We start from the raw sequence: 140,822 nt of genomic DNA, 5'->3' as shown, positions 1-140,822 counted from the left end.
TACTCAGGCTCACCTATCCAGAGGGGCGGAGGGGAGAGAGACAGAGACTGGTTTATGTATATGGAGTCTTTCATTTTGGAAATGAATTAACTTTGTGCTTCTCTGAAATCAATCCCTGCACAGACAACTGGCTTTAATGGGACCAATAAAAGACTGTACAGGCTGCTGTGGTGAAACAGTGGGAGAGAATGGGGACTCCCAGGAAGATCAGCTCATCCTTCAGACTGTTATTCCTGATTCTGCACTTCTCACCATTTAACCCTGTGCACAGCACTGGGGCACGACATCCCTCCCCTGCGTGATCCAAACACACTAATCCCTCATACACATTCACACCAAATGCCCAACATATTCCCAAATTAATGACTCGTAGCGTTATTTCTCACCTTGTAAGGTCTCTCCAGGCATCTACACGCATGCATACACACAAGCACCCCATACACTTGATTATTTTTATCTTTACACCACAGAATTCACTTTCCTTTTAACACGTCTGCCTGCGCAAAGCCCAGCCTCCCCCGCTCAGCTCCTCCCAGCACAGGGAAATCAAAGCACACAACTCCACGCGCCTTTCGCTGGCGGAGCTCTAACTCCTTTTTTCCTCATGCACAAAACCCAAATGCCCCATCACACACAGCTGTGTGGAGATGAAGGTCTACAATATGCAGCAGCAACACCCCCCAAAGGTCATCTTAATGTATAGATGTCTGAATGCAGCCCCATACACAGCTTGCTGCGGCTACTTGCACACTGTGCTATCTCATCCGTTCTCCTCTTGCCCTGTCCTTCAAACTGGACAGCTAAATTGGTGGGGGGGAGAAGTTTTCCTTCCACGACCCCCTTCTTACTCTCTTGGGGAAGAAATGTTTCTCTGGCTGTACTGCAACATCCTCATGAAAGACAGGAAATCCTTGTATGAAGATATGTCCTGAAATCCTGGCCCAGGGATAAAATTCCCACAGACTTCCGAGGGATGGGGAAATTTTGATGCACAACAGTGACCCTCTGTTCATCTCCTGGTTGTGTCTAGTGCAAACCCAGTGACACTCCCCTGGCAAAGGACGTACTCCTGTTGATCCTGGGAGCAGAAGGCGACCCTCTGCTGTGAAGACAGAGTGGGGTAGCACCAGGAGAGGACCGGTTCGGCACCCGCTGCCCTTGGCCAGGTCTAAGTTCCCACAAAGAGCAGTGCATCAAATCTGGGTCAAGCAAACTGAGCTGAACCCATTGTTATTCCTCATTTTCTGTTGTGGTGTCAAAGCTGAATGAAGAGGAACATGAAGAAAGTGTGCTGTCTTCAGAAACCGGATATAATTGAAGAGCATCGACCTTTCCTCACCTGCAGAGAGAAGACGTACCATGAAAGCGTAGTACAAGGCAGCGTTGGCTCAGTTGCTGTGCTTTGTCCCTGTTCAGTCCTCATCGAGGGCAGCCTTCGCTTTAAGGGTCCAGCTGCTTGCTTTGCAGATGGGAACACACGTTTCTGCCGTTCCTGCCCTGAGCCACAGCCCCAGAGAATGGGACAGACCTCCCAGACCTCTCCCACAATTTGTTACCACGTAGGAGACACCGCTGTCTTTACAAAAACAACACACGGCACTCCCCTGTTCTCTGAATTAATGATGGGTGCGATTGTGTTTCTCTTTACTTACTTGGCAGGAGGAATCCCAGCACCGGAGCCACCTCTGCTCTTCATGCAGGGAAGCATCTCCTCCGCAGCCTGGGCTGGAGAAAAAAAAAATGCAAAGCAGCGTAAAAACATTGTCAGAGTCATTTCTTGGTCCTGTCCCTCTGCAGTCATTCAATTTTCCTCTATACGGGCTGTGTGAGGCAGGAGCAACATCTCACTTCATGTTCGTATAGATACCAGCCCTGAGAAGATCTTAAGAAAGGTGTGAGGGTACAGATAAATGCAGGTGATAGATGATGATCTGCTTTTGTTGAGTGTTTTTTTTTTTCTAGTCTCATTTTTTAGTCTAAAATGTGTGTCTGTCTTTAGTGAAAACTCAGCTTAGCATTATAAGCTTAGCTTCTTAAGAAATTGGCTCAATTTTAGCACTCTTATTTTATGAAAATGAGAGTAAAATCTTGTCTCTTCCAGTAAATTATACCACTTTCTAGTTGAGGTTTCAAACCAATTCAGTGAATACCCTGAAAGTCCTTCTGTAGACATTTCTTACTATGGTAACTTAAATGGGGTATTAAATAGCATCTTTACCTAATCATTGCAGGTTTAAATAGTAGCGAAGAAAAGACAAACACCATCCTCCTGACCATTAATCCACTCCCTAGATGACTTTCCCTGCCCCAGTTTGGGAGCAAAGTGCTCCAGGCTCTCCGTTCGCCCATCTCCAAGCAAGGTCAGACGCATGGAGTGAACTGCAATGCTGATGCACGTCAGGGTTGGTGCTGCCCTTTCCCCTTCTCAAAGAGACCAGTCCATAGGCTCAACTCATCTCTGCCCAGCCTCTGATTAAGGTTTCCTATTTGAGCATGCACACCATAAAGACAGCGGCCGAGAACAACCCTTCGTCCTTTGCCGTCCCACCCTCCTTCACCTTCCATCTTCCGCGACAGCGTACTTCTACCTCCCTCCATCAACCCCTTTTCAATGGCATTTCACTTCCTGCTGCCAAATGGATGCTTAGGAGCATGGGGACAGTAAAACATTGCTCTAATGTCCCTTGCTGATGCAGAGTCTCCTCCCATTATTGGTATAGCAGCATCAGGTTATATGCTGTTAATAGCCTTTCCACTTGTTTATAGCTCCTCTGGCATTGTTCCTGGATTTAGCACTGCTGTTTTACTTCCCCTCACTGCTTCGGAGACGACCTCCCCTCAAGAAGCGGGACTCGCGTGTCGTGTGCGATGTGTAATTCAACACGTGGGAGCTGGTGGGGGGCATTACCGGCAACCGGCACACCGAAAACACATTACAACAAAGCCAGCGAAGCTCATCTTGGATGGGCTTGGGGTTTTGGGGGAAGGGATTTTTTTTTTTTTTTTTTTTTAAGTGAGTGAATAATTCATAGGCAAACCATTGACATGATAAATTCCTCCATTTCTCCTCTTTTGTGAATTGGCAGCAAACAACTTTCCAATTCCTCCCCTCTGCATTTTCATTATCCAGAATTATTCACTAAACAATTGCTTGGAATAATTCTGGGGAGCAAATTCTCTGCTGGGGACGTTGGCGCTGACGTCAGTGGCATTAACGCCAGCAGGAGCTTTGGTTCAGAGGCGACGGGCCGTCCACAAGCCTTTCATCATGAGGATTTGGTCTCTAGATTTTGAGCCATGCTGATTAGCTGTGGCAGAGCACAGAGGCTGGACCGTCCTGTTTTCTCTTCCATTAGACGAGCAGAGTTCTGCAAATCAGGTTTTCCACCGTGAATACTTATGTTTACAAATTAACAGGGGTTGAAATTGCCGAGATGCAATGATATATCGCGTTGGCGCTTCCAGCAGCACTTCTGCCAGCACGTCTCATCTCCAGCCCTGCAGGACCAAAGGGAACAAAGTGGGATTTCTACATTTCCATTTCAACTGCTGCAAATGAGCCCTGCCCTTTCCAGGAACAAACTGCACAGTGCCATACGGGCTCTCTGAACCCACCGCCAAGGCTCACCAGTACAGCTCACTGCCTTTGATATTCGTGGGAAGTGAAGGAAAACAACTGAAGGTTTGCTTTTTAATTTCATGGGAAATTTTGAAAGTGGCTTTTGCTCAGTTCTGCACTTCATTTATTCATTTACAGACTGACCCAAACCCCATATGAACAACTGAATGTCTTCAGTATACCGCAGCTCTGACTCAGAAAGTCCTTGATATTTATCTGCCTGCAGTTTCCAATAAGTTAAAGCCAGCTGACCTAAAATACCAAATTCCGAGGGAGCTCTCTAGCTGATGACTCCTGGTATCTGACAGCAATTGTCTGGGGTGTATTTTCTGTATTTATTTATTGTAAATGAGACACCTGACACCATGAGATCATAAGCAATTTCCAGCTCTCTCCAAATCACCGGTAGGGTTCCAGTTCCAAGCCTCACAACATCATCAATTCTGCTGCTAAACTTTCTGTGCTGATTGTCAGTAATTTGCAACACATAACTTGGAGGGAGAGAATTGCTTGCAGTTCTCCCTTTCATCTTCTCAGGAAAATCAGCCCATCTTGGGCAGGCCAACCAGCCTGTCATGACCGTAAAAAAACCTACAAATCTGGGGATCTGACTCTGAAACGGTTTAGGTCAGTGGCAAAATTTAAATGTCATATCCATATTTCCAGTTCCACCTCAGGGAGGATATTAACTTCCTTGGTCATTTCTCTGATTCGGCGTCTGCTTTCCCCACATCACGTCCTTGCATTTAGGTTAAGCTAAACTCCTGTCACCATCCTAGACCTGTCTGTTTACAGAGTTGATAAAATCATTTCCCAACAAGTGACAACATTTCATAAACTGAAACCTGGTTTCTGCAAAAATCGGGATCTTTCCTTGCTGCTAAAACTCTCTAGTTAAAAGTTCCCCCACTGCAGAGAGGAGAATTTCACACCGAGGAAACACAATTGCAGACCAGCAAGCTTTACTTCTGCGGTGCCTCAGATAATTGCCCAAGCGAGCTGGAAAGAGCTTCCTGTACAGCTGAAATCTTCAGACACTTTCCTCTTTAAATCCCTCTTTTGGTGCATCGCTTCCACCCACTCCACCGCCTTGCAGCACGGCTGCATGAACATTTCTAGCAATTTGTAACCTGTTCCCCTCAGATGCAAAAGTTCCTCGTATGCTTCCGTACCAGGAGGAAGCATCCCACAAGGGATGCTGTGCCTTCAGCTCCAGCTCTGCAGCTCCAGCAGCGGTGCTGCGGAGGGAGGCAGACCCCACAGCCGACACGGAAACCTGCTCATCCCATATTTTAACAAAGGATCAGGACACATCCATGGATTTATAGTTTCAATCTCATTCTAAAAGATGCATCCCTGTGCCTCAGAATGACTCATTTCTGGTACAGGGCAGCTTTTCCTGCCCACTGCCTGGTGTTGTGGAAAATCCCAACTCAAGTTCAAGTCCCCAGCCATATCATTGACCATCAAACACTATCTACTCCTTTATGCTCAAGCCAAAAAAAATGCGAACCTCAAAGACAGAAAGAAAGAAACCCAAACTACCGTGTTCAGTCCCAGACAGTACAGTTGTGCGCTTCTCTCATTAACACAGGCTGCCTCCAAATGCCAGAAGTGCAGCAGAGTTGGGGCATCACCTGGGATCAAACTGCTGCCTGGAAAAACGCAGTTGGCTGAAGCAAAGGTGATTATCCCTTGGCTGGGTTTTTTGTTTGTTTTTGTGGGGTGTTGGGGTATCTTTTTCAGTAAAAATAATGGATTGGAACTGATGGCTCAGTTTTCTCATTTGGGGCAGGTGACATGATGGCTGAGGTGAGGGTGAGAAGCGGAGAGGAAAGCTTAGGGACAAAAAGAAAAAGCCCAGATGTTTGGGGGTTTTTTTACTTATAAACACCGCTGTCATTGAGGATGGGTAAAGCCCTTCCAAACCATCAGGACCCACATTGTGTGGCTCTGTGTGGTCACCAGGGCTAGAGCCAGAAAGAGAAGCCACCACCATCACTGGCAGGTGCTGTGGGCTTGTTAGAGACACAGGGCTCCTTAAGCCGGCTGCCGAAAGCCGGTGCCTCAGCACAGGGTTGCAGCGCACGGTGCAGACAGACCCTAAATTGAAGCTGATGGCGACACCGGGAGCTGAACCCGCAGCAGCCCCCAGGCACGTAGCTCCCCACACATTCCCTGAGCTCTGCACAACCAGCATGGTACTGTCTGCAGGCAACGTCCCCGCCAGAGCCGTGCGTCTGACATGCGTATGATACAGCCCTTCTGCTATGGGAAAGCAGGACAAAAAACCCATCTCTCACCCTCTCTGCCAGGCCCCAGAGGACAAATCTTCCTGGCTTGGGGCGGGAGATACTCGTGTGCCTCTTGGCCTCGCTCGATGTGTTTGCAAATCCTGCCAGTGTCAGCTGGCTTAAGGCATCCCGCAGCATGGAGAGATGGTCTCCATCGATATTCAGGGCACACAGACGCAGGGAGGGAGGAGACAGGTAGGGAGAGCCTCTCTGCCACGGCCAGACGCATGAATCCTGCTCAGAAGGCAGAGCAGGAGGGCAGTTGTTTGCAGGGTCTGTGTTGTGCTGCAGGCACCAGCCAAGCTCTGCTCTCACAGAGTCCTTTCGTCCCTGTCCACAGCTACCCCGCACCGGCACTGTGCTCCAGCCCAGGCCCACGGATCGTGACCGGGGCCCCGGAGCTGTTCCAGGGCTTTACACACTACAAAGAAGTAGTGCCCCACCCCCCCCGGCCCCCAACTCTTAATTAGCCAGAGAATGTAAATGAGCATGGCGTGTGCCCAGGCCCCTCCTGCAGAGCCCAGGAGAAAGTGCCACATGCTCCTGGGATCGCTGTCAGTAGATGAAGGAGCCGTTTGGCACCCAGGCTGCCGGCAGCGGGCTTGCAGCAGGCTCTGTGGGGCAACACGAGCAGCAAGCACCCACCACCAAGCGAGACCAGCCAGCTCCCGCACCATCTCCCGAGCATTAAAATCCTGGGCCCTACATGCATCCAGGTCAGGGACCACAGAGGACTCATTGCCCAGGACCAAGACCAGTGTCCTGGTATGACCGTTCTCTCCTCCCCATCCATCCATCCATCCATCCATCCATCCATCCATCTCACTGACCATTGCTCCCACCACCAAACCCCAACCACCCGTCCATCCTTCCCCCTACATGCTCCTCTCTCCATTTCTTTAACCCTTTTTCAGTCTGTCTCCACCTGTTTAAGATCAGAAAGTCAGCGTTGGTCTTCTCATCCACTCTGCAGGAGTCTCTCTAGCTGTGAGGGGATAGAGGAGGATGCAGACAAGCATCCTGTGAGAGCAGGACCAAACTCACCCACCCACCCCGTGCCTGGAAAGCACCCACCACCTCCCACTGTGTGGCAGAGATTGGTGGGGGCAGAAAGGGTTGCATTAGGAGGGACCCAGGGCAGCCACATGCGGCTAAGGACCCTTTCAGAGACATCAAAGGGTTCTCCCGTTGCTCGAGGAAACTGTAGGTTTATGTGTTGCTGGGTTTCAGCTTTGGTTTAATCCTCTCTTTTTGTTGGTGTTAAATAATTAAAAGTGACTGGTGCTGCAGAAGAGCAGAGAGCTCACAAGAGCAGAGCCAGTGACCCATCGAGCACCTGAGACTAATAAATACAGATTCTAATTATTACTGACCTAAGACAAAGTCTCTATCGTCCTTTTACTGGGTGCGGTTCATACTACTCCAAAAGGCCAGGCTGAGCCATAATTTACATTTTATTTACCCAGCACATACCAGCCAGGCACCAGTGCTCAGCACCCCTGGGCACAGGGCAGAATAGCTCCGTCTGGGCATTTCCCCCAGCCCTGGGCTGGGGTAGTGATGCTGGCACAGGCAGCACCCAGGTAACACCATCAGCCATCATAGCATCTTTTAATTCAAGCTCTACAGGATAGAGTAATTCAAAGAGGCTAAAACAGCAGGGAGATCAGACAGGACCTGGACTATAACCTTCCCAGCCCTGATTCCCCCCCACCGTCCTCTGAAACAGAGGCCATGAGTCAAACTCTGCCTCTTCCCCCCCTCCACCTGACACCCTCGCTCCTCTCAGCTTTAATTAAAAAGAAAAAAAACATGTGCTCAAGCAGGGAGATGCATCCTGTGGTGCAACGGGGATGAGACACCTTGTCCCTCAAAGACATGGTCCTCCTGGGACCACGGGGGTCCTTCTGGCAGGGCGAGAAGGGCCTGGCAGCGAGGTGAAGCCACAGCACTCTCCGTCTGCAGCAGCTCCTGGGTCTCCAGCCCTCGTTACCCTGTCCTGTGCCAGTTGGCACCGCTAATGCTGTGGTGCTCTGGAGCACCCTTATCTCTCCAGGAGAGGCTTTCATTGCAGCCCTCGAGCACTAGGAAATGGAGATACTCAACTCGCTGATACTGATCTGCAAATCAATCAGAGGGGGAGGATGGGAAGGGGAACAGCTTGTCCCTGCCTGTCACTCCACGGAGGCTTTGCCCTTCACTGGTGACAGCTGATTAATTCCCAACCGAGCTGGGGTAAAAGTAGTGCCCCTGTCTGATGAACAACAAGAAAACTGCCAAGAAGTTTAGTCCCTGCCTACAAATGACTCACCATGGAGGCAACAGCCACCAGGCAGCTAGGGGGTCCCCAGGACACAGAGAGCTTTGACCATACTGTCCATGGGTGCCTGAGGTATGATCCGTGCCATAAGGGTTGTAAATCTGCAAACTTTCCTTGCCAGGAAGCTCTCTCCAGGCTGGGCTGACCATTTCCCTTGGCTACGAGAAGGAGCCATTGCTAATGCCCAGAGCTGGCAGTGCTATCCCTGCTGTGCTCAGGAGGAGGGACAGCAGCAGTTCTGGGAAGTTTTGGCACCTGGAGATGGGCCCAAGCTTGCTGTGGTCACCGTGCAATGAAAACATCGTGGCAAGATGGGCTCCCAGCCCCGTGGTGGGAGGATCCAGGTGGGCCCCCACCAGCTCCTGCACCTACAGCAGAGCTCTTCCCCAGGCTGCTGGGGTGGGAGCAGGACACCAAGGAGGAGGGGATAGCTGTCTGCACGCCTGGCACAGCCCCTGCCTCCGGACACCCACGCAGGGCTGCGGGGTGCCCCCTCCCTCCTCTCCCCTCCCGGCAGCGCAAAGCACCAACCTGCCCTCCTAGATGCTGCTTTTCTGCTGGTGTTTTGTGAGTCACATCACTGATGTCACCTCTCTGCGTCACCGGAGCTCAGAGACAGATTTAATGAGCCTTTGTTTTCTTCAGCTAAGAAAAACCTCAAAGAAGCTTAGTCTGAAGCATCCTGAGGAGCCAGCAGGTCTCTCTGCTACTGCCACTGTCCCCACAGGAGGACAGACATAACTGCAAAGGGTCCAGCAGGCTGGCTGGCAGCAACAGCAGAGCATCAGAGATCTGGGACACAACATGCCAAAGTCACACAAGAGTGCTTTTGTCCTCACTAGAGCCTGCCACATGCCACCCTTCTCACAGGACATGGCAGGTGACGTTCTGCTATGCCTTGCGCTTCCCCAGGTGAAGCCACATTCTGGAACGAGGGAGAGGTGGCAAAGCGGCAGTGGCACCATGCCTGCAGTCAGGGGACCCTCCAGCATCTCTGAAGGCTTCTACACCAGAAGCCCAGATGTTGGCCATTGCTCCTGGTTGGCATTCACACCCGTGTGCTGGCACTTACCCATCGACACCGTGCTCTTGTCCTGCAGTCTGGGGCCACCAAACCCAAGAGACAGGGCCACGCTAGCATCCTCCTTGGGCTGCCCAGCAGCTTTTGTAACACAAGTCACACCTGAGGAGTGAATCCTGATTTACACCAGTATAGAGGGAAATTTAAGCCTGTGGTGTTTAAAATCCAGAGGAACAAATCCTTGCAAAGCAGAAGGGAACAAAATTCATTATAAAAATCAGGGGAAATGAGGAGCATTTTTCTCTCTTTTATGAAGGTCACTAAAAAGGGAAGCATCACGTGGGGTCCCTGGGAAACCAGTAATGTAAATAGTCAGCGGACAGAGGGCATCTTCTATTAATGAAGGTGTCTTGCCAAAATACATAGGCATCATATAAATTATTAGATAATGAAATTCCAGTTAATTTGCTGCCTGGTCAGCCACAGCCCTCCTGCCATGCTCCTGAGCCCAGCCAATAACATTAAGAAAGAATTACATTGGTACTAGGGCAGCTGGTCGACTCGATTCAGAAACCAGCACCTTCTCCAGCACGAGGTGGGGTGAATGCTGCAGCCCCACAGCCCTCTCTGCTGGGTCACACACCGCAGCTCTCCCACACACGATGGGTGTCCGTGGCTGTAACGCAGGTCCTCGAGAGCCAAAAGAGAGGAGTCTGCACCAGTTTGAGGGCAAGGAGCCAAATATTTATTTCAGAGGTTTGCTTGGTAAGTCTCACTTTCCCAGGGGCTCTAGAGAGCTGCTGATGTGCAAAGTCTCCAGCCAGTGGGAGTCTGTCACCTCTCAGCATGTTTTAGGGCTGCAACAGGCTGGGCTCTTAGCACTGCAGACCAGAAAAAGGCCAGAAAAATCCAAGGCAACTCAATTTTCCTCTGTGTCGCTACCATAACCTCCAGCTCCAGGCTCAAGTGCACCCATTTCATCTCAGCCAGCGTCCTGCCCTCAGGAGCGGCCAACAGCAAATGCCTTGGGAAGGACACAAGAAGGGGATGACCACATAGGAGCTCTTCCCAAAAAGTCTCTTCCAGCCCTTAGCCATTTGCAGTGAACAGCCCCTGCACGGATCCTTCTGCCCGGTTACTCTCAGACTCCTCACCTTGCCCGCAGCCCCCCCCCTCTCCTTCTGGGACTGCAGACGAGGACAGGGGTTGTCTCTGTGCATTGGGACCCGGAGGGGTTCCCAGAGGGCACAGAGGTGACAACTGCCCCCTTTGCTCTAGTGATGCCTTGATCCCATGGGTAGAAAAACACCTAAGAGGGAGAAGGCTGGGGGCATTTTTCACTTCAAAAAAGGCTGCAATGATTGAAAGCAAATACAAGGTGCAGGATCAGGTCTTGCACCTACAACCTGGAGTGGGTTTCAAGTATAAATCCCGTTACAACTCCTTCCCATTACCCTTCTCCCTCTGCTGCTCCGAACTATTGGTGCTCCATAGCACCAAATATTCAGCATGCTCCATGTAATTTTAAAACCATTATGTAAGCTGCTCTCTCCCCCCGTCTCTCGATGTCTCCAATTGGTATGTCAGAATGTAATTAGCTTTTGATGGGATGTTAAGATTTCTTGAGCTCCTGTGGAGAGGCAGCATGGGGAGAGGCAAGGCAGTGGATTGTGATTGTCACTCCCCATGGTAAGTGCTCAAAGACCCTGGAAGACTCATTTACAAAAATCTAAAATAAAATAAATAAAAAAAAATCCAAAAGCAACAGACCCAGTAGGCTTTAGTTTAATTGAATGAAATCACTGAGATTTTTTTTTACCTCTGCTTTCTCCCACTTGGAGAGAAATGGAAATTAACTGTCTCGTGACCAAGAGTGCCATGCTGTGGCAATGGTCAGGGCTCTATTGCAAATCCAGCTCGAGAGGCTGAGAAAGTCTGAGCTGTTCATCCCTGCATGTCCAACCAAAAGCCATGCTGTAAGCTTTGCTGCTGCAACCAATCTTATGAGTACTCCTTCATCCGCACCAGGACTAAGTCCCCCAGCACTCCATCACAAACCCCCCGACCCCCAGCCGTGCCAGGGCAGGACACTCCACCCAAGCAGCAGAAAGGGCAGGTGGTAGTTTCCTGCAACCATATTCGCAACAGCACATCTGATCATGGCAAAGTGCGATCCACAGCCCAGCTTCAAACAAGATGGCACTTGAAATCCAGATCTGCAATTTAGGGGAAGTTTGGTGCCTCTAAACAGAGTGGCAATCTCAGCTGCCGTTGCCACTGGTGCTGAGCTCCTTCAGTGCTTAGCAAGTTACAGCTCTCCACCACGGTCTGGCAGGACAGCAGCATTACTGCATCCCACAGATGGGAGATGTGCACCAAGACATGGGGTGCTTTCACCAGGGAGCAGCATTTACCAGCAAGGCCAGATGTTTCAGCATCTAGTTTGTCATCCCTGAGTCCTTCTGCAGCTCTGGCTGTGGGATCCCACTGGAAGAGGAGGACACGGGGGTTCTGCAAAAGGATGCAAGTCCTTATTCAGGTAAACCACGTGGGAGATGGGTGCTTCAGGGCTCACGGCCCCAGCCTTAGATGCTGCAACAGAAATCTGTCATGAAGCTTTTACAAGAACAAATTCACGTTGGTGTCACTTTTTCAGCCTCACAGATACAGTATGATGGGGAGCTGCAGGACCTGTGCCTTAACGATCCATGCAGGAGACACCACATTTTCAGAGACTTCTCCACACTCTTCCACACTAGCTGAACCCCGTGGCAGTGTAAAACAAGGCTGGAAATTCCCCCAGAACAAGTTTTCTGCAATCTGGCCAGGCCTGAACTTTCACAAGAGCATCTGCCCCAGCCAGCAACAGCACATCAAGCATTTACATACCTACAGATGGTGCTTATATCACCGAGCAGTATGTTTGTCTACACATCAGCCCTGGCCCAAAGCCCATTAGAGTCATCGGATGCTTTTCATTAACTTCAACAGGCTCTGGATGAGGTTGGTTTGGTCAGAGTCTCCACCGGCGCAGAGAGAGGCATTCGAATGAATCGTACAGGATGCTCAAGCACACGTGCGTTCAGATCAGCCCCATAAACACAGAACTGCCACAAATGCACGTGGCCTGTTATTAATACACCTCTGGCTCTGAATTAGTTGATGATGTGAAACACAGACACATCCAATACAATAACGAGCCGTTCCCATCAAATGCCAATTCAACTGGATAATGGGCCATATTGATTGCTTGAAGGGCCAGACCAATTTCACTTGTCCTTTTAATGATTATTATGACATTATCTATATTATTTCTGCTCAGCAAAATTAATTCCTTTCTCCCCACCCCTGTTCCTCTGGATGTGAGTCCATTCAAGTCTCCATTCTTGCTAAGACAGAAGCTAAGGAGACCTCTGCAAGGACTGGACTTAATTCATTTCTAAAGTGTTGTCAGGCAATTGGATATTTTTTTTTTCTCTAATACTGCCACTGGCATTAATGGAAAGAAAACAATAAATGTATCTGGTCACCTAAGTAGTCAGCCTCCCCTTTCATGGCTCTGCTGACATTTCTGTCTCCAGCCTGGACAGTAATGCATTCCATTTTAATTTTAGCAAATGCTTTCTTTATGATCAGAGACATTTTTCATTTGTACTTGTTTGCATCTCCCTTAAAATTCAATATTTCATTGGGGGATGCAGAGTTATTGCCTGCTCCTCAAAATAAAGCATGTGTGGCACAAGGATATTTCAAATTATTTTCTCCGGTTTCCTCCACTCAAGAGCAGCAATTGCCTTTCCAGCCACTCCTGGGAGCAGGAGCCAGATCCCAGTCCCTGTACACAGCCACAGTGCATCCAGCCAGCAGGACCATGGAGGAGAGAGGGGGCTTCTTGGGGCTGCCCTATACAGGATCACCCAAAAAAAAAAGCAAAGAGAAGGATTTGAACAAGCTTTTGTTATCCTGGACCAAACACACCTGTGGCTGCATTTACTCCTGTGAGCAGAAGCCATATGTCCCTGCAGTTTCATCTGGACAAAACTTCTACAGAAGTCACACATGCAGGTGAAGGCAGTTGCTGTTTCAGGGATGGCTCTGTCCTGACACGCTGACCTCCCCCATCTGCCAAACTGCCAGAAAACCATGGACATCAGAGACTGGGAGAGCTCAGGATCCCTGTTGGCTTTAGGCATTTGTAATTCTCGGGTGCTCTGAATATAAAATAATAATGAGATCCCTTTGCAGCAACCTGTTCCTCCCTTCTCAGCTGGGTTACCCCCAAGAAGTTTGGGCAGGAGCAGGTGGAGCTCCCATGGCATCTACATGAAGAGGGAGACTTCAGTCCCCAGTTTTGGGGTCCAGGTCTGTGGGAGACCCCAAAAAAAGTATTGGACAACATCTAAGCATTTTGCCCCAGAGCAATTGACTATCAGAAGTGGTTGTCTCAGAAATATATGGTACCTTGACACTCACACACTCTGAAAATAAGCACCCACCAGTTTTACAGCCTTCCTGGAAAAACAGGCAGGTGGCTTGCAAGGTGCAGCATCTCCTCTGGCTTGGGCAGCTTACACCAAAGTGGCACTGGCCCCTCTCTCTCTGCTTTGCCTTTCCCAAGTGTCCGCTCTGACACCCGTGCAACAGCATTTGCTGCCGACCCACCTTCCCCACGGCAAAAAGCAGCTCCTTTAAAGGTTGTCTTTGGGACCCATATGTCTCGGAGGATAATTACCAGATTCTCTTACCTGAATACCCCTCTGATCTCTGGCACTAAATAAGAATTGACAAGACAGGTGGGTTAGATATATACATAGCAATTTTCTAATTTTCTGAGTAAATTTGGTTAAAGCTGCTGAACAAGAAAGCCTGAAACCTCAATAACAGAGCAACCAGACAGGGAGAGGAATGACAAGAGCTCTGAACTCAAACATGGTTCTGCCCTGACCTAGAGGGACCATTTGAAAGGCTGAAGGAGATGTTTGTCCTCCCTTGGCCATTACACCAAGGCTGCTGAGAAAGGCTTCCCAGCAAACAGTTCTTGACAATATATTTATACCTCCACTGGAGCCCAGCACAAGATTCCTCGAGAAGTCTGAATCCATCCTTTGACTACCTCGAGTCAACAAAACAGAGGGAAAGGTTTTGCATACAGGCTGCTAAAGGTTTTGTATGCTGGAGACTGTGCATATACACTTTGAATAATTATAAAAAAATTGTGGGTAGGAGGAGCCCCTTTGGCAACCTACGTGCTTGCACAGGAGGATGGGAAGACAATTTAGCTGGATGTATTTCTGCAAGATGAAAGCGGCCAGCACTGGAGTTATTCTGAGAGCAGGAATCAGCACAAGAGCTTGTCTCCCAGCTTCTCTGATCTCCCGTAACAACGGCGCAGAACAAAAGGTTTTGTCTCTGTTCAAGAAAGGGAGGGGTGTCCTGGTTCCTTGGCAGCTGCGGCACTGGGACACGGCACCTCTGCCTCATCTCTGTCGATTGCCATTGCCTGCAAGAGGTCTTTGGGAGCAGTAAGTGGATCGGCTTGAGGGAAGGTACCAGGAAGGACCTGGGCAGGGGGATCAGAGTCCCTCGGTGCAGGAAGTAAAGCAGCCCATGGAGCTGCTGGAGGAGTAAGGCACTGCTCAACGTCAGAGCAGCAGAACCTGCCCAGAAGCAGTTTTGCCCTTATTACCCACATCACGGATTTCTGATTACATGCAATACAGCAGCTTGGCTTTTTCCCAGTGAGACTGACTGTTGCTCAAGCAGCCACTGGAGCCACCAGCCTGTGCAGCAGATGTCAGCGGGCCAGATCCACCCACGCCCCGCGTAAATGGCTGTAGTGCTGGTGGCTCCGCTGGATCCCACTCTCAGCTAAGGAAAGATCTGGCAAGTGTCCCTTGAAGCCATGTCTTCTCTGCTGTTCTTTTGCTTAACTCATTTCTGGTAGCTTTCCAGGACATCTTATCACCTTAGTCATGGGTTTAGAGTTCATCTAATACACTAGGATGTTACCTCCTCTCTTCTGCTGTCTTGCTTTCTCCCAAGCCTGATCCTTTCACACCCACAAATATCTGTATTTTGGTTTCCAATACCAGGAATTTCATTTTAATCACTCACCATCTTCAGACACAACAGAAGATGTAATGCAATTGTTTAACATTCAGAGATCCACTAGCTCTGCTCTTTCATGTGTTTATTAGGCAGTGCCAGAAAACACCACCCAGTGAGCATCCCGGTTTCAGAGCAATGCAGTGCCCGGTGTGTCGGTCCCTCTGGAGCACACATTGAAGGACATCTCTTCTGGTCAATGAGAAGAGCCCAGCAATAACAATCCATAAAACTAAACTGCATTAAGAAACCCCCTAGACTCATCTTCCCATATCTAATTAATTTAATGCTACTAACTAACCCCATCATCCATCCTTTTCAGGTTTTATTACAACATTTTTAATAGAGTTGGAAGGAAAATTGACTCTCTCTTGGTGGGGGTAAGTAAGTGACACGTTAAATATCAGTCCCAGGAAAAAGTTAGACACTCGATATTTAGAAAGGAAAAGGAATTGGAAAAAAGAAGAGGAAGGGCTAAAAGACCAAATGAAGCCTCGGATGATGGAGAACACTTTCAGTGCCCGCACTGCCAGATAATCCTGATTGAGCTCCTGATTTGTTCAGAGCCTGCCAAGAGGAGGCTAAGAGATGAGCTGCCTCTTAATCAAATCAGCTCCGTCTCTCCTACAAGCCTGATGACACCAACACATGAAAACCATGGAGATAACAGAGGGTTCCCAAGGGCACGGAGCTGACAGCAGAATTTCCTTGCTGTCTTGAAACCGCACCAATCAACAACCATTTCTTCAGAGAGGTTTGTGCCTCCTGGCTTTTATCTCCATGTTTTTTCTTTCATCTGCATCAGCTCCTATACACTGAGGTCCTTCAGTCTGAGGAGCAGGAGTCTGGTTACAATGACGTGCCTCCAGAACATCCTAAAATCTAGGGACGAGGCTGCCTGCCTTGGGGACACTGACATGTATCAGAACTGAGAGGTTCTTGCTGGACAGGCTTCAGCAAACATCACAGCATCCACCAGCTCCATGCCTTGCTCAAGCTGGACAAAGCCATATTACTCACCCCTGGTATAAGACATCACCTTTAATTTGCTAAAAATTTTAGCTGCTCCTCATAGCTCAAGTGCTCACAAGCTTTCCACTAAGAATATTGATAGGGTTCTTCCAATCTTAAGCCTAGGGATCTCTGGAAAGTTTCCTGACCTCCTTTTTTCAACTAGTAAGCTCTCTCCCCTGCCCAAATTGGCCTTACACCGGCTCTTTTGTTAATGCAACTTCCACTGTCACCTCTCTGAAGAGCACACTTACCTGCTTTATTCATCTCTGGATGTTGCATTCACCTTCTCTGGGCAGCTTGTTAAAAATGGATCTGTTGGTGCTTCTATTGATTTCAGGTGCTAGTAACGCTAATCGCCCTTCCTGTAAGTGGATTTCACACTGCTTTTGCTGAATACTTGTTCCCCTCCCTCCATGCTGGCTTGGTGCGGGCTGGCAGGGGGTCTCTCCCATCGACGTGTAAGTCGAAGCAGGTTTGTGTTCAGGATCAATGCTGGAGGTGCAGTAGGACTGAGCACGGGCTCAGCACTGGTGTGAACTGGGAGTAACGCCACACATCTGTGCAGAAGGAGATGGAGGTGCAGGAGAGGAGAGTGAGACCAGCACCCCTGATAAACACCCGGCATTTGCTTTGCTCTGAACTTTCTTGGATCAGGAAATAGAGCAATCTTGCAAGGAGGGATTTCTTCCTGCTTTCTCATCTTGAAGCATCCCAGCTCAACAGGCACTGAAGCCTGAAATCCTTTGCCCCGCAGTCCTGCTACAGCAACAGCAGCACCAAGGAGATGTGTCTGGAGGAGAGAGCAGTAGAGATCAAAGGGAAGATTCTTCCAAGTGTCATGGCCTGGGCTGAGGGCAGTCCAAGGACAGCTGTGGAAGTGCTCAGAGGGGCAGAATGAGCCTGGAGACCCCCATATCCATCCCTAGCCTGGGGATCGGAGCCAGGATTAAACCCAGCAGCTCTGCACAGATCCCTGTGTCTGGCTGCTTGGATGTCTTGGGAACCACCTTGGTATTTTAAGGTCCTGGAGTCAAAATAACAGCAAGTCCCAGGTCACCTCCACTCTGGAGAGCAAACTGCTGAAATGGCAACATGTGCTGATGTTTAAATATTAACGAGTCAATAGCCATTAAATCCTGATAAACACCCAGATGCAAAACACTAAATCTGGGAAACTAATAGGATTATTAGTGCAATAGGGGGCTTAACTGCAGCAAAATTTGCTGGCCAGTTCTGCAGCTGTGTTTGGTTGGGTCTGAACCATTCCCAGCCTGGATATAAAGAGGAGTTGCAACCAGGGAGCTTGCCTGTGCCACAAGCCCTTTTCTGCTTTGTGTGTGCACGTGAGCATCCTCTTCCCAATCTTTACTGTGCATCTGTAGCCCACAGGAGTGGACTTTACATTTCTAAAACAGCCACAAATGCGTCTGTCCCTTGGAGGATCCCTCCTGACTCAACGGTCTCAGTGAGGAAGAGACCCTTTCCCTGCACAGCACCCACATTCTGGCTAGTGGCCGTCTCACAGCAGAGACAAGCAAGACACTCCTTTATATACAAAATGGTCCTCCAGGAAAATAGATGAGCCTGCAGCTGGCCTGCTTCTGGCCCTTTTCACATGAAAATCCTTAACTACAAGGTGTTGCACCAGATGTGAACCTCCACCTTCAGCTCACAGGCACAGTCCATCCAGCCCAGAAATGGCTCGTCCAAAGCACTGTCTGCCTGGGGGAAGCCATTTCTCTCTCTGAGAGAGACTCAGAGCCACCAAACTTTCATGAAGAGGAGAAAAAAATATAGTAGAGGAGTAGCACCTGGTGTAAGAGTAGCGCATTGTGTTCACAAACACATATGAGTCTAGCTCTTTCTGACTATATCTACATGGTGGAGAGCAGCATCCTGAGGAGATGTAGCTACCTAGACTCTGCAGAACATCCCACTAGCCTGGTTGCAATGCTCCTGACACCTCCTGCAGACCCAGCTCCAAGATTCCTGCCATGAGGCATCAGGAGATGGGAGCATGCCAGCATTCTACAGAGGAATACTCCAAGGAGATACAAAGAACCAGCAGCGTGAGCTGGGCAGGAGACATTCATCCGCATACCACCATGCACCTTCAAAGAGAAGGCGACCTGCTGAGAAAGGAGAGCAAAGGCAGAGATGTTCAGCTCGCTGGAGCAGCTCCATCGCAGTTCCTGGGGGGTCAGACCATGGACCCCAGGCTGACACACAACACTCAGCCTTCCCCCCACAGAGGGACTGTGTCCTCGGGTCAGTCTCACATCATGGGCAGGGCATCCAGGGAAAATGCAGGAGGGGGTGGGATGCACCCTGAACCAGGATAACGCTCCTCCAGTCTCTGCTAAATCCCCCTCTGCCATCCAAAGGACGGGCTCCGTAGGGAGCAATGCAAAAGCAGTGTTTGCATGGCTCAAAGAGAAGAGAGAGACTATACTTTATATCAGCAATAAATGTCAGCAACTTAAAACAGGTTTCAATTTCTAACTGTTGATATTCAATAAAAATAAAGGCTGAATCCTACCAAGCCTAGTTAACTTGCAGGCAAGCTGACAGACCCAATCAGCTTGGTTTTCTTTAAACACAGTGGTACATGAGTATCTAAGAACTCTTACCTCCTCGTTACAGAATAGATCCTCGTTAGAAGTCGATTTTCTACTTGTAAGTGTGCCCTTACACCTCAGCGTATACAAGAAGTCAAGGTCAGACATCTTCCAGTGCAAGAGCCCTCTTATCCCCCAGGTGCTCTCATATTTACAGCATTTCTCTCAGTATTTCTTTTTCCTATTATTTATGTCCAGCCCACATGTAAATGGCTGAAGTAATAAAGCTCCCACCATTTCCCCTGGAAGATTATTCCATGGTCTAACAGACTTTGCCAATTTTTTTTTTAATTTTTTTTTTTCCCTTCCTGACAGCTGAAACTTGATGCAGTTTAATTTCATCCCGTTACGTCAAGGTATGGAATGAAATGAGAAAAATCACAACTGTAGAGAAGAGTGCCTGGGAGGGCAGAAGGACCTAGACCAAGGACCCAGAAGGGTCTGGGCAGCATGAGGCTACAGAGTGACAGATCCAGTTATAGTCCCAGTGCCATCCCCAGCCTGGTGTAGCATGTCAGAGAGTCCATCTCTATCTTCTCCCCAGTTTCTGTTTTGCCCATAAACTGGAATAACAACCACCAACCCGCTGAGGCTGTGACTGCACTGAAGAGATGCTCCCAGCAACCACTGGCTGGGTAGGATAGACAGAAACCCACAGAATTTTGCATGAAAAAAATAATCTCTTCTGAACTCGGGGGAGAAAAGTTCAGGGTGTTGCAGCTGTAATAGAATACACTCCTCCTTCCCTAATCAGGATGTGTTATTGGGGAACAATTAAAAAGAAGTCAGGGGTAATTAAAGGTAATTAAATGCTCTCAGTGGGGAGCGAGATGCCTGCGGGATGCTGCGTAGCTGACAGGCAGAGAGCTCTCTGCCTGCGTCTGCCCTCCAGGAAGGTTATGAGAGAACCCAGGACGGGGTACGGGAAAGGCACCCCCAGCTCTGCACCAGGGATGGGGGCTCCCGCAAAACACAGGAGCCAACCCTTGAGGCCAGACAGGCTCAGGCTTTTGGCTTTTCCCGTGTGGGACAGCTTTCCCACTGTAAAAGGCAGGGAGAGGTTTCTGAAGGAGCTTGGCAAGAACTGGGCTGGGGGAGAGCTACTTTCCAGGGAGGAGCTCGTAGCGTGACTGAGAACACCATCCCCAAAACGCGACGGGATGAGACCGTGCCACCTGCAATGGCTCGGCACATGCAAACAGGATCCAGGAGGGGAATAAAGTGACTGGTGGGACTGGAAAACAACCGGCTGCAAATCACACTTCAGCCTGAAGAGCTAAATCTTTCCCAAAAACTCAGCAGTCACTCTCCAGCAGCGTTCATCCTCCCTGAGTTATCAGGAAAGGCTAATAACTACGGATTTATGCAGCATTCCTAGTTAGACACGCGAGAAGTTTCATAAATATCCGCTTACGGTTTTATATGAATTTCAACAGCATCCGACTGTGTAACAATAGGTGGAGCTAGAACTACTGTCAGCTCACGAGAACGAGAGCGAAGCGATGTGCTAAAGCCAGCTCTGGAGTTACGCCTGCATGGGACATGCCCCATACGGGCTGTCTTCGAGACCAGCCTGAGCACAGCTCGTGGTGCACAGAGCCTGACTGCCAAAATACCTGGCATGGGAATGACTTTTGCTTTGGGAAGGACAATATATCATGGCTTTTACCACAGGTTTTGTGCCTGGATGTGTCCACACAGCCAGCACTGCTGAGCCATGACTCCAGAATTGCACATTGTTCAGTTGACCCAGAAAGGCCAGACCTCCAGCTCTGTAATTCCAGTTTAAATCAAACTAAAGGCACACAACCTGCACCAAGGCACTTTGGGGTGGATTATGCTGCCTGTACAGATGTTACCAGGGGATGCTTTGTTCAGCCAGACCATCACAACACTGTCAGAACTAGATCAAGTAAATTGCCAAGGAGTGAAGACAACCCTGGACAGTGCTCAGGAGGGAGAGCTGAGAACAGTATTTCCAGCAGCACAAAAATCCCCACAGCTTTGGCTGCAGGACAGAAAGGACCCGCCATACCTAATCTAATCCCTGCCCCAACACGTTTTCCCCCTCTCCCATCGAGCAAGAGCTGGCTGAAGGGATACTGAGTGTGCGCAACGTAACGTTGCGGCATTGGTGCAGCAGGAAGGCGCTGGCCAAGCCACTTCAGACGGCAATAGGAGCCAGGCTAGCCTTTCCAAGGCACATTGGTACCCCTCCTCACCCACCCAAATCGTCTTTGGAGCCTCACCCAGGCAGGCATGCTGCGCTATCTTTACTCAAACCTGGGTGACAGCTAATTGGCTGTTTAGCATAAATCCAAACTGTCTCTTCTGCCTTCCCTTGGGACGGAGAGAGAAGGATTTAGCTTCTCTGAAGTGAAGAAGAACAATCCTGTATTGGAAGGGGGAGCGAGGGTGGTGGGTTAGGCTCGCAGCAGCCCCAGGGTAAGGGATGTTCGGGATGCTCTCCCCCACTTCAGGTCAGAGCAAAGTCCGGGAGCAGCCAGGGCTGAGAGCTTTCCCTGGGACATCTCCTGCTGTAAGGAACTGCAAAGCACAAACCCTGCAGCTGAAAGCAGGAGGGAATTACCACCCGCTCCTGCCCCTTCAGTAACTGAAGGAAGCAATGCCCGAGGGGGTGGGAGGGGGACGCAGCCCCACTCTCCAAGGGGCACAGCAGCAGCCCCATTGCTCCTACAGCAACCTGACCGTGCTCAGGAGGGCAGGTGCTCTTTGCCACTGGGTTTCCCACACTGTCCAGACAGCTCGTCCGCTCCACCTTAAGGGCAGAAAGAGGGCGAGGTGGACAGAGTCATCTGCAAAAGGCTGCCAGTGCACAAAGCACTTCTCCCGGCCGCAAAATGCAACCACCTCTGGGCTGGCTCACAGCAACAGCAGTGGAAACGTTTAGCGCAGGTTAAAGAGGACATCTCAGTCATACTGGACAAAGAGCCAGAAATACAGATAAGGAAACAAACCCTGAAGAACTAAACGGCATGGAGTAGCCCAAGAAGTGGCAAGGGCAGTAGCGTACCTTTCTCCTCTCCTCCTTGGTGCTGCTGCTCCTCTGTGGGGGGCAGGAGAACCAGCTGCTCCCCTGATACCGCAGGACCCCAAAAATCACCATGGAGCCTCTCATGGGGCTGGGGGAAGAGCAGAGGAGGGTTTGCTTTCCCTGGGTGATTGGCATTGGTTTAACTGCAAACCAGAAGCACCGAAAGGCACAGCCAAGCTGACGACTCTGCCTCCCGCACTCCTGTGGGCAATGGTGAGATCAAACACTAACCTGCCATTAAAATACATCTTTCTACTTCATGGATTCAAAGGAGAACTAGAAATCCTTGGAGGAAGCCTGAAACAACATAAGAGCTGTGGATCACCCCACACGTTTAACTCTGAAACCTAAAGGCATCCTGTGCAGGGGTGGCTCGGAGCAAGGTAAGGGGAGAGTGTCTCTCCAACATTTCATTATAAAGTGGTCAAAATTACAGCCAAAACTGGATCCTGCAGCTTGATGACTGGACTTAGGGCAGAGTCTCAAATATCCCAGCTTGCACTCAGACAGCCCTGAGCTGTTGCCATGAAGATGGTTCTTAATTGCATTGGGCCATGCAGAAAAAGAAAAAAGAAAAAAAAAAAAGTTGCAAACCAACTGATTTGATTAAAATGACTTATATTGGAGCTGTTTTGTTAAGACACAAAACAACCCACTTTATAGCAAGAGCTCTTTGCAGGAGCTGGTGTTTGTAAAATTGGTTTCTCATCTGCTCTGAAAGCAGAGCAGGAAGGTGGTAACTCGAGAGGGACAAGAGTTTCCCTCAGCCAGAACAAGTCTGCCTGGAGCCCTCCGTTCCAGTCCCCCATCTCCATCTGGAGACATTTGCCAAGGCCCCAGCTGGGACCAGGAGTTCAAGCTTTCTCTGCTCACACCAGGCTCCTCCAAGGTGCCCAGCAAGCCCAAAGGCACAAACAGGATGGAGGCACCTGCACCCACTATTGAGGATTTGGGTCCAGGGGCCAAATTTTTCCTCTGAGTACATTTTCCCATGGGAAGATTCTTCAAGGAAATTTATGAAATTTGAAATTACACAAAGGTTTAAGCTCCTCACCAGGGCTGTGGCATCAACAAGACGCTTCCTCTATAAGCAAGGTGACCTTTCTGGTCCTCCACATGTCTGGGACACCAGGACCTTCAAGCATCTCCTCTCATACCAGGGGTTTTAAGGCAGCATTTTAAATGAGACCCTCTTCCCTCCTACCTTAACAAAGGGCAAAAAACCTCATTGACAAGGCACATTAAAACTCATTTAAAAGCATCAGAGGCAGAAGCCTTGTCCAGGCTGCAGAGCCGCTATTGATGCTGGGCACCAATTGCCTTGGTTGGCCGGGCTGCTCCCCAAGACAGCCGCGGGCAGCTGGGGTCGTGCTGGTTTTAATGGAAACCCGTTCACCTCGGCCGTATTCAGCACACGGTGTGAAGTGCTTCTCTTTGTGAGACGCACTAAGTAATCCCGGCTTCCCGGTAAGATAATTAAGTTCCACGCAACAGCACGACTGCTACAATTTAAAGCACACACGCAGAATGAATAAGGGGTTGGGGGGGGGTTCCCCTAATAAAAATAATTGTCTTTTACCAGTTGAGGGTGGTTTTTCTCCCCTTTTCAGCAGAATTGGCGAAGCATTAAGCTGAGCCCGCTCGACGCTGAAGGTCATCCTGTCTACAGCAGGACCCCATGGATGGGGTGCTCCCTTTGCAGCACCAGCTGGATGCACACAGAGGAATTCTGCAGAGTTCATAGTCTAAATAGACAAGAAAACAACCACAGCAGAGCAATCTGCCTTTAGGAGCATTAGTTGATGCAAAAATAGAGAATTACTGGGATGACATCCTTATGTTGCCTCTGTTTCTGGAGTATGTTTGACATACCCAAAGGAATAAACACCCCCGTGAGCTGGCCCTGCTGTTGCCCACACTGTACCGTGGTGACAAACGGAGACACAACGGCAATGACGACAGTGCCCCGGGGATCCCTGGGCTGGGTAAGACTGATGCATCCTCAGGCCTGTCTCCATGCATCCGTGTAGCTCTGGGAGGCCCCATATGGCAGGGGCTGCTGGCACTCGCGAGGTAGAAAGGCCGCTTGGGTGGAGGCTGTCTCCAAATCCCATCTGCTGAGCCCCTCCATGTAGGACTGGCACAAGGAGGGGCTAATTCCATCCTGGATGAAGCCTGGAAAGCCTGAGCATCTCAAAGGGAGTGGGATCCAAATTCAGGAACCCATGAAATACCTAGGCTTTGGACAAGATGATTGTTGTCTTAAATAGCAACATTTTCACCTGCAGATCCCAAAGCATCTTGTAAAACACTCACCTGCTCCATCACAGCAGCAGCACATTCCTGAGAGTCAGAGAGACATCAGAGGACCTACTCAGCAGCCAAATTTGGGCTGTTCCTACACAGTGTCTGAATCAGACCCATCTTCATAGATCTGCTGCCACTTTAGTGGAAACCAGTCTGTGCATGTTAGCATCAAGAAAGGGTTAAATTCCTAAGTAAGCCGGTAATTACATTTTTACTGTAGTTTAAAAAGGCCGTTTGAGGCCCTACGGAGCAAACATTTTCCCTTTTAATGACACTGTAATAGATTAAGAAGGACCTGTCTCCCAGCAAACATTAAACAAAGGAGATGGATTACCCTGGCGACCGGAGCGAGCTGATCTCCTGTGCACAGCTTGTGCACTGAGACACCAGGAAAACAGCTGCAACAGCTTCAGCACAGATGTGGCACAGGCAGGTCAGGATGGGTTTCCTTCGCTGCCCCTTCTTGTCTCCAAACAGCCACCGCGGAAGTGAAGCTGTGCCAGAAATAAAGAAAACAGAAAGTGCTTTTGGGATGGGAGGAGGTGTTATTGCAGATGTTTTAGTTATTGCAAGATATTGCCTGGGAGGAGGAGTGAAAGGGAGAGACAGTGGGGGAAAGGAAATATTTATCAAGCTTCAAAAGAAGCAGATGGTTGCAATGGAAGGGAAAGTGCACGCAGGACGGCTCCAGCAGGAGCAGGATTAGCCCCAATCTTGTAATGGTTTTAAGTGCTCCCTGCTCTGAGGCCACCATGTCACTGCAAAACCCCAGGGTGCTCCGTACCAACCTGGGTGCTCCCTGCAAAGCCAGGTACTGGTGTTCGCCCGGTCCCAGGGCTTTGGGAGTATCCCCCATCAGCACCACCAGTGCTTTGCTCTGAGATCAGCATCCAGCCAGGACACAGCTCCCTCAGCTGGCCCTGGGCCATGTCCCATCCCAGGAGGCTCAGCCGACACCTGGGTACCCTCAGGACATGAGCCATCTCCAGCCAGGACTGGCGGGGACACACACTGACCCCTTCCACCACTCGCAGCGGGATGCCAGCCCAGCCGGGGCTTGCCGGTGCAGCCACATCCAGGAGAAATGCCTGCGACTGGCAGGATGGAAATCTGCCTAATTAGCGCCAGTAAAAGCAGCAGCAGCAGCAGGGGCCCAGGCAGCCCCTGCCAAGCAAACATGTTCAAATCAAACTGCAGCTTCTTTGCTCCAAAGTTTACAAGATGTTTCTTTCAAACCCTCATTAAGCCCTTCTGTCGTCCCCCCCTGCACCGCCTGGCCCCCGTGCCGAGGCCGAGACGCCATCGCACGCAGCCGCCGCTCCAGCCCCGTTCCTGCTCTGCTCCTGCTGCCGGGGGGGAATGCGAATGTCGGCACATTTGGCACGGGTGGCGATGAAGGGGCCAGGAAACCTGAGGGATTGGACTTTTCCTCTTTCTGGGTCATCCTCCAGACACAGCTGCCTCTGTCAAAGGACACGGGATAGCGTTTTCGAAGTGCTTTGGGAGTCTCGGGCAGCAGGGCAGCTTCCCCTGAAGCTGTAGATGTGTGAACCCATGTTTAAACCCAAGCTGGCCAGCCAAGACCCCAAAAGGCATGCGAAGAAACAGGTATCTCCAAGGTGCAACGCATCTCAGACTGGGACAGGCACGGCAGGAGACACGTCTGCGTGAGAGTCTGATGAAGGACCCAGCTTGCAGCAAAAGGCTGGGAAACTCATTGACCTTAAATAGGGGCTGGCAGGGAGATCAATGGGGAAAGAAATTAAGACAAGTGATGGACGCGTCAGATGCGTCACCGCGACACGTTAGAGACAGGCGATGGAAAGGAAGGGTCTCCACAGGGAGAAGGCCAGACCCTGAGGAGGGATGCAGCTGGGTCCGCAGGGATGGGATGGGCAGACAGCTAACTGGGACACCGTGGGGTCAGCAAGTCCCTCGACATGGAGGACATTTCGTGTTTACCTTGCCTTTATTCTCTCCTCTTGACTTGCTTTTCTGCTGTTGTTGGAGACCCGGGATGATGGACTCAAAGCTCCCACACGCCGCAGGGATTTCCTGGTCAGTACGGCATTGAGTGGCGGCAGGACGGTCTGAACCAGAGCTGAGCTCCCCTGGGCACACGTCCCCGGGCAAAGCAGGCAGGGATGCAGGCAGGGTGTGCAAATACATCCCTACCGAGCTGTTCCTTGGCATCAGCAGAGGACTCTCAAATGGGAACAGCCCATGCCTTGAACACAATTTTGGAAAATAAGTTAATTTCCTTGGACTCTTATTAAACGCTCGGCAACAAGTCCTAGCTCTGGGTGAGTGCCCAGGCACCTTCCGGCATTGCAGCAGCCTGGCCTGCTGCTTCACCGCTAATTGCACAGCCCCAAACTGTCCGTGCACCGAGCGGTGCCTCAGGTGTTGGGACACAGCATTGAGGAAAGCGCCAAACTGCAAAGCCCCACACTCTGCAAACAGCTTTTCCTCCCAAGTTGCATACCCACCCTTCGGCACAAGGACCTGGGTGCACCTGAACAGGGGCAGAGGACCCCAAATTTTGTGCCAGGGAACAACATCCCCTTGGCACGTCCACCCTGAGAGCAGTGAGCTAGGTCATGCCACGAGGCTCTTTCGGCGCAGAGGAGCCCAGCCAGCACCGCACTGGGAAGTGGGATAGCGGGAGCAGTCTGTGTCAATATTTATTCAGCATTTCAAACAATTAGTCCCTTTCTTTTCCTTTTGCTGTGCTCATGAATGCATTAAGTGCAGTTTAGAGGCAGCAGAGAGCCTGGGAGGCAAGGAGGCAAACATCAAGAGGGGAAACGGGACGGAGCGACTCACCCCAAGTCCCCAGCCACAAAGAAAAGCAGCCCTCCTGCTGCCCTACGCACAAGCACTCAAGTCCTCCTCCGCTTGGAGCACTGCCTGATTTTCACTTCGTTGGCTGGATCAGACGAGCGCTTTCCTGCCCAGTGGGACACCCCTGCAAATATCGCCTCATGCCTGGACTTTGTAGAGGCTCTGTAGCTGGCCACCTCCATCACTTGCAATTAGCAGATAATAACACTAGCAGAGAAAGAGCTACAGTTCAGTTCTGGCCTATTCCTGATCTCCCACCGCTGCTCATTACTCACACATGGTCAGGGTCCCTGCGCAGCGTACCCACACCCTCCTCCTTCAGAGCAGGTATAGCAAAATTCATTGCAGGAGAGCACGGACGGTGAGTTTGGCTGAAACTAAGCAGCTGAGGGACAAGCAGGTGCTGAAGTGGAGCCACGTGCGATCAGCACAGCTTGCAAAACCTGCTGGGCGAATCCCCAAGGCAGTTCCTTGTAGCTGAGGTTTGCTCCTGCCCATCCCAAGCCAACGCGTTTGGCCAGCCCTGCCATACGCTGCTGGGTGAGCGCGGGAGCCCCGGCGCCTGCTAGGAAAGCGCCGGTCATGGTGACAAGTCGTGGAGCAGGAGGTGCAGCTTGAGGTACAGCCTCGGTCAGTCTGGGAGGTTCGTGCCCTCATGTTGGGTGTGAGCTCACAGCCCGGCTGCGCACCGTGTCACGCAGCATCTGCACAAAGAGATGCACGCTGATAAAACACTACCGAGTAACGAGCATGGCTGTAACGGGTATAGCTGGTAGTGCTGGCTCCAGATCAGAATAAACATCAACAAAGGATATGATAAAGGCAACTGGCAGGCTCTCGGTGCTGCAGAGCAAAGGGTTTCCTCCCCGTCGCTGCTCCCTTCCTCGCAATGGCACGGCCCGTGCTGGGTCACCATGCTTGCACCGGCAATACTGCTCGCAGCACGACAGCACCCTGCAGCCAGGATGGGGCTCGTGCTCAGCCCAGCCCGGCCAAAAGACAGGAGAGAAGGGACTTAGTAAGGAGACGTGCACAGTGGGGTTGGTATGGGGCAACGCAGACCCCAGCCCCACTGACATCTGCCTTCGCTGCTCCGCTGGAAAGGCACTCCGAGCTTCACAAAAATCCGTTCAGGTTTTTGAGGGGGTTTTTGGGCTGGGGGAAGGCCAGGGGAAAAGCACAAGAAAATATCTGGTTTCAACACCAACATAGTGGTGCGTTATTCCCCTTTTGATGCTACTTTTTATTTTGATTGAAAAATATTTTGTGGTCTGACACAAACCTCACTCTTGCCTGAAGAGCCAATGTCAACATGAAGTTCTGTGAGCTCCTCACAGGGAACTGTTTAAAATCACAGAATAAAAAAAAAAAAAAAATAGAAAGAAGCAGCCTTCTCTTTTCCTAGCTTTGCCGCTTCCTTCCCAGGGATTTTCAGCATTTTTTTCCTTTTTCCCTGTAAAACCAAGTCACCTTTTGGGGTCTCAGGCTTCCTGTCACACCACTCACAGCTGAAGCAGAGCCCAGCTCCCCCGTGGCAGGGCAGCACCCAAACCTGCTTCGCTCCTGTTCCAGGGAGAACACCCTGGCAGGCTTTTCCATGCGAAATCGTTCCTCCTGGAGCCAAGCCAAACACCTTCCCCTCTTGGCACGGCGTGCAGAGGCCAGCCAGGCTGCTGATAGTTATTTAGTTAATGCTGGAAAAACCTTGGATCAGGAGAAAAAACCCCAACATTTTCCCACAGAAAAATGCAGCCCCCAGCCCCTTCCTCTGCTCAATTAAGGCAACGCTGCTAATTAGGCTTCCATCTACCCATCTCACACCCTTTCCTTGGCCAGCAGTTTTCTGCCCACCCTTGTGCAGTCATTAGCCAGCCTTTCACTAAATGAAAGAGCCCATGAAAGCCATGAAATTGGGCAAGGGCAGGCTTGCAAACAACTTCAGCTTCTGGATCTTGGCAATATATTTGATTTCAGCCAGAGAGAGACACTCAAACCAAGAGGTCTTTGCCAAACGGGCAGCATGTCCATGGGTGTTTAAGGCATTTGCGCCCCACCTTTGCGTTTGCTCTTGCTACAGCAGCATGGAAGGGGAAAAACCTATACGTGCATGTACATTTTTGTGTAACTGTCTCCATATAGGCTTCCTCAAGCATCTGCCCATGTGGATGTGTTTCAGGCTTACTGGAGGGTGTGAGCCTGTTTGTTTGTGTCTGTTTATGTATCTGCATTCTGGCTGTTTGTTGGTATGGGCTGCATTTCCCTCCGCATATGTTTCTGTGGCTACATGCCTGATTGCGTAGGAGCATTTCCCGTGGCTTTTTTGGTGCCATTCCCAGGCAGCTCCAACAGCAAAAGGCACACTCTGCAATGGGAAATTATTAGACAACAAGGGAAGACGAGGGGAAGCACTGAGAAATGGTTAATTTACAGAGAAAAGCAAGTGGGGAAATGAGTACCCTGGTGGGGCTCTTTGATGGCCCCTCCCAGACACACAGAGCAGAGATGATGTTTGGGAGGGGATGCTGGGGTTGTGCAAGAGGCACCCATGGCCAAGCAGGGTGAAAGAGAAAACCATGGGGAGGGAAACCTGTTGCAGGTGCCCTGCTTTCAACCTACGTCTCATTCCTTCAGGGTTTTAAAGGGATGCATCCCACTCACCCTTTCCTGGCATCTAAACCAAGAAGCATCTGGAGCAGGAAACCTGTCTGCCAGCATCTGCACGGCTCACAGGAACACCATGCCCACGACACTGGTGTCCCACACCACTGCACAGGGCTTTTCCTGATGGAAGGGTCTTCCAATTCCTCCCACAGTGACTCCCAAACACAGCAGCCTTCAAGATAACCAACCTGAATAGCCAGCTCTGCAGCTCAGACACTGAAACAGGACAAGGACACATCAAACACTGAGCTGTGATGGCCCCAGGAGGTAAGTCCTTCATGCACCTGCACTTCAGGAGCCACTTTCACCTGGTCCAACAACAGACAGAGCACCACCATCCTGCAAGCATCTCACACCATCTGACCAGACCATTGCCCAAGCTCCAGCAACCCAGGGGTACGTGCTCAAGCTCCTTCCCAGGGGTCTGTACATGAACCCTCCCCGGCCCTGAGGTCCTCCCCTCCTTCATTGCTTTCACCTGTGAAACACCTGAGATGTGCCTGCCCTTGCTAAGGAAGGTTAATGACTTAATGATTCATCCATCCTTCATCCTACAAGCTTCCCTCTCCCTGCACCAAGCGGTTGGGTGGCTTTTCCCTCCTCTGAAGGACTTACAAGAGGATTTCTGGTTGCATTGGGCCCCTAAAGCTGGTTTCATATGGTCCCTCCACCCTGTATTCTGGGTTTGTCCACTACTCGTGACCAAATTTCCCTTTTCTGGGTGCCTCTTTGCACGCGAGTGTGCAAAGCATGCCCTCCTACCTGCCTGCTCGCCCCCAACAAAGGTAGTAGGAGCCACCGACACCCTCTGTGTGGGGGCTCAGCCCCATAGCAGGGAACAGATTCCCCTTTCACGAAGGGATTTGGTCCTTCTGATCCCAGAAGGTCCTCAGTGGCCAGACTTTTACTTTCCAAATTCCTTATAACGTCAGTGGGGTAACAGAGAGCAACGTATGATGAAGCTACCCATGGAGGACCGTGGGGCACAGGTGGAAATAAGCCCCCACAGCAGCCTGCAGGCACTGAGTGATGTCGGCTCCCGGTGTCTTCCCCCATCTAGACCTGTGTTGTCAGCCCCATGGTAGACTGCCCCAGCTCTGCCCCATCGATCTGCACCCCTTGCATGGAGACCAGCCCCTGGCGCAGCCGTGGCACCATGGGGGTGCTGGGCAGGGGCTGCTCCATCTGCACAGACCCACCTGCCCACCAGCTCTTCATCCTCTCTATTTCCAAGCAGACATGTAGGTTCAAGCTTTCCTCTTACCCCACGAGGTTTCCCTCCCATCCACAGCACAGAGCAACACACACAGGCCGCTGCGTAGAGGCATCTCTCAGGTTATCTCCATGCCAAAGGTCTCTGGGGGTCCCAGTTATTACACTCCTATCAGCACCCCTCTTTGGTTCATCTCTTTAACAAATCTTCCCTCTGCATCTCGGTGGAAACAGCCCAGAGATAACAACAGCAGATATGCGTTGACCTATGGGATTCCTGGAGCGATCAAACTGTCAGATAATGGAATAAATCTTTCTCGTGGGCTGGGGATTAAATCAGAGAGTGTTAGCTGCTGCGGCTTCTTATTTATTTCTGTTCTCTTAAATTGCATTTCCCTTCCCCCCATGAAGAGCGCTTGCTGCCTACAGCTGTAAATTACTGCAAAAACCTTTATGGTAAGTTTAGACACTGAGTCTCTTAACCTTGCAAACACCTCTTGTTTCTCTTAATGGTCTCCAAAAGCTCTTGGGAAAGAGAAAACAAAAAGGGGAATATGATTTGATAGTAAGTGCCTACCTTGGCATTGCACAACAGCGTGACCCAGTCTGAAGATCACCTGAAACACAGGGGCTCAGTGTGTAACTCTTGGCTGTGTCATTGACTGCCTTCATGACCTTGGATGCAGCATTTCATCTCTGCTTCGCCCAACCCTTCATCTGTCTCTGCTCTCTGCAGCCTCTCGGGGCTGAGGACGGTCTGCACCCTGCAAACAGGGCTGCAAGGAGCTGAGGGCACTGCACTCATACATAAACACACGTCCTGCCCCCAAAACTGAGCGTTTCCAAATTTCCTTTGGCGGGGGCTGCACCTGGATATCTGGGAATCGAGCAGCATCTCTGGGGTTTGAGTAGAAGATGACTATGACAGCTATAGAGCACAGGACTCCTGGGTTAGCTCCAAAAGAATGGATGGAGAAATACCCAGAGGGGCTTCGGTCTTTAGTGTCTATTCAGCAGAAATTTTTTGATGTGGTGAAATATGCTGTCCTTCCAAAAAAAAGAAGAAAAAAGGAAAAAAAAAAGAAAAGGAAAAAGGAAAAAGGAAAAAGGAAAAAGGAAAAAAAAAAAAGAAAAAAAAAAAAAGAAGAAAAAACCCAAAGCCATAAGTGTGAAAATTGCTGTGAAATGATTACTCTCCTGGAAAAGTTTCTACACTTCGGTGCATAAGTCTCAGTTTCAGAGGAGGGTCCTGCCTCACCCCCTGATGTTCCACCACCAGCTCCCCAGGGTGAGCTGCCCCGGGTCCCTGTGAATTAGCAAAGCAGCTGCCTCCAGCACAGTGTATCCGGATGCCGCTGAAGACACCCGATGGGAAGTATGGTTGTAAGACCCTGCTCTCCCTCCGGCAGGATCCGTCCTCTCCTGCCCACCTCCCCGCAGCCCATCACCCCGTTCCCGGCGGTACCCACCCCGCTGCAGGCAGCCAGTCCTGCCCAGAGGATGGGGCTGGGAGCCAGGATCCCGGGAGCGCTGTTTGAGTCACACCAGACACCACAAATTCAACAAAATGAGTTTGATAGCTGGTGCTATTCAGGTGCAAAAACATCTGCAATAGCATATGTCCTATAAGGAAAAAAAAACAAAAACCTCATCGGAGCTGACATTGCCCAGGCTTCACACCGCCATACCATGCTGCAGCCGTACGCCTGGCCTGTGGTGGGGGGACTGACACCAGAACCAGGCTCCGCAGGCCAAATTAGGCTGGCGGCCGGTATATCAGCGTTGAGATTGGCAGACTGATATCAAGTCCAAATGTGGCACATTAGCTTGAACACACCTTTTTCTCTAGGCTGGGGGAAAGCAATCAGAAAGGAGAGCAGCTTGCTGCGCGCTGCTGCCTGCTCCTGCAACGCCAGCTCTCCTCTCCCTCCCCTCAGCAATTTTCACTGGAGGAAACTTTGTTTGCATATAAAGTGACATTTCTCGAGTCACCTCCAATCCTATTTGCACCGGCCGGCAGTGTTGGGGGCCAGGTCTCCTTCCTGCCTTTGCCAGACGAGCTCACAGCCGGATGCGATTGCAAGAGAAAGAAGCAGGAAGGGAGACGGGGGGAGGCAGGGACTGATGCACAGATAGATGACGGTACAGGTTTACATAGACAAAAATCTCCTGTGACTTTCTCACCCTTCCTTGGAGTAACAGCTTTCTGAATCCCATCCCAACAGTCCTCCATCCATGCCCTCACCAGGACTTTGGTGGATTCCTGGGGTCCTTGGGGCCGAGCTCGGGGACAGCCATCGCCTTCCCACTCCCTTCCTCATCCTTCCCACAGCCACTCCAGCCTCCCTGCCACGATCTAGACATTTCTCGCTGTAAAGCTAGTCCTGGCAAAAAAAAAAACAAAACAAAACAAAAAAAAGCAGGCTATGAGACCTAGTTCCCAGCCAGACATTTCTAATGAATTTTGATTTTATAAAAACAAAAATCCCGGAGATGCCAAGTCAGCCGATGCCTCTTCAAACCGCATTAAGTGTCCCACAGAGCAGGGAGAGACGAGCTGCTCCGTATTCCCTGGGGTTTTTTTAAACGCCATCCATTTAAGAATGGTGAATGCTTGATCAATAGGCAGCACCAGCGTGGGCTGCCCGAGGTGCTCGTGTGCTGTTTCATTCGAGGGCGATTGCTCTGCCGACAGCCTGCCGCCCCAAGCCCACGCCGCGACCGGCGGGGGACGAGCAGCCAAGTTCAAAGCCGTCCCTCCGAACCCACCCGCTGCTGCGTCAGCAGGGCTCGGGCCATGGGGGGAGGCTGCTTCAAGGTCTACGGAGCAAAGTACACGGCCCATCGTGTGCCGGGGAGATGGCGCTTCTTTTCATGTCCCAAATTAGAAAACAAAACAGCGCAGGCACCCCGGGGGAGCTGCGGGAAGCTTCCACTCCAACAGCAGCGAAGAAGTTTCAGGGCTCAGCGAGAGGAAGAGAAAGATCAGCACGAACAGCAGCTGAGCAGCGGGGGGACGGCAGCGGGGGGCCAGTGGGAAGGTGGGGACGTGGGCTCGGCTGGCCGAGGGTGTTTTTCTGCACCTCCAGTGCCAGAAACGTGCCTGAGCCACCCCGACACTCAGCTGAAATCCCACTGCTGCCAGCAAAACCCCTGGAAAGTCACCTACGTGTGCGATTGCCGTGGGCACCGCTCCTTTGGGCTGCACCGGTTTTGCAGCGGCAGCCCCTAGGCTCCCAGCAGACCACTTCCCTGAGTCCCAGGGATGGTTTCATCCTGCTGCTGACCTGGCTACAGCCCCCGTGCATCCCTGCAGGGATGCTTCAGGCCCTCATTTTCCAAAGTCCTCGGTAATTTCGGGTGCATTCATCTCTGACTGCCCCCAAGAGAGGCCCAAAGTTCAGACACGGCTGAGTGCCTCCTCTTTAGAAATCTGGCAGCTTTACCAACCAGCTGAGCCCTTTTTAATGGGCAGCCACAGCATCCCAAGCGCCCTGAGCAAGTCCTGCTTTGCTAAGCACTGGGCTGTCCTTGGCCAAGAGCTCTGTCAGAGCAGTGGAGGGCAGGAGGACAGCAGGATCATTGTCCCCAGGGTGACAGTGAGCGATGGGAGATGTTCTCCCCGGTACAGGGGACTGCCCTGAGCCTTCCCCAGCGATGCCGCACACAGGGGAGCAGCCCACCAACTCCAGCTCAGACAACATCATCCCAGTTTTAGGAAGGGAGAGGTGAAGTGCTTGGAGATCTTGTCCTGAAAATCCCCAAAGAGCCACCGACAAAATCAAGCAGCCAACCCAGATCCCCTCCGCTCTTGCCTTACCCGAGGGGACACCCTCCAGCCCACCAGCAAACGGGCAATTTTTCAATCTATTGGCACCACCAACGCAGTCTCTTTGGGACTGAAAGTCCTTCCATGAACTTCTTCACCTGTTGGGAGTGGATAGAAATATGTCACTTGGCCATTGACCCCAAAGTGCAGAGGGTCTGGCACACGGAGACATGGATCCATGGATCCAACACATGGAGACACGGGTCCAGCCATCATTAATCTGGAAGGGCAGATTGAGCACCCATCGTTGGCCATCGGAGATTTCCTATTGACTCAAAGTGCTTCAAGCTGCTCAGGGAGGAGAGGATCAATTATCTGCTGCCATTAATCTACAGGGACATCCAAGACCACAGATAAATCACAGATAAAAGCTGTTCTGCCTCTTCCAGTGGGAACACCTTCCCTGTCCTGTAAACCTCAAACACACAACGCTAAAAGGAAAGTTAAATGATTAATTTGTTTTTCAAAACCACGTCCTGAGAAAAATAACAAATTTTCTAGCCAGAGGAAAATTCTTTTGGCAGACCGAGCCCCCGTAAGCTGTTTGGGAGTTCATATTAGTTGACTGACTGTGCTTACACATCTGTGATTAGACACTTACTGTACAGATTTTTTTTGTTAGCCTCCCTATTTGAAATTCTCCCCAAACTTCCCGAGCAGGATTTTCTTGTCCAACCATTGGTATTTTATATCCACGCTGAAATACTGCTTTATAAATAGCAAGAGCTTTATCTTGACTCTAACCAGCAACCTCAACTTAAAGCTAAATGCATAATTTACTGCAAATTAAACTTAATGGGACTGGAATAATTATGTTGACTTTTGGAAGTACTTAAGGATAAATACATGATTAGATATTTTGCACACCGTGAGGAAATATTTATTTCGAAATACAAATTCTTCCCATTGAGCCTTTTGATGGAACATTTAGAGGTGACACTATCAGCATATAGATTACAGTACCATTAAGGCTACTTAAATAAATTACCCTGCTGCATTCGCAGCACTGGAGAGATGGGAAGTCTCCAGCAAAGCGCAGTGTCTGTGCCACAGGTTCGCTGCACGGACATGGGGAGCTTGGCACTGCCCTGGAGCAGGCTCTTCAGCCTCCGCTCCCCGTGCCCATCGTGGAAGAAGTGCCATGGGCATCCCTGCAGAGCCAGGCTGTCCACAGGAACAAGGTCGTCCTGCAAGGTAAGCCCAAATAGAGACCCTCCAAGCACTTCTTTTCAAAATATGAACCAAGCAACATTGTACTAACTCATATTTTCTCCCGAAGGGATTTGTTTTATATAGAATTGCTCAATTTTAGAGCTGGTTTTCTTTCTTTTCTCCTGCAAGTCAAAAATTTAGGGAAACTTCAGCAGGAGGAGAATTTGCAGAATCCTTATCAGCAGTTCATTCTATAAAACCAATCGTGACCACAACTCCTGCTTTTTACTTGTGTTTTAAGCTCTGGCTGCTCTTAGCCGCCCAAGAGGTGATCGAAGCATTTCTAGCAAAGCACTTTTCCAACGGGAAATCCCCGCTCGCAGCTCTGCGGGTTAAGGCAGCCCCGTGTTAACAGCCAGAACATCAGGTGGGGGGAAACACGGAGGCAAAGTGTCTCACCCTCCTCTTCCTCCTCAAGCTCCCACAGCCGCTGCTTGGCAAAGACAGAAATCCCCAGCCGGGACCAGGCTGCTGCCAGCGTCGCTCCCTGCTCCCACGGGACATCAGGCACCACCCTGGGCTTAAAACAGAAATGATGGGGTGTGGGGGCTCTTTTTTCTTTTAATAACGCTAGCAGGAGGAACCTTTCCTTTTCCTTCTCCTGGGCGGCTCCCCATTGCAGCAAGAGAGCGATAGTACCCCAAACTGGCCTGTCTGGGGCTTTCCTGGGTCTCCGGATCATGCTCCGGATGGACCCGGGAGCTCCCCATCTCCCCACGCACCCACAGGGCCAAGGGCTGAGAATAGCCAGGCTGTAACGCTAGTGAAACCTGGTGGTACCTGCACAGGACGGGCTGAGTTACGGAGCTGAAACATGGTACGTGTTGGATTGGGGGGGGTGCAGCACCCTGGCTCGCCCGTCTGGACCGCTCCAGCTCCCAGTTTTGGAGTTGAGCTCTGCTGGTGGGAGCACAGAAGTAAGAAGTAAACTGGGGTTAAAACTTTTTACACATGGGCCCTATGTCAGCACGAGCCAATGTGTATCCCGAGGAGCACCCCAAAACTCCGCATGCAGAGGGCATCTCCCATCGCTCATCCCAAGGGCCACATTTTGGTGCCATTGAGACCAACCACTCATGACCAGTCCAGGCTGTTGGGCTCATTTGCAAAGCAAGGATGGACAGCCGGGACAGGAGCGTGATAGGCTTGTCCCCATTCTGGTCCCATTGGATGAGCTTGGGAAGTGTTGATGCTCGGCAGGGTCTCTGGGCGCTGGGGATCAGAGAGGGGATGGAGATGATCTGCCCAACCTGAGCCACAGACAGCACTTAGCCTTGCAGATACATCACAGGTGATAAATGGGCCACTGTAACTAATTGAATTTGGGTTTTGCTTTAATGAATTAATTTGCCAAGGTTAATCTGGAAGGTTTTAACACACGCCTTCCCCAGCCCTGCTTTTGCCCTCACCCTTGACTCAAGACAACTTTTAAATTGCCACATAAAAAGGAACAAGCCAAAACCTGAGAGGGTGAACTGCCACGAGCTGCTGAGAGGGGCAGAAGTGGGGAGCCCCAGGTAGGACCCCCACACCAGGAAAGGACCCTCTTTGCCTGAAGCACTGGAGGAGAAGAGCGAAAAGGAAACCCTTGCTGTGCCCATGATTCCTTTGGCTACCTCGGTCATGTCCCTCGATAACCGGGTGGCTCCACCCACTGAGATGGGTGGATGAGATCTGGGCACCCTCCTGACAACACTCCCCATGTCCTAAAAATGTGCCTGGGTTGAAGGCTCTCCAGGGGCTCCACCTGCAGACCCTCACGAGCCAAAGACTCTCAAGTTCATTTTTCCTGCAACCCCCACCACCAGTGGCTGAGCAGCCCCGAGGACAGGAGTGCTGGTGCAAGGAACAACCTCCCTGCACACCCCGTTACTTGCTGACCCAGAGAGGAGGAAGGAGGGGAATGTGGATTGCTCCTGCCCCAGAAAGATCAGCACCTTTCTCCATCCCACGGCTTCATCGGGCATCATGTGCTCCAGATGGGTCTTTGCACAGCAGTAGCTGCTGTGGGAAACGGCCATATCCAGTGACATGGCATGGGGACCACCAGCGGGCATTTGTACAGGACAGGATGGCCATGACGGGGTTGCCGAGGACAGAGTGGAGCATCCCCTGGGAACACCAACCCCTCCAGGCAGGAGGACGCGGGTCAATGGGGACAGAGGTCCCACCTCTGCAGCTACTGCTGGACACCAGCCAGGGGCCAGAGCCGGGCTCCCCCAGCACATCCAGCACTCTCTGTCAGCCTGGATTAGGGAACAAGCCCGTGAACGGAACAAGAATATCAAGGTCACCTCCAACAATACCATGACACTGGCTTGGGGAAATTATTACCACCTCTACCAGGGCACGTGTGCTGCAGATAACAGCACAAAGGAGGCATTGAGTTGGGGAATGATTCCCAAGGGCCAAAAGTTGGGCATTGGACAGCACGTTTGGATTAGTCACTGAAATGTGAGGCGCTCCTTTTAAACGCCTCTCATCTGTCCATGCCTGGCAGAGAGCGGCAGCGAGACCCTGGTGCCTGCGGCCATGCCAAGGCACTCCGGGCTCTGCAGAGCGGGGAAGGAGGAGTTTCGCCCCGTCTCGTCTCCATCCCTGGGCTACCCCCCAACACATCACTCACCGGGACACGCTGATGAACCAGAGGTGCGACAGGAGGGACATCTCCAAGGGACATCTCCATGGGATGGGGACCCAGACTCCTGGTCCTGCCCCGTCTCCGCAGGACGATGCCGTTACCTGTTGGTGCTCCTGGGCTCTCCATGCCTCTTTGAGATGTTGCAGGGATGAAGCAAGGAATGAAAGTGATGCCACCCACTTCACCGAGCTCCTGGAATCTGAGAGAGCCACCAAACCCGGCCACCATCACCCTTGTCCCCGCAGAAATAGCTCCTCCTTTTACCTTAATGGGGCATAGCAGAGAAGGGGTAATTCATCGTTCTTGGTGGGAGCGGGGTCCCAGGGAGCAGCTGCTCTTTCTCTCTTCATTACGGACCAGCTGATGGAATGATGGCCTTCATAAAACCCCGAGGAAAGGTTTTTTCATCATTAGCAGCCGGTGACAGCAAGTGCCCAACGAGCTGTGGCTGAAATACAGCTTGGGAAGAGCGAGGCTCCAGCTCTGGCAAGGAGGGGACTACAGGGAAGAGGGTGACCAGGCACTGAAGTAATCAAAAGCAGCTCTGGATGGACGAGCCACCAAGCTGGTGGCCAGCCCAGCGGTGCCTTGGGACCGGGCTGTTGGCTGCAGGGGAGCCAGGGAAGCCAGACGCCCGGAGTCGCACAGCAATAACCTTGCAGGTTATCTTTTGCTTTAGTTTTTAGAGATGCAAATTTATCTGATGCTTTCCAGTTTGGTTTGGTGTCAGGGTTGGTTTTGTTGCAGTCACTGCCACGGATAGCGAGTGGGAAGGGAAAGGAGCAGGCAGCAGTGGGACGCTGCCGATGGCCAGGGGGGTACAGCTCCCCCAGCAGCCCCAACCCCCCCACACCAGGGAGCAGAGCGCTGGAGGCTGCAGGGGCCAGCCCAGCTCGTACCCCCCATCACCCAGGGCACTGCCGCTGCTCGGGGCCACCCTGTCCCTCCTTGGGGACAACGAGCTCACCCCCAGGGACACCCCTTCCAAGGGCTGACCCCACAGCCCAGAGCTGACGTGCACACCCAGAGCCCTTCCCAAGTGCCATTCTTGATGTTAATTTGCATTATCCCCCCCTTTTTATTATTTATTGGTAAAATGTAATTACCGCATCCTTCACGAACCTTAATTAAAGATGAAAAACAGTCCTGACAAGTCAATTAGATTTTTTTTTTCCTTGGTCTCCATTAAATTAAGACTCAAGTGTTACTGGAAGTGTTTAATATCACAACACATTTAACTGAAGGCTGCTTTGTAATAAATAAATCACTGAAGACAAAGCAGGAGCTTTCTTTTCCTGAAGGCTTTTCTTACAATAGGATTTCATTTTCCAGCTGGGAAATGCACTGAAAGAGTTTCTTCTTCCTCCATGACGCCTTTTCCAGCAATGGAAAACTTCTTTTCAGAAGCATCGCGGGAAGCTGTGGACACCCAACAGGTTGGCTGGCAGGTCTCGCCCGGTCCGAGATCTCGCTGCGCTGTTATTAGGAGGAATCCCACAGCAAAGCTCTGCAACCCCATCTCCTCTGCATGGCAACGGGCAAACACGGCTCCTCTGTGCCACGAAGGTTTTGCAGTCCTGGAATTTGGCCCTGGAAATGTACTCCCCCCAAAATACCCTTGAAAAGCAAGATATGGCCCACACAGAGGTCTTTTCTACAAGCTGCCTGGTTGGTACGTGCATGTGGGCTCCCTACATCACAGCGAAAGAAATCCAGAGGCCATCGCAAATTTGGAACATTTATTTATGCAACTGATTTTCTTAAAAGGAAAGAAAGCCAAAAATAATAATAATAATAATAATAAAAAAACAGTTAACAACAGCTGGATGTGCGTGGTACAATCCACATCAGACACGGCCCTCCTTCGCCATCCCTCCCTCGGTCCCCCCTCTGCGGTGGAACGGCCTCGTGGTACCAGTCCCTTCGGCAGCAGCTCTCGGATGCTGCCAGCTTTCGGGGTCACTTTTTCTGCATATAGACCAATCGTTCCAATTTGGTGTTTTTCTCAGGTTTTAATTTTTTTTTTGTTTTGTTTTGTTTTTATTAAAAAGAAAAAAAGCACCACTCCAATCTGTAATACCAATAAACATTATCCATCTTAAGAACAGTATTTATATTTTTATATATATATTTCTATATATATATTTCTATGTACAGGATGTCCTTGCCTCATGTCATATGGGCATCTCAGTAGGAGTTGGAGATCAGTTGGTTTTTATAGCACTTTGATTTCAAAGTCTGCCCTTCACAAGGGATGCCCTAAAAACCCAGAGACAACCAGCAAGGAGATATCAAAAAAAAAAAAAAAAAAATCTTGCTTTTAAATCATATGTACAACTCCTCCAGTCTCTGTTGTCTCATTAGGACTAAGTAGGGTTTCAATTTTCCTTTTTTTTTTCTTTTCTTTCTGGCAACGCTTTACCTGCGATTCACTGCGGGATGCTCCCTCCCTCTGGACCGGAGGGAGACGCAGATGGTCCAGGCTCCCGGCGTGGGATGAAGGAGCAGCAGCATCCCTCCAGCCCCCGGGGCTGAACGGTGCCACCAACATCCCAGTCCTGGGAATTTCAAAGGTTCAGCTCAGCTGTTTTCATACAAACCCAAAAAATTTCTGCACCCTGGGACCTCTCTGCACCCACCACCCTGCGGGTACCCCGGGACAGTGTGGACGCATCTACAAAGAGATGGGGATTGGGAAAAGGACACTAATTTATTCCAAGGCAAGCCTTGCGATGCGAGCGCTGGCGTAACCAGACCGTTCTGCAGGCTCTGGTGGGGTCAACAGACTGTTTGGGGATGAGACAGCGTGGGCACATGGCAGGGTTAGACAGCAGGGGCAGAAACAGAGGGGAATAACGTTCTGTAGCCCTTGGAATAAGTTATTGTCAGGCCATGTGAATTATTTGGCAAGCACATGGGAAAGCCGAGTGTCTGGGCAAAACCCGCCGATGCTGCTGAAATGCCCATCACCACCTCCAGGAGTCTGCAAGGCTGCAGGTGGGACATCCTCCAAGGTGCAGAAAGGACACTCTTGGTGCTCTCCTCCAACCTTGGAAGGTGGATGGAACTACCTCCTGGGTTTGCTCACCCTGGGGTGCAGCTGGTTTGGCTCTGCAGCCTTTGTGCTGCAGATCTGTCCAACCAAACCGCATCTTCCAAAGCTTTGAGCCATGGTGTGGATCTGAATGCAAGTCCCGGGGAGATGGGTCCCCAGCCTCCGGGCAGGGAAGCTTCCCCTGCCCTGGAGAGATGGGGCTGAAGATGGGGGGGGATGAAGGATGGGGGGAGCATGAAGGACGGGGTTGCCCACATGCATCCTCCAGTGTATGGAGGACAGTTTCTCATCTGTTCTGCTTCATCCCCCCCAAACAATGACTGTGAAGGGTTCTGCCTGGCCGTCAAGACAGAAGCAACCTCCCCTCAGTTCCTCAAGTCTCTAAGGCAGATCCCAGACCTGCGTCCCTCTGGTTGCACCTTCTTGAGGTCATTTGCGAGGGAGAGAAAACCCTGACCACAGCTTGATCACAACAGCTCTCCCCTGTAAGCAGACACCTCTGTAATTATTATAATATCAGACAGAAAAAGTGCCATCTCACACCCGACCAGAGCAGACGAAGCCAATAAAGTACCAGGTACCTTCAATCACCGTCCCCATACGCTCGTTCCCGGGTGGCACTGGGGGTGCAGGGACCTCCCCGTGCCCAGCCCCAAAGCACTGCCACGGCCCAGGGCTTCAGCATGGCTCACCCCACGCCGACGCCATCACCAAAACTGACCATCCCGCTTCGCCACCCCCAGCAAAAGCCAAGCGATTCGCAAGGGAAGGGTTAAAAATGGACCCGTGGGCTGGTGCCTTCGGGTCAGCCCAGGAGGAATTAATTGCTACGGATGGAGAAATGGTGCAGAGACGCAGGGGAACCGTCACTTGAAAAGCTTTGCAAATGCGCCAGGAGGGGTCTGGGTCGGTCCCTGCAGAGGGACATCATGTGCCCAGCGCTGTCCACGTCCCGCCACCGTCCCACCTCCCCGCTCTGACCAGGGCTGGATACACCAAGGGTCGCAACTCACAGAACTGAAAAAAGCGAAGATCAAACTCATGGTGCGAACGGGCAGAAACTCCAGAGCTCCTCTCAGGGTCTTCGCTCGGGCTCAGAGCACATCCCCACCAAGGGCGAAAGCCGCCGGCAGCCGTCTGGGCTCCTCGGAAGAGCAGCTTCGACTCCACGCACAATTAAAAAGCAACATCTCTTCTCCAAATATCCATCCTTCCCTGCTAGGAAACGGCCTCAGCTCCTTCCATCCTCCTCCCCTCCCCGGCCTCCACTCCAGCTGCTTTAGAGATGCCTGGGCAGCACCGCGGGGCCACATCCTGCGCACACCAACCCCACGACCGTGACTCAGAGTGATGCAGGGACGGGACGAGTGGTGGCATGCGACCCACGGCCGCTCAGATGTGCTCAGGGCGGGAAGAAAAGATGGAGAGCGGAGGATGAAGATGGGGAGCAGCCAACACGTCCTCACATCCTTTCGTTTTTCTTGATCTGATGGGTTTTCTCCTTGGGTCCTTTGCCGTTTCCCTCCTCACCTTCAGCACTAACACAACGTCCAAGCGCGACACGCGCGGTTGGCACGACCCCTGCGCAAGCCCTTGCCGCCGCTCTCCTGGCGAGGTGCTATCTGGTCTCCAGGGACTCCAGATATTCCAGTGCTATGTCGTAGCAGAAATGATACTGCTCCTGTTCGGAGACAGAAAAGAGAGTGTTACGATCCCGAGCAAACGATTTCCCAAAGCTCTCTATTCTCAAGGCAAAATAAGTTTCCCTAAGGAAAAGGCTGTGAGGGGCTCTACGGGACAAACACGTCACCCCTGGCAGGGGCTGTGTCCCTCTCCTGTCCCCTGTGACAGCCCCGCTGAAGCGACAGCCAGGAAAAACTCCGCTGTCAGCAAACAACACCCATCGCTGGGGAAGGGGATGAGCCACCCCTCGGATCCAAACGCACCGCACACACCGAATTTCCTGCGTTGTGGGGACACGCGGCACCTTTGCCTGCCCCAAAGGATGGACAAGGACTGTGACGTCCCCTTACTGTGAAAATACAGTTTATTCACTACACCAGGGTACAAACCAGGCAGCACCAGTGCGGGGCTCCACGGATCAGTCTCACCCATGTCCGACCCCCCCCAGCACTGCAGTGATTGACATGTGTCAATCAGATGGTGGCGGAGCCATGGGAACAATAGGGACTGGGGTCAGAGGTGTCTGAAATAAAATCCCAGGCATGAAATCAAAGAGAGTTTGTATTTTTGAGTTCAGCAGAGGCTGCAAATGGGGAGTGTGCCCAGGCAAGCATCCACAGTCTGGCTGCGGGATTACCAGAGACACCCTGCTCCAGCTGCCAGGACCGTTCCTCGTCACAAATTCTCCTGCTGCGGATAAAACATAAGCCATTTTCCATCCCTGGCAGGGATTTGGTCTGGGCGTTTGCTTTGTGTGGGGGGCGAGGTGCAAAGGGACATCCCAGGAGCTTTCCCTTCCAAAAATCCAAATTTTCCAAGGGAAATGCCAAACAAATGAGCATTTTGGTGCTCGAGTCAAAGTCTGATCCGCCTGCGACGGCAGACCAGAGCCAAGGGGTGCGGGTGGGAAAGGTCCTCTCCGGCCTCGCTCTCCCATCCTTTCCCTTTCCCAAGACAACTACAGATGCCGTCGGCATCCTCCCACCCTTGGCTCCCCCCTAGCTGGCTCCCCAGATGCAAAACGGAAAGCCCAGCATGGCTGGCTCCTGGTTTTATAGCAAAAACCACTGAAATTGGGCTTGCGAAGGCAGTCTCGTCCATCCTCGTTCTCCTTTACGTGACCTGTTCTTGCACTCTCCTGTCCTCATACAACTCGCGCAGATAACTACGGGCAGCTCAGACCTCGGAAGCGCCCGTCTCCGTGAGATGTTGCTCCTTCAAGCATCCAACAAGCAAAACCAGCCAAAGCGGGGGGGGGGGGAAACAACCAAAAATCAGTTTTCCGATGGTGCCGTGAGCACTGGGACATCGTGGGAGCATCCTGGGTGTGACAGCAGGGAGGGAAAGTGGAGAGCTCATCTCCTGAAATCCTCATCGGCAGCTCGAGCACCGGCATGAAAATCCCGTTATCCCCACGTGGGTGGGCGGCTGCTCGGGGACCCCAGGTGGGAGCGGGCAGCAGGGGAGAAGGGCTTCAAAGCGAGGAGGCTGCGACAGCTTAGATTAAAAGCACATAATGCTTTTTGGATTAAGAAAAGGGATTGTTTCCATTTATCATCATAAAAATAAACCCCACAGGCAAACAGAGGGGGAAGATGCACAAGCAGTGGGAAACTGCTACGCGCTGGCTGCTCTCCACCGGGCTGCGGCTCTTTACACCAGGCGAGGATCTGGCCTCCCAGTGACTCCAGTAGATTGGGATTCCCAGAATAGACGGTTCAGGTTCATTTGAGGCTGGAGGATGCTCGTGTCCTGATGCGAAATGTTGCCTTTTTTTAATACCTTTGCAATTTAGCCCAATGGGTCTGGTGGCTTCATGCTTGTCGCATCATCTTTCCATTATCTGCATCCCTCCCTCTGCTCCCCGTCCCCTCCCTCACCTCCTCCTCCACTTTAATTCCTAATGCAAATCACATCCCCTCCTCAAAACCATTTCATTTTCCAACTTGGGGATTTTATAATCCGAACAGGGTAAACATTTCCAGCTGACTTGCTTTTAAAACATTACTAGACACCTGGACTCCTCCACCACGGGGATGGACACACGCCTCCTCCCTCCCCTGTCCCGTTATCCACGGGCTGAAATCGGGCACGGGCTTTTCACCCTGACCCACTGCCACCTCCAGCCTCCCCATCATGAACCGTGGCTCCATCGCTGCCCCCCAACAGCTCGTCCACCAATTAATTCTTTGACATTTCCAACAGGAATTTTTTGACTCCACCTGGGAGTTGCTCCCGGCACCGCGAACCCTCCGAAGAGCTGCAATTACACCCTGTGAGTTAATGCGAACCTGCCTTATTACTCCTGGGAAGGATTTCCAACAAGTCCAACGCCGACGCCAAGGACACGTCAGCACGGCAAGATGAAGGCAAGCCCGAGGCTCCTTTCAAGAGCTGCCTCGCCTCCCTGTCCGCCCCAGCCCACAGCACGGTGCTGGCACGCTCACCAAGACATGCTCTGCATGAGGATGCCCATAACGCTCATCAGGATTTGGGATGGGAAAGGAGGATTTTTGGGAGGTGAACATCCCCCGGCACCTCTCCTCCCTGCCGGAGGGATGAGTGGGAACCAGCAGCCGCGGTGGATGCCGGCGGTGTCTGCTGCTTACCAAGGTCTCCACCATATTTGGTTTATAGTTGCGGAGGGTCTTTGCAGCATAGAAAACATCTGCCATGTTGTGACACTTGATCATCTCCAGGATCATGGTGGAGGCACAGAAGGTGCCGCTCCGGCCACCTCCATTCCTGGTGGGAGAAACACACGTGTCGGAGGTGAGAAGATGGCATCAGAGCATCTTCCTGCATCTTTTAATTCCCCCCTTTCTCTATCCATCCCTGCAGCCCAGGAGATGTCCCAGAGCAGGGGCTCATACCACAGAGTTCCCCCCAAACTGGGGGACCTGAACCACATCCATGTGGTGGCAGGAGCTGTGAACCTGCCCTCCAGTCCTCACAAAAACCGTAACACAGCATGAAAACACCGTTTTGGACCATCAAGGCAGGATCTTGGACATCTGGGCTGTTTCCAGCCCTACCATGGACAGATTCCTCACATGACCTTGGGGAAGCCACTGTGTTCCCCAGTGTGACCCTGGGCTGATGAACTTTTGGGCAGTGCTGGCTAGAGGAACCGTCCCACGTTTCACCTTGCACACAGCTCCCTCCATCCTGGGCCAAAACCATCCCACTCCACCGTGTCCGATCCCTGGCAGCAAAGGGGACCGGGGAGAGGAAGAGAGAACATGATGTCAGTGTTTCATAAAGCATGTTCTCAAATTATCCTTCGGCTAATGAAGACAGACAAGGCTGTAATTAATTTTTGATTAAAGGCTCGCCTGCTGTCTCTACCAATCTATGAACGTGCTAGGTCCCATCCAAGGAGACGTGCACGGGTGTTTGTGTGAGCTGGGAGAAGGGGGATGGAGAGCACGTCCACCTCGATGAGAAGCAGGCAGTGGGAGATGCACAGCTCCTGTTGCATCCCTTTGGAACCCGTTACATGCACGGCACATGGCAACAGGGCTGGGACCTCTGCCGAGCCCCGCTGCAAGGCAGGAGACCGGCGTGAAGGGCAGGGTTGCTGCTAGCGGGTGTCACTCCCACTGAGCATCCATCTCATGGAGGAGATTTGACATGGTGACCACAAAGTGCTCACCCAAAACTCATGTTGTGGGAGAGAGAGCACTATCTAGGGACAAAGGGCTTTTTAGAGGATTTCCAGGCAGAACCACGGACATGTGAGCTGGTGGCATCTCCCCCCACGCCAGAGCCCGCTCCTCTCCAGCTGACACTCACAGGCAGTGCACCACGGTCCTGCCATCGCCGCTCTCCTTCTGCCACCTCTCCACTTGGGCCAGGAGGTGCAGGAAGGACTTCTTGGAGTCCGGGGTGTCTCGGTATGCCGACCACCGCAGGTACTGAAAATGCCGGACCATCAGGTGTCCCTCCTGCAACTAGAAAAGCAAAACCTCATCAGCTTGAACCCACGCGTTGCCCTCATTTGCCTCCGCTGGAGGTTGGATGGAGAGCAAGAGGGGTTTGTCACACATTAATAGTAGCGGAAGAGAGGAAAACCCTTTCCTGGTGCTTTAAGATGGATAGTTCAGCCCTCTCCTCTGCAGCTCACACTGGTTCCACCACCTCATCCCACCCAGGAGAAGATCCGCTGACATGGTTTATCCTAACTCACAGCGTCTCAGGCTGTGTACCTCACAAATCCTGTTACCAGACCCCTGAGCCTCCCCAAGGCTTCTCCATCGCGTCTCTGTCTTGCACACAGAAGATCCCAGGGCACGTGTTTTGTTGTGTTCACCTTAAACCGGGAGGCTGATGAGAAGCTGCCGCCCATGGAGGCAGGGAGCGGTGGAAGAGCCTGAAGACCCCGGTAATCTGGTTAGTTTTACATCCACAAAGCCAAAGGAGGCCAGGCTTTAGCCAGGCGGCGTGGGGCTCTTGCTCAGAAGTACTCGGGGTATCAGGAGTACCCGATGGGATGAAACCATGGGTCAACGCACTCCAGCCACATCTCGGGGTTCGGCAGCACACATGTGGGGAGCGCATGTCGGAGGAGAAAGTGGAATCAGATGCAGATGGGGGATCCCCAGCTCTGGAGGGCTCCGTCCACCCAGTTTCAGATGCCTGGTGTGTGGACGAGCACCAGACCTCTCCCAACCAGCGGGACCCCATTCCTGTGGCTCTGCAGGGACCCCCAGCCTGTGGGGTGGGTGCTGGGAGCATCTGGTGCCCACTCCAACCAGCACGCTCCAAACACGCTGGGGCTTTCCTGAACCTTTTCGGGAGCTCCGATGCAGGTCAGCGATGTGGCTGGGGTGGGCTGACCTTCCTGGGCTGGAGCTTCTGCTTCCAGCTGGAAGCCAGGAAGGCAGATGGGGAAGACGAAACAAATGAGTGGAGTTAAAAACAGGAGAAAACTCCTCTGACAGCCTGGGAAGAAAAGCTCTGGGATCTGTTTTGAAGCTCAGGTGAAAGCTCTGGCTGGCTCTGCAGGACTTGTGACACCCCCCAACGCCCGGCTCCCCTCCGGCCAGCAAGGCTTGGCAAGAAGCTCCTTGCATTTGCCAGCTCCTCCGGCGACCTGCTCCCTGGGGAAATCTCTTCTTCGATCCAAAGATTTCAATCACGCTGCATTTTGATTTAGCAGGGGGTATACTGTACTGCCCGAGAGCGAAGCGCGTTGGGTGAAGGATTTCGTGCTGACACCCAGGAAATGCCAGATGCTCCCACGGGGAGCATGAACCAAAACCCTCTTTGTGTTAAGAGTCCAGATAATCAGGATTTATCTCCTCCAACCCCAGCTCCACGCTGAAGCACCCCTCCCAGCCAGGCTGTCAGCCAAGCCGCACGCTCCCTTCCAAGCTCCCCAATTCCCATCTGCCGATGACTTCCACTGGGGCATTGGCCTCAGCCTCTTGGCCACCCTCAGGAGATGCCACCTCTTCACGACCAGCTTTTGTAGTTAAATCGTACAGTTCTGCACCCACACGGGCTGCTCATCGCAGTCCCTGTCCCTTCCCAATTTCACTGCGTTTCTCTTCATTTAAAGGCAAGGTGAACCAGCCAAGTGTCAATGCAACAAGAACTACAGGTGAAATCTTGGGTGGATCTTCTCACCCTGCAGGCAAAAAGGGCTCTGCTGGTGCCAGGGGAGCCGCTGTGCCCATGCGGGGAGTTTCCATCCTGTGATACATGCGTGGCAGAGCAGAGATGGACCTCCAGGCAGGATGAGAAAGGTCTTCCTACAGAGTTATCTAAAGTCTTGCAAGGAGCTATGAACTCCAGAAAGGTTGGATGGAGCCAACGGCAATTTTACAGGCTCCTCTCTGCCAGGAGGAGAGCTGGGGCTGCATCCTCTGGAGGAGCTGGATTAGGCTGAAGAAGACACCAGCACTAGAGCACCATTCAGTTAATTTATATGGAGAATTACCTGGCCGGGCAATGCCAAGCTCTAGGACTAAATGGCCTCACTAGATACATCATCCTTCTGCTCTTCAAAGGAAGTCCTCACTCATATAAAGAAGCTCTTGGTGATACCCCAGTCCTTCCCCAAAGCAGCGGCTAACAAAATCAATCCTCCCCTGAGCTCACCCAACCCAGACCTCTGACTGGGAGATGCCTGGGGTGCATGCAGGCACACACACGTGTGAACGCCCCCCCGCCAACCACCCTTCACTGGCATGGAACTAGAGGAGAAACCCTCACCCGTGTGATGTTCTGGACTCGGAAAAGACGGGACACAACGTCCTCATCCGCCGCTCTGGAAACATATTCCACCTCCATCGGACCGTACTGCTGGAGCCCCGGCTCAGGCCAGTACTGCAAACAGGGCTGTGAAGAGAAGAAGTACAGCTCACCACGACTGAGGACGTGCACTGGGGCACAGGGAACGGCATTATGCATCACAGGCAGCGTCAAGTGGCATGGAGAGGGGCTGCTGGCACAGGGGGTGGCCCCAAGATGGGATGCTGGACCCATGATGTCGCTACTCTCACAGGACCCATGGTGCATTGCTGGATGGAGGATCCCTCAGCTTGTTGAGGGACCAAAGCTGAAAGGTCAGGTCCGCCCCCCCCCCCGGCATCCATATAGCCCACTCCCCACTACAGAAACACAACAGTTGATGCTCCTGGCGATGGACTTCGCTGGTCCAGGAGGATGCAGGATGGTCCCAGCCTTGGCAAGCACGGGCCCGATCCTGCACAGTGATGGAGCAGGGTTTGGTTGCTCCAGGTCTGCTGTCAAACCCCACTGGCTTCAGAAGCAGCTCTGCCATCAGTAGCAACAGCAACGTGGGACAACAGTCCCTCTGTCCCCATGGCCAGGACATCCCTCCACGCCAAAGCAGCCAGGAAAGGGCTGGGGAGCAACCCCTGCTCCCCACCACGTGTCCAGCACGGCACTGATGGGCAGCTCGGCCCAAGGGTCACGGATGTGAATGTTTTCACACCGCGACAGCTGGGAAACCAGCATCGACACAAAACATAGGGTGTTTGTCACCGCGCTTTAACAGGGCATTTAGCATTTCAGGCCATCTAACGGCTTGGGCCTAACTGCATGGCAAATGTGTTTGAGAAATAATTGGTTATTAATAGGGGCTATAAATCTCCAAGATCTCTACGCCTTCTAGACTCAGAGCTATAATTTGGATATTAAAACTTCCTTCAGCAAGACGTAGTTCAAGTGAGGGATATACCCTCTAAGTCACCTTTCAGAGCTGCCTGCTGTAAAGGGTGATTTATTACCTGTTGGTCCTAAACTGGTAAACATTTAAGATCCAGCTAAATATTGTAACACAGACATCCCCGAAGAATAGACGTCCAGAGAGAGAGGCAGGGCTGAATAATGAAGAAAAATTGCAGAGCGCCCATCGGACGGTGCCAGGGGACAACGGCTGCTGCAGGGGACGGAGACCTGGGGGAGGACGGCACGGGAGCGGGCAGCTCCTGCGAGGCTGAAGGGCAGTTCTGGACCACGGAATGAAAGAACAGGTTGAGAGAGAGAAATATAATCGGTTTCGCTGCCTCCTTCCCTGCCGTGGTCCACTGCGGCTGGGTTCAGCTGACGTTTGTGCTGCAGACAGACCTGGTCACAGCGAAGGGACAGTAATACGGTGGCACCGCTGCAGGAATGGGTTTTCGAAGGGGCACTTGGTCCCCGATCGGTATTTCCCCTGGCTGGACCTGCCCGCTGCTCAGGCAGCATAGCCGCTCTCCTCCCCAGCCCCGCTTGTGGGCAAAGCCCTTCCAGGCTCCAGGCTCCACCACCTCTCTGCACACAGAGGGAAGCCAGCCAGGTCCATCCCACCAGGAGGAAAGCCTGCTGCCAGCCCAGGGCTCGATGCAGCAATGTGCCGCGCCCCATCCTCGTGCCAGGACCAGAGAGCCTGCTCGCCCATGCCAGGGCCACCCTTGGGTGCTGGCTCTGCACCGACAGCCTCTGCTCTGGACTCGTAGAAAGGCAACAGCCACCATGAGAACTGACTTCTCACATTTCAGTTGAAAACACCCTTCATGGCTCTGCTCAGAGCGTCTGGTTCACAGTCTCATGAGCCACAGACCACAGCTAAAGCCTTTGTCATCATTCCTGTGGTTTTGCACGGTCACATTTGCACGACGGACTTCAGTAAAGCCAACGCACTTGGTGTGGTACTTGTATGAGCTACTGGGAAGAGAAGCGCCGATTCCTACAGGAGCCAAATCAAACCTTGACTGAACCCCCCCCCAGTGCTACAGAGAGGGTGCAGTTTAACAGATCAATAGAACATCACTGAGTTTCCAGCTTTTGGTTCACTATTAAAGGAAATTAAGTGTTCTCCAGCCACTCCTCTCCCAATTTATCCTTGTGCCCAGTCTTCAACCTGCTCCTTCCTCAAGAAGCTCCGGAAGATTGTCAGCAGCCATCACTTCCAGTCAATCTGGTGGGACAACGATGGAAACTGCGTCATGATCGCAGAAAAACCCTTCAGGAAGGAAGTGCTGGGGAGGAGGGGACTCCTGGAGATCTTTGAAACCGAGTCCATGAGAGGCTTTGTTCTCCAGCTTAACCTCCATGGATTCTGGAAGGGGATTCCCTCAGATCTGCCTCCATCGAGGAGCTGCGAGCTGCAGCAGCAGCAGGGTCTGACCTGGGCAAGGTACGTCGGTTCCTCTGCAAATGAGAGAACCCTTGGGACATTTGGTGGGGAGAGGTTCACGTTCAGATAAAATAAGCCTTTACAAGGCAGGAGATGGGGATGGGAGCAAATGGCCGGATTTTGTCTCATGGAACATTATCAGGAATTCTCGACGCAGGATTTCAGAGGAGCAGAAATGCTGATAAAATAGATTTTGGTCCTTTCTGCTTACTTTGAATCTCTGAAAGAGAAAGATAGTCCCATCGTATCGTGCCTTTTTGTGCTTGCTCTGTATCTGGCTGCACCAAAACTTTAAATCTTCTTGTGGCATCTGCTTCATGCTGACAAGATACATGTCAGCATCAGCATTATTCCCAACGTGTCCATTCCATGCTGAGGTGGCTGAAAATTAGCAGTACTTGGGTTTCTCCATCAGCTTTTAGGCTTTTGAAAACCATACACTTCTCTGCTCCCAAATACCGAAAACACAAGGGTGGGAAGTACTTAAGAAAACCCTATCTTAACATTTTATTCAGCCTAAACTTGAGGCTTAAAATGCCCCAGAGAGTCCTTTTTAATGCCCAGGTTTGTCTCTGCTGAAGCAAATGCTCTGTTATCAGATTTCTGTCTTTCTCCTTCTTGCACGGATGGCAACTAACTCCTCTGCTTTGCATTTTGGAGCTGCTCTTCTACTACAACCCCTTTTTCAAGAGAGATTACCCCAACCTCCGCAGGATGCACACGCAAAGTGCTGGTGAAAGAAAGAGAGCCCCAGCTGCATCCCCACCGGGCCCCCACATTGAAGGAAGACCCCCCTGAGAAGACGACGAGCTGACGCTCAGCCAGCGGTAGGAGCTGCGGAGGAGCAGAACGACACCCAGACACCTGGAACCCCCAGCTCTGCACCGACCGAGTCTTGAGGTGACACAACGGCCCAGACGGGCAGTGCTGGTCCGTCCCCACCAACATGGCACCGGGAGGGGACCAGGAGGCCGCTCCCGCTCCGACCACAGCTTCACTGCACTGTATCACACCTCCTGCCCCAAACAGGCCCTTCGTGTGGGACTCCCCACGCTGCCATCTGCGCAGACCGATGTAGCTGCGGTGCAGCCCCCCCGGGGCCGGCCTGCCTCCCCCCCGCCATGCCCCAGCGCTGGCCGTGGCCATACCGGCACCAGCTGCTGCCGGTCCCATGCCAGGGCCACCGCACGGCCAAGCTCAACCCACCGCCAGTGCCCAACCTGCACCTGCCGAACAAACGCCACACGGCGACGGGGCTGGGCTAGACACAGCAGAGACCTTGGGCAGCAAGTAAACGCCATCGAGGTAGAAATACATCAGTATAGACATACGTAGTGATACTTTGCCTGATGCCCCCAGTAATAAATCTTTTCACGTTCTTCTGTCCTGTCCCTACAGTCTCACGGTCACTGTCTTGACATGTGGGCCGGGGGGTTGCCGTCAGGGACGTGAAGGGTTTGGCTCCCAAAGGCCCCCGGCACTAGCGCTGCACCCACCAAACCCAGCAAAAGGCCAACCTGGGCTAATCCAGGGGCCACGCCAGCACTCAGGGCCACCCAACCCAACCCCTCGCAGCTCCTGGACACTCCATGCCCCTTCCTCCCCCAGCTCAGATTGGAGCGAGGGGCAGCAGGGCTGCAGGGAGCACGCTTGGGCTTCTCCTGCCCATCTGGCGCCATGTCTGGGGACAACCGCAGCGTTGGGCCAGCAAAGCCATAAATTGCTGGGGGATGACCCATCCCTGGAAGTCTCCAAGGCCAGGTTGGATGGGGCTTTGGGAAACCCGGGCTAGTGGAGGGTGTCTCCGCCCATGGGAGGGGGTTGGAAGTAGATGGGCTTTGAGGTCCCTTCCCACCCAAACCCTTCTGGGATTCCATAAATCTGTCCTACAGGAGTCACACATGGGACTTACCGGAGGAAGAACCTCTCCCATCAGCATTTCCTAAGGCTTCCTTTAGAGAAGAGGCTTTCACCAGAGCATTTAAACGAGATGCTACTTCATGATCCCTTTTCCTTGCCACCGAACAGGGAATTTCATGGTTTGGTGAGAGCAGACCTCTAACACCTGCTGTAGAGGATGCTCCACACTTCACAGCCGTTTATGCAAACAAAAAACCAAACCACCGTGCTCGTGAGAAATTCGATCACGAGTTCATGGGTTCACAGTAAACACGCAGCACTACACAGCACAGTCCGGTCACGGAAACTCCCCCTAAATTCGGTCCCGAGGTAGGATTGCCGAGTAGGTGATTCCACCTCCCAAGTCAAGCATCCGTACTCCAGACGAAGAGGACAGCAGCCAATTCAACCGGCACCGGGAAGCAGCAGACAAACGTATTTCATCTCATGCCTCGTCCCGATGACTTTAAAATGGGCATTGCTGAATCGGTGCCTTGGGTTATGGAAATCGGAGATCTTCAATAGCATCCGAGAGCTCTCCAGGTCTGCACGAAGGCATCGAAAAGCAGATCAAAGTAGGAACACGAGGTCGAGCAAGGTTCACGGACGGAAACATACCCCATGAAGTCACGAAGGATAAAAACGCTAATCCAGAGAGGGGGGTGTCACTTGTACCGAACCGCGTGTTGAAGGCTTCTGGGCTTGTAACACCGTCTCCAGCAGAAGACACCCAGATCGTTCCTCACTTGAGCCAGTGGTCTCCAAAGTGGGCTGTGCAAGACAATCCGTCGGGGTGCGGAAGGAAATACTGGAACTTCTATTTATTTTCATTTTATTTCTATATTCTCACACAGAGATGGTATATTCTCAACGGTAAATGACTTCTTCACAACACGTCGGAAGGAGACGGGGAGCAACCACGAAAACCTCTCGTACCCCACGGGGATTTGCTGCTTATCTCGCGGTGAAGGGCTGAAAAGAGCCGTCGACCTTAAAGGAGTTTTATTTCACAAAAAGACAAGCGTTGCAAACTTGCCGATGACCAGCTGCTGTCACAGGATGCTACCTAGCAGATACTGCCCAAAAAATAAACATGCTGAAGGTGCCCCTTCGAGGTGAAGGTGCCATTTGAACGACGAGTGAGAAAGGAACTGCTTTTTGAAAGGACCTCGTGCCGTGGAGAGAGCATTTGCTAAAAACCCCCAAACCCAGCACCTTCCAGTTGGTTTGCAAGCACAACCGGCTGACACCGGGGAAGATGGACATTTACCGGCCAAGAAAACCCTTCGTCTAAGCAGCGGGGGGATTGAAAAACGAGTATCAGGGCTTAATAAGCGCCTCCGACGATGCGCTTCTTCCAATCGCATCTACACATCTGCGTGAGGAAATTTTTTCAGCAGGGACAGTCGTTAAAACCAAGTATCAAAATAAACTGGACTTCCAACCAGCCCTTCGGACGGCTGTATCACAAAGCGCTAAACCAAGGATTTCAAAACTAATGAAGCGTAGGCAATCACAGAGTCCTCAGAGAAGAGACCGATCCCACCTGGCTCCAACCTCCTCTCAGGTAGTTGTAGAGTGGTGGCACACTCCTATCAGTAAAAAGTAAGGTCTCCCCTCAGCCGCCTCCTCTCCAGACTAAACCACCCCGGTTCCCTCAGCCGCTCCTCATCACACTTGTGCTCCAGACCCTCCACCACTGGATTGCTCTTCTTTGGACACACTCCAGCTCCGTAGAGCCTTTCTGCCCTTCCTCAGATCAACGCTCCCGCACAACTTGGTGTCCTCTGCAAACTTACCGAGGGTGCACCTGATCCCCTCATCCAGACCATTGATAAAGAGATTAAAGAGAACTGGCCCCAGTCCTGAGCCCTGGGGAACACCACTTGTGACTGGCCACCAACTGGGTGTAACTCCATTCACCACAACTCTTTGGGCCCAGACATCCAGCCAGTTTTTTACTCAGCAAAGAGTACGCCCATCCAAGCTATGAGCAGCCAGTTTCTCCAGGAGAATGCTGTGGGAAACGGTGTCAAAGGCTCTACTAAAGTCCAGGCAGACAACATCCACAGCCTTTCCCTCATCCACTAAGCAGGTCACCTTGTCATAGAGAGAGATCAGGTTAGTCAAGCAGGACCTGCCTGTCATAAACCCATGCTAACTGGGCCCGATCACCTGGTTGTCCTGTACATGCCATGTGATAGCACTGAAGATGATCTGCTCCGCAACCTTCCCCAGCACCCAGGTCAGACTGACAGACCTGTAGTTCCCCGGATCCTCCTTCCGGCCCTTCTTGTGGATGGGCATCACATTGGGTAACCTCCAGTCAACTGGGACCTCCCCGGTTAGCCAGGACTGCTGATAAATGATGGAAGTGTCTTGGTGAGCACTTCCACCAGCTCCCTCAGCACCCTTGGGTGGATCCCATCCGGCCCCATAGACTTGTGTGTCTCTAAGTGGTGTAGCAGGTCATTAACCATTTCCCCTTGAATTACGGGGGCTTCATTCTGCTCCCCGTCCCTGTCTTCCAGCTCAGGGGGTTGGGTACCTGGAGAACAACTGGTCTTACTGCTAAAGACTGAGGCTAAGGAGGCATTAAGTACCTCAGCCTTTTCCTCAGCCTTTGTCTCCATGTTTCCCCCCACGTCCAGTAAAGGATGGAGATTCTCCTTAGTCCTCCTTTTGTTGTTTATGTATTTATAGAAACACTCTTTATTGTCTTTTACGGCAGTACCCAGATTAAGTTCTAGGTGGGTTTTAGCCGTTCTAGTTTTCTCCTTCCACAACTTCACAACATCCTTGTAGTGCCCCTGAGTTGTCCGCCCCTTCTTCCAAAGGCCATAAACTCTCCTTTTTTCCCTGAGTTCCAGCCAAAGCTCTCTGTTCAGCCAGGCGATCATCTTCCCTGCCAGCTCGTCTTTTGGCACATGGGGACAGCCTGTTCCTGCACATTGAAGATTTCCTTCTTGAAGAGTGTCCAGCCTTCCTGGACTCCTTGGCCCTTCAGGACTGCCTCCAAGGGACTCTGCCAACCAGGCTCCTAAACAGGCCAAAGTCTGCCCTTGGGAAGTCCGAGACAGCGGTTCTGCTGACCCCCCTCCTTACTTGTCCAAGAATTGAAAATTCTATCATTGCATGATCACTATGACCAAGATGGTCTCCAACCATCACATCACCCACAGTCCTTCTCTGTTCACAAACAAGAGGTTCAGCGGGTGCCTTCCTGAGTTGGCTCACTCACCAGCTGTGTTCGGAAGTTATCTATCTTCCACACGCTGCCTCTCATTTCAGCACGTCCATGAGCAGATTGCTTCGTTAAACATGAACCTGATCTAAGAGCGACTCCTCTGAGCCAGCACACGAGCTGGGAAGCAATTTGGGGCCAGCTCCGCCTCCCATCCTGGCAAACCTCCGCAAGGCAAGAGACCCCCCCCCAGGACACCCCTTGATGCTCAGGGTCTGTTTAATGTCACCCCATGCAAAGGTCCTTTGGAGCACGTTGCATTAGCTCAGCACGGAGGGATGCATAGGTGTGCTCCATAGCTCTGTGCACGTCCAGCGTATTTTTATATATACATATAAAAATATATAAATAAACAGCAGCATATTTACACACCACTCGGTAGCAGTGCCGCATCCATCTGCATCCTTGCGACAAACAGTACAACTGCCGTTTTGGGTCATTTACATTAAGTATCTGATCTCGACTCGTAAAATAAGCCAGCTAATGAAGTCTTCTCCAGACATCCATTAAGAGCCTATAATGCTAATTTTATGTAAAAATCCAGTAAGTTTCCTCATTGAATTAACATTACAGACCTGTAGCGGACTTTTACATCCGCTCCGGTGGTGGCAGGAGCGCTCCAGGCATTCCCCTGGGGAGCGGTGCGCTGGGAAAGCAAAGCGAGGTGAGACTGAGCATGGCCCCCAGGTGACAGGGGACACCTCCCCTCCAGTTTGGCAGATCTGCACATCCCATCACACCGCAAAATCCACGGGACAGCCGCTTTGCAGCAGGCATTCACAAGCCACCAGTGCCCTTGGAAGATGAACGCGGGAAATCCCCCGTGCCTCAGTTTCCCCTTTGTAAAAGGAGGAGAAAAATCAGTTCTTTGTAACGTAACGACAAGGTTATACTTGTCGATAACCTTGTATCTCCTTGGAGTATCCACAAAGATGATGGTACAGTAATGCAACGCCAACACGACGCCAACGCAACGCAACCAGGCTGGTTTGCTGTTGCCACGTATCTTTAGCTCCAGCTGTCTCTCCAGCCAGTCCTGTCTCCCCTTGCAGAGGAGAGGGAGCAAGGCAGCAGCTGCAGCACTGCCAAGGAGGTGGGGACGGAGCAGGACAAGGCCACCTGCGGGGCTGTCCCCAGGGCAGCAGCACTCACCCAGGCGGAGTTGGACTGGTTGAGCTGGTTGAGCATGACGATGGAGGTGCAGCCGTAGTCGTACACCAACCGCCAGAAGTCGGTGGTGGTGTTCTGCAGCGGGTGCAGGGTGACGATGAAGGCAGCGCTCTTGGTGTAGCTCTGTGGAGAGGGAAGATGAGCACTGTTAAGGACACGGCGGTGGCACCGAAGCCACTGCTGTCACACCCCAAAAAAAACACCCAGTGCCAACCAGAAGATGAGTGCCACCAAAGCCATCTTCTCCATGCTTGAGTGGAGCTGGCGTCCCTGGCACAGCCTCGGTCCCCGCCATGCCCTGGTGCTGAGGAGATGCTATAAAAACAGATCTAAGTGATCCCTGCCCGTGGTGGGGATGAAAGCACCCACTTTCTGCTCTCGGTTCCTGCAAGGAAGGGTCTTTCGCACAAATAACCAGGGGGAAGATGTCACCTTCGAGCCAAGAACAAGCAGAAGCCATGGCTGACAGATGGCCCCAGCCCTTAGCTCTGAGTGAAAGCATCACCCATGCCATCGCCCCCACCCCAAGTCCGGGCACCGAGAGCAGCAAAGAGACAACGGGGTCAATGGTCTTCGGGGGGAGGAAAGGAAACCAGAATGAAAGACCCTTAGAGACTGCAAGAAGGAAGGGGGGAAAAAAATGACTGTACTTCTTGTTCATGCTTCGAAGGAGATTTGACCCCTCGATCATCCCAACACCAGCTTGGCAAGGGATGGGGGGCTCGCAGCCGGGCTCAGCACTGCATCAATCGGACTTTTAAATTAACACACTTTAGCTAAAGCCTCTTCAGACAGAGGAACAGAGCAGAAAATGCGCTGTGCCCGCAAATTAGCACAGCTCTCCGCTAAGGGAGTCCTCTGCTCAGCACCGGCGATGGGCAGCACAGACCAGTCTCATCCAACAGACGGATGGACCGACTGAGCAAACCGCTTTGCACTTAAAGAAAATGAGACTTTTCTTTCCCCCCACCCCCCAAAGAGGGAAATGGGTTTTATCCCTTCAGCAAGAATTTCATCGAAAGGGCTTTTTCTGTCTCTAAAGGAATTTCTATTCTCTGACCCTGCGGCAGAGATTAAAGGAGGCTCAGTGGTGTATAAAAATAAAATAGATATACGAACACCAAGCAAGCTGAAAACAAAGCTCCCATCCCACCGTAGCCAAAGCCAGCAGCCGCCTCTGCTTTACAAACTGCTTTTTGCTGTGAGAGCAGGTAACAGGGAGACAAGATCTGCACAAAGATAAATCACCAGTGGGGTAAGAAAACGCAGGGCTCAGCCCGATGCCAGTGCTGAACCGGGGTGGGGGGGACGGTTCGGGGAAGGTGCCCAGGGTGCAGCAGGGCTCAGCGCCGCCCGTGCAAAGCACCCCGGCTTGTTTCAAGAGGAAACTGGTTTCGGTGATAAGTGACCCGTTGCTCCGTGCGGGCTCGGAGCCTGCAGCATCCTCTCTGCTCTGCTTTGTGGTCGTCAGCAGGTAGGAAATAGCTTTGCCATCACGGGTGTCATTTCTGACTGCACCGGGGGGGGTGCACGGTGGCTTTGGGAGCAGTTCAGAGTCCCCTGCATTGCGTCAGGAGGATGGGCAGGAGGATGCACGGCAGGGTGCTGGCAACACACGGGGGTCTCGGTGCTACCAACCCCTCCCAGAGCTTCCTCTCCCTCCTGCGCTCCATTTTGCTACAAAATACATGGAAGACCCTTTGTGCACAGCTTGTGAGAGCCACCAAAAAGCTCTTTCAAGACAAGCAAGATGTTGCTCCACGAAAGAAGTGCTGAAGGACCCCGGCCCCAGCCCTTCCGCCCCCCGCACGCAGCTGGGGGCTGCCACGTGCCTTCGTGCCCTCGCGCAAAACGAGGACGTAAATTCAAACCAAGCGAGGTTTTACCATGAAAAGCTGCCCGAGACAACCCGAAGCGGCCCCTTCCCTCCCCGCAGCACGCTCACATCAGTTAAGGCCGCGTTGATGTAGTTGTTGCTGTCTCCATCCACGGAGATGAGGAAGGGAAGGCATCGGTCGGGCGGCAGGACGTCCATGCTGCGGTTCCTCTCCCGGTTGCGGGGCAGGAGAGCGATGCTGCACTCCTCCACGTCCAGGTGGGGAGTCACTGAGTTCAGGGTCTGCGGGTACACGTGCTCCCCCTCAGCTCCCTTCCTGCCTGCGCCGGGGCCAAAACCCCTGCCTGCTGCTCGACAGAGCCTGCCGCTGGTCCCAGCGGCGGTGGGCAAGGGGGTGTCGCAGGGGGGACGCAGGGGTTTTGCGTCTGCTCACCTGAAACTCTTCCCGCAGCTGCGAGGAGTTGCTCTGCGGCTCTATCCTCACCATCTCCTTGTAGGTGGGCTTGAACTCGCTGGCGGGGATGCTGGTCTCCCCGCACAGGCAGGCTTCCAGGATGGCGTCGTGAATGAAGATGTACTGCTCCTTTCGGGGGGAGGGAAGGGGAGAGGGCTGAGCCTCCGCAACCAGCCCGTGACAGCAGCCCCACGCGTCCCCGGCTGTTCCTGACACCCGCTCACCTCCGTCTGTATCATGTTGATCCTCCGCGAGCACAGGGTCTTCACGCAGTTGTAGATGTCCACGACACCCTCGCACTCGGCCATGTCCAACATAACGTCCAGGACGATGTAGCAGCCAGTCCTCCCCGTGCCGGCGCTGCGGGTGGCGGGGGGAAAAACACAGCAAACGCGTTCTCAGCCTGCACCGAGCCCACACGCAGCCCGAGATGTCGGGGAGGACTCAACAGACGGCCCCTGCCCATGGATGTGGGGGCAGCCGGGGTCCAGGCAGGGCTGCCAGGACCTCGCACGCCTCCGGAACCACAGCCCGGTTTTGCCTTAAAGCACCGTCCCCACCACCCACCCAAAGACATCCTGGGGGCTGCGGGACGGTCAGGCAGCGGGTGGGAGGGTGGGCACCCACGCCTCGGTTCATTTTTTGCTTTAAGGTAGCAAAACACATGCTCTACACAACGAAACCAGCAGCTAAACCATCTGCGTGCCGACAGTCCTCCGGGATCCCATCCCAGAAGGGCTGAGGAGGATGCTCAGCACCGAGCCCCAAGAGCAGAGGGAGGTACCCTGGCACAAAATGGGTCCCGAATTCCCTCAGGTGAGGGAACTGGGTCAAGGCTGAGCCCAGCAGGATTCTCCGGGAGCCAGATGACCCAGCAGCAGAGAAATCCCAAATCCTGGCATGGTTGGACTCACAGCCGAAGACCTACTGATGCTGCGACCCCCCCACCGCCGCGACACGTCGGGAACAGAACCGCTCCCCACCCTGCTCCTTTCCTGCAAAGTCTTTTCCAGTGAAATACTAATTTCTGGGGCTGATGAATCACTCATCGTGATTATCAGTGATTACAGGCTATGGGCACTAATCACACTCGCTGTTGCCGGTGAATGAATACTGATGAGGCAATTGACAGGGAGAAATCAAATAAAAAAAAAAAATTCCCTCCCGCTCATCAGCTCCTCCTTGTTTGCCCAGCAGAGGAAGAGCCATTAACCCCTTGCACGGGGACGCCTGCTCAGGGGACAGAAAGCCACCACTCCCGCTCAGACGTGCCACCGGTGTTCTCCCAGCTCTGGTGTCGGGCTGTCCTGCTGTCCCCTCCCTGCCTCTCTCTTCGGCCAGACCCAACGTTCTGACCATCAGCAGCGGTCGAGCTGCCTGTTCCCCCCATATCCCTGCTGCCACCAGCCCACTGGTGACATTTCACAGCTGGATGCCGTCGTAGAGGGACATCCAACCCCACGCTGCCAGCCCCGGTGCCTTCCCTGCCCCAGCCTTTCCCTGCTATGAACCCAGTTTATACATTTTATATCTCCCTGCTGAATATTTTAGCATCATTCGGAGCTTTTAGCATCATTCCGAGCCAGAGCACCCACCTAAGACACAGCGTGCTCCCCCCGGGGCCACCCAGACCCCCCAAACTCCAGCCCAGAGGGGGATGCTCCCCCCGCAGCTGGCTCTGCCCCACGGTTGTGCACGTACCTGCAGTGGATGACGATGGGGCCAGCGTCGGGCGGCGTGGATGCTTTCACCCTGCGGATGAAGGCCAGCAGCCCCGTGGCGTGGTAGGGGACGCCATGCTCGGGCCACGACGTGAAGTGGAACTGTTTCACCTCGTGCCGGGCCGAGTAGCCCCGCTGCAAGGGAAGGACGAGACGGAGTGAGAGTACGCGGCGGGCAAAATCCTGCCCAAGCCACCCAAATGCCAGATTTTCTTGGGAATCCGTGATTTTGCCAGCTCAGCATCCAGCCAGCCAGACCACACAGCGGTCGGCTGCTTCGACAGCCCCGCAGCTCCCTCCTCCTCCTCGCTGCAAGAGGGTTAAAAACCAGCCGAGGAGGAAAAGGAGGTGACGGTAGCAGCCACGGGTCTCATTCCACGAGCATCTTTGCTACCTGCCCTGTAACTAGACAGTAATTTCACATTCCTGTAAATTAAGGGGTAAATCGCACCGGCTCCATGCCCAGGTACCACGCTGGAGACTAATGGCCACATAACCTGCGCTCCATTCCGGAGGAGAAAAAGCATCCTTCACCCCGGTCGCAATTACATGGCGCTCACACGGAAATTAAACACTCACTCGCTGCCCAAACCAAAGCCGCTTGCCCCGGTGGAGGGCACGGAGTCAGGGAAAAGGCAAAGGAAGAAGCTACCAGCATCCCCGGGGTTCAGAAGCTGCACCTCAGCCAGGGGGTGAAAGCCCCAAGTTGGGGTAAATAAACAGAGTATTGGTAAACGCCAATCTAGCAATGGTTAGAGATGGCCAACACGGTCGGTTCTCTGCGGGAGAGGGCAGGGTCGGGCAGGTCGCGGCCGGCAGGAGCGGGACCGTACCCTCTCGAGAGCGAAGGTGCGGACGGCGTACTCGGCCAACGTCTCCGACTTCACCAGGGTGATCTTGATGTCCCCATACATCTCGGAGTCATCCGGCCAGTACTTAGAGCATTTCACCTGCAAGGAGAGGACGGGATGGGGTTTTGGCTCTGCGGAGAAAGCTCCTGGTCAAGCTGGAGCCCGGAGGGAGAGGGATGGGACGGGGTCCTTACCCGGCCCACCTCCACCAGCTTGGTTATCATCACGATGCTGGAACAGTGCTCCTGCCACACCATGCGCCAGAAGTCATACACCATCTCCTGCTTGGGCCCTGCGGGACGGAGGAAAGGCCATGGGGGATGAACGGGCACCGCGACGATCCCCTCCTCCCTCTGCGGCACTAACACCCCCGCAGCATTTTAAGAAAAAAAAAAAAAAAAAAATCCCCAATAGCCTCCGTGTTGGCTGAAACCACCCCTTCCCCCCGGGGACACATGGTGTCGTGGAGTGGCAGGAGGGGTAGGAGCTGCTCCACGTTGCTACCGCCCCGTTTGTCCCCGAAATGACCCACTCCCTCCCTTTTCTTGCCCACATGAGGTTAAATCCCAGCTGGTGAACCCGGGGGGGGCACTCACCTTGCGTGGCTATGAAGTGGTTGGACCTGTGGTAGCCCTGCAAGGGAAGCAGAGACGTCAGTCCCAAGCTAGGGGCAGGGGGGGAACACGGGGACACTCGAGAGCTGGGGTACAGCCCCATAAAACATTTCCCGGTCACCCAAGTGGCAGCAACTCCCCGCATCTGCCGGGCCAGGTCCTGGGCACTGGTGCGGTGCTGCCCACCACTGCAGGACGAGGAGGAGGAGGAGGAGGAGGCAGCGGCTCAGCAGCCTCCCGGCACCCAGTGCACCCTGTCCTGGGAGGGTGCACGTCCCACATCCCAGGAAAGGCTCAGGTGATGCCCGGTCCTCATCCCTGCTCTGCACCTCATCCCCAGCAGCACCCCGCAGGGTCTGCCGTCTCCATCCCGGCTCCTGTGCCGCTGGTATCGCTGCCGAGCACGGCAATGAGAGCCCCGTTAACGATATCCCCTCCTGCAGCAGCCACGGGGCACTGAGCAACAGCCCTGCGCCCCTCCTCCATCCCAGCCACTCACTGGGACCATTCCCAACCCTTAACGGGGACGCGCCAGCCCGAAGAGCGCAGCCCAGCGAGGCCACAGCCAAAGGGACCGGTGACCTGGTGTCCCACACCTTGACCACGGGACGGTTCAACCACGTTACACGCGTGGAGGCGATGGCAGCTTCTCCGTCCACCGCAGGTCCTTTCACGGGGGATTTCAGTGGGATGAACTCAACCCCTCCTCCGAGCGCACAGCCCCTGCTCTCCATCACCCCAGGGAGGACGTGCCACGGAAACCTCGCTTCCCCCTTCCCTGGACCATACCCAAGTTTCTCCACGCATTTCCCCTGCCTGCCTCTCCCAGATGCTATTTAGCACCCCACTGCCCGGTACAATGCCTGGGAGGAGACGGGAGCAGAGAGAAGGGACGAGAGGGGAACCATCTACTTACTTCTCGGTTAATCCGAATCTTAACGATCCCGTTGGGACACAGGTTTGAGAGAAAAAGATCAGAGACAGAGACATTAGTGAGGCACAGCTCAAGAGACAGGTTAGAGCACCGGCCCCGGAGCGGGTCACGGAGAGCCACAGGGGAGAAGAGACACGTGAGGACAGGGGACAGGCGTGGGGACGCTGCTCGGGCACGGGGAAGCCATCACAGTGGCATCAGGCCACCACTGCCAGATGACATCCTCTGCAAAGGAGGGAAGAGTGGGACTTGCTGCTGCTTCCAGGAGATGTTCGAGCCCTGCGCCCAACGGAGCCTTCCTGCACCTCCCCTGGTCTCAGCATCGCTGGAGGTGACGGGGACATCTCGGGGGACGTTGCCCTGAGGACACCAGAGCCGAGCTCTGCGCACCGACCCGGGGGGTATCCCAGCGTGAGCTCCCAGCCGGTCCCTCGGCACACTCGACCTCGGCATCCTCCACCCAGGGAGGAGGGAGGTCCATGGCCACGAGAGCAAGCGAGGGGAGAAGAGAGGATGGAAGAGGGGACGAGAGAGGGAATGAGAAAGGAGGGATAGAGCGGAGCAGAGAAAGGAGAGACGCAGCAAGCAGAAATTCCTGACGAACATAAATAAATCAGGCAGGATCTTCGCGGCGTGTCTCAGGGATGCACAGATCAGCCCATCCCGGGCTAAGCTCCTCCAAACGCTGCTGGACAGACCCTGACACTCCACGGGGTCCACGGGAAGCTCCTGTCCCAGTCCAGACCCCCCACAGAGAGAGGCACCGTCCCCACTTACATCGATGTAGTTGGCATTGATGTAGTCTGAGTTGGGATCGCCCAGCAGCGGGTGCAGCTTCACTCGGTGACGGTCATCTGGAGAGCAATGGGAGAAGGGACCATCAGTGCCCGGGGGGACGAGTACAGGGACAGCATGTCACCCCGCCGGGTCCCGGGACACCCTTTGCAATCGTTTTGCACCAGGAATCTGCAAAACGCAGGCAGGTGGGTTATATCCAGAAGCGATGAATACAAGCTGGTGGAGATCTTCCCAAAGATGGTGGCTTAGACCGGCAGGGACACAGGGGAGCAGCTTTCAGCATGGTATCTCCCTGAGCTCTGCCATGTCCTGCCAAAGACAGAGGGCACCCATCCCCCAGCACCCTGCTGTCCACCCCGGCGGGGCACCAGGATGGCCAGACCCCAGACAGGTGAGCAGAGAGCTCTGCCCAACCTCTGGTGTCCACCTGGGGCCCCGGACAATGCTGGAGTGGAAGGGATGAAGCTGTGGAGCAAAGCGTGTGGGAGGTGGAGAGCTCCAGAGCTCCTGGAGGGCCAGGTTTGGTGTCTCCATCCCTGCAGGAACGTCACCAGAGATGCAGCATGGAGCACAGTGGCCATGCCACGCTGACTGTGGAAGGAGCTGGTGAGGAGCACCCTGTCTCCTACGGGGTCAAGACCTTCCCCAATCTTCTGTCCTAAAAACCTCATCATTTAACCACTTTGCCTCATCCTGCACATCCACACCAGAAGTCCCCTGGGGCAAGGCTGCAGTTTCTCCTAAGTTCATGCAATAAAACACACCCCAGTTATCTGGGGCCTTCCAGCACCACCCAGAATATCATGGCGATGTTATCATCACCCCAGGATGTCCCATCCTCAAGAGTTATCCAGCTCCAGCCCTCCAATTTGCTCCGGTGTCTGATGCCCAACAGAAGCTCTCAGGCTGGGAACCCTGCACTGAGCAAGGACCTCTCTGCTGCCCTCGACCAACCAAACCCCACCAGTTTATTCCTTGCTGCGGACCACGCACCTACCCCAAAAAAAAAAAAAAAGCCCCCAAAGCCCTCTAGAAGGTTTTTCAAGCTGTTCAGGGTGTCTAAGCCTTTGCGAAAGGCACTCACATGTCGATACGTGATCCTGTCTCCCTTTGGTCTTGTCTTTCTTCTTCGAAGCATCCCAGCCTTCAAAGAAACTCTGGAAGGAAGGGATGGCTGTCACGACCCGAAGGCAGGACTGTGGGCTCCCCCCGAGCCCCACAACCTTCCCGGGGAGCAGGGCAGACAGGGTTGTCCCTCCACGCCAGCAGACAGGTCCCGCAGCCCCAGCTCCATCCCCACAGCACGCTCTGCCAGCCACGTGCTTCTGCTGCATCCACAAAATGCCCCTTTTTCCAGCGAATTATATACTGCCTGGGGTTTTTTTCTAGGATTGGTTATGGTTTTTTCCCAAATCTCCCCAGCCCCTTCCTCTCCCCAGCACAGAATAGGTTTGTGTGCAATAACAGTAACATTCATAGATTGGCGTAAGAGGAGGAAAGTGGAAGGAAATTACATGTTTTCTCCCCTCCCATAATATCTGAGTGCTTTCAAATGACTAGTTCCAAGAACATACAGCAGCTTTTCAAGGAGCACTAATGATTACAGCAAGCCTTGGTTTGTCCAATACATGAAAGGGGAAGGGGGGGGAAAAGCTCCTGCACTTGAAACAACTAAGCATTAAACAGTAATTTCACTGGGAAATTTCAATCGCCAGATCTGTGGGACACCGAGGAGTCGGGAAATCAACCCCGCCAGGCACGCTGCGGCAGAGGCGTGCAGAGTAACGCACTCCATTACAAACGCTCCGGCCCAATGAGGTGGGATGGACATGATGCGGCCAACGACCCTTGCGGGGGACTTCCCTCCCCCTGGGACCACCCTCTCTCGCATCCTCCCCCTGGGCTCTCCACGGACTTGGGAGCTGCCAGACCGCAGAGGATTTAGGCTATGTCCATGCTTATCACAGGACAGGCGTGTTGGAGAGCAGAACATCATGAGATCGTGGTGCTCAGGAGGACCTGAGAAAGGGAGAAGCATCCCCAGCCCCTGCGGGAGAGGTGGGATGACGCACTGCAGACAGGAGAAGTGCAGGCTGGCTGGCAGAGCTGCTTTGGCTCATCTCAGGGACCTGTTCGAGACGACGATTAAATCCTGAGGTGCCAGGACCAGAGATTTGATCCAGACCCAGGACACACTGCACGTGCTGATGCTGTCTGCACGGAGAGCTGCGAGCTCCAGCTCCTGCTGTCCACTGCAGCTCCAGGTCTGCAGCATCTTCTCCTTGCGCACAGGTCCTACCACGCCACCTCATCCATTCTACCTCCCACCCTCCCTGAGACGCCAGCATGAGATGATCTCACCTCGTACTCCTGCTTGAAGCCATACCCTTCTGCCGTCTTCATCTGGTTGATATGCTGGAGGAGATCTGCCACCCGCACGGCGGGATGGAGCTGCCCGGTGTGATACGGGGACCCTTTGCGGCCGCACTGGCGGCGGGGGGAGCCCCCCAGTAGACTGCTGGACTCGTTGACCACGCTGCTGCGCTGGTCGCCTGCAGAAGGGGAGGGAGATCCGGGGGTGTGGGGGGAGCAAAGCCTTGGACCGCATCCCCATCACCGCCTTGCACCCCTGGAGGGATGAGAGGGCACCTGGAAACGCCCCCGGGAGATGCTGGTGCTGCAGACGGTCTCTCTCGGGGGACCACAAGTGGTCCAGACCCCCACTCCGTGCTCCCTGCAGCTCTTCCTCCACCACAAAGCCAGAAGTGCCCGCTATATCTTGAGGAGGTTAATAGGCTCATTTCCCTTCCCCCGGAGCAATTCACTCCCATCCAGAGGAGTAAGAGTTACGTGCCCAAACATTCACACACAGTCCTGACTTGAAAAATCACGTTGCCAAAGTCTCCAGCCCAGCTTAAGTTAATTTTCCTCACAGCGCCTTATTCCTAGCACTGACACAAACGGAGCTCGCTGCCGTTTACCGGGGGAGTTTACACGCCATTTCCCTCGTTTATGCCTTTGCCATGTAATTACCAGCAGAGCCAGACTAAGACCTCACCTGCGTTTGTCAGGGCAAGGTCCCACACCGGATCCTGAAATCTGGGTTTGCGCAAAACCCGATGCCCTCCGCTGCTGCCAAGAAATGCGCCAGGCACGGATCCCGCAGCGCCAGGCACGGATCCCGCAGCGCCAGGCACGGATCCCGCAGCGCCAGGCACGGATCCCGCAGCGCCCAGCCTGGAACGCCGTCCACGCGCTGCTGGGAAGCAGCTTTGCAAGCCGGTGCATCCTGGATGCCGTTTCCCCTAACAACACTTCTAAAAATCGCCCTTGCCGGCTCGCTCACAAAGCTCCCAGGTTTGTTTTTTTAGGTCTGCTCGAATACAAGGAGCAGCCCCTCAGCCCCCGCCCGCACCTCCCGGCGCGACGCGGGTGCAGCACGCGTGCTGAGCGGCGTCTCCATCAGACGTCGCAGCCTCCGAGGAAACGACGCTCCAACCTTTTCAACCAGAAACGTCTCCCTCCCAAGATGCCACCACGTGGCCGACCCAACGGGACGGTGCGGGAGGGCCACGCTGCGCCCCACGGCACGGCTGATGGGCGCACCGGCCGCTGGGTTTAACGAGAAACGAAGCGCAGGCGTTTGCAAGGTGCCGACGGCTCCGTGCAGCCCCACGCTGAGGACCCGCTTGGGTTTCCGCGAGAAGCATTAGCGACTTTGTTTAAATGCAAGGAAACTGAGGCACGGTGGGGAACAGCCCCCAGCCAGTCCACGGAGCAGCCCGTTCATTTACTTTCATTAATTAACGATGCTTATAGGCAGGGCGTGCTGTCCCCAGCTGCGGCAGAGAGCCCGAGCTCCCCACATCTCCTCCTCCACCAACACTGAGCAGAGGGACGAGCCGGCAGCCGAGCGGGTGGGAGCAGGATCCGGCCCCACGGCCCCCTTCCCTAAGGAAACGGAGGAGCCGCAGCCCCAGCTCAGCCCACTCAGAGCCCCGCCAGCCTCCAAGCCTTTCGAGGACAGTAACCGAAAAATAATACACCTCGCTAGATGATATTAAGAGGAGGAAAAGTTTGCCCTCTGGGCTTCTATTATCCACGAGACAATGCCGAGAAGCGCATTAATCCCTCCGCCGGTGGAGAAGAGCTGCGGGTAAGCGGCATCTTGAAGTTACTGTAACAGATGTTATTAGCATATGGTTGAAACCAGGGCATCCGACAAGTTATTTTACAACTAAATCAGCATGGAGATGCATACTCCAGTGGGTGTTAAATTATCAGTCTCCCTCTGATGTGAACGCGGTGGCTCTTTAACCCTTCGAAGCCCAGGGCTGCGCAGGACACCGTGGAGCAAAGCCGCGCCGGGTGTGCTGGCTGAAGGTTGGCGTAAAGCTTTCAACCTGGCCTAAGCCAAAGAATTGGGGTTCGCCCAGCTTCGGGGGGGCTGCAGCCAGCGTTTGAGCTCGCGTCCAGGCTGCGTACGGCCTCAACCCTCCCAGCCACCAGCGCGGACCTCCGCTTCCAGAGGTGGGAGATGCAGAGACCCAGCTCAAACCACCCGCAACGTGTTTTTCCTTCAGCAAAACCTGGCTGATAATAAAAGCTATTGCAGACGCAGATTACGTCGATGCCCTTGGAGGTTTCCTTGCAGGGCACGGGAAAGCCTGCAACGTGTCACACACGTCAGGCTCAAATAGATGCAATAGCTACTGACGAGCCTTGGATAAATATTTCAGCTGTTTCTGGGATACTTAGGGATACTTTCTGGGACCCTTGCTGCGGCTGGATGGGAGCAGGGGGGATGCTGCGGTGCCCCATCCTTACCACGGTTGCTGTAGTTGTGGGTGTCCATGAAGGAGAGCCCCAGGCGCTCGTCCTCCTGCAGCGTGCTCTGGTCGGTGAAGCTCCTGTCGATGGCGCTCATCATGTGTGTCTTCTCGTGGCGGTAGTTAATGGTCGCTTTGGTCATGTTGACGGGTTTTCTGCGGGGGGATGCAACGGGGAGGAGGGGAGAAGCACACGTAAGCAGGGCTGACCCGACAGCGCCGTATGATCCCCCCCAAGCTACCGGGCTCGGATTATTTTGGGGAGCAGGATGGATTATTTCCCCCAGAGGTCACCACACTTTGTTCCTCCGGTGCCCTGAGCCGGTTGAAAGCCCCACATGGATCATCCCTCGCTGGCTGCAGCAACTCCAGCTCCTCACCCTCCCCAAAACGCCCCACGCCTGGAACAGTCGGGAGGGCTCCTTGGGCAAGCGAAGGTTCTCCTCGACCGGCTGGCGTTGCACAGGGCAGCCCCAGCTCTCCTCCAGCTCCTTTCTCCAGGCATTGCCCACCCATCGCCCCACGCCACCTCGCTGCGACGTGCGCCAGCCACCACGGCACGGGCATCGCTGTGCCGCACAGCGCAAGCGCAAGAGGTACAAGACAGACGTGGACCTGTCAGAGCAGGGCCACCGAAATGACCAGAGGGCTGGAGAACCTCTCCTTTGAGGAAAGGAGGAGAGAGTTGGGGTTGTGCAGCCTGGAGAAGAGAAAGCTCCAGAGAAACCTTAGAGCCCCTTCCAGTAGCTAAAGGTGGCTCATGAGCAAGCTGGGGACAGACTCTTCAACAGGGCCTGAAGCGACAGGACAAGGTCACGGTTTTAAACTAAAAGAGGGGAGATTCAGCCTAGATACAAGGAAGAATTTTTTTTACCATGAGGATGGTGAAACACCGGCACAGGTTGCCCAGAGAGGTGGTAGATGCCCCATCCCTGGAAACACCCAAGGTCAGGCTGGACGGGGCTCTGGGCAACCTGGTGTGGTTGAAGATGTCCCTGCTCATTGCCAGGGGTTGGACTAGACGGGCTTTACAGGTCCCTTCCAACCCAAACCTGTCTGGCATTCTAAAACCATGCTGGGGGGCCAAATCCATCCCCCAAGGGACAGGCTGGACCCCCTGACCGCACATGTGCTCAGCACCCACCGGGGAGGCTTCTTCCCCCCCATGCAAGGTCCCCGTTAGGCACCTAACGAAGATGCTGGGAAAGCCCAGGAGCTCTCACTGGAACAGAACCTTCAAGACATTCAAGACAGGCAAAAAAACCTGATGGAGTGTTTTTGAGATGCGACATCAGGCTCCCAAGAAGCCAGAGCAGGATTAAACCAGGGGAAGGACAAACAGGAGATCTGAGCCCGTGCCAGCATCTTGGTGGGGCCGGGACAGCGCACGACGCGGCCAAAATCCAGAATTCAACCCGGAGTCGCTGACCCTTCCCCATTACGCTGCCTTCAGTCTCTAACGAGCTCGGCAGCACTATTTTCCCGGAGCCAGAGAGGCCCTTCAAATGGACTCGGCAGAGAAAAGGAGTTGTTGGAGCAGCAGGGCGAGGGGGGCGGCCGGGAGGAAGGGCGAAGGAGAGAGAATGACAATTACTTACGGGTAATAGGAATAAGAATAGTAGTTCCTCCTGGCAAGCATGCAAACAAAGAGAACAGCAGAAATTGCATAAGCAGCTTTTCTCCGGCATAGGGAAGGGGGGTTACGGGGCAACTCGGCTGCTGGAAAATTAAATGCACCGTAAAGAAACCTGGCTCTCCTTTTGCATCCGTAGGTTTTTTACTCCGGGCAGAAGCCGGCGTCCCAGCTCTCAGGGTGCCCACAGTCACTGGTGGGGTGTCCATAGTACCGTTGTCCGAGGGGTTATTCCACAGTTTTTAAGGCTGAACAGCAAAAGTGTCGAAAATGTAGGGAATTCCCCAGAGAGCCGGTTAGGGGCCAGGCAAACGCAGCAGGGAAAACGGGGTCGGGACGCCACGTTTCCAGTGCACCGTTTGTTAGAGGTGCACGTATTCTGGGGGGGCATTTCCATTCCACCACGTCAGTGTTTTTCCAACGGCAGAATGTTCTGGAGGAGATGTACGGGCTTGTCCCAGCTTCCCAACAGCCCCGAATTCGGGGCCCTCGGCACTGGGTCCGATTTGTGGCTCTGGTTTCTCCTCCTCCTCCTGCCCCGCAGCACGGGCAATGGGAACGCAGCAGCCGCGCTCATGGCTTTCTACCCACAGCATCGCTCCCGAAAACACCTCGGCACCGCCAGGATTTGCTCCATCAGGGACGGATCCGATGCCGTACACACGGGCATCACCCCAGAGCGACGGCAGGCAGGGAGCCAAAAAACCAGTCCTGCACCCCTCGCAGCGTGCGGGGATGCTACAGCCTCGCTATTCCAGCTGGTGTAAATCAGCAAGAATCCTTTAACGGCAAACGAAGCCATAAAGAGATCTGCAGATTTACACGGGCTGAGGTTGTGCCCTGCTATTTTTCTCTCCCCCCCGGCTGTTAACATACTTTCCTCCCGTCATCCCGAGCCCTGCACGGGGAAGGCGCGTAATTGCTGCCCTTTCTCCCTGCTCCGAGAGCCCCCCCGGCTCGGCGCTGCCTCGAGCCCCGCACGGTATGAAGCCGCTTTCCAGGGCGCTGCACCCGAGTGAAAAGCAGCAGCCGCATCCCCAGCGCTCCTGGGGACGAGTGTCCCGAAAAGCCCTTGTCCTCCTCCCTCCCACCCCACCGAGCTCCCCGAGTGAAAGCCCACTGCGACGGCCACGGCCACATCCACGCCAGCCGTGCTCAAATCCCCGGCCGGAACGGGGGAGCCTGGGGAACCCCCCACGGGGGTGGGAGAGCAGTTCGGGGGTCCCCAGGGACCATCAGCCCTGGAAAACCCTCCCCTCCGGTGTGCACCCAAATTTTAATGACTCACAGCCAGGGACTGCCCACATTTCACCGAAAGCTCAGTGGTTCCCCATGAAAACAAGCCCAGGAGGATGCAGGAGGGTCCAGCCCTGGAGGAAGAGGGGGGGTGGCTGCTCCTCCCAGCGCTCTCGAGGAACCCGAGCCCAGGACGAGAGCCAGAATCTGCGCGGGTATTTCAGCAGACACACCACGCCGCTTTCCAGGCAAAAGCCGTGGATGGAGTTCTTTTTACCGGCCATCACCCCAGAAGCGAGCACCCCCAGAGCTCTGCTCCTCCCCCAGTGCTGAGGGGTGCTGGGCGTTCCCCCACCATCCTGGGGGCACGGCAGAGGGGTGATAGCGGAGAGGTGCAATGCCTTCCCCTCCTCCCCATCTCCGGCTCGATGCAAAGGAATTGCATGCGGCCGCATCCCTAATCCACCCCCATGGCGGGGTACCGGCACGGCCGGATCCCAGACAGCAACGCTCACGTGGATGGATCCGGCCCTGGGCTGCCCAAGGCAGCGGAGAAGCCCAGAGACAATATCTCAGCGCAGATTAAGCTGATTTTTTTTTTAATTTGGGGCTGGAGAGGTGCAGGGCTGCACACCCCGGGGTCCCCCAGCTGCAGGGGAGAGGAGCTGGCAGGACGGGGACAGCCAGGCTCTGGGCTGACCCAGGACCTCTCCAAGCCCTGGCCAGAAGCTCTTCCATCAATGCAGAATTGACAGAGCAGCGCAAAGCCGAGAAGGAGCAGAAAAAGAGGCAAAAGACTGAAAAACACTGGGGAGAGGGACAGCGGAACAAAGCTGCAGAGCCCCGAGGGCAGAGGGCCGTCCCCAGGATCGTGCTCCTTGGTCCCCAGTGCCTCCTGTCACACAGCGAGCAGGGCACCGTGCCCCGTGGGATGCATGAACACACGGAGGCACAGCTCGAGGGAGGGTCTGGAGCCTGCCCAGTGCGGCACTATCACCACCAGTAACTCCCAGTTAGTGCTGGGGTGGTGGGGAAGGGCTGAGCTGGGAGGAGGGGACGGATGGAGCCACCAGCCACACCACCGGGTCTCCTTACCCTTTCCGAATGACGACGATGATGGCTCCCAGGAGGATAATCAGGACGATGAGCCCTCCGGCACAGATCCCCAGGATCAGGCCCATCTCCTCCGAGTGCTGGGACACCTCCAGGGGACGCTTGCTCTCTTTGCAGGCAGCTGCCAGGGGACAAGGACAGGCAGGAGGGGTCAACGCTCAGCTCCAAGGAGGGGTTGACAGCATCAGATAGGAAAACGCTGGGATTTGTCCCGTGGGATGCACATTGCTCCTTGAACACATTTTATTCCACCGAGATGTTACGGGGCTCTGCAGTGCCACACCGTGACCAGGGGCGAGTCCCCCCCGCCTCGGTTCCCATGGGGTGAGACAGTCCCTTCGTGCCACCTCTCCTCACGCCCAACGCGAGCTTGTCCGTCCCTGGATTCAGCATCCAGCACCGCCGACTCCGGCTTCCCACCGCAATAACGGCATTAAGAGGAAAAAACTCAACCAAGAGAAAAACCCAGACGCCAAAGAAAGCGGGGAATAACAGTGCGGGACGGGGCTGTAATAAACCACCGCGTGCACCCCAAGCGCCGCCAACGCTGGTAACGACACCCGCCGGCGCGGCACTGACCACCGGAGCCACCGCAGGTTTAAGTCCGCAGCCTTGATGGCGTCGCACGGGCTGGGGAAGGGGGGGCTCACCTTTGCGGGCGATCCGGACACAGTTCAGTCGGGTTTCCTACGGAGGAAAAAGAGGGGGGGGTCAGTGTCGGATGAGCATCCCGGTGGCTCCGCTCCCCGCTCCGAGCAAAGCTGGGCAGACGCAAGGCTGGTCCGGTGGTGCTTGGACCCCCAAATCGAGGGTGTCTGCAGGTGATTTGCGCTGCAGGACCCGCTGCTGAGCGAAAGGAGCTCCTGGGGACACACGTGCCAAGAGATGCTGCTGAACAGTCTGTCCCCAGCGTCCCCGACACCAGCGTCCTTCCGTTTAGCCGAGGCCGTCGCTCCTGGCACAGAGAGGGCGGCGAAGCTCAGGAGCATTGAAGGAGAGACCCAGCAGCCCCATCACGCCGCAGGTCACCAGCGTGTCACCAACCACAGCTAAAACACTCCCAGGCCATCATTCAGAGCTTCGGGGGGGGGGGGGTTTAACATCAATCAAAGTTTTCAAGCCCCATCTCCAGTGCTCCGTGCATGCTTCCAAGGTTGCCGTGAAGGCTTCCAGCTCAGGTCCCCAACAGTTTTTTGCGTTTTTAGGGATGGGTTCAGTTAAAATATTCCATTTTTCCTTGTATCCAACTTCTGTTGCGAAACAAAAAGCACCGTTTTGGCAGGACTGCATCCTCCAGCCCCTCTGGACAGCAGTGCTGGCAACGCTGCTCCGTCCCGCCCTCGGAGCGAGACCTGCCCACGCAGCGTGTCCGGGACAGGGCCGGCTCCGGCGCAGCTCCCCCCGAGGTCGCCAGCTCTTGCTTCTCCTGCTTCTTGCTCCATCTGGCTTGAAAACCACAAAAAAATCCAAGCTGGGATCCAGCTTTTTCACGACGTCTGATGGTAGCCGGGACAAATCCATTGCCTCCCAGCGGGAAGGCTATAAAACAGCGTCAGCCACCAGTTATTATCCAGCAGTGCCCAAGCGAGCCAGAGCCGAGTTCCTCCCCGTCCATCTCGGCTCTAATTACAACCCAGCGAGGTGTGAACGATTCCGGAGCAGAAAAAAGGATTCAAAAACCAGCACCTTTCCGACAAAATGGAATATTTCTGCAGAAGTCGTGCAGGATGAGGATGCTGCCACAGTCCTGCTGCTTTGCTTTCACAGTTCATCCTCCCCGGGGTGGGACGGGAGCTGCCGGAGCAGGTGAAGCTGAGAAGGGTCCCCAGGGAGTCCCGGTGGTCCCGACGGTGATGGAGCGGGGCTGTTACAGCTTTGCCGAGAGAACAGGCAGCAGCAGGCAGAGAGAGGGCAGCCGGGAAACGTGGCAGTTTCCCAGGGTCCCAGTAACACACAAACGGCTCTCGGTACCCAAATGGTCCTTTTTCACCCCAGGGTTTGCCCTGGGAATGTGGTCTCTGGTTGGGGTCCTGGTCGGTACCACAGTGGGTGGCGGAGCTTGGGCTCCATCACCCCCGGCAGCAGCACCGGGAGGAGGATGGGCACAGCGGGGGGCAGGAGGAAGGGGGACACCCGGCCACATTCCCAATGTGCTGTAAGGGTGGTCCGGAGCACCAGCTCCCCCTGGGTGGGATGCTGGGGGTGAGGAGAGCTGGGGGGGCCCAAGGGAGGGGGATCTCAAGTCCCATTTTTCTGATCCGCCCCCCCCAGACGCCAGGCGGGCTCCTGCCTGGTCCAACGGGGACCCCAGACACCCCACCGGAGGGAGCGGGGTCCCACGGCTACTCACCCCTTTGAGGTTGCTCATGGCTTGGAAGTAGATGAGATACGCCTTCTTGGGCTCCAGCGGCGGGTTCCAGTAGCCGCTGTAGGTCTGGTTGTCCCCCACGGTGAAGGGTTTGGCTTCGGTGAGGCTGCTGGCGGGCAGCTCGGCCCCAAAGTAGTGCACGGAGCCACGGGACACGGCGTCGTCGAAGGTCAGCGGCACCGGGAAACACTCCTGCCCACCCAGCTCCCGCTTGAGCTTCTTGGGCCGATCTTCTTCTACAATGACCTGGTAGGTGCTGGCGAGGATGGGCGTAGGTGAGCTTTATTAACAGGATGGTCCCGGCCTTCCCTCCACGCCGTGCCGTGCCGCCCCGTTCGTGGGGCTGCACCCCTGCGCAGCCCCGACCTACCTGATGGGAGCCCCTCTGCCCTGCGCCGGCCGCAGCAGCACCGTGATGGTGCTCTCCGACTCGCTCAGCGGCGACGGCATGTCCCCGTAGTCGAAGGTGGGAGCTGCAAAGGGAACAGGGGTGAGTCCTGGTCCCCAGCGATGCGCTCAGGGGTACCCTCCTGCTCAGGGGGGAAACTGAGGCACCAGCAGCCTTGCCCGTGGCAAAGCGTCACCGAATGGTGTCGTGGGGATCATTACAAATACAGAAAAGCCTTCTAGGTCTTGAGCCACACGTCGCAGTTGGGAGAGGACCCGCGGGTGTGTGCTGAGGGGGTTAGCAACGCCGGTCTGGCAGAGGGGAAGAGACAGGAGCAGGATCCGACATCCGGCCTTTAGATGCGCCCCACGTGCCTGGGGACGGCTCCAAACCGCCGGCACAGCGTGAGCGTCCCAGCCAGGGCAGAAGCACGGCCAAGCCAGCCCAGCAGCATCCCCAGACCACGGCGGGGGGACCCCCCCTCGCACCCGGCATGGTCCCGCGGTCCCCAAACCATCGTTAGCAGCCGCTGGGGTCCGGCTCGCGCCGCTCTGCGGTTTCAGTGCCCCCATTAGGGCTCACCTCAGCCCATTTGCTGCAGTTAATAACGACGCCGCAGACATGAGCAAACAGCCCCAAGTACTATGAGGCTAATTACCGAAGCCAAATTAATCCCTTGTTTGTACAGCGATAGCTCAGACAGCACCGGCGCGCCAGGCTGGCCACACTCCCCAGCCACGGACCCACACTCAGCCCAGCTGATGGGTTGGGGGGGCTGCTGGGGGGCTCATGGCATGGGGCTGCCACCCCCAAGAGCATCCTTTGATAGCAGCAGCCGGTCACCAAAATCCACGGGAACGCACCGGAGCCTGGCACTGCCATCAGATACCAGCCCCGGGGCCCAGGGGAACCCACCGGAGATGTTGGTGGTGATCTCAGTGAGCGCCGTCTGGCCAAAACCTTTGCCGGTGCGGGCCCGGACCGAGAAGAGGTAGGTGGTGCCGGGGTGGAGGTTGGAGAAGACGTGGTAGGTCTCGTTGCGTAGTTTGGAGACGGTGCGCCGCGGGCCGGGCACGTTGACCGCCGGGTCGGAGGACTCGATGCTCTGGTAGCTGATCTGCAGGGACAGGGCAGAGCATCACCAGCGGGAGAGGGGAGAGAGCCCGGGCAGAGACGGGGCTAGAGGGATGGATTCAGAGGAAGGGATGGTCATGGGGACCTAGAAGGGAGACGCTTTTTGGGGTAAATCAAAGGCAGAGGCTCATCGGAAAAGCCCTTGCTAGATAATACCGGCAACGCCAAAAGCAGGACTCCCCAGCAGGACGGACCCTGCTAGCAGGAAGATCTCCAGACAAAGGGCTCAGGGGCAGCAAGAACCCCGCGGCCACCCTTAATCCCCGTGACCGAAAGCGGCGGTTGCCCCAGATCCCCCCCCGTGTCCCCGTGTCCCCCCCGTGGGTGCCGCAGCCAGCCGGGTCGTACCTCGTACTGCGTGATGAGGCCGTTGGGCTCCACCGGTTCCTCCCACTTCAGAAATATCATGTCCTCCAGCGGGGTGAAGGTGAGGGACTCCGAGGCGATGCCTCCGGGCACTGGGGAAGGAAAGGGGATGTGCTCGGATGCGGCAAGAAATCGGGCTGGAAGGGGAAATCCTCCGGGAAACCCCTCCAGGCTCCTGCAGCAGCTCTCCCCTGCGACCGAGCCACCACATCCCAACCGAGCCACCGCATCCCCTCTGCCACGTCACCCAGCTGCGGCACGTGCCACCGGACAAGGCTGGTGGCTCCCCAGGGAAACAATGCTCCCGCCGTGCTCCCGGGCCCACTGGTGACGCTTTGCCATGGGGCAGGGAGGTCCCGACGCCACGGCGCAAACCCCGCGGGTACCGTTTCTGGCATCGCACGCAGGTTCCGACAGCACAGCAGCAAGCCCCCACGCGCCAGCACCGGCGGAGCTCACCCGAGTTCACCAGCACGAGGAAAGGAAAATAATTCCCTTTTCCCATACAACCCAAATGCCCCCCCCGGAGCCATTGGCATCCTTGGGAGATGTCGCCGGCGCTCCCCTCCTCCGGCGAGCAATAACATCCTCATCTGCAGACAGGCTTGACGTGCCCCAGCTCTCCCCTCTAATTAACACCACCACCAATAATAACCACAAACAATAACAGCGATCGACAGCACCGGGATTAACATTCACTTCTTTACCGTGGATTTCGTGACCCAAGGGGGTCAGGAGAGGCGATGGCTCAGCAAAGACCACGATTCACCAGCAGCATCCTCCGCTGCGGGCGCGCGTACCCCGAACACGCCCCCTCTCGTTGCAGAGGGACGTCAGCTCTTCCCCCTCTATTTTTCTTTTTTGCAGCTTTTGTTCAGATCTAATTACAGGGCCGAGAGAGAGGGATCGCCTTCTGCGTGCTTCCCACCGTGCAAATACACAATTTCCACTTGATTTACAAGTTAATTTAATCAGAGGCGCCGTGTCCTACACGTGTACACAAGGCGCTTATTAAATTCGCGGAGAATTACGGAAACCTTTAGGGCGAGAATGTGTGTACCTATATAGTTATTTTTATACGTACATAGGCTGTGTATTTTTTTTATATATGTAGGTATGGACACCACATGGTTGCGCACGCCTCCAGCAGAGACACACAACGGCTCCCAGGTGTGCGTACACCCCTCTGCCATCCATATACGCACATATATATATTTCTTTATGTATTTATCTATATTTATTCCGGCTGGCGCTGCGCACGCTTTGCCTGCGAGGGAGAGAACCGGCTCCCCACGCACACCTCCCCGCAGCGCCGACGTGCTGCAATGGTTATTTCCACACCGGGTTGGCATCTCGTTGCTTCCCGCGTAGAGCAAAATCTCCAGCCGCAGGTCATCGACTTTCCCCACCTCCCCTGGATCTATACGGGGCACTTAAACGCCCGCCGGGCAACCTATGGATGGGTCGGTCTCTTCTCTCAGCGCTCTGCCCACGCTCACAGGAACCAGCAGGACTTTACCCAAGGCTCCAAAGGGGATGCTATGAATTATGCCCCAGAAATGGGTTTTCCAGCCCCAAAACAGGGTTTACCGCTTGGGATGGGGCTGTGCATCTTTGCAGACCGAGACGAGCCCCAGCGTTGCACCAGCGGCCGCTGCAGCCAAAGCTGGGCTCGTGTCAAAATAAACCACAATCAAGGGTCTTATCAAACGGCGGCTCCATCACCCAGTTGCGGGAGCTCGAATCCTCATCACCCTCCCAGGCAGGGAGACGCTGGGCCAAGCCTGCATGTTATATTTGCAATATATCCATAGGCAGATATCCATCCATGGATCCCACCCCAGACCGAATGTATACGCGGCTCCAAGTTCAATCCAAGGGGGAAGCCGCAAGCCCCGGTGAAGCAAAGCATAGGGAAAGCAGCTGGAGTGATTACAGTATAGCAAAAAAAAAAAAAAACCACCACCAAAAAACCAAAAACCAACCAACATCTGGAGCTCCGGTATTAATATTCAATAAGAAAACAGCTGGAGCAGTCACAGCGCGGTGAGAACAGCTGAAGCAATTATAGCCAGAAAATAAACTGTCAGGAGCAGGAAGCTGGGCGCCCCAAGCCAGGCAGGCTCAGGGTTGGGGATACTGAAAGCGCTGATGCACAGAGAAAGGTGCTGAGTTCAGGCTTTAGAGATGAAAACGGGACCCAGAGACCCTCCCGGCTCTGCGCCAGCTCTGCAGGCTTTGTTTTCCAGCCTGGGAAACGGGAACGATGAGCCACGCACGCAATAAAGCCGCACGTTTGGTGGGTCCCAAACCGAGGTGAGTCCCACGCCGGGGGATTTCACGGGAAGCTTCTCCTCGGGGGTCGGGCGGGGGGGCTGGAGCCAGCTGGAGCCTTTGCAATTATCAGTTCTTCAACTTAATTGCTGATTCTTGATGCTAAAGAGTGCTTCATAAGTTAATTACGTTCTTGCTTAACGGTAAGCGCCAATGACTCTGCGAGAGCCAGGGATGCTCCGGCCTCGCTCAGCACCCACCCCAGGGCGCAGCGGCTCCTTGCACCCCACGTAAGCCCCAACCGCTGCTGCCCTCCGTGGAGCAGGATGAGACCCCTCGCCCCGCCGGCTGCAGGACCGGCAGAGCGGCAACACGTGGGGGCTGCCCAGGGGTCCTCGAAGGCAGCCGAGCTGTCACGGCACGCGGCGGTGATGCTGGTGGGGCAGCAAAGAGGATGTGACGGGCTGAAGCTGTCGTTAGCGGGAGCTGCCGGCCCTGGATGCGGCCCGTCGCTGACGGGTGGCACCGCAGACACGGAGCCAGCTCTGTCCTGAACCTCCTGCCACGTTTGCCGGATGTCCAGAGCCCAAAACGCCCCGAGCACTCTGCCGACGGAGAGCCGCAGCCGGGGACCGCAGTGCAGGGTGAGGCCGGACCTGGGAGACCTCTCCGGTGGCCTCAGCTCCAGCACGTCCTCAGGGGAGGGCTGGGTAGGAGCAAGAGATGCCAAACCCAGGAGTCCTGGAGCCTCCGGCGAGGACGTCGGGCCCCGCTCGGGTGGCAGCAGCGGGGACCCAACCCCGGGGCACAGCCAGGATGGGGAGAAGAGAAACGGCTCGGCCGTTCAGGAGCAACACTGCGGGCGAATAACCGGGGCCAGACACCCCTTATCAACACACGCTCACCCCCAGAGCTCGTTGGCACAACCCAAACCCACCCGAGAGCAAATTTAACCGGGGAAGAGCACCGGGGAAGCCGAGCGAAGGTGCGCTGAGCTCTGGTTAACAGCACTCTCCCAGAAACGTAGCGATGCCAAATTAATCAGCGGCCAAGCAGATAAAAGACGTTACCTAAGTGCAAAGCATTAATTGTTTTAATTGTTATTACTATCGCTGCTAGGCTCTGGTTCCACGCTAAGGGACGAGCCAGGACGACTCGTGCCGGGAGGAGCCGGGCACCAGCCAACTCTCGCACCCTCCGCCGGACCGAGCACGGCTAAAACACTCTGCTCAAAGGACGAGGGCAGCGATTCTGCAGTGATGTCCCCAGCCAGTCCCCTCGTGTCCCCCCCCAGCACCTCCCTTCCCCAGCCACCATCATCGCCCCTTGCTCTCGCCTCCCCTCGCACAGCCCCGGGGCTGCAACAGCCTTTTTGCCTCCCCGTTAGCGCAACGGCCGCAGGAGATATTCCCATCGTGCCCCTGGCCACGAGCCACGGACGCACACCGTGTCACGGGAAACACCCCGGCGGCTCACCAACCACGGAGTCCTAGTTTTGGGGAGGATGCACCTCCCCGAGCAGACTCACCATCCTCATCCGTCTGGAATACCACCTCCTTGCCCTCCTTGCGACCCTCGGGGTTGGAGAGGATGAGCTTGACGTGGATGTTCTTGTAGGGCAGGAGGTTTTTGATGGTGTAGCGGTTGGCGTTACGCTCCATCTTCACGCATTCCCGGAAAGTTTGGTTGTGGCCGGTGCCCACGAAATAGCGGTAGCAGAGCGAGACGGTGTAGGTGTGACAGCGGGTCAGGTTGTAGCCCAGTGGCTCCCACTGCAACGTCAGCTGTCTGGACTGGATTTCGGAGAAAGCCAAGCCTTTGGGGGCCCGCATGGGCTCTGTGGGGGAAGAGGGATGGAGAGAGATGAGCGATGAAGGGAAACACCTCGTGGGTTTGTGCGTGTTATCAGGGAAAGCCCCTTCACAGCACAGGACCAAGACGGGCGAGTGCAGAGAACAACCCTGACCCCAAAACTGGGACCAGTCCCAGCGCAGGATGCTGCTGCGCTGCAGACAGGGCTGGGGACATCACCGGGTCTCAAAGCCGCCAGCACCGCAGGGACAGCAGCCCCCGTTGGCTCACCTTCCCCTACGGAGGCGAAGCCGGGTACCAGCCCCGAGCCGGCGCAGAGCCACGGCGTGCACCAGGAGCATCGCCACTGCGAATGGCCCCAAAAATCCAGATAAACATGCCCGCGTGACGGGAGCCCTCGCATTTTCGTCGAGCCCATGTCAGGCTCTCAAAAGGACAGAGACTGAGCACCGTCACCGGGAAGGAGTTTAATTAGCTCTAATTGGCATGAACAGAAGTCAGATTTAACGAGGAGCCGGGCTCCCTTGCCGACAGCGCGCACACGCAGATGCAGGTTGGGTTAACAGCAGCAAACTCCCCTCGTACCCAAGGGTGCGGGAAGGACCCCGAGAGGGAAGGAGGGTCTTTGTCCACCCTGTCCCAGAGCTGATCCCCAGCTGATTCCCCTGGGCTTTGCACTGCAGAGGAATTTGGGCAGCTCGGAGTTGCAAGAGGCTTTTGCAACCTCAGGGGATGCTCCGGCAGGTCCCATGCCCTCACGGGACCGTGCAAAACCCCGGTTGGTTCGGGGGGGGGGGGGGGGGGGGACGACACGGACACGAGCACAGCAAAAGGCACGTAGCCCCACGCTGCGGGGACCCCAGCCTGACACCCGCTGCCACGTCCGGCTGTACCAAAACCCACCAAACCTCAGCCCTGATGCCCACCAGCATCGCTCCTGTTGGGTGACCAAGAGTGATGCCGGTGGTGGCCCCCCTCCTCTCCCCGAGGCCTCCAGAACCCCCCCCCACCTCCCCGGGCAGCACCGCGTGGTGCCAAGCTTCAGCCTTCCCCTCTCCTTCCTATTCCAGGGTATTTAAACGCGCCGGGGGGAGCCAGCAGTACGGCACCCTGGGGCCGATGACGGCCGGTGGCACGTGGCCATGTGGGGAATCTGCCCTTGACGCAGGGGCTGCAGGACCCATCTGTCCGGTGACTTTTTCCAGGGTCCCCTCCCGGGTCAGATCCTGCAAAGGACGGGAGATGCAGCGCTGGGCAGACGGGATGGCAAGGCTCGGAGGATGCTGAGGATCCAACCGCAGCCGCCTTTTGGGTGGAGGAAGGGCGGCTGTGTCACCATCTGCAAACCCGCCGTGACCCAGGGGAAGCCGGGGAGAAAAATACATCGTTATAGAATGTGGGAAGAGCTGGGGAAGCCTGAACATGGTAACCATAGGCTATTAAATACAGGGTGCTGAGCGTCAAACAGCGCCTGTCATTGGCTTCAAGGTCGTACAGAAACCTGGGCTTTCCCGCAGCACCTCTGAAAATGAATCCGGGATGAAAAGCTGCCGCCAGCCCCGTGCCATGATGCTGGGTCGGGGTTTGCATCTCACCCTCAGCCCTGCGCCAGCACCCACCGCTCTCCTCGCATGTCCAAGCACCCCCGTCACCAAAGCTAACCCCACGCGCGGGCTCTTCACGGCCCTGCGGATGCGGCCGCATCCTGCTCCGCTCCTGCCGTGGGTAAGGAGGATGCGCCCATCGGTCCCCGTCGGTGGGGCGATGCTCCCGGCACGCTCCCAGCTCAGCAGCGCAGACCTCCTGCTTTTGTTGGGCTGGGGTTTGGGGTTTTTTGTGCAGGGTCCCAGCCCAGCATCGCAGCAGTCTGGGGGTGAACACGGCACGACAATCCTGTGCCTCCGTCGCACCATCTCGCTGCCTTCGACTTTGCTCAATTATGAGCAGTTAGAGCTGCCATCGGGAAGGCGGTTGCCATGGAGCGTCTGAAACGCTGCCGGCAGCCCCCAGTCCCGTCACAGCCGGGGATGTCCCCCAAACCGGGTCACCCCCCCGCAGGGATGCGGGGTCAGACTCCCCTGAGGGAAGCAGGGTCCCCTGCAGCCCCACAGTGCCGGGGGAGTCTTCCCCCCATCACTCCCCAGACCAACAGCGTGGTTGCATCTCTTTGGCAGAGAAACCCCAGCTCCCACCTTCCCTGGGGACACCCCAAGGGGATTTCGGCAGGGATGGGGGTGCCCCGAATTATCCCCAGGTCACTGTCACGCATGGGAAGGCAGCCGACCCCCCCCAGCCAAAGCTACCGCCCCTCCAGCGTGGCACAGGATTAACACAGTTTTAACAGAAATAGTTTTAGAGGCACCAACCGCTCAAAACCATGGACTGGAGAATAACCTACGGCTGCCTCCGAGGAGGGAAGGAGAGGGGAACCTCGCCGGGACAGCCACGGGGCTCATCCTCGGGGACAGTGGTCCTGGGATGCGGGGACACCCTGAGCGGGGTCCGGCCCTGAGCCCGCAGCCCCGGCCGAGGGGGAGCAGCCATCTCCTGCCGGCGTTTGCCCGGCTCCAGGGACAGGAACCGGCCGCAGGGCAGCTGCTAACTCCGTGCAGCGCCGAGCCTCCCTGCACCGGCTGCTGTTGGCTCTGATCAGCGAAAAGCCACCGTCCCCGTCAGCCCCTCTGCACAGGCTGACTACGCTGGCTCAGGATCCGGCATCGCCCTGCTACCCTCCGGCCACGGCACAACGGGGGTTTAATTAGCGGTCCCTCCCGAGACGCTGCGTACAGCCGCTAAAAAGCCAATTAAAGGCAGATCCGTTGGAGGAGCGATGCTTCAGGTTCCTAGACCGCATCAGCAGACACCCTCAGCACCCATCCAGCCCCAGCCGTGCTCCCTACCCGGGGCTCAGGGTGGCTGAGGACCTTGCCCGAGGCCACCCGGGATGCAGCGTGGGACCCACCTGCGCACTTGGTGCGGCTGATGAGGGGTGGCCCCGGTTTGCCGGTGCCCCCCTCACCGGGCCGGGTGAGCAGGACGCTGATCTCGTACTCCGTGTCCGGATCCAGGTGCCAGAGCTTGTAGGTCTGCATGTTGACAGCGTGGACCTCCGACCAGGGCCCCGAGGTCATGCGGTACTCAATCTCCTTGCGCACGATGGGGCCGTCGCCGATGATGGAGTTGGTGTTGAGCTGGATGATGAGGTAGGTGGAGCCGGCCCGGAGCAGCTGGGGGGGTGCGATGGGTGTGGGGGGCTCTGGAAGAGAGCGGAGACGGGGCAGGTGGAGCACCCCCCTCCCGGAGCAGCGTCCCCAGCCCCGGAGCCAGGTCAACACCAGCACAACCCCAGGTACCACGATTTTATTTTATTTTTTATTAGCTACAGTCGAGACATTCACAACACCTCTTCCCAAGCCCATCACCTTCGTGCTGCAGAGCACGGGACAAACTCGGATCCCTCGCCCAGACGCGGGGATCGACACCAAAGCGTGGGAGGGCACCAGCCGGTCTTCACGCTTCAGCCCGTGCATATGCCCTCTGCGTCACTTTTAGCGAGGCTTTAACAGCTGCAACAGGGCTTCATCCGATCAAACCTTAATTATCTTTATAAGATACACTGCCCAGCGTGGTGCTACACGCTTTCACCATAATTAATTAATTCCCACCTACTGCAATCAAAAATAAATGATCTAAAGCCATCGGGAAAGGTAGTTTCCTGGTTTTATGCTGAACCGTACGCGTGTGGAGACTCATTCCCAGGGATAAACTGCGATCCCACCAGCCGGAGCATCCCACTGCCCCGAGCACCCCACCTTCCTCTTCCTCTGCAAACAGCGGAGCAGAAATAGCCCGTCCGTGATCCCGAAACCCAGACGGCAACAGCAAGTCACCCACCTTTCACGATGAGCTCGGCGAAGTTGGAGACGCCCGCGCCGCGGCTGGACTGGGTGACGCAGCGGTACAGGTCCTGCTCCTCCTTGGACACCTCGTCCAGCTGGAAGGTGGCCAGGAAGCGCCGGTGGCTGATATGCTTCACGGAGGCGGCGGGGACCACCTCGCCGCTCTGCCTCTGCCCCACGGGGAGAGACAAGACGTCACCAGGAGGCACAGCGTGACACCCAGAGCCACCAAACGTGTCCCCAAGTGATGTCTGCTTAAAAGCTGGGGTGGGGGGGGATTGCCCTTCCCTCCCGCCCAGCGGTGTCTTCTCCCCCAGGGAAGGCACAGAGGTGTCGCGGAAGCGATGCACGGGGTTGACGGTTCAGATGCTGGTTTCGCCACCGCCGTTGCTCACCTGCATGAGGAACCGCTCGGCCTCGGCGGCTTTGCCGGCGGCCACGCACTGGAAGGTGGCATTCTGCCCCGCGTTGACCTCCACGTCGCCCAGGCGGGAGAAATGAGGCGCTTTCGCTGCCAAGGGATGCAAGCATCGGCATCGCTGCAAAAATCCCACCACAGCCCAAAACCCCTCCTGGGATGCTGGGGCTGGAGCTGAGCTCCGGATGGGCTCGGTCCCCATCCTCGCAGCCCAGCCAGGATCCCTCCCCAGCAAGCCTGCGGTGAAGATCCTGGGCAGGATCCCGAGCCCAGAGCCAGGGATTTGTCCCCGTACAACCAGCCGGTGTCCCGGGGAGGGATGCAGCCTTCCCCTCCAGAATCCCGCAGCCCCCGTGCAGGCCATCGGGCTGGTAGAGGGGGACAGATCTCCAACCACATCCCTGAGCCTGGAAGAAACGGGGGGGTGAACCCCAACAGCCCACACGTTGGGACAGCCTGGGATGCTGAGGCCACGTGTTCAGTCTGCACTTCTCCCAGGTTTTATAAAAACTCAGTGATGGAGACGGAAAAAGGAGCCCCAGAGAGGATGGAGCTCCACCACTCCAGGTGACGATGGGACCCCCAAGTACCCCCAGGCTGCACCCCTGTATTAGCCCATCAGCTCCCCCCACCCAGGACCATCCCATCAGGTACCAGCTCCAAATTCCACCACCCAGCTCGGCAGCACCCACCACCCACAGCTCTTTGGGGCCACCCACCCGCAGGTCCCGTCCCCTGACACTCACAGCACGGGTAATTCAAGAGCAAGATGTCATCCAAGCCGAGATAACCCCTGCGCTCGCTGGAGACCACCGCCTCGAAGAGGACCTGCAGCACCAAAACAGACGGGTCACCCGTTCCCGGAGGTCGAGGCCACGCAAGGAGGGGGGGGTCCGTGCCACGCGAAAGGGGGGGGGCTGCTGGGACTCACCTGGTACTCGCTGGGCCAGAACAAGCTGACAGCCAGCTCCGCCTGGTGCCACTGGCGGCCGTGGGAGCCGGAGGCATTCCAGACAGCGCTGCCCACCGGGCCCCCCGTCACCCGGACGTAGGCACTGAGGGTGCCGGGGCTGTGGCCGTCCCGGCTGTACATGAAGTAGCTGAACTGGAGGCAGTGGGTGTCATTCTCGCTCAGCGCCTGGAAAAGCAGGTGAGCTTTCTGGCCCGGGGCGTGCTGCGAGGAGTTCACCATCAAGTAGGAGCCTACGGCAGGAGGGAGAAAGGGGAACAGTGGGGAATAATCCCTCCGTTCTGCATCTCCTGAGCTTCGCCGGCAGAGATGGAGCAGGTGGAGGATGCGGGATTGCAAAGATGCGCACGACCCAGCAACGATGCTGGGGTCCCGCCGGGTCCCGATCCGTGCCGGCCCGTGGGGACGCGCAGGACAGGAGCCAGGGACCCAGGATGGAGTCAGCGTCAGGTGCCTTTTGGGGCAGCAGCAGGACACCGTAACGGGACCTGGCCACTGGACGAGGAGGGAAGGGTCAGCCTCGCTGCCTCCAGGATCAGCTGGTCCCCCCAGGACACCGGGGTCGGTAATGGCTTTGATGCCACCGGAGCCCCTCCACCTGCTTTCCTTCAGCGCTCGCAGCTTCGGCTGAGTCAACGCTGCCCTCCCCAGCCAGGCCCCAGCCGTTTAATTTCCATTCCCATCGCCTCGTATCATTTACCACGCAGTTGTCACCGAGTTTAAACTGTGCTCAGCAGGCGCTCGCGGGGCGGGGGGGGGGAAGCGCTCATCGGCTTAACGAGCGGCAGCACCGCAGCTCTCCGGGGTGCTGGCACCATGGCTCTCCGGGATGCCCACCCCGGACCCGGCTCCCCAGCACCAGCAGCCGCTGGTACCCTGTCTCCCATCACCCAAAATCCCAGGAGTCCCAGCACTTGCCCCGGTGCAACCCCGAAGCCGTCCTTACAGGGCAGGCAGAATGAAAATCCCAAAGGGGATCCCAAAGGCAGCATCCTTCCCTGCCCCGCGTGCTCCATCCCGGCAGGAGGGGGATGCAGGGGTCTCGGCTCTTCGCAGCAGCTCCCGGAGCCGTCGGGTACGGCCGTGGGGCTGGGACACAGGGCGGATGGGAGCTGCCCCATCAAACCCTCCTCATCGCTGAAGGAGAGGGAATTATTAATATCCCTTCCGTTTTAATAACGGCAGAAGCTGTAAGTAACAAAGCCAGGCCATTTACTCAAGCCTACCATTGTTTTCCTGACAGTAGGTGCTTAATTATTAATAGCTTTCACCGCCAGTTAATTTAAACGAATTCACATGCTTTCCTCCCATTGGCTCCCAGCCGGTGGGCACCAAGAAAAGCCTAACAAAGGCAGCGGGGGATCGTGGGGGGCACCCATCTGTCCCCCCCCAGCGCTGGGAGCTGCGCCTGGGATGACCCCAAAATGCAAGGGGGGACCCCGAAACACCCGGAGGGTCACAGCATCAGCTGGGGAGATGCAGTGCCGGGTATCACACTGCGGCTCATCCTCCAGCACATCCTGCAGAGGCGGGGGCTGGGGCAGGGGAAAGAAATCACCAAAGAGCAAAATTTTCACCGTGTCGCCGATCCGCCTGGCCGCCCAGCGCTCCCGGCCCCTGCGGGCAGATATTCAGGGGGAAATAAAACGATAACAATTTATTTTCTCAGAGTCAAGTGCCACCACATTTCACGGACAGAGAGGAAGGCACTACGTTCATATTCCTTCCTCCCTTTTTTTTTTTTTCCCCTCTCATTTCCTCTGGCAAAATTATTTCTGCACTAACAAGATCAGCTCCATTTGGGCCAGGCGACAGCGGTGCGGAGAACGAACACCAACCCGCCCCGCGCCAGGGGACATCTCCCAAAAGCCACCTCCGCCCACTGGAGCCGCTGGGCTCTCGTTAACAAACGCAGACCCTTCCTCCTCCCCTCCCTTTAAAAACAAAAAGCCAGAGGACCAAAATAAAGAGACCAAGACTAAAATTAAACCACTGACAAGTTATTTTAAAGGCCAGAGGACATCCATTAAGGTCATCTGGGACCACAGACACGAACGGGTGGCAATCCACCCGAGCGTCGCTCATCTGGCAGGGTTTCCCCCCCGCGCTATTTTCCCCCCTTAATTTTCTTCCCAGTGTTATTGCATCAGAAAAAGCAGGCTCCCACCGCTTGCTTTTGTGCTAATTATATCCTCCTCTCCCGTAAATCACTGGTCCCAGCTTCAAGCCCAGGGTAGGGGCTGAGGGGGGGTTTCAATGCAGGAGAAGCAGAGGTACATGTCCCTGTGTTGGGGTGCTGCATCCTGCACCGGAGCAGGATGGTTTTGGGTTTCAGTGAGGTTTTTTGGTTGTTTTGGGGGGGTTTTTTTATGCACCCCGATAAAATGGCAGCACAGCTCGGCCAGGGTGCACAGGGAGCTGGAGGAGGCAATGGGACAGCCAGCTGGTGACAAAAGGGTGACAAGGGGGTGACAACCCCCACGCACGCCCGCTGCCATCGCCCACCCCGCAGGACACAGTCCCACCGCAGGTCACCAACCTGCTCGTCTCTTGATCCGGCTGGGATGCTGCCGGGCAGCTCCGGGGGATGCTCCTGGGGGGCAAGGGGGGCTGCGCAGCTCCTCCCAGGGTGGTACAGCAAGGAGCTGGGGGTCTCCCTGACCCCTTCCACTTGTTCCCTGTTAATCCACCACCCCTGCCAGGGTCCCCTCTGAGCCCCCACCCCACCGGGTGCTCAGCTTCCACCAGGATCCGACGGCTTTCCAAGCCAGGACAAGAGCAGAGCTGCAGCAAGAGCTACGCAAACCGCCAAATTCCAGTTTTGTAAAGCTTAGCTTAATTCCTGCCAGAGGTGGGAAGGAGAGGAAGGGGTGTCCCAGCACTGCTGCATCCCAGAGCTGCGGGGGGGGGACGGACAGGCAGGACCACTGCCGGCAGCCGGCAGGTAAAGCAATATCACAGCTCATCAGCACAGCTGGGGTTAGTTTTGAGCCCTGTCCGTATGTTGGCATTACACAGCAAAAATCCGTGCCAAAAATCATAACGGGGAAAATCATTTCCAAACCTCCCACGAAATGGGAGCAACAGAAACAGCCCCGGGGCATCCCCTGGTTGAGACTTCACACCAAAGGATGGGATTCAGGCGCACATCGATACTGTGCTTCGCTCGTTAAATCCTTCCTCTGATCCTCAATTTCAGGTCAGTTTGAATTGAGATGCTGGTGCAGGCGAGCTGTCACCCCACTTCGTCACCACGAATAACGAGTCAGCCCCTCCGTGTCGTGTGTCCCCCCCACACCAGCTCGGCTGCAGCAATATGATTTAATTTAGTTTTCAGGTGGGCTTTTAGGGAAGAGCCCAAGCGCTCTGCAGAGAAAGGGAAAAGACTCAAAAAGCACTAGATAATATTTCAATCAAACAAATGAAAAGAGAAACAAGTTCCCAGCAACGTTCCCTAAGGAAAAACCATCAATTTGTTACACAAAAGTCGACAATGAGGTTTAAGCTGCAAAATCAGCCCGGAGGGGCTGTGCGCAGAAAGCCTTGCACCCACCCCAGCCAAGTCCTCATGCAGGGTGGGTCTCCAGCCAAATTTTCCCACTTATGGGATCATCAGCTCTTCCTTAGGATTCAAATCAGGTCTTCGAGGCTAACTCGGCACCTCCGATAACCTTGGCCGTGAATCTGAGAGCAATGAGCTCCCGCGGATTTTCTCCCCGGCTCCGGGCTGAAGCCCCGCTCGCCCGCAGGGAAGGAGCAGCTCTCCCCATCCCGCCGCCCTTCCCAAGGATCCTGCCTGTATCCCCCTGGGAAAAACCCAAAACAGCCCAGAAAGAAGAGGAGGAAAGAACCCGCTTCCCCATCTCGTCGAGTTTTGCCTCCTACAAAACCACCAAGAGAAGAAAAATAAAATAAAAATAAATGAAAGAGCTGTTAATAGGCAGCAAAAGGCAGGCAGGATGACAGGCAGAGGGCGGCACCGCCAGCCAAGAGGTGCCAGGGGACCAGGTCTGAGCGCTGCAGCATCTGCCTCCGGGAAACCGCTTTGGAGGATGAAGCCTGACGGTGTCTCCTCCTACGCCGGATCTTCTCAACACATCAGAGCCGGGACAGGAATCGGGTACCCGCTCCCCACTTCCGCACCGAGCCCCAGGCCAAGAATCTCCTGGGGAAGACCCCGCCACGGAGTCCTTGGACAGACCGGAGTAATTCCCCCAGAAGCCAAAACTCAAGCTTAATTTTTTCAAGGTTGTTACGGATATGCAGCAGGAGCTGGCTGGAAGCCGTGCCGGAGCTATCAGCTGGAGGAGCAACTCCTCCGAGGGGATGGAGGGAGACGGAGCTCATCAGGGTGGGGACAACGGCTCTGTCCCCCCGCCCAGCACGGCTGTGCCAGGGCATCACGATGCGGCCGCGTGGGGAGCACGACAGCAGCTCCGTGCACGGAGAGAGGGAAGAGAAACTCCAATTCACAGAGGGTTTATCACTGAGTTTGGAAGGAAAACCCAGGAGAGAAAAAAAAAAAAGCCATTCAAGAGAAAACCCACCCACCAATACGATGTGTCCTTATTTCTGAGTGCAGCTGCGCAGAGTGGGGGTGCTCCGGCCCCCAGGACAGGAGGGCACGCAGCCTCCACGGCGAGGTTTTGCCACAGTTTCTCCCAACCCAACTCATCTCCTTTGAATTTCCACACACAAATTCAACCAGTGACAAAAAGAGGCGCCTGCCCCTCTCCCAGGGAGCCCCCGGAGCTCCGCAGAGCATCCCTGTCCTCCACGGGGCACCCCCCATCTCTGCGGGGGTGAGGACAGGGACCCGACCCCGGCTCTGCCCCGGGCTCCATCCCGCAACCTGCCCCAAATTCAAACAGGGCTTAACCTAAACACCTTGGTTTATTTTGATGTTCGTTAAGTAACCTCAACCTGTTTTTCACCCCAGGAGCTCCAGAAATCAGCCTGCTCTCACTCCCCTGTCCCATCCCTGCCTGTTGGCCCACCCGCTCCTCAAAGGGCTTTGAGATTCGGCCAAATCCTGCAAGCCCCGGGGGTGCCCAGCAATACCAGGTGCTGCAGAGCACGGCACACACCGTCCCCTCCTCTCCCCAGCTTCAAAACAGTGGGGCTTCAAGAAGAAGAGCCACTGCAGAGCCTGAAGGGCACGTACGGACCAGCCTGGCACGCAGAGGCGATGCTTGGGGGAGAGCGGGGGGAAAGCGCACCCAAAACATCCGGGGAAAGTTATTTTGGTGCAGATACAGCAATGGTGCGACCTCGTGCCTGCCTTACCCAGCTCCCTGCAGCTGCTGCTTTAAAGAGCAATGATAAAGAGCTGGAAAAAAAAAAAATAATCACAATTGCAAGGTGGGAGACACCCATCCACAGGAGAGACCCATCTGTCATCTTTAGGTGAAAAAGGGAGATAAGTCAAGATGGGAAGAGAGGGAAAACAATCCCAAAGCAAACAAAAAAGCAAGAAGAAAGAGGGATGCAAAGGTAGAGGCGGGTGGCCAGCAGCCAGCATCCGCTCCAATAAATCCTACGCTCCTTGAAACTGGCTGATCTCCAATAAAAATTCATTTTAATCTAAGTCCATGAGACTCCTTTGGAAAGTGCTCCCTGGAGAAGCCCCGGCGCTGTGAAACGCTCTTCCATCCACCGAGCCGCCAGTGGGGACCAAGAGCGGCGACAGGGCTGCAGGAGCCCCGTGCACAGCGGGGTGAAACTACACAAAACCGGGGTTCCCTGCGCCCGCTGGGAGCATCCCTCGGGGCGTCACCACCCATCAGCATCGGGGACGGGTGCTCGACCCTGCCGTGCTCCACACTCCCAGCTCGGCCCCAGAGCATCCCACCTGGGACAGTCGCATCCACTTCCCCGTCACCTCTGGGGTTTATTTCTTAAACTCTTTGCATTCATTTAAGCCCCCCGTCTCTTGCTAAGCCACGGTTATTTCCTCGAGCAGAGAGAGCAGCCCCGTTCCACCTTCAGCCCCCTGCGAGCCCCCAGGCTTTAAACTCAGGCAGTTGGCTGCAAATTTTCAATTACAGCTGAAAATCGAGCAGAAAACCCAACTAATTACAGGTTTAAGACCCTCCATCGTGAGCCATCTCAATCTCCAGCTCTGCTTCCCTCCTCACCGCCCCAGGAAACCCCCTCCCCAAGACGCACACAAATTAGGGTCGTTCGGTTTCAAACAATTATTTGGAAAAGCATCAAGGGAGAGCGGGGAGCTGTCAGCAGTCCTACAGCCAGGCTAAGGGTTGTTTTGCCCTCGCCTGGTGCCCGGGACATGCCAGGGGGGACAGGAAAGGAAGGAAAAGATGATGAGGAGAGGAGAAGGTAAAGGAAGAGGAGGATTAGCAGAGAGGAAAAGCCAAATTAAGCCCTGGCACGAACAAGGCATGAGATAAACAGCCGGAGGCAGATTGATGGAGCAGTAAAGAGTTTTCTGTAAAGCAGTTGATGTTCTAATGAAAAAAAAGTCATTTTTATTATCAAGCTCTAAACCAGCTTTTCTCTCTTTCTGCCCAGCTTCAGCAGGGGACCTGACCTCCAGGCTGGGCAGGAGACGACGGAGCGCCGGGACAGGCAGGAGCCAGCGGTCCACCAAAACGAGGAGCACCATGAGCCTAGTGCAGCCCCTCAGAGCTCCCTGGGGACAGGGACAACTCAAGGGGACACAGTGGGACACAGCCCAAAGCCGGGAGCAAACAGAGCCCTCGGCCAGCACCCAGGCACGGTGCCCATGCCATCGCCATGGGAGAGGGGGCAGCTCCCCGGCTGGCTCTGCTCCCCCAGCACAGCAATCAGAGCAAGGAGTTAAGACTCAAAAAATAACCAAAACCAGTTTAAAAGCAATGAGATTAGTAAAAAAAAAAAAAAAAAAAAAAAGAATTGAGTCCATTTGTATTTTCTTCCTTACAGCTCCCAAGGCTTCAGGTATGCCTCCAACTTGCAGCCACGAGCTTTCCCCACATTTGCAAGAGCCAGAAATACATTTATTTTTTTCTCCTCCCTTTTCCACATCTCCCAGAGACGGAAATTTCTCACAAGACCCCAGATCTGCAAAAGCAGCACGAGCTGACGTGCCAGCGAGCAAAAAGCAGGCGGCAGCTGCAGATCCCGGGCAGGGAAAGCAGCTCCAAAAGGTGCCCCTTTACGCCGGGATCCGGGTGCATCCTGGCTGGCGGCTGCTGCAGATGTCGCACTCGAAGCCAGATGGGGAATTTGGCATCGCCGGAGATGTTGCCGAGACCCCCGGGAAGCGTGAAAAGCCGCCTGAGCCGCTGCCATCCCACTGCTGCGGGCGGGGAGATGCCAGGGCGGAGGGGACATCCCCCACGCAGCCCCCAGCCACCCCACGGACCAGGACCGAGGGTGCCCGGGCAGCAAACGCAGCGATGGCAGAGGTCACGTGCAGACAGAGCAGAGCTGGAAATCTTGGCTTTCCACCCCAAAAACACACCCTTGGACCGTCTGCAGGCTCCTCCTGCCGCAGGGTGGGTTGGGGCGGCTCGGGGTTACGCCCCAGCAAGGCAGCGACACGGGGCTCAGGGGTACCCAGAGCCACCCATGTCCCTGCCGTGCGGTTAAAAACCCTCCTGCCCCCCCACGGCAGCAGCAGGGTCCCACGTCCCCTGCCCACAAGCGACACCCTCCCCAGGACCACACAGCATCCGAGCCCACCGCGCTGAGGACCGACACAGCTCATCACACCTCACCGGCAGGCACAGCGGCACCCTGCCCACGCAACCGAGGACAAGTCAAGCCTAAAACGCCGTGGGAATTAAACCAGGACGAGTCGCGCCGTCCAGGTCTGGGGTACAGGATCGAGGGGGCAGAGGCTCCCAGGGACGCGGGGGGACAAGCGTGGCCCCGCTGGGGACCAGGACTCACCGTGAGGCAGGTCAGCCGTCAGGTGCGGCATCATATAGCTGCGGATGAGCTCCCACCCGAAGTCATCGTCCTCGCCCTGGGTGTACTCGCACTGGTTCGGGTCGCCGTCCTCCTCAAAAGTGCAACCGGCTGCAGAGAGAGAGACCCGTCAGCCCCCGCTGAGACCCCGCAGAGCGGCCGGTCCCTCCCCAAAAGCCCTGCCAGGATGGTGCGCTGCACCCCACAGAACATGGGGGGACCCCAGGACCCCCCTACGTGCACCCGCAAACAAGGGCATGGTGCTGTCTGCTGCTAATGGCCCATCTCTCCCATTCAGCTCCCCCACCAGTGAAACGAGCTGGCAGGTCTCAGCTCCCGGGGAGGTCTCAGCTGCAGGAGCAGGATGCAGCTCCCAGCTTCGCCTCCTGGGGCCGGTCACTGAACGAGGGGCTTCTCCCAAGAAACAGGCACTGGGCTGCAGCGGTCACAAGGATTTGCAATCCCCGGGGGGACTGCCGCAAAAATCCTGCTTCAACCTCAGCCCTTCCCCTGCCCACGCACATTTTGACCTTGAACTCTTGGGCATCTGGCCATCGCCTGACACAACAGCAGCAGGTCTCAGCTGGGACCTCCAACAACCTGCAGCAATCACCCCCCTTCAAATGCATCACTGACCCCCCCACCCCCAGCTGTGGCCCGGCACTCCCGAGCCCCTTTATTTCTCTTTTTCTGGGGGGGTCGGGGTTGGGTTTTATCCTTTGCAAAGAGCAAAGCCGGAAGCCCCGCACCACCTCCCCGGGCTGCTGAGCATCACGAATCGGAACGAACAGCAAGAGTCCACTTGTCCCCACGTGCGGCGAGGTGACGCCGAGATGCCAGCCAGCCCCCCCATCCCGCAGCCAGCCCCCCCTATCCCGCAGCCAGCCCCCCCCCATCAGTTCTGGGGCTGGCTTTGCCCATGGGGCCGCTCGAGTTCGTTAACACTGACCTATTGTTCCATTAAACCCACAGATTACAGTTGGACCAGGGCACCAGCGCTAATTAATACGAGCCCCTGGGCTGACGAGGGCAGGCACGTTAAGAAAGCCCTGAGCAAGCAGAACGAACAAAGGCAAATATCCCCTAACGGACCAGCGTGAAAGCAGAGCAGGGCCAGGGGATTATTTCTTCTGGGTTTTGGTTTTTTGGTTGTTTTGGGTTTTTTTTCTCCACCTATTTTATCCCCAAATTACATCAGTAATTCCCCCCGCCGCCCAGGGATTTGACGGTTAATGGCCTCCCTGCTGCCGGCGTGGGTTGTGCTTCCCCACGCCGGAGGGACGCTCGGATGTGTTGCTTGTGCAAACGCAAGTCCAAACACCGTAAAAAAGCCTGTAAGATGCCCAGAAATTATGATTCCCAACTCTTTCACATGTAAGAACATATTTGGAACTGTTTTCCTCCGCCTTACGCTCCTTTTTTTAAAGCATGAGGGTGCACTCCAGCTCCATCATCAAAGTTGTGGGGGTTTTTTTCCCCTCCCGGAAACACAGGAAACTTTTTTTTAAAAAAAAAAAAAAAAGCAAATTCTCTCCTATTCATATGCCTGGAGGCACCAAGACCTCACAGTTTTCTTAAAATCCTTCCCGAAATGGAGCGTCTGCCCAGCCCACGTGCGGATGTGCCCCCGCACCGCAGACCCCTGTCCCTTCAGCTCTTGCCACGAGACATGCCAGATTTTAGAGTCTGAAACTCGGCTGTGCTTTCTAATGGGAGAAAAAGCACAAATCTGTCAAAATTTTCCAGGAAGGAAAGAAAAAAAAAATTCAAAATAAAACAAAGTGTCAGAAACTAAGTGCCAAGTGATTTTTAAAAAAAAAAAAAGCCCAAGTGTTTCTTTCCAAGATCTGCTGAAACTGGATATTCTGGGAGGGAGAAATTTGTTCTTAGTGTTGGGTTTTTTGGGTTGGGTTTTTTTTTTCCGGTCTGAGAAACCAGAATGGAGGCAACAGCATTTCAGGCTGGCAGAGCCCCACTTCCCAGGGAAAAGCAATTCCTTCGCCCCCAATAAGCTATTCCAAGCCACTAACAATGTCAGGGGAGACGTAACCTCCTCCCGGGCCGCGTCCCCACCGCCCGCATCCCGCTGCCATCCCCAGCGCGGCCACTGGCACCAACAGGTCCCGTGCCTCAGTTTCCCCACAGCTCCATCCCCCCGAGGCTGGATCCTCAGCCACCTGCGAGACGACGCCCGGGCTCCAGAAGCTTAAAATGCAATTACGCGGAGTAGATGTTTTGCTGGCAGAAGCACAGCTGGCCGAGCCGATCCATCTCCCTCCTCGGACAGGTTTATTGTTATGGCTTTTCCCCGGGCGAGTCTTCCCTCCCATCCGCTCGCTCCCCCATCCACAGCACGAAACGAAGGCGGCTCGAGTGGCCGCTCCATCTCGCCGACAAATTTGTCTATGATTTGTATGCACAGGGTAAAAATAAAAAGGGGTTTGCGGAGCCTGAGCTGTGGGATGCTTTGGGCACCATCTCTCCCCATCCAAGGGTAGGGCTGGAGAGAAGCTCGACCTCCAGCCCCTTCTCCCTCCCCATCACAAGATTAACAGGGGCATAAAAATTAATGTCTGAGCAATTAAACATCAATATCCTGGCCGCAGAGCGGGGGGGCTGTGGGTACCCCAGCAGCCATGGAAAGTCAGAGGGCGGTAAACTCAGAGCTGCTTTGAAAAAAATTCAGGTTTCAAAGCGTTTGCAAGGAGAGCAGGGAGACCGCAACCCGAAATACCCATCTGCGGCAACAGGGATGGTTATAGCCATCCTAAGGGCTAACGGCAGAGGGACGTGGCCTGTGGGAGCTGGCCAGGACCGCTCCAGGTCTGGATGCTTCCTAAAAATCACCGCTCGGAAACAAGGAGCCCCCCAAGTGCCAGCCCCTGCGCTGGCTGGGGGCCAGGGAACAGCAGCTCCCGGCAGCAGGATGAAGGCAGCGAGTGCGGGAGGAGGTGCGATTCCAACTGCAAGAGCAGCTAAAAATACTGCCGGGGGCGTGACAGTCTGCTCCCCGGGGGCACGATGCATGCGAGATGATGCCTGAACACCCCAAAGTCACCTAAATCCTGCCCCCCCCAAACGCAGAGCCTGCCCCAACACATGCCAAGGAGGAGACGTACCCCATGAAACACCCCGCGGGGCAGCCCAGCATGAACCCACACACACCCCCGGCACGCCCAGGCAGAGGGAAGAATAGGGGCGAGGGCTAACACGGGGGTTAAACGCCAGACGGACCACAATTTTTTTAAAAAGGAAGTAAAAAGAGATGGCAGGGAGATTTGCCAGGGAGACTGGTACCAGTGCTGCTCAGCATCCCCCCCCACCACGTACCGGTGTCACCACTGCGGCACTGGGGCATGCCTGGGTACAGTGGTGAACACTAATATGGGGGTTAAAGACCAGATAGACTTTTTTTAAAAGAAAAAAAAAATAGTTGACTTAATGGATTCACCGGGGAGACAGGTACCAGTGCTGCTCAGCATCCTTCCTGGGTACCACTGCCACCCAGCATCCCTCCTGGATGTCCAGGGATGAAGGGGAGGAAAACCGGGGAGGGGGAGAGGAGGAATGAAGGGCTCAAGAAGAGGGCAGAAAAGAAAGACCAAACAACCAAGTACAATGGACGGCGTCTAATTAAATCTCCATGGCCACCGAGGAACGTGGCCGCCTGCCCACCAGCCCACCCGGCGCTCTTTCATCCGCCGAGTCTATGCTCCTCTCGCTTCAAAGTTAATTACGCACTTAAACCTTTTCTGTTTAACCTCCTGCACCGTGGGACATGCTCCACGGGCTTCTCTTTCTCTTTTATTGAGCAGCCTTGAAAAGGCTCCCATGCTAAAGGGCGGCCCAGCGCCATCCCTGAGGGGATGGCACAGTCCCGTATCCCAAGAGGGGTAACGACACTGCCCAGACCCTCCAGGGCATCATCTCATGGGGAAGCTATACGAATAACATACCTAAAAGTGGAAAAGGCTTTAGAAAAAAAAAAGGGGTTATATCCAAACTCTAGCAAGCACGGGCTCCGCAGAGCTATGAAATTCAGGGCGGGCACCCAGGACTCCCAGTCCAGGACGAAGCAAAGCCAATTGATGGAAAAAGCCCTTTTTGCTCCCGTCTTGGCTTAACTGGGACTAGATTAGCCCCACGGTCATCTCTGGGGTACAGCACCCCAAGGGCACAAGCCCCCAGGCACCCCATAGTGCAGGCGCCAGCTGGGAAAGTTAACACAGGCGACCTTTTGGAGTCAGGATTAATTTTTTTATCCCTGGCCTTTTCCTGCAGCTCCTGCCCCCCATCCCAGGTAATTATCAGCAGGAAATGGGGGCTCTGGTACCCCCAGGACACAGCGCGTACCAGCCCAGCACGCCAACACCCCAGACAGTGGAACAGGGCTACGATCCATCGTCACCCTGAACGCACCGAGATGCGGTGGGGACGAGCATCTTCCAAATTAGCATCTCCCAAATCAGCAGTTGTCACTCATTCCCAGGAGCAGGGCCAGACCTGGAGGCTACACAAAGTCCCACAGCCCCAGACTATCGCCCAAGGCTCCCCTTGGCTACATACGAGACAAATGCTCTTTTACTGCACCAAAGGAGAAAGGGCTAACGCTCCTGCTGCAAACAGGGAAACCGAGGCACGCAGGTGATTCGGCAAAGTCCCGTAACACCAGCAGCAACCAGCATCATCCCCCGGGGACGGCAGAAAGCCCAGGCAGCTTTCTGGGACGTGCAGCCCTGCTCCGACGGATGCCGGCGAGATGCCATCCCTTCCCCGGCACCCCCGCGGAGCTGAGCCGGCCTCCCGCCTCCCAGATCCCGGCTGCTATTTAAAGGTGATTTTCCTCAGCACGCTCCTCCGGGAACGGGCCCTGGGAAGGAAACGCTGGGAGGTGCTTTCCTCCGGGCGCCAGCAGACACGGGGGATAGGGAACACGCATTGCAATTCATCTAAAATTAGATACACTTATTAACCAGCAAGATCTCGTACGTACCATACCGCAGGCTCCCGGTCGAGGTTATTAATGGATAAGGGATCGGAAACTCCATTGCTATCTGCGGGGGGCCCGGACTCGCGGGGGGGTGATGCTATGCAGAGGTCTGGGACTCGCTCAGGGGGATGCAGCGCTGAGGAATCCAGCTCAGCGAGAAAACCAAGACGCAAAGCGGGTCCTGCGCCACAGCATCCCGGCATCTGATGGGGATGGAGACCCCTGGAAACCCCAGCCAGCCATGGGGCAGCTCCGTGGGCAGCCCCCAGCCAAGCCCAAACACCCCGGGGTTGGGTCTCCACAGTGGGATCAGCTCTTCTGGTCCCGGCAAAGGGGAGTTAATTTAACCCACCCCCCTTAGCCGCACTTCGCACGCTCAAAGGGCCCGGGGCACAAGTGCAACAGGCACCTGCAAATGATTTTGTGCATTACACGCACCAGAGCTTATGATAAACACCTTCCCTGATCCTCTCTGCTCCCCACTTCTGTGAAATAGAAACGTTTAAAAAAATTACTGATTTCCTGGCCCCAATAAAAGCTGATTAGAAGAATATGGAAAGCAGCTCCATTAAAATTCTTGCCAGTAGTTTGTTTTGCTTCTCCAAATCATTTTAAATATTGCATTTAATAGAAAAATAATTTGCTCAGCTGTAAGAAACATCAATTTGCAACTTGAAGCCTTGTATATTAGCCAAAGAAGCTAATGTGTAAACATTAGCAGCTCCAATAACGCATGGGGTTTAGCCAATGCAATTCCAGGGAGAGAGCAGCCAGATATTAAGACAGAGGATTTGCATAATAAGTCACTTATGCCTGATAACCTCGGTGTTTGGAAAGTGCAGGACTAGGAGAACAATATCCATCTACCAGCAACTACAGAAGACATAAATATGCTTTTTTTTTTTTCCCCCTCTTTTCTGTTAGACTCTTTACGGTTTTTACCTGCAAGCCCCCACAGAGGTGTTAAACCTCCTGCAGGGAGTTCCCAGCCCCTGCTCCGGCCCGGAGCCTCCGAGGGACCCTGGGCACGGGGTGGGAGGAATTGGGAGATGTGGATTCCTTACAGACATCCCCAGCCTGGGGGCAGGGGGGAACAAATACAACTGGGAAAAAAAATAAACTCTGAAGGGTTTGCAATACCTCAGGGCTGGCTCGGGCTTGTGCAAGGACCACATGCGCCGTGCATCACCCACCTTACCACGAAGATGCATTTAAAAGCAAAGGGTGAATAATTAATCTTGCCAGAGTCCTTGCCTGGGGCACATCCAGCCCCAAAATGCGGCTCCCCTTCTCTCCCACCTCCCACAGCAGCTCCTGGGGTGGGTATCAGCATCGTTGGGACCCGGGTGCTGCATCACCCCGACGCGAGTGCAAGCAGGCACCGCAACTCCCCAGTGTTTTGCAGTGATGCTGTGGGGGCACGAGCCGGGAGGTTTGGGCCCCTCGGCCGGAGCAGCAGGGTGTATTTAACACAACACCCCCCCCATGCTGCCCCCGCACAGCGCCTGGATCCAGCCAGCGCTGCTCCAGGGGAGGGACCAGCATCCTTCCTCCGTTATTTACACCCAGGCCAGAAGAGGTCCTGCAGCACAGAAACTCCCCAGCCAGGAGGCCACTAACCTGCAATGCAAGTGCTTTAATAATTAACCATCACTTAATTAACATAGTCGAGGCTGCCTCTTGACTCCGTAGGAAGAAAAACAAGGCAGGCCTTTGGAAACCTCTGTCCTGCCGTTATCGATTGCTTGCTGTGCAATTACAGCTCCCAGGCCATGGAGCCACCTGGCACCTTGTGGGAAAAAAGGTAAAAAAAAAAAGAAGGGAAAAAGATAAAAATAAAATTTTAAAAGTGAGAAAGAAGGAAGGGGGAGCTTGTTTCTCTCCCCAGCTCCTTTATTACCAGCAGGTCTCCATGGCCCTGCTGAAGGCTACCTGCCCCATGGACCCCAAGAAACCGGGGCCATGAGACCCAAGGGTGAGACGCCACTTTTGGGGAACCCCCCAGGACGCAGAGACGCTCCTTCGGCACAAGCTCAGGCAAGGAAAGCAGCCGCCCCAGGATGTGGCAGCAGCATCACCACAGCTCCGGGGCTCTCAGACACCAACCCTGGCTGCAGAAGTCACAGGGAAAGACCAAGTTTTCCAAACCAACCCCATTTTGCAGGGGATAAAGATGGGGGGGAACCCTCAGTCTGCCCCCGTAGCCTCTCACCCTCTGGGTACCACCTCTCCACAGCGACAGACGGGGGAGCGAAGCACGCCGGTGGGCTAATCCTCCCGTGACGGAGCACGTGCCAGCGCTGGCAGGGCTCAGGGAGGCAGCTCGGCCGGGTTATTTACGGCCTTTCAAGGCAGAGAACGGAGCCGCTTGCATTGCCGAAGAGCCCTCGTGCGGCAAAACCAGCCGGTGATGGGGCTGCACCATGCCCAGCACCCGCTCCCCAGCCCTTGGGAGAAACAAGAGAAGGGAGGAAGAGGAGCAGGGAGGAAGGGCAGGGCAGAGCAGGAGCACATCTCAGTGCAACATGAAATCCAGGTCGACGTCGCACTTGGAGAGCTGGGAAAAGCAACGTGGGAAGATTGACACCGAGGTTTAAAGGTGGCGATGCGGCTGACGTGGGCAGATCAATCACCCGCACGCCCAGGAGGTGTGGGCTCAGCTACACCCTCTGCTATCGGTGGGGGACCACACAGGATCGGCAGGGGGTTCCCGTGGGGGGAATACAAAGGCACTCCATGCCCGGGGAGCCCGTGCCACAGCTCTGGGGAACATGCCGGACCAACACAGGCACCCTTCAGCCAGGCAAAGGTGGGGTACAGCTAACAGAGCCCCACCAGCACGTGCTTTTGTACCAGTCCCCAGGTTGGGCTCAGCCATCCCTGGCCAGTGCCGGCTCAGCCATCCATCCATTCCCACGGCGGGGGTAAAAGCCAGCAGCTCCGACCCATCTCCGGGGGTCTCCACCAGCATCCCAGTGCCACCCAGTGCTCCCAGAGGTTAAAACCTCTTTAACCAGGCAGATAATTTCCTCAGGTCCCGCAGGTGCGGGCACCCACACAGACACCAGGTATAAAAGCAGCCGGTGCTTGGGGACAGCACGCCGTAAACGCAGAGTCACAGGAGTCCACAGACGCCTTTCCACAACAGTTTATTTATTGCTTTTAATACCTCCCCCATCAATGGCAGCACCGGCTGCAAAGCCGGGTTTGCTTTGTAAACGGCCAAAAAGAATAACTGAACTCCCCTTCTTCTCTGGAAAGCTGCTTGAAGCTCCCCCCCTCCACTTGGTTTTCATAGGGCCTATAAAAACTCAGCTGAGACACAGGGAGGTGCCCAGCCCCTCTCCAGCTCTGTGGATGAGCAGGATCAGTCCCAGCAGGGACACCGTGGTACCGCCACGCTGCTGAGACCTGGCAGACTCAGTGCACAGATCGGTTTGAAACCACATCCCCGAAAGCAAAACGCTGAGTTCGGTCACACAAGATGAACTCGTGGCCGACAGCCGCGGTGCAGGATGGATTCACAGGCAGCACCAGCAGCTGGGAGGGCACGTGGTGCAGCCCCCGACTCCTTCCATCCCTCCCACGCAGGGACCCGCTCCCCAGCCCCATGGCAGCACCCCAAGCCCCCTGCCCTCCCTCTGCCCCACCCTGCTGGGGTTCCCCCCCGCCCCAACCATCCAGGCAGGGGAAGGCATCACCCTCCCTGCAAGCCTAGAGACCCCCCCAGGCCGGATTTTCAGCAAGCCCCTGGGACACAGCACCCCCCCCACCCCACGTGCTCCCACGGGAAGACTCAGGACCCTCCATCCAGCTCCAGGGAAAGGAAAACAGCTGCTGAGCAGCGAGCATGCTGGGCACAGGGGGCTTGTCTGCAGCACCTCTTTCAGTCCCCCCAAAATCACCCCCCCACAGCAGACCCCACTCCTCAAACACCATCCCCCCATTACCACCCCCCCACCATTTCAGACACCCAAACCCTCTCTCCTGGTATTTCCTTCCCCAACATTTTTTTTCCCCCTCGTTCCTGCAGACCAGGATGCAACCCCTGCCTCACCCCCATCCCAGCACAAGCACTCCCACCCCCCCAAACCACAGCCACCCACAATGGGGTGCCCCAATACCCACCCCCCAAGGGCTGGCATGGCCCCGTTGGGACCCCGCATGCAGCCTTGGCTCTGGGCAGTTTGACCAAGGCTCTGTGCTCCCACCCTGCCCCGGCCCCGCAGCACCCTCAGCCCACGCCAAGACAGGCTGGGCTCTCCACTTGCACCAGTCACACACCAAAAACCCCGGGATTACACTAATTATGCAGGAATAACTGAAAAATGTGGTGGAGAACACGGGTGGTCAGAGAAGAGACCCTGCAGCGGTGCTGAAAGCGTACACAGCGATTTGCAACCCAGTGTACCCCCTCCCCGCACGCATCCTGCCCCAGCCAAGTCCCAGCTCCCATTCCCAACCGGCTGCACCCACCGAACCCAGCCCAAGCAGGATCCAGCCACCCCGTGGGAAAAAGACAGGAGACGGCCCCTTGCACAGAGAAACGCTGTTCAGAGCCAGGCACGGGGAGCGGCAGGTCCCCGGATGGGAGCCCAGGTGATTTACTAAATTAAAAGTTCAACTAATAAAAAGAGAAATAGCCCAGCGCAGAGATGCACTGCTTTAGTTTGATATTGTTATAATCAAAGGAAAGCAGGCTGCAGAAAATCAATGGGACATTATCGCTCAGACAGCTGAAAATACAGTAAAAAAAAATAAGCAGCAAGGGCAGAGTCCCTGGGAAAAGACCCAGCTGGGCATCGGCCAACCCCCCCATCACATCCCCATCCCCACGGGGAGAGGCCAGAGCCTGCCCTGGCACCAGAGGGGCTTCAGAAGTCACCCCCAAGCTGGCTCCTTCCCCAAAACACACTGGAAAGCTCCAGCACCCACCTCCATCGGGTGCCCCATCGCCACCAGAAACACAGAACCAAACGTCCCAGTGGGGACTTTGAGGTGCCAGGGGGTGACCAGGGATCACCCATCCCCACTAATTCAATTAGCTAAACTGCAGCACCTAGAGGTTACACAGGAAGAGCATTTATTTTGCTAATTACACAGGGCACTACCATGCCTCTGCCTGCCACAGGGTTAGGAGCGTTGCATGACCCAGACCTGGCACACAAGGGTGTGTGGGTCTGTCCTGTCCCGTGACAGGTCCTCATCCCCACGGGTGGGCTGCCAGCAGCAGGGAAAGGGCTTCGGAGGAGACACTATCCTTGGGCAGGTCTGCCTGAGCTTGCTGCACAGGTTTCAAAATCCCTGCTGTTGAGCCCTCCACCATCTCTGCTCAAGATCTGGGGGGGAACTGAGGCACCAGGGCTGTGCAGCAAGGGACAGGAGCAGGTGGCACCCCAAGGAGCCCTGCAGAGCATCCCCAAAATCACAGCAGCTCCACAGATACCTCCAAATCCATCCCAGCAAGGAAATGCAGTTTGGCCATAGTCCATCCCTCCACAACGAGTGGCCACAACGCTCCATCCCCTTTGGCCCATTGGAGGAAAAGCCATTTGCACCATCTCCTGTCAGACCCCCAGGCAGCACCCCAAAGATGATGCCCCCCCGCAATGGGGGAGCAGCTGGAATGCCGCAAGCATTTCATCTCCTCTTCCAGACCAGCCACTGCTCGCCTCCCGGTGACATCCTCTTCCCGGTGACCCATCCTGCAGCTCATGGTCCAATTGCTGGCTGAAGCACACTGGACTCCTCAGCTGGGCTAACTGGACTAATTAGGCTGAAGGTCTCCAGCATGAAGCAGCACACCAGGCTCAAATGAATGCCCAGGGGCTGCCACCACTCTTCTCCAGACTCAGTCATCTGCCAGCACCAGGAACAGCCATGGGGACAGTGGCCTCGTTAAGGCGCATCAGGTCATCGGTGTACTCGTCCCCTTGTCCTGTCCTGGGAAAGCTCAGAGCATCTCAAGCCAGCCTGTCACTGCATCCCAGCCACAACTCTGATTAGTTTAACGATGTCAAGAAAGGTCTGATCCACATGAGGGGGTCCAGGAAATCAAAGCTGTTTACTGGCTTATTAGGGCTCCCCAGACCAAAGGGGTCCCCCCAGCACCCAGTGGGTGCCACACTGGGGCAGAACCCAGCACAGCCCCCGAGCAGGGAGCGATGGACCCTCGGCCAGCCAAGGAGGACTGCAGCCGCAGGGAGCTGGGGAGCTCTGCACCAGCACAACTACCCTGTTCTGGGCGAGTCTCCAATATTTTTCAAGCCAAACCAAAAAAAAAAGCCAACAAAAAATAGTGGATGACAAAAAATATTCAGAGAGAGTTGCTCTGGCTGCAACACATTTACACCCCCCAGCTGCAGCGAGGGTGCAATGCTGCGCTCCCTGCTGCGTCCCTGCCTGGGATGGGGGGGGCTCTCCCCAGCCCCTTGCCCATCACTGGGGGGAGTAGAGGGGTCCCCAGGCAGTGGGGTGCACCAGGGCATGGCAGACAGTGTCCCCATTCCCCCATCAAGGATGGGACTGCCCAAAGCCCCCCCCCCACTGCTGAGCTGGGGCCACAGGACAGGAAGGGCACAAGCACCCACCCTCCCCAGCTCCCATTCCCCCAACATCAGGAACACTTCAGGGGGCAGGAAGGTCAGGAAACAAGTTCATTGCCAAAGACAGTCAGGAGGCTCCCTCCAGCTGTGAGTCTGCCAAGCACAGGGGGTCACACACCAGGACCCCCCCGAACCCCAAACCACAGGAGCATCACCCTTCCCGCACTCCCACTGCTGCCCTGCCTCCGCTTCAGAGCGAGCAGCCGCTCCGGCACCCTGATGGCCGGCCACCCCCCAGGAACAGCCCCTGTGCCCCCCCCCCAGCAAAGGGGGAACAGGGGGGCTTTGCTGTCCTGCTCCTGCAGCAAGCAGAGTGCCAGCACCCAGATTTGGGGTCTGGCAGAGGTACATGGGGACAGATGGGGACAGCCCCATCCTGGCTCGCAGAGCACGCAGCTGCCACAATCCACACTGGGATTCGCTCTCTGGGTGGGAGAAATTGGGGTGCAAAGCCTGAGCCCCTTAAACCCACGGGCCACCCCAGGGGAGGTCTGTCCCCCACCTGAAGCAGGTGCTGCAAACCGGGGCTGCGACACCCCGGGTGGGACCCGGTAGAACACAAGAGCAGCCGTGGGACAAGCTGCAGCTAACCACCGCCCAGCAGGCAGGAACAACGCTCCCGGCTTATGAAAAGACAGCCCAACAACAAAAACCAGCTCAGAAGGGCAGCCAATGCACGAGCAGCCGGTGCCAGCAGCAGCTCAGGGGGACGCAGCTGCCCTCGCAGGCAGGAGGCGGGCAGGGGCTCTGCCTTTGCTTTCCAGCATCTGGAACAGAGCTGGACTTTGGATTTTAATCCAGCCAGAGGGTGCAGAAGCCGCCGCTCCCAGCACCAGGAAAGGAAATGGCTGGGGGAACACCCAGGGAAGTCCCTCCGGCATCTGCCAGCTCCACAGCCCTCCTCCTCCTCCTCTTCCTCCCCAGAGGTGCCCTTCACCCAGCAAGGAAGAGCAGATCCCACGTCCCCAGGAGCCCCTCCAGCCAGGGAAGGAGAGGGCACCGCGGGCTGGCACCCACCCCATCACCCACCCACATCCATCCCGGCACAGGGAAAGTCAGCAGCAGCTTCTGCCAGGCCACCTGCAGCGGAAAGAAAAAGCTCCATCTCCAGGACTTATTTATTTTAAGGCTGCCAATGAGGAGGCAATTAGCTCTAGGGGGACTAATTGCTGGGAATCCTCCTTGTCCCGAGGGGAAAGCCTCAGTTTCCCCAAGTCCAAGGAGAGGGTCCCCAGCCTGGAACAGGAAAGTGGGATCCAAGGAAAGCTGCAGAACAAATCCCAAGCCACCATCGGGGAGAAGAGGAGGTTTGGGAATCCTGACATTTAATCACACAGTGACTAAAGGTTCCCAGACATGTCTAATAAGACAATTATAGTGCATGTTAATAATAGATTATTAAAAAGCTTATTTATGGAGGTTTAAGCAGGCAGATGGCAGGACTGTGTCGATAAGGCTCTCCGGAGCCTGTGCTACCTCCCAGCTCTGAGCACGCAGCAGGGATTTACCTGCCTCTGCCTCGCCAGCCCCTCGTGCTTAACCCTCGCACGACTGCCGAAAGCAAAGCGGCAAATCCCCGGGGGGGGGGGGGGGTGTTGCAGCCAGGAGAGGATTTTTATGGGGTGCTCAGGGCTCTCAACCTCTCTGCAGAGCGAGGACGGGGCATGGGTTGTGTGCAATGGAAAACGTCCATCCTGCGTGCAGCCGAGGGAAAACCAACGCCAGGCAGCAGGGAGGTTGTCACTGCCAAGGCAGGGGGGCAGAGCCACCAACAAGCATCTGCCTTTGTCTTCCGGGAGGCATCTTTGCTCCCCAGGGGCCCTGATCCTGCTGGCTTTGCTCTGGGAAAGCTCCCAGTAAAGCTGGAATGGGGCTCGTTTGTCTTAGTTTGGATAACAAAGGGAAAAATGTGCAGTTTGGGCCAGGACGTGACTCACCAGGATCCCTGTTCCCAAGACCAGGGCAGGTCCAAGCACCCGGAGGAAAACATTAAACAGGAGTTTTAGAGCAAGGAGAAGAGAGCAAAAATGATGCAAATACAACTGCAAGTCTTGGGGGGGGGGGTGGTGTGTGGAACAGACATTGCCACCCTCCACCACAGAGCTGTGGATGCAGAGCCAGAGGGACAGGTCCGTGCAGGAGCATAAGCATCACTGGGAACATCCCTAAACTCTGCCTCACCCGCATGGACAGTGAAGGTCCACCACACTCCAGTGCAGGAAATCTCCACCCTGGGCACACAAATGGGTGCACCGGCATGAGTGGGATTTTCCAGAGCATCCCAGTGTGGGAGCCTGGGAGGTGTCTGCACTGTCTGGGGGCTCTGGGAAAGGCCACGGTGCTCCCAGGGCATTAAAAACACACATGTAGGAACAAGCAAGAGAAACTCTTCCCCGGCACAGCAGAGCAGGCAGGGGAAAAAATCCAAGCCTGAAACAAGCTGACAAGGAAAATGTAAAACCTTCTTGCACGTTTTATGTGCTTGGCAAAGGCGGGGAGGGGGGAAATGCCCTGGCATGGGAGAGCCCATCGGCACCCAGATGAGGGAAAGCAACACCAGGCAAAGCGCTGGGACGAACAGGATGAGGCACCCGAGCATGAAACACCGATCCCAGCACCCCAGGGCGGGTGGAGGGAGCTCCCTGCAGCACCCAGGCACAGCCCCTCACTCCTAGCCCCCCACCCGGCCCTGCCCTGGGATGCTCAGACTCAGCATCCCCCTCCCCCCTTCTCCGAGCATCCCTCCGTGCCCCCCACTGATGAAGACACTTCGGTTAACGGCTGGGGGACGCCAGGCAGATTTGTTCCGCTCCCTGACCCCAATCCCAGCCCTGGGGACAGCGTCTGCTCAGCGGTTCCCATTCACTCGGCAGAGACAACACAGCCACCACGGGATCGGGGTCACCCGTGCCGCCTCCTGCCAGCCTGCAGGCAGGACCCTCGGGTGACCCCAGCCCTCCAGTCCAGGGCTCCTCCAACGCAACCAGCAACCGCCACCCCAAACCAGTCCTAGTGCCACCAGAGATGCCACCGACCCCAGTCCAGGGCTGCCCAGCAGCACTAGCCTCCTAAGTGGAAGCTCCTAACACAAATATTTTATTTGCTTAATTGCTGCTAACACAGTCAAACCCAAGTGCAAACAGCTTCCGCATAATTACGGTAGGAGTGCCACGCAGCATCGGCAGCTGCAGGCGCGTGTCCCCAACGCATGTCCCCGCTGCCAGCGCTGTCGGAAAACAGTCTGGGAGCACGGGGCGGGGGGGGGACACAGGCTGCGGTACACCTGGAGAGCAATTTATTGCTGAAGTTTCAAGGTGCACGGGTGCAATACAGAGGAGTTGAGCTGCACCCTTTCCTGGCAGGGGAAGGCAAGAAGAGGAGGAAAGAGCTGAGTCTGCAAAAGCGACCGCCCCGTAGCCCAGCAAGCCAGCCTGCTCCCAGCCCGAGGCTTTCAGCAAGGGGAAAGGCTCCGCGGTTTATTGCAAAGAGTCCAGAGAGGAAAGGTGGGGCTGGCTAATCACACCGGTGACAACTCACAGGTCCCCATCACAGCCAGCTGACACTGCAAGAGCACAAGGGACCACTCGGTTTGGAGGCTCAGCAAACGCCTTTCAACACCACCCTGGCCCCCGCCATGACAAACACAACACAGACATGCGCCAACGGTCACTGTGAAATCTTAAATTGCAAAAGTTTGTGTGCTCCAGGAAGGAGCAAAGAGCATCCCGAGCCAGTGGGGAGGCTGTGACCAGCACACCCAGCTCCTCGCCCAGCTCAGCCACTTGCTCATCGAGGTCAGCCGGTCACAGGCATGCCGTGCCTCAGTTCCCCCGCTCGTAGAAGGGCTCACACCAACGTCCCTTCTTTGCAAAGGAGCAGCAAGAAAACCACCCATCTTCCAAACACCCAAGCAGCTGGTCCTCCCCACGACAGGCTTTGGGGTTTCTGTAACCCCAGAGCACATGTAGACAGTTTAAATATTTTTTTTTTTTTTTACCAGCCCTGCCTGCTGTGCAGCCCCATGCCCTGCAGGGATGAGCCAGGCAACGTCCCCGCAGCCGGCCAAGCCGCATCGGCAAGAGCGAACACCGGGAATCATGTAAAAAGCAGCTGGCTGCGAGGGCGACAGAGCCAGGGGGTGGAGGCAGACCCCTCACCGCTGCCCAAACCCAGCCCTCCCCGGCTGCATCGCGGAGCTGAGCCTGCTCTGCATCTACCAGAGTAAACACGCTCCTGATTTCCATCCAGGCAGGTTCCATCCTGCTCTTCGCAAATGCCACCTTGCAGGGAAGGAAGCCCACGGAGGGAAAAGGGTTTGCTTGGGAGGGAGAGCCTCTCCACAGAGCCCCCCCCCCGGCACCAGGTCCCCACTACTGTCCCTCTAGCCCCTTGCAGGCAGCTGCAGCTCAGCCATGAGAGCACCACGGACCTCAGGGCTGGGGAGCAGCACAGCCAAGCCCCCCCCCCCTCCCTCTGACACCCAGGGGGTGCAGAACCCCCTTCCTCTGGCAGAGGAGTCCGAGCCCCTCACCCACTGCGTGCCTCGGTTTCCCTATCACCTCCTTGCTCTGCCCTGAAGCACGGGGCTGCTCTGCGCACAGATCAGCATCTCCCCCCACCCCAGCACGCAACTCTCCCCCCTCCAGCCGCCCAAGCACAACACAAGCCCGTTCCCTCCCCATCTCCTCCATCTCACATGAGCTGTAGAAAGCGTCAGCTGCTTTGTATTTCTCCCATCCATCGTCCCCCTGCCCCCTGCACGGGTCAGCCTTATTTTGCTTACTGCTGATGGGCATCACTATTTATAATTTTTGGAGAGAGGCCACTACCCAAAACAAAAAAAATAAATCAATGCACCAACATAAGGACTGCATGCAGGTGAGCTACTTCGTTTTAAAGGTAAAAAAATTAAAGACCCTGGCAAAAATACACTTTAATGCACAGAGCACCACCCAAGAGCTACAGCACTGAGGTCCCCCTGGAGTGAAGCACCAGCTCCCTCCTCCCCCGTGCCTCAGTTTCCCCTGGGGAAAAAAAAAACCACTCACAGCCCCAGGCAGCACCTCAGGAGCCCCAAATTCACCCACTCTGCAGCACCCAAACCCCATTCCCACCTCTCGGAAGGGTCGGGACCAAGCTGTGCCCCCACACCTCGCCTCTGCCTTCAGCCCTTCCCCAGCCCCTGCTCGCAGGGTCAGGCCACGCTCCCTGCCCGGGGACCTGGGAGAGCTGCGGGGTCTCAACGCTGAGGTGGAAAAGGAGGAAAAGGGGGGGGGAATCTTAAAAATAAATAACTAAAGTAAAAAAAATAAAAATCGATGGGGCTTGGGTAAAACTCTAATTATATCCCAGTGACATACAGGGAGCCGGGGAGGCTGCAACCGGAGAGCGGCCTCGGCCGCCACCTGTTCCCCCGCCGGGCCCCCCCGCACTTGCAGACGAAGCACCGGGGCTCCCGCCGCCGCTCCCCAGCTCAGCACCGGGCTGCGCCGCTCCCTGCCCGGCCGGGCTCCCGGCGGCGTTGTGCCGTGCCCGCCGCTCGCCTGAGCCACGAGTCCCTGGGCACGGCTCCCGCCGCGGCCGAACCCGCTGCCACCGGGGTGAAGTTTTTCCTTCCCGGGGGTGCAGCGGGAGGGGAGGGCGGAGGCGGGACGGAGATCGCCCCGGCACCGGGGAGCGAGCGGAGGCCGCCGGGCTCAGCTGCGGCCGGTGCAGACGCGGGGTGCGAGGGCGCAGCCGAGCCCCTCTGCCCCTCTCCACCGGCGTCCCGAACTCGACGGCCGCTCGCTCGCCCCGAGGAAGCCCCGGCGGACGGGACGGGCGGGAGCAGCCTCGCAGCGGGGCTGACGGACCCCCCCTCGCCCCACCGCCGGCGGTGCTGAGGAGCGCGCCCCGAGAGCAAGCAGTACCCCCACACACACACCCCCGTTTTACCGGCGGGCGTCTCGGTGTCCAGCGCGTAGACTCGCAGAGCGAGGGCGAGCAGCAGCGCCCGGGCGCTTCGCATGGTGCGGCCGGGCCCGGCGGGGCGGAGGGGCCGGGGCCGGGGCCTGCGGGGCCCGCGGTTCCGGCGCAGCGGGGCACGCGCGCCCGCCCCGCGCCTCAAATAGCGGCGGCCGCGCGGCGGCGGCTCGCTCCGCCCTGACGTCAGCACCGCGCGGGCCCCGCCGCCGCTACCGCGGGCAGGCCGAGGGCGCCCCCTGCCGGCCGCCGCGCGCACATGCAGAACGAGCCCCGCCCCCGCGTGCCGCCCGCGGCGGGGGTTTGGGGGGGGGGAGTCCCGGGGGGGGCGGTGCATGTGGTACCGGAGGGGTTGCCCGGTACCGGGGGAAGCTGCCCGGGAGCGCCGGCTGCTGTGGGGGTGCGGCTGCGGGTGAACGGGGGGGCCGGTGCAAGAGCGGGGGGAGCGCCCCGGTGCAGGAGAGAGCGCGGCCGCGGGCGCAGCCCGGTGGAAGGGGGGTGAGGGGGGCCCTGGGGAGGGCTCCCTGGTTGCAAGGGGGTGCAAGGCTTTGGGGGGGCCCTGGGCGCAGGCGGGTGCCTGGCTGCAGAAGGGTCCCCAGGGACGGAGGGGGGTCCCCAGGGGTCCCGGCTGGGGTGGGGGGGGGGGTCCCCAGCAGGCTGGAGCGGATCCTGGGGGGGGTCCCCAGCTGCAGAGAGGGTGCTGGGCAGGGGCGTACTGGGGTGGGTGGCGCTGGGGCTGCAGGTGGGGTGGGGGCGGCAGCACCCTGCGTGGGGGTCCTGCACCTCGCAGAGCTGAGCAAAGGGGGGGGGGGGCGGAAACCCACCCCGGGGCAGGCTGGGGGGTGCCCCCGGCCCCTCGGGGGGTCTCCAGCCCCCAGCACCGAGGGGCCGTGCCCGAGGCTGCGTGGGGCAGAGCGTGGTCCCCGTGGGGCTGGGCGCTGGGGACAAAGGCCCCGCCGCTCCTTGGGGACAGAGGCGCCTGCCCGCCCCGGGGGGTCCTGAGACCCCAAACCCCCCCTGGTCCCCTGCCACGAGCCGGATGTCCTCGAGGGACACCCACGCGATGCTTTCTCCCGCAGGGGGGTGACGTGGAAACCTGGAGAAGGCTGCGTGGGGGTGGCAGTGGCACACGGGACCCCGGTGACACCCGGCAAAGGCACTTTTCCCCTGGGGTGGGAAAGGGGGGGACAGATGGAAGGAGGTGCAGGACGTAACTCGGAGCAAGCAGAAGGGAGAGAAACCCAAAAAAAGGTGTAAAAAGAGGAAAATCTCCGGCCCTTTCCCGGCCGGGGCCACGGGGCGCAGGCGCAGGAGGAGGCACAAAGCGCTGGCAGCCCCCGGGTGTCCCCACCGGCCGTGCCAGCGGGGATGAAAGGCGCCTTGTTCACCAACATCCTCTCCAGCCCTGTTTCTGGAGGAAAATGTTTTTCCAAAGGTTTGGGCCGAGTGTGGGGGGGGAGTTTTGCATCAGCTTTGCGACGTGATCCGTGCTTGGGTCACCCAGCCCCGGCTGCAACTCCGGGCCGGGAAACTGCTTGGGTGATGAAAACTTGGAAGGCGAAGGGAACGATACCACAAAATATTGGGACTTTTTACCCCAAATCACGCAGGGAGAAGCCCCGGCACGAGCAGCACCCTGCGATGACGCAGCCCTGTCCCACGAGACCCGGCAGCACCCAGTGGGGTGAGGGGGGGGACGTGGGGGACGGTACCCGGGTGTTGCTGAGCCCCGTGAACCCGCCGGGAAGCTCCCAGCCCTGGAAGTGGGACGACAACGCCCCAAAAGCTGCATCCGCGTTCAGCTCATCCCCCAGATGCTGCCGAGCCGCTTCTCCACGTCGGGCTGACTTATTAATTTGGGGGCAAATCCAGCCCTGGAGAAACGCCTGCCAGGAAAACAGGGGTGCACAAACCACCCCCAGAGCCGGTTCTTGGGGTACAGGCGAAGGACCGGGCACCCCGACAGGGCTCGCATCGATGAAGAGAGGCCATCGCTGCCGCAGTTTTACTCCCAGCCCCGGCTGCGTGGTTGCAATTTCATTTCAAAGATGAATTTTTCCTGGGAGTTGCTGAAGAGGTTTTTGCAGAGCAAATCATGGCGGGTGCTCCCCGGGACGAGAGGATCGCTTAATTTACTGCACGTGGAAAACACGGGATGCACCGGCTAAATCAGAGCTAAAAATAACAGCCTGGGCTCTCATCCCCGCAGGGAGGAGGAGAGGAGGAAGGCTGCAGGGTGGGGGCTGCAGGGGTGTTGTGTGGTGTCTGTGTTTGGGCCAGCCCGGGAGCGGGGGCCTTGCCCAGGGATGGTCCTGTCCCCATGGCTCCGCGGGCATCGTGTCCCCCACCCAGAGCCCCGGCGCTGGTGCAAGCGGAGCGAAGGAATCTGCTGGTGACAGGTGGCTCTGGTGACAGCCCCGGGGACGCTGCACTGACCCACGGACACTGCACTGACCTGGGGACGCTGCACTGACCTGGGGACGCTGCACTGACCCACAGACACTGCACTGACCTGGGGACACTGCACTGACCCACGGACGCTGCACTGACCCACGGACACTGCACTGACCCACGGACGCTGCACTGACCCACGGACGCTGCACTGACCCACGGACACTGCACTGACCTGGGGATGCTGCACTGACCCACGGACACTGCACTGACCTGGGGACACTGCACTGACTCACAGACACTGCACTGACTCACAGACACTGCACTGACCCACAGACACTGCACTGACCCACGGACACTGCACTGACCTGGGGACGCTGCACTGACCCACGGACACTGCACTGACCCACGGACACTGCACTGACCTGGGGACGCTGCGCTGACCCACGGACACTGCACTGACCTGGGGACACTGCACAGCTCCCTCCCTGCCTCCTGCTCCCAGACCGCAGCGGCTCCCCGGGGCAGGGGCTGAGCGGGGCTGAGGTGACCCCAGAGCCGCCAGCCTCAGACGCTCCCCCCGGCAGCGTCCCCAGCGTCACCCCTCCCTGTGCCATAGGAGCGCGCAACGTGCTCCCTCCATTCCCAGCGCCCCCAGTTGCTCCCGGCTGGCCCCCCAGCCAGCTTAGCACCGGGGTGGCACTTACTTGCAGGGAGTGAATGTGTCACACCCCCCGCCATAGGCACCGACGCGTGTCCCCCAGCCGGGACAGCACGTTTCAGGGTGCAGGTGGAGGGCGATGGACGCCTCTTTCCAAAGCGTGCCAGCCCCGAGCCGGGCGTGGATGTGGCCCCATCCCCAGCCGGCACCGGCACCGTGTTGCCCCACGCCGGGCACGGAGCGATCCTGACAAATCCTCTCCCAGCGACGCTAAAAGCCTGTTAGAATAACGCCCAAGAAAGGAACTAAGCCGCTGAGGTGCTCGGCAGCAAAGGCAGGAGAGGGCTGGCACGGTGCTGGCTCTGCAGGGTCGTCCGTCCGTGTCCCCCCCCTGTCCCCGGGGGAAGGGAAAACCCCCCCAAAATCTTCTCGGAAGAGCACCCGGGTCACGCAGCACCCGAGGGACGAGCTGGGGACGGTCTCTGTGCAGGCCGGGGAGGAGTCCCAGCAGCCGGACCGAAACACCCCGGTTCAGGGGGGAAATGCAGCCGAGGGCAAGCAGAAGCAGGGTATTTCCAGGATTTGGGGGGAACCCACCTGGAAACACACAGCTCTTAAACCACGCAAGTATTTCTGAGCGATGCACCGCACTTGCTACGGCCTGTTAAACCCCCAAATTGTGTTTCCAAACCAATGGCTTTGCAAACCGCAACGGGAAGGGTTGGGGGTTTTTTTTGCAGCTGGGATGTTGCAACAAAACCGTCCCCCATTTCCCGGTGGGTCACCATCCTGCTCCGTCACCCCACAGCCCAAACCACGGGGAGAAAAGTCCCAACTGCAACCTCCTCACGTGAGCGCCGGGATTAATTTGGTAATACATCCATGCTGCTTGACGAGGATCGTTAATGCACCCTAGACCTGCCTCCCATCGTGGGGACGCGGCCCGAATTTTGCATGAGAGGAGCTGGAGGGAGACGTGGGCTCCACAAAGGCGCCTTGTTCCCCGCACAGCACTGGCGCTGGCCCAGGGCAGGGTGGCATGGGCGGCTCTCGGGGGGCTCCTTCCCCGGGGAAGAGGGCTTGGGGGACCCCCCCCGGGATGGCAGTGCTGCTGGCTGCGTGGGGAGGATGGATGCATGGAGGGGATGGATGGATGGAGGGGATGGATGGAGGAGATGGATGGAGGGGATGGATGGATGGAGGGGATGGATGGAGGGGATGGAGGGGATGGATGTATGGATGGAGGGGATGGATGGAGGGGAAGGAAGTATGGAGGGGATGGATGGATGGATGGATGGAGGGGATGGATGCACGGAGGGGATGGATGCACGGAGGGGATGGATGGAGGGGATGGATGGATGGAGGGGATGGATGGAGGGGATGGATGCACGGAGGGGATGGATGGATGGATGGATGGAGGGGATGGATGGATGGAGGGGATGGATGGATGGAGGGGATGGATGGAGGGGATGGATGGATGGAGGGGATGGATGGAGGGGATGGATGGATGGAGGGGATGGATGCACGGAGGGGATGGATGGAGGGGATGGATGGAGGGGATGGATGGATGGAGGGGATGGATGGAGGGGATGGATGGATGGAGGGGATGTATGGAGGGGATGGATGGATGGAGGGGATGGATGGAGGGGATAGATGGATGGAGGGGATGTATGGAGGGGATGGATGGATGGAGGGGATGGATGGATGGAGGGGATGGATGGATGGATGGATGGAGGGGATGGATGCATGGAGGGGCTGCATGGAGAGGCTGTGTGCATGTGTGAAGAGGATGCACGGAGGGGCTGCATGGAGGGCATGTGTGCATGCATGGAAAGGATGCACGGAGGGGATGTATGCATGCGTGAAAGTGATGTATGGAGGGGATGTATGCACGCATGGAGGTGAGGCATGGAAGGGCTGTGTGCACGCACGGAGGGGTGCGTGGCAGAGATGTACGCATGCACGGAGGGACACATGAAGGGGCCGTGTGTGTGCATGGAAGGGAGGTATGGGTGGGATGCGTGTGTGCATGGAGGAGATGCACGGAGAGGATGTGTGCGTGCACGGAGGGGATGTGTGTGTGCACGGAGGGGATGTGTGTGTGCACGGAGGGGATGTGTGCGTGCACGGAGGGGATGTGTGCGTGCACAGAGGGGATGTGTGTGTGCACAGAGGGGATGTGTGTGTGCACGGAGGGGATGTGTGTGTGCACGGAGGAGATGTGTGCACGGAGGAGATGTGTGCGTGCACAGAGGGGATGTGTGCGTGCACGGAGGAGATGTGTGCACGGAGGGGATGTGTGTGTGCACGGAGGGGATGTGTGTGTGCACGGAGGGGATGTGTGCGTGCACGGAGGGGATGTGTGCGTGCACGGAGGGGATGTGTGTGTGCACGGAGGGGATGTGTGCGTGCACGGAGGGGATGTGTGTGTGCACGGAGGGGATGTGTGTGTGCACGGAGGGGATGTGTGCGTGCACGGAGGGGATGTGTGTGTGCACGGAGGGGATGTGTGTGTGCACGGAGGAGATGTGTGCACGGAGGAGATGTGTGCGTGCACAGAGGGGATGTGTGTGTGCACGGAGGAGATGTGTGCGTGCACGGAGGGGATGTGTGCGTGCACGGAGGGGATGTGTGTGTGCACGGAGGGCCTGTGTGCGTGCATGGAGGGCCTGTGTGTGTGCATGGAGGGCCTGTGTGTGTGCGTGGAGGGCCTGTGTGTGCATGGAGGGCCTGTGTGTGCACGGAGGGCCTGTGTGTGCATGGAGGGCCTGTGTGTGTGCCCGGAGGGGATGCATTCAAATTGCCGGCAGGTTTGGGGACAGGCAGGCGCTGCCCGCAGGGCTCCGGGTGAGGACAGTTCCCCCTCCAGCACAGCCAGCTCCACTCCCAGTTGTGTAACAGGTCGGAAAGGGAGGGAAACTGGGCAAAGGGCCCGTCAGCGCCTCCCAGAGCTGGGGGCAGGACCTGCCGCGGTGCTGGGGCAGGGCCAGGGGGTGCGGGCAGGGGCCCGCGGGTGGTTTTGGGGGTGGCAGAGCACAGCACCCATCCTGCATGGCACGGCACTAATCCTGCACGGAGGGAAGGAAGGAGGGACAAAGGGAAGGAGGGAGGAAGGACGGACGGACGGACAGCACTGCTCCATGCAGCAAAGGCGAGGGGAGTTGGTGACGACCCATCAGGACCCAGCTCCATCCCATTCCCGGGGTGCAAATCCCATCCCCGATCCCTCCCCAAGCATCTCCTCCCACCCTGGGCAAGAGCTGAGGGGCTGGGGGGCAGCGAGCGCTCAGCATCCCGCAGGATAAACCCACGGCCCCCCAGCCCTTCCCCTGCCCCGTCTCCCCGCTGCCATCAGCCCCCCGAGCGCCTTGCAGGAGCAATCGAGTTAAAATGAAGTAATCGCTCTTCAAGTATAGTCATTTGCAGGAAAAATATAGACCTCGCCGTGATTGCAAACGGTCTCGACTGAAACCGTCCCTCCTGTTCGACGGATAAATGTTTTCAGCTCCGAGGTGTTCAGTGACAGCAGACTGAAACGCAGCCGTCGCAGCCCCACCATGTCTCTTAGGAGTCAACGGTACTTTGGGGAGGATGAGTTTTTGCTCTCAATTATGTCCGTAAAAAAGGCAGATCGGGGTGGGGGGGGCTGCCCCGAGCCCTTACCCCAGCACCCGCAGGATGGAGCTGCAGCACCCACTGGCCTCACCCGAACCAGCTGGACGAGCATCTCCACCCTGACCAGGGCTTTCCGTGCCAAAACCCTTTAATTTTCGATTTACCTTCAGAACGCCACATTTTGCGTCCGGCACAATAATTCCCCATTTTTCCCCATCCTGCGCCACAGGGCGCGCGGCCGGTCGTCACCTCCCCAGGCATCGCTCCCAGCGCTGCCTCCCTGCAGCGAACGGCTCCTGCAGAGCTGCAGGGACACAACCCTCAGCAGCCTGCACTGAAATTTAAGCAATTTCACCCCCTAAATTTTTACCTTCTGCTTTTTTTTCCCCCCTTTTCCTTTCACACCAGCCTCCCTCCCTCTTCGCCCTACGTCCCCCTCTTTCTTTTTCTATACCTCCGCCTATTACACCCCCATCCAGTTCTTTATCTCTAACAAGTCTCTGCTATTTTCTCAAATCACCTGCCTTTTCCTAATGCCAAAAATCCTTTTTCTTTCTTAATAGACAAAATAGATTATCTCATCCCGCCGCTCTCCTCCCCGTCCGTCCAGCCCTGAGCGGTCAGACGCCCGACGCGGTGCCGTGGCCGGATGTAATGGGGCTATTAGATGAGTTATCACAGCCTGAAAGGATGAAATAACTTCTGTGTCTTCGTCCAAATAAACCTTCCTATTCCTGTTCGATGCAACGAATGAACAAGAGTTCCCAGAGGAAATAGCCAAGAAAATGTTAGAAGATGTTAGAAGATGTTATTTAAGACCCGACCCCTTGCCAACCTGCCTCCCGGTTTGTGCTCGAAGGGCGCTGGGGTTTCTCTGCGGGGAATTGGGACGCCCGGGGATCGGTACCCAACACCCAGAGCTGACTCCTCGCCCCGGCCGCTGCTCCGACGGCGTTTGTTCGAGTGCTCGGTGGCACAGCCTCGCGGGTGCCCGACGCGTGGCTGAATTCGAGGACCACGTGCGTCCAGAGAGCTGCTCTTTTTTCACCCCAGGCGCTGATTGCAAGGAGAAACGTTGCCCTCCACCTCCGAAGGAGCTTTCTCAAGCCAGCCCTGCGTTTCCCGTGAGCTGCGTGCAATCTCCCTAAATTTGCAGGCGCAACAGCCCCTGACAGCATCCCGGCCCGTGTAGGAGATGCTCCGGAGCCAGCGAGGCAACCAGTAGCCCCTGGGCTGGCCCCGTAGGGCAGCGGTGCCCCGGCCAGCTCCGACTGACCCCCTGACCCCCCCCCGCCCGTGCCCACAAATGCCCCCAGGGGGATTGTAAAGGGATTTCATTAGAGCCATGCAAAATCCCCGGGTCCTCCCTCCTGGGCTGGCAAGGAACGGTCCCAAGCGGCAGCTCCGCTTCCAAACGTAAAATCCCCGCAGTTATTAGGGCTACGCTCGTTCCCTCTCTGCCATCCCGTTTCCATCCTTCACGGAGCGTGACACCGGGACCGGCACCGTCAGCGTCACCTCCAGGCACACCGCAACGCTCCTGGGGCTGCGTCCAGGCGTCCCGGTGCCGCAGCCGCTCGCCAGCCACGTCGCTGCCGCCCGGGCAGGCTTAGCATGAACGTCTCCTCCATGCCACCCTTTTTGGGGCTTATTTCTCTCGCTTTGGGTTATTTTTGTCTCTTTTTTTTCACTTCTGGAAAGAGCGAAGAGCTCTGCGCTTCCCTAAACCCAGCATCTGCCGGCGCTGCCACGCGGAACAGTTAAAATCCCGTTATCGGGGACAGGAGGGGCAGAGTCGGTCCCTTCCCCTCTTCCAGAGCTGTCCAGGAGCATCGCATTCGCTCCTGGGATTTTTACAAACCACTTTTAACCCCAAAATATTCCAGAGTACCACGCACTGCCCATCTGTCCGTCGGCTCAGCGCTTAACCCAGACCAGCTGCGATTCCAGCTGTATAGATTTGCCCATCCCTAAACCTTGCAATAAAATGACATTGATTAAAAAAAAAAATAAAGTTATTAAACCCGAGCAGATCTACACCAAAACTCTCCGTGCCCTCGCTGTTGCCTTGGGTTGGGTTGGTTGGGGGTTTTTTTTGGGAAAGGGGGAATGTAAATCAGCCGGGGCGTTTTGGGTCTCTGATCACATCCGAAGTCACAAAAGCCATTTATTTTCAGACCTGGGGTTTGGATATTGCTCAAATTTCTCATAATCATCTCTGAGTGCTGACAGACTGGAGCCCGAGCACAGAGACGGGTGCGCAACCAGCCTTCCCCGATCATTTAAAACCCGACTGAAAGGAAAGGAGGGAACAATATTGTATCCAGCGTTTATTTATTATTATTTTAATCTGGTTTTACAGCTTGTTTGCGTTTATTTTATTCAGTTTTATGTACAGGGGAAGGGTCAGCTCTCCTCCCTCTTGTTTATCCTCCTCTGAACGTCGGCAGCTCTGGTTTGATGGTTTTCCAAACCCCGTCGGAGAAAGGATGCGCTCGGCAGTTTCCAAGGAAAAGAGCTCATCGGGCAGGTGGGCAGAACAGGGAGGAGCAAACCCAGCCAGCTTTGGAACCGCCAAAACCCGGAGATCGATCAATTCTTTTCCCAGATAAGATGGTTCACACTCGGAGTTTCCCACAACATTGGAAACGTTGCGGGTCTGCAGTGGACGGGCGCAGAATGGGAACGTATTGGGACCTAGAGCTGCGGGGAAAGGGAGAAAGAAAAGCTAAAATATGGTTTAAAAGCAGGATAAAAGTTGCTGATTTGAAGCCTTTCTTCACCTGGGCATCTTTTCAAGGTATTGCAAGAGATCTCCCCTGCCCGCCGCTCTGAAGTGGGGCTGGTACCGACAGCGCAGCTGCCCCTGCGCCCCATTTCCCACGGAAAGAAACACATCAAACCCGGCTGCTTATCCCGCTGCCAGGCGTGTGAGCACGTGGCACGCTGCGGGGGGAGGAAACCGGAGGAGATGCTCAGCTGAGATGGGCAGAGGGGTGCAAAGTCACCCGATGGTGACGCCTTTGGGTGCCGTCGTGACGATGGTGATTGACGTCACGGGGCTCCGCCAGCACTTCTGGGTTTGGGGTGAATGAGGCTCGGAATGGGAAAATAACAGTCGAGCTGTCCCTGAGCCCCGCAAAAACCAGGGGCTGGGGACGGGGACCAGGACCAGGACCCGCCGGTGGGCACAGGAGGAGGACGGGCCGGTGGCTGCAGTGACCAGGAGAGGGAGGGAGCAGTGGCTGGCGGAGACGGGAGCTCCGTGCTCGGTGGGACGGGTTGTTTTGCAGCATCCCTTCCTCTGCCTGCAAAAGGGAATTATTTTTCCGATCGTTTTACACGCCTTGTCCTCTTGGTGCATCCCAGCCCTGCATCCCGACCCGAAACATCTGCAAGGGTGTCGGCTCCTCGGGAGGTCCGGGAGAGCTCGGACCACGTCTGGCTGCCGTGGGAAGGCCACCGAGATGCAACACGGAGCATCCCCCCACGTGAACCCCCCTTAGGGCAATCTCTCCAGCCTCAGCTTTCTTAATTATTCCCCAGAGAAGCAGACACACCTTCAATTTCTCCACCAAAAAGGGAAAAGGCAATAGATTATTATTCTCCTTAATTAAAAAGCGTGTCGCTCATGTAAGCAGTTCATTAATAATTCCACATTAACTTGATTAAGTGCTAGGACGGCTGGAGGCAGCGCAGTGCACACGAGGCTCCCCCGGGCCGGGCTGAACCCGCTGGGCTCGGCTCAGCCTTGTAAATCCGGGGAGAAATTCTCTGTCCTCCGCAGGTCTTGAGGTTTTAGGGATAAAATCACTGCAAATGTCACCCTGCTGTCACCCTGGTGCCACCCTGGTGCCACCCAGCTCAGTGGGTGCTCGCTCCCACCCATCCCCGCATCCCCCCAAGCTCCGGGCTCCCCAATGTCTGTAAGAATAAACCCACCTCGCTGACAGCACTTTTGCTTTCCAGCCATGAACAAGTATGAATAACTCGAATTAATCAATAGCTGTGATAAATCATAGCTCGTTAACAATAACAGGGGTTTAAAGCAGACGGGAGCGGAGAGCATCGCTCCTTCCCCCGGCCAGAGCACCCACCTCGGCGCCGGGTGCTGAGGAACCGTCTCCTCTTCCTCCTCTCCCCACCCACTCCTAAACCCTCAACTGCAAAGCAGATTTTCGTGCATCTCTCCTAAAAAAAAAAAAAAAAAAAAAAAAAGCAATTCCAATTCCAGGATATGAAGTAGTCATTAATCACCAGGAAATTGTGCTTGTTACAGGAGAAACATTAACAAAATAATCATAAATTGTCTGCCAGCCCTGATTTGCGAATGCATACGTTTCTAAGGGTATGGAAAGGCATCTCATTTTTAGGGTGTAATTAGTTATTAACCCTTTGCCACGCGGTGCAGAGCACGGGCACCCACGTCTCCCAGCGCACGGGCTCGCCGGCATCGCGAGCATCCTCCCCCTGCCCAAAGCCGCTCTTGCAGCCACCCCACCATAAAAAACGTTAAGCGCTCTTGGCGTCCTCAGAAAGCTGCAGGTTTTGAGGCTATTAAAATCCTATTATTTTATTGCCGTGATTAGATTAAACCGCTGATTTAAAGCAGCCAGCCAGGCCGGAGATGGCTGTGCATCCTGCTCGGCCTCCCGAGGACGGTTCCTCCCCGGTGGTAAAGATGCTGCCAGGACACGGACGCGCTCAGGATCCCACCAAACCAACGACGCGGCTCCGCCGGCGCTTGACAGCTCCTTGCGGTGCCATCACCAGCAGCACGGGGTTGCTCTGAGCCCTTTCAAACTCACTGCATGGATGGGGCAGCCCTGGAGCTGCAGGGAGCACATCCAGCCTCCCCCCCGACGATTCACGCTGAATAAATCAGGGCACTGGCGATCAGAGCGAGGAAATCCACGGGCTCATCTAATTCCTCTCTGCGTCCCACGGCTGCGATCGCCCTTGACCTTGGGGGCCGGGTCCCCAGCTCCGCTGTGGGGTTTTATCCCGACAGCATCCGCGTAGGGGGCTGGAAAGCAGCTCCAGCAACCCGGGGGCTGGTAGTCGGTCCTGGCTTCGCTTGCCCCAGCCCTCCTGTCTGTCTGGGCTTTGGTGCCACATTGGGTTTAACACCGCAGAAACGTATTTATCGAATTAACGGCCATCCCGTGACGGAGGCGGCCCAGGGAGACGCGATGCCACACGTCAGGATCTGACCGACCTCCTCCCATGGTGGGTTTGGCTCCTGGAGGGTGAATGTCGTCCCGGTCCCACCCTGTCCCTCCATCCAGCTTCTCATGTCGTCCCATCCTGCCCGGAGAGAGGAACCAGCGTCACGAGCGGTGCCGGTGCTGTGCGGCACACGGGTGCCGTCGGCTCGGTGAGCGCGGGGTGTTTGCGGGTGCGTTTGTCAACTTGTAAATCCCACGAGTGTCTGAAGGCTTTTACACCCACTCCTGTCACAAGGGACACTGAAATTTCTCATAACGGAAGAAGCCGGTGAGAAATTTTCTTTTTCTCCCGACTCCCCTGGTCTGTTCCGGAGCCTTCGGCAGGGACGCACCAAGCCGAGCCCTCCCTCACCCCCCCCGAAAGCAGTTACAAATCCTACCCCAGAAGAGCAGGGAGGCAGAAAAATCCCCGTCAGCACCTTTAATAGGATTTTTTTCCCAAAACTGGACTTTTCTTTCATCTCGAACCTTCCGCTCATGTGAATTCACACTCCAAAAAAATGTTGTTTTCCTTTTTTCTTTTAAAAAAAAAAAAAAAGTGAACTAGCCAGCCAGTTGATCCTGATCTTTCATTGCAGCCTGGAGGGACCGTCCCCTGCAGCGCCCAGGCTCCTTTCGGCTGCCCACCCGGGTCACCGGGGCAGGGACCTTTTGGGGAGGGCATAGACGAGGGACAACGTGCCGGCAGGAGATCTGCTGGGCATGAGCCGAGTAACTTCTCACTTGGGTATCGATGGATTGCAAAGGAATTTTACGGGAATAAAATACCGAGTGCTTGAGAACGGGACTGGGGGAGCGGGAACCGAAAGTGGCTGGATTCAGGGGTGATGCTGATGGGATGGACAGCCAGCGGCCGTAAGGCGGGGAAGGAAGCGTGACCCCCAAACCTGCAAAGTCTCCAGGAGGTGCAGGATTTGGCCGCAGGATCCCGTCGGGACTCCCAAGCAGCACCCGCCCCGCCGCAGGGTCCTCACCCACGCTGCATCCCCGGGACGCTCGGTCCACGGCCGGACCAGCAGAGCTCCCGGGCTGGCGAGGGGAGGGACGGCGTTAACGAAGGAATCTGCTAATCGCACGTGGAAGCGAGCTGTGATGAGCAAAGCGGGATTTATTGAGCTGCTCCCGCCACCCAGCCGGAGAAGCCCAATCTCGACATGAAAGAAGAAATTATTTTTAAAAGCCGCCGTTCGTTCTGCTGTGACAGGTCGATCCGTAAGGCAGGCGTCTTCGCTTCCCTTTTTTCCCTCCGATCTAATCAGTTTTAATTGGAAGAATAAATGAGACCTTTCCTTCGAGATAATTATACAAAACATTGAATTAAATTACTATCGGGAATTTTTTTTCTCACCACTCGTGTCAGGCATCTGTTGTTTGAAATAATCATCTGACGAACGTTTGCAGCTTTCCCTGCCTACAGCAAGCACATACGGCCCTTCGGGGTGGTGGGAAGCCACGGGTTAATAAATCAGAGAAAAGGGGCTCTTCTCCCCCAAAATGTCCCATCACGTGCACCAAGACCCAAGCGGCCCTGCAGGACCCCGCTGCCCTGCTCCGTAGCACGCTCCTGCGCCCGTCACCGGGGCCTCTGGGCTGGCACGGCTCGGCACAAGGAGCACGTTTATTATTTTCACGAGCGTTTAGGGATAAACCAGCCCCGAAGCGGGACCCCGGCGATCCCGGGGAGTCCCGGGCCGCCCCGCAGAGACCCCGCCGACTCATCGCAAGTGTGGCCGGGCCGCCTTAAGGCGGGCGGGGGCGGGGCCGACCCGGCGGGGGCGGGGCTATCAGCGTGACGCTACTGGTGCCCGCGCCGGGCTCAACCGAGTAGTGCCGAGCCGAGCCGAACGGAACCGAGCCGAGCCGAACGGAACCGAGCTGAACCGAACCGAGCCGAGCCGAACGGAACCGAGCCGAGCCGAGATGCAGCGGGCGGCCGCGCGGGTGCTGCGTGGGGCGCGAGTCCCCTTCGTGCGGGAGCGCTCGGCCACGGCGCGGCTCCCCCCGCGGGGGCTGCTCTATGAGCGGCACGGGGAGCCCCCGGGCGTCGTGCAGTAAGGGGGGGCCCGGGGGGGGCGTGGCGGGGGGGCAGGTATGGGGGGCTGTACTGGGGTGCAGGTACGGGGGGGCTGTACTGGGGAGCATTACGGGGGGGCTGTACTGGGGAGCATTGCAGTGGGGGAGCAGGTATGGGGGGGCTGTACTGGGGTGCAGGTACGGGGGGGCTGTACTGGGGTGCATTACGGGGGGGCTGTACTGGGGAGCATTGCAGTGGGGGAGCAGGTATGGGGGGGCTGTACTGGGGAGCATTACGGGGGGCAGGTATGGGGGGGCTGTACTGGGGAGCATTACGGGGGGCAGGTATGGGGGGGCTGTACTGGGGTGCATTGCAGCGGGGGGTAGGTACGGGGGGGCTGTACTGGGGTGCATTACAGTGGGGGGTGCATGTATGGGGGGCTGGCAGAAGGGTGCATTGTGGGGGGGCGGGATTGAGGTGAGGGCAAAGCTGGGGGGGCAGTGGGGGGCATAGGTATGGGGTGGGGGCTGGCAGAGGGGTGCAGTGGGGAGGTGCAGATGGGGGGCTGGGGGTGCTGGCAGGCTGCTTTGGGGGTGCGTTGCAGGGGAATTGGGGGGTTGCCCACCCCAGGGGAAAGAGCAGGGGAAAGGGGTGCAGCCCCTGCAGGACCCCCGGGGCAGTGCCAGGGGTGCTCAGAGGCTCCTGAGCACACAGGGACCCTGGGGGTGCCCCCATTTCTCACATCCCACCCTGGTCTCACAGGTGGGTGCCGGGGAGGGGGGTGTTGCATCCCTGTCCCCCACCCGCCTGCTGCCGCTCCTTCAATTTGCCTTAAAACCACGTGGTTTTCCCAGGAATCCCATTCTTGCTTAATTTGGGGTACGATAGGGCGATCCAGGCCCCCGGCATCGCTGCGCCCCGGTTTCATCCTTGGTTGCATCACATCGATGGGATTTCTCTTTGAGGTCCGGCATCACACCCGTCAGCATCACGAGTGATTTTTGGGGACAGCGCCCTGTGCTCGGTGGCAGTGAAGGATTTTCCTTCAAAAATGGCCAACACAAACTTGCAAGGCGAAAGTCACATTTTCGTTAATTTTTATGTCTTTTTTTTTTTTTTTTTATTCAAAGGAAGGAAACCTCAAGGACTTGTTGCCCCGCTTGAACCAGCTCAGGTCACCCCCAGAAATGCAGGAGGTGCCAATACATCATCTGGGTGCACCCAGACACCCAACCCCGGGGTTTTCGGGGGGGGTTTTTTTTTGGGATGAATGATTGGTTTTTCTTATGACCGCTTAATTGTGCAACGGTGCTTATCACCGCCGACGGCTCCTGAGATTTGCAGCCCCATCACTTGTGCAAGGCCGGTCTTGTGCTTCGCGACTTCTCTTTTTTGTGGATTTCTGAAAATATCCGAGTTCTCATAATGCTAAAACGAGGCAGGACGAGCCGTAAACTCCCCGGCCAGCTGAAACAGCGGCTTTTTTATGCAACCTGATGAATTTCTTAAGATTAGGGAGTGTTACTTTGCTCGGCGACGCGGGATTTTGTTGGGTGGTTGGCTTTTAGCAGCCTCCATCAAAAATCTGTCCGTCTGTCTAATATAAATCTGATTTTTTTAATGGGATGGAAATCTGGTGGTTTCATGCCCGAGGTGCTGGCGTAGGGCTGATGCTTTGCGGAGGTGCTGCGCGATATTAACTTTAACCTCAATATTTAACCTCATTTAAGAAAAAAGGAAGGGATTTCACTCGGTTGGACATGCAGAGGGTGGCAAAACCCAAAATGATTTAATTTTGCTGCCTAACAAGGCAGGAAGATATATACAGCGTGGAGACGGCGTTGCCGGGGGCCGGGGAACCGAAGGCGCGGGTCCCGCATGGGTCCCTGCATCTTGTAAGGCCGGGTTTTATTTTATTTTAAATTTTTTTTTTAAACCTTAAAGAGGACGGAGTCGCTGTGTTTTCCTGCCGAAGCCTTGCAGTTTGCTTCAAAGCAGGTTTGCAAAGGAGCTAACTTCATCCTGCTCATCCGGGCAGGTGGTTTGCACGGCAGCCGCTGCCGCCTCCTGCCTGGCTGCTAGGCACACAAACTGACTTCATAATTCATAACTTTTCCAAAAAAACGCATGGTTTTGAGCAAAATCTACCAAAGTCAGGACCCTCGGTCATACCCAACGGCTGCAGGGCTGTATCCTGTACGTCGCCTGTGCCAAATTCTCCACGTGAGGTTTTTGGATCCTCCTGGGAGCCTTCCTCGCGTCTCCTCATCCTAATTGCTAATTAGGAGAGGAAAATACTTGCAAAAGCCAGAGACCTCCCGAGATGGGCGTGCAGGGACGGGACAGCCGGGGCGATGGCGGAGGGGGATTTGCACGATGCAGACGGAGGATTTCTGTGCTTGGGGCTGCTCCCACGTATGAAGGATGCTCAGCAAAGGTGCAGGCTGTGGGTTTGCCGCGCGGATGGCTGAAAGCAAGAGCTGGAGCCTGATGCCCTCACCCAAAACCAGTACTGGAACATATGTAGGACCTATAGCCGGAGCTGCAGCCGGCGATGCAAAGTCCCGTGTGCTTTCTGACACGTGCACGGTGCTATTTAATTCAAACCTTGAAGTCATCTCCAAAGCAGCCGGGCAGCTTGGAGGAGGGAAGGGGAAACCACTTCACCAGCACAGGCCAAGCCACAAAAAGAAATTCAGCGTATCGTTCACGTTGCCACGTGCTTAGCAGTGGGTAATTGCAGCAAATAACTGCTCTTAAAATTGGCAGCCTTTGCAGGGCCCCCAGCTCGTTTAAATGTGGTTAAAATTGCCTTCGCCTTGCAAACGGGCACGGCTGGACGGGTTTGCCCTGGCTGGGACATGGGTCGGGCAGTCACGGAGCCCCGGTTCCTCTTTCCCCTTGGTCTGTGGCACGGTGCTGCTGGGTTTTCTGGAGAAGCTTTTCCCTCTCCTTGCAAGACCCAAGGTATCCCAAAAGTTTTATACTGCAATTGCCCCGGGGCCGCACACACCGGGAGGATGCGTTTGTGGGAGAGAGATGAGCTGGATGACCCAGCCCCGCTCTTCCCGCGGTGTAAGAACATCTTCGTCCCGTTTAAAACAGGCTTTGTGGCGAAGGGATTGGGGTCGTCATCCCTCTTTGGGGGGGGCTTTTTTCTGTGCAAGAGCTGTTTAGGGTTTGGGTGGATACGGGCATTGCTACCTGCTGCTCCCAGGGAACCGAGGGGTCTCGATGGGCTCATCGGGGTTGGACGTTGGGTTTCTTCTCTGGAGGAGATGAGGCTACAGTGACGTAGATGAGATGGGGAATACGGTGCTGTTTATTTTAAGCCTAATGTGTAGGTGATACAGGCATCTCTCCAGCTTAAGCCAAGGTGCAGGAGGCATCAGCCCAGCCTGTATTAACGCACTTTTCCTTTGCGTCTTCCTGTTCAGACTAAAGGACCTCGAGGTGGCCGAGCTGGGGGACTCCGATGTCCGCGTCCAGATGTTGGCAGCCCCCATCAATCCCGCCGACATCAATATGATCCAAGGTAACGCCCCGGCTGCATCTTTTTTGCATATTAATTCTCACAGGATGTCTCAGAGGGTGGGGAGGTCTGGGGTACGACGAGGGCTGCAGCTCAGCTCCGGTTTCCCGCAGGGACCTACGCCATCCTGTCCCCGCTGCCGGCTGTGGGAGGGAACGAAGGCGTTGGGGAAGTGCTGGAGGTCGGGCGGCACGTGGCGGCTCTGAAACCCGGGGACTGGGTCATCCCAGCGGGCGCCGGACTCGGTGAGTGCGTACCCCGGCATCCTCGGGGGATTCTTGCTCATCCTCTGCATCCCCCCCACCTGCAGAGCATCTTCTCCAGGGATTTTCGGGGTGCTCCAGCCCGCCGGGATCGTGGTCACGCTCTCGTGCGAACCAATGCTTCGGGAGCTGCTGCGGGGATTTTGGGGGTTCCGGAGCAAAACCGCTCCTCTGCAAAGCACCGTCTTTGCTGGGTGCAGGTAGAGCCACGTGCCCCTCCTGCTTACAACAATTACATCTAATCAGATGTGACTTAAAATGAAAAAAAAAAAAAAAAGCTCCATTAGAGAATGTTCCGGGCGAGGGGAGCAGCAGTTGGAACCCATTTAGTGCCGTATTAGCCTAATCGAAAATATAATGGGCTGGATCGTCTCAGACAAGAAGCATCTCAGACAAAGGCATCTTCATTTCTTACCTGTTTATATCTTGGTGTAAGTTTTATTCTTTCTGCCATGTATTTTTATTTTGAATATTTTTTTTTTTTTTTTTTTTAAAAGCGAGCTCGGTACCTGATCCCCAGCCACAGCAAAAGATGCTGCTCGTCCCCTGCAGATACAGGGGGTCCCCGGGGAAGGCTGGAGGTCCCCAAGGAAGGGGACACAGGCGATGCAAAAATAGGGAGCACTTGCAAGAGGAGCGGTAGCGACGCCGTTGCTTATGCTAAACCTGAATTTAGAAATAATCTGCTTTTCTATAGCATGGACCCTTTTGGGGGCTTCTGCGCTGTTATAAAGCATCGCAGCAATCTGCTTCTGTGGAAATAACCGCAGTTTGTCACATCTACTTTGAGCTTCTTTATCCCCGTCTTTACCTGGGATAAAGCATTTAACCTGTGCAAGGTCGTGGTTATATCTCATTCCGGTTTTCTCCTTAATAGCGCTCTGATGGGAAAGCATGGGAATTCATTTCCCAACAAATGTCTCTTGTCCTCCTCCAAGATGCCAATGGCCAGAAAAATTGTGGGTTCTGGTTTAGTGTAACAGCTCATTCTTCACCTGTTTCTTCTTAAAAGGCTTTTTCACTTAGTGGGAGAAGGAAAGCTGTCTAGTTAAGATCCAAAAGTGATGGTTTTAAAAATTAAAAAAAAAAAAAAAAGTAAATGGATGATAGGGAGTTAAATCAGATATAAATATAGAGAGACTAAATCTGAGTAAATTGGCTTTGAATGTATAGGCTCATCCATAGGATGGGGAGCATTTCCATTAGCTCTGTGCACGCTCCCTGTGCCCAGGGAGCGCCGGCCCCGTTATCCCTCCGGGAAGCGATTGGACTTTGCTGGGTGCTACATCTCGGTGGGCAGCAGGGGATCCATCCCCTGCCTCTCGCAATATTTTGGCCGTACCCATACAGGAAAATGTTTCATCGTTCACTCTGCAGGATTTACATGGTGCGTGGCGTGGCGACGCTGCCATGACCAGCGTTCAGGCGTGAGTTGAGGTCTCATAACATTTTTCTTTCGTTGCCCACCTTCCTGCCGCGCTGCCTGCGATGCTGCCGGTACCCAGGGACGTGGCGGACGCAGGGCGTGTTCCCCGAGGAGACGCTGCTGAAGGTGCCCAGCGACATCCCGGTGCTGTGCGCCGCCACCCTGAGCATCAACCCCTGCACGGCGTACCGCATGCTGGCCGACTTTGAGACCCTGGCACCGGGTACGGCTTTTCCGGGTGGAAAAATATCCAGGTGGATTTTCCATTTGCTTCTGCAATGTAAATCTGGATTTATTTACATCCAGGTGACTCTGTCATCCAGAACGCCGCCAACAGCGGCGTGGGCCAGGCTGTTATCCAGATCGCCAAAGCCTCCGGCATCAAGACCATCAACGTGGTGAGGGACAGGTGAGTCTCCTGGGCCAGGAGAAGATCTCCTGCGGGGCAGGAGCAGCCCTCGGCCTGGGCTGGAGGTGGGCAGGGGTTTGAGAGCTGGATCTGCTCACCCTACTCATCCAACCCAGGATTTTCTCCTATTTGCTCCTCCAAGGCGTCCCCCAGCCTCTGCCCTGTTGTCCCCAAGCTACATCTGAGCAGGAGGGAGGAGAAGGTGACATTGTTTTCTGGCTCATCGAGTCTTTGTTTGGGTTTTTTCCCTCCCCCAGACCTGATCTCCCAAAGCTGGTGGAGAGGCTGATGGCCCTGGGCGCAGACCATGTCATCACGGAGGAGATGCTGAGAAAGCCAGAGATGAAAGATATATTTAAGGTACCTCAGTGCTGATCCCACCAGAGGGACCGTCCGGGGCTGTCCCTGCGGTCCAGCATTGCAGGGAAAGGTGCAGGGATGGTGGGAAGGACAAATCTCTCTCTGGATGAGGATTTAGCCCCAGATCATACATTTTAGCTCTATGACTCTGCTGCTCCCAGGTAAATGTTGAGGTTAAGGCAGTTGCTCCCCCAAGAACCGCAGTCCCATCCTCAAAAGGAGCCCTAAAAATTGGGAACCTTCTTAATGAACTCTTGCAGAGCATCCCGAAGCCCCGGCTCGCCCTGAACTGCGTCGGAGGCAAAAGCACTACGGAGATGCTACGGCACCTGCAGTAAGTTTGGCTCGGTGGTGGCTTGGGCATGGGGACAGCGGCCGGTACCGGGGTGGGGGGGTCCTGCTCCAGAGCCCCCCAAGCACAAGAGGTGGCCGGAGATGATGTTAGCTGATGTTGGCCATCCTTGAAGTCTTGGAGAGGGGAGGTGAGTGGATAAGAAGTGATTTTGGAAAATAGCAGTGACTTAAAGTTAACCTGTCATCACTGCGTGTCTCAAACGGTGCCAGTGGGTGGAGGCAGCTGAGGTCCAGTTATGAAGGTCCACCAGGTCCTGGCCAGGTATAACTGGGGTATTGAGCTTCAAATTCAGCTAATGGCACATGGGAGCGAGAGGGCGGCTCTCGAGAGAGGAGTCTGAGGGATAACCGAGGGAGCTTTGGTGTGAGAACGGCCCCATCGGTGCGGTGGTGGGTTTGGATGTGGCAGAGGAGAGGTTGCGAGGTCAGAGCTGCACGTTGGGCACCAGTAGCCGAATACCCCCTTCCTCTTCCAGGCCCAAAGGGACCATGGTCACCTACGGGGGGATGGCAAAGCAGCCCGTGATGGTGCCTGTGGTGAGTGCTGGACATGCTCTTCCTTTCCCTCAGGGCACGTTCCCTGCGCCCCGCTGCTGGTGTCCCCGTCCCCTTGGCACCACGGGAGCTCGGCTCTCGCCTGCCTGCAGCGACAGGGTTCACCTGCTGCCGCTGTCAGCTGCTGGGATGTCAAACTCATAGGAACAGAGGATATCCTGAGTTGGAAGGGACCCATGAGGATCATGAGTCCAACTCCTGGCTCCACACAGGACCGGCCGAATCAGAGCATATGACTGAGAGCGTTGTCCAGACGCTTCTTGAACTCAGTCAAGCTCGGTGCTGTGACCACTTCCCCGGGGAGCCTGTTCCAGTGCCCGACCACCCTCTCGGTGAAGAACCTTTTCCTGATATCCAACCTAAACCTCCCCTGTCGCAGCTTCATGCCGTTCCCTCGGGTTCTGTCACTGGTCAGCAGGGGGAGGAGATCAGCGCCTGCCCCCTCGCTCCCCCTCGTGAGGGAGCTGTAGGCCGCGATGAGGCCTCCCCTCAGTCTCCTCTCCTCCAGGCTGAACAAACCAAGGGACTTCAGCCTCTCCTCATACGTCTTCCCCTCTAGACCCTTCCCCATCTTTGTTGCCTGCCTTTGGACACTCTCCAATAGTTTTATGTCCTTTTTGTACTGTGGCGCCCAAACCTGCACGCAGCACTCGAGGTGAGGCCGCACCAGCGCAGAGTGGGACAATCCCTTCCCCAGGCCGGCTGGCAATGCCGTGTTGATGCGCCCCAGGGTACGGTTGGCCTTCCTGGCAGCCTGGGCACGCTGCTGCCTCCTGTTCAACTCGCTGTCGACCAAGACCCCCAGGTCCCTTTCAGCATGGCTGGTCTCCAGCATCTCATCGCCCAGTCTGTGTGTACAGCCAGGGTTCCCCTTCCCAGGTGCAGAATCCGGCACTTGCCCTTGTTAAACTCGGAGCCTCCAACTCTCTTTTCCTTTAACTGATGGGGTCCATTACGGGACGGGCAGCTCTGCGTCCCAGCGTGGGTCTCTTGGCTTTATTTCTGGAGGATTTGGGCTGCTGTGAAATCCCCGCAGGGAAACAGCCCCGCGGACACCGAGCATCCGACCCCCGCGAATCCACGCCTTGGAGTTGCGTCCCCGCATCCCGCTGCGCCCTGACGCACAAATGAGAGCGCTAACGAGGGAGCAAGGAGCCTCGTGTCCACCTTCCATCGCCGTCACGCTGGGAGGGGACACGCAGGGTCTCACCTGGTCACACGGATCCCTCTCTCCACAGAGCGCGTTCATCTTCCGGGACGTGCGGCTCCGCGGCTTCTGGATGACGCAGTGGAGGAAGGACCACGCGCAGGGTGAGCCGGATGGGTGCTGAGGGGTGGCACCGGTGGGTCGGCACGGGGGTGGCTGCAGGGGTGGCACCGATGGGTCGGCACGGGGGCGGCTGCCAAACCGCCACGCCGGTGCCGTCCTCTTTGCTCTTACTTATGTCACGAGTGCTGATAGTCCTCAAGGCGGCTGAAACACAGGCGCTGGGCGGCGTGGCTCGGGCAGGGACCGCAGCGTGCCACCATGCCAGGGGCTCCTGCCCCATCCCGCGGGCCCGAGCTGGGAGCACATCGCACCCCAGCATCCCCGGGACCCTGTATGGCTTCGGGCGGGTGTTTGCTGGGGACGGTCGGTGGCGCTGGCACGGGATGCGTGGCGGTGAGAGCTCCCTCCGTCCCTTGCAGACCAGGAGAGCCTGACCAGCATGATGGATGCCTTGTGCCAGCTCGTCCGGAGAGGGCAGCTCACCGCACCGGCCTGCACCGAGGTCCCGCTCCAGGACTACAAGGCAGCGCTGGAGGCCACCATGAAGCCCTTCACGTCCTCGAAGCAGATCCTCCTCCTCGTCTGACCTGCAGCTCCTGGCTTTCCCTTGCTGCCTTGTGCGCAGACGAGACGCTTGGGGGGGGCGGGGGGGGAACCCTCCAGCTCCATTGATTTTTCTTTTTTTTTTCCCCCCCACCAACTTTTGGGTGCCCATTGCAAGTTTTAAAAGCCTCTGCAGCCTTGCATGGACGGCAGCGCGCTTATTGCTTCTGGAGGGAGGCTGCTCTTGCTGGGGCGAGTTGGGGTTCAACGGGACGCTCAGGGAGCCCGGGGACGGCGGCTCGCTCAGCTCAGGGTGTCAGACGAGCAGCAGTTCCCCCTCATGCATGTTTTTGGGGCTGGGGGGGGCTGCACTGCCACCTCCTGCCTGGCTTAGCAGCTGTCAGTAGTGTTCTGTTGTTTGCACTGTTCCTCCGGGTGATTTTTTTTGGGGTGATTTTTGGGTGACTTTGCAGGGTAGCACAGGGCTGGGCACTGCCCTTCTCCCAGCCAGCCTCCCCCCTGCACTGCTGCAGCCTCTGAGCCACCTCCGCGTGTCCCCCCCTCCAAGTTCAGCAGCCAAGTGCCCCTGGGCTGGGGGCTGGGGACACTCCCCCCATTGAATTGCAGAGAAAAAGCAAATTTTAATTTTTTTTTTTTTATTCTTAATTTTTCCCTGCCCAGCCCACGTGACGCTGGCAGGACGGGGGCAGGGGATGCCTGTGCAGGCTGGAGGACAAGGGCGCAACGGGCTTTTCCAGCCCTTGGCATCACCTCATCTCTTAAAATGAGCTCAAACAGGAGAATAAAAAAAAAGAGAGATGCCAAGTTACCCAGTACCAGCCAGCACTGCTGCCCCAGGGGAGCTGTAAGACACCGTCGTCCCTTCGGGGACAGCCCTGGGGTGTGACGTTCAAGGTGGGGACAGGACCCGCGCGGCAGGGCACAGCCGGACACGTGCAGGGCGAGGGGGGGGCTTTTTGCAATACCCAGATTTGAATTCAGTTTTGCTGCTGTTTCCGCTGCCACTACTGATCGTGACGAGAACCTCTTGGAAATCAATGTCTAATAGACGTGTATTTTTTTTTAAGATGCTGCCCACGCGTGTTTCTGTGCTCGGTCGGGCGTGCGAGGGTGGGCAGGGGCTGTGCGGTGTCGAGGGTGGGCGCACCCCACGCACCCTGCTCCCTCACTGCCTGGCCCTTTCCCTGTCCTAAATCCCAGGGATTTGCTGTCCTCTAAAACGTTAATTACAATTGCGTGTAAGCAATTAGCGTCCCGCCAAAAGCGGCTGCAGGATGGACGTGAGTTTGGGCAGACAGGGCTGGTTCTGCTCTCTTAGCGCCCCTCAGGCACCAAAACCAGCATTTCTTACCCCAGATCTGTACCCCAAGACAGCCAAAGACACATTTTTCCCCCCAGTTGTTGTGATGGGAAGGACGATGCTCATCCTTGGGGCAGCAGGACAGGGGGACAAGAGCCATGAGTCCCTTCAAAAGCCGTTTTGAAGCAACGCACTTCATTTTAATTTCGATTTTTGGTCTTAATTATGATACTCAGCCGGAGGGGGGAAGCTGCTGGTGATGTCCCTCAGCTCTGGGGCCAGCAGAGCCGTGGGGCGAGGGGCTGGTGCCCACGTGGGGGCACGCCTGCCTGGCCTTCCAAGATCCACTGCGAGCAGCGGAGAAACCCCGGGTTACTTATCTCCCCCCAAATTACAGCCGCCCATGCTCCTCCACTCACCCCTGGGTTGAGGGTAGGAAGAGGACAGTTCAGCCCTGAGCTGCAAGGGGATGAGATGCCACAGGGGCGATGCACGCCTTTACCCCTCCTTCCCCCAGCAGCTCCACCGGGAAAGCCAGAGCCACAACCACTCATCCACGCTCGCCAGAAGAGTGAAAGTTCCCAAAGATGTGCTATAAACCTTCATAAAACACTCGCCAGAAGAGTGAAAATTCCCAAAGATGTGCTATAAACCTTCATAAAACCCAGCGGAGGAGAAACTCATACTCCTGCTTGGAGCAAGGTTCAGCTCTGCTCAAGCCTATTAGACAGCAGAGAATCCACACGGCAGCACTTGTGAAAAAACCCAGTGATTTAAGACAACTCGACGAGGAATGGGGGGGGGGATTTTGGCAATCTGGCTGCTCATGACTTGGATGGGCCAAAAAACTGGTGGGATGGCCGGGCCCAGAGAGTCGTGGTGGAGTTACACCCAGTTGGTGGCCAGTCACAAGTGGTGTTCCCCAGGGCTCAGGACTGGGGCCAGTTCTCTTTAATCTCTTTATCAATGGTCTGGATGAGGGGATCAGGTGCACCCTCGGTAAGTTTGCAGAGGACACCAAGTTGTGCGGGAGCGTTGATCTGAGGAAGGGCAGAAAGGCTCTACGGAGCTGGAGTGTGTCCAAAGAAGAGCAACCCAGTGGTGGAGGGTCTGGAGCACAAGTGTGATGAGGAGCGGCTGAGGGAACCGGGGTGGTTTAGTCTGGAGAGGAGGAGGCTGAGGGGAGACCTTACTTTTTACTGATAGGAGTGTGCCACCACTCTACAACTACCTGAGAGGAGGTTGGAGCCAGGTGGGTGTTGGTCTCTTCTCCCAAGTAACAAGCGATAGGACAAGAGGAAATGGCCTCAAGTTGTGCCAGGGGAGGTTTAGGTTGGAGATTAGGGAAAAATTCTTCCCCCAAAGGGCTGTCAGTCACTGGAACAGGCTTGCCCAGGGAAGTGGTGGACTCACCATCCCTGGAGGTATCTAAAAGCCATGTAGATGTGGTGCTTGGGGACATGGTTTAGTGGTGGGCTTGGTAGTGTTGGGTTAATGGTTGGACTCGATGATCTTAAAGGTCTTTTCCAACCTAAATGATTTTATGATTCTGTGAGAATCAGTGCAATAGCTGGACTGTGGCTGAGGGTCTTGCTGGGGAAGGCCAGCAGAAGGAAAGGCCCATCTCACCGTTGCTGTCTGCTGTTTAACAGGTGGTTTTGATGGCACACTCCTATCAGTAAAAAATTTTTGTGCATACACCCCTCCATATATGAGTATTTATTTGTAAATCATATATATGTTCTCCTGTAGAAATATATTAGGTACGCTGTAAACACAAAGAGTAGAAACTTAAAGAATAGGTGATAAACAATATTTGAAAACATTTTTTTAAAATTTTACTCTATTAATGGTACATCTCTCCTTTTTCTCTTGCTGAAAAAATACTATTATCAATAACAACAATATTTTGTAGTGTGGGCTATGATTGCCTACGCTTCATTAGTTTTGAAATCCTTGGTTTAGCGCTTTGTGATACAGCCGTCCGAAGGGCTGGTTGGAAGTCCAGTTTATTTTGATACTTGGTTTTAACGACTGTCCCTGCTGAAAAAATTTCCTCACGCAGATGTGTAGATGCGATTGGAAGAAGCGCATCGTCGGAGGCGCTTATTAAGCCCTGATACTCGTTTTTCAATCCCCCCGCTGCTTAGACGAAGGGTTTTCTTGGCCGGTAAATGTCCATCTTCCCCGGTGTCAGCCGGTTGTGCTTGCAAACCAACTGGAAGGTGCTGGGTTTGGGGGTTTTTAGCAAATGCTCTCTCCACGGCACGAGGTCCTTTCAAAAAGCAGTTCCTTTCTCACTCGTCGTTCAAATGGCACCTTCACCTCGAAGGGGCACCTTCAGCATGTTTATTTTTTGGGCAGTATCTGCTAGGTAGCATCCTGTGACAGCAGCTGGTCATCGGCAAGTTTGCAACGCTTGTCTTTTTGTGAAATAAAACTCCTTTAAGGTCGACGGCTCTTTTCAGCCCTTCACCGCGAGATAAGCAGCAAATCCCCGTGGGGTACGAGAGGTTTTCGTGGTTGCTCCCCGTCTCCTTCCGACGTGTTGTGAAGAAGTCATTTACCGTTGAGAATATACCATCTCTGTGTGAGAATATAGAAATAAAATGAAAATAAATAGAAGTTCCAGTATTTGCTTCCGCACCCCGACGGATTGTCTTGCACAGCCCACTTTGGAGACCACTGGCTCAAGTGAGGAACGATCTGGGTGTCTTCTGCTGGAGACGGTGTTACAAGCCCAGAAGCCTTCAACACGCGGTTCGGTACAAGTGACACCCCCCTCTCTGGATTAGCGTTTTTATCCTTCGTGACTTCATGGGGTATGTTTCCGTCCGTGAACCTTGCTCGACCTCGTGTTCCTACTTTGATCTGCTTTTCGATGCCTTCGTGCAGACCTGGAGAGCTCTCGGATGCTATTGAAGATCTCCGATTTCCGTAACCCAAGGCACCGATTCAGCAATGCCCATTTTAAAGTCATCGGGACGAGGCATGAGATGAAATACGTTTGTCTGCTGCTTCCCGGTGCCGGTTGAATTGGCTGCTGTCCTCTTCGTCTGGAGTACGGATGCTTGACTTGGGAGGTGGAATCACCTACTCGGCAATCCTACCTCGGGACCGAATTTAGGGGGAGTTTCCGTGACCGGACTGTGCTGTGTAGTGCTGCGTGTTTACTGTGAACCCATGAACTCGTGATCGAATTTCTCACGAGCACGGTGGTTTGGTTTTTTGTTTGCATAAACGGCTGTGAAGTGTGGAGCATCCTCTACAGCAGGTGTTAGAGGTCTGCTCTCACCAAACCATGAAAT

The 140,822-nt window shown here is 55.7% G+C and overlaps 2 protein-coding genes across 8 annotated transcripts; one reads left to right on the top strand and one right to left on the bottom strand.

The window, feature by feature from the left end:
- Positions 1 to 40,500: 40,500 nt before the first annotated feature.
- Positions 40,501 to 113,734, bottom strand: PTPRU (protein tyrosine phosphatase receptor type U). 5 transcript variants are annotated; one of them, XM_054802553.1, is made up of 32 exons: positions 113,546 to 113,734; positions 95,999 to 96,127; positions 88,064 to 88,335; positions 87,879 to 87,960; positions 87,110 to 87,225; positions 86,710 to 86,884; positions 85,778 to 86,071; positions 82,532 to 82,840; positions 78,712 to 78,821; positions 78,145 to 78,346; positions 77,212 to 77,314; positions 76,824 to 77,097; positions 75,124 to 75,160; positions 74,456 to 74,594; positions 72,090 to 72,119; positions 70,490 to 70,647; positions 68,024 to 68,214; positions 66,747 to 66,819; positions 65,642 to 65,718; positions 64,847 to 64,864; positions 63,913 to 63,949; positions 63,511 to 63,608; positions 63,299 to 63,415; positions 62,446 to 62,600; positions 60,969 to 61,104; positions 60,724 to 60,873; positions 60,399 to 60,572; positions 58,436 to 58,576; positions 49,710 to 49,835; positions 47,286 to 47,443; positions 46,100 to 46,235; positions 40,501 to 43,488 (listed from the first exon to the last, which is right to left on the bottom strand). In XM_054802553.1, exons 1-32 carry the CDS (start codon positions 113,616 to 113,618, stop codon positions 43,426 to 43,428), a joined length of 4,353 nt encoding a protein of 1,450 aa, XP_054658528.1. In that variant the 5' UTR covers positions 113,619 to 113,734; the 3' UTR covers positions 40,501 to 43,425. The 5 variants fall into 5 exon arrangements, with proteins under 5 accessions (XP_054658528.1, XP_054658532.1, XP_054658529.1 ...); XM_054802557.1 differs by having other exon boundaries at positions 113,535 to 113,665; XM_054802554.1 differs by lacking the exon at positions 64,847 to 64,864 and having other exon boundaries at positions 40,502 to 43,488.
- A 13,537-nt stretch (positions 113,735 to 127,271) lies between these two features.
- MECR (mitochondrial trans-2-enoyl-CoA reductase) lies at positions 127,272 to 137,280 on the top strand. Of its 3 annotated transcripts, none has more exons than XM_054802709.1 (10): positions 127,272 to 127,408; positions 130,919 to 131,016; positions 131,127 to 131,258; positions 132,782 to 132,925; positions 133,009 to 133,111; positions 133,369 to 133,471; positions 133,732 to 133,805; positions 134,302 to 134,362; positions 135,619 to 135,691; positions 136,070 to 137,280. In XM_054802709.1, the coding sequence occupies exons 2-10, from the start codon at positions 130,971 to 130,973 to the stop codon at positions 136,234 to 136,236; spliced, it is 903 nt and encodes a 300-aa protein (XP_054658684.1). In that variant the 5' UTR covers positions 127,272 to 127,408; positions 130,919 to 130,970; the 3' UTR covers positions 136,237 to 137,280. The 3 variants fall into 3 exon arrangements, with proteins under 3 accessions (XP_054658684.1, XP_054658683.1, XP_054658685.1); XM_054802708.1 differs by having other exon boundaries at positions 127,272 to 127,518; XM_054802710.1 differs by lacking the exon at positions 127,272 to 127,408 and adding an exon at positions 130,322 to 130,448.
- Positions 137,281 to 140,822: the final 3,542 nt, after the last annotated feature.

The sequence above is a fragment of the Grus americana genome, chromosome 23, assembly GCF_028858705.1.
Source record: "Grus americana isolate bGruAme1 chromosome 23, bGruAme1.mat, whole genome shotgun sequence".
Taxonomy (NCBI): Eukaryota; Metazoa; Chordata; class Aves; order Gruiformes; family Gruidae; genus Grus; species Grus americana.
This window is presented reverse-complemented; position numbering and strand designations above follow the sequence as displayed.

Coding starts and splice junctions, on each gene's coding strand:
- PTPRU (XM_054802553.1), bottom strand. CDS start 113,618: ATGCGAAGCGCCCGGGCGCTGCTGCTCGCCCTCGCTCTGCGAGTCTAC. Junction 86,885..87,109: donor CCGAGCGGTTCCTCATGCAG/GTGAGCAACGGC, acceptor CCCGTGGGGCAG/AGGCAGAGCGGCGAGGTGGT. Junction 63,416..63,510: donor AGCTGGTGGAGGTGGGCCGG/GTAAGGACCCCG, acceptor CTCTCCTTGCAG/GTGAAATGCTCTAAGTACTG.
- MECR (XM_054802708.1), top strand. CDS start 127,388: ATGCAGCGGGCGGCCGCGCGGGTGCTGCGTGGGGCGCGAGTCCCCTTC. Junction 131,017..131,126: donor CGACATCAATATGATCCAAG/GTAACGCCCCGG, acceptor GGTTTCCCGCAG/GGACCTACGCCATCCTGTCC. Junction 133,112..133,368: donor ATCAACGTGGTGAGGGACAG/GTGAGTCTCCTG, acceptor TCCCTCCCCCAG/ACCTGATCTCCCAAAGCTGG.